This window comes from Meles meles, chromosome 1, assembly GCF_922984935.1.
Source record: "Meles meles chromosome 1, mMelMel3.1 paternal haplotype, whole genome shotgun sequence".
Taxonomy (NCBI): domain Eukaryota; kingdom Metazoa; phylum Chordata; class Mammalia; order Carnivora; family Mustelidae; genus Meles; species Meles meles.
The window spans coordinates 201,484,392-201,624,857 of record NC_060066.1 but is presented as its reverse complement, the minus strand read 5'-3'; the positions used below and the strand labels follow the sequence as shown (position 1 = coordinate 201,624,857).

General features: G+C 54.6%; 2 protein-coding genes across 3 annotated transcripts; one reads left to right on the top strand and one right to left on the bottom strand.

Annotated features, from left to right (window-relative positions):
* Positions 1 to 21,612: 21,612 nt before the first annotated feature.
* ALPL (alkaline phosphatase, biomineralization associated) lies at positions 21,613 to 77,631 on the top strand. 2 transcript variants are annotated; one of them, XM_046026137.1, is made up of 12 exons: positions 21,613 to 21,778; positions 58,122 to 58,286; positions 62,391 to 62,510; positions 62,877 to 62,992; positions 64,344 to 64,518; positions 65,311 to 65,486; positions 69,127 to 69,270; positions 71,145 to 71,214; positions 73,410 to 73,544; positions 75,440 to 75,631; positions 76,087 to 76,206; positions 76,878 to 77,631. In XM_046026137.1, exons 2-12 carry the CDS (start codon positions 58,226 to 58,228, stop codon positions 77,141 to 77,143), a joined length of 1,575 nt encoding a protein of 524 aa, XP_045882093.1. In that variant the 5' UTR covers positions 21,613 to 21,778; positions 58,122 to 58,225; the 3' UTR covers positions 77,144 to 77,631. The 2 variants fall into 2 exon arrangements, with proteins under 2 accessions (XP_045882093.1, XP_045882102.1); XM_046026146.1 differs by lacking the exon at positions 21,613 to 21,778 and adding an exon at positions 47,181 to 47,217.
* A 13,145-nt stretch (positions 77,632 to 90,776) lies between these two features.
* Positions 90,777 to 140,087, bottom strand: LOC123942574 (RAP1 GTPase activating protein). The gene is given in 26 exon segments (XM_046006588.1): positions 90,777 to 91,646; positions 91,649 to 91,805; positions 92,534 to 92,637; positions 93,008 to 93,110; positions 94,100 to 94,223; positions 95,767 to 95,880; positions 96,832 to 96,941; positions 97,899 to 97,976; positions 99,898 to 100,029; positions 101,977 to 102,114; positions 102,555 to 102,641; positions 103,251 to 103,322; positions 103,731 to 103,886; positions 105,160 to 105,289; positions 105,425 to 105,525; positions 105,751 to 105,834; positions 106,925 to 106,978; positions 107,365 to 107,443; positions 107,725 to 107,828; positions 109,922 to 110,107; positions 110,589 to 110,627; positions 111,623 to 111,670; positions 112,685 to 112,720; positions 118,833 to 118,926; positions 138,030 to 138,065; positions 140,011 to 140,087. Coding segments are annotated over 26 exon segments (3,000 nt in total). The 5' UTR covers positions 140,055 to 140,087; the 3' UTR covers positions 90,777 to 91,056.
* Positions 140,088 to 140,466: the final 379 nt, after the last annotated feature.

Here is a 140,466-nt window from a genome sequence, read left to right as displayed (position 1 = left end):
CCCGGAAGTCATGTTACTCCCTGTCATTTTTAACCCATGGAGAACACTAGAAAAGTTTTACAAGGGAAATTACCCGATTTTGTAATTCAACTAGTTACTAGAGAACATTGACGGCAATCAGTAAAAATAGAAATCAACCACGGTTCTAAGCAACATTCCAACACAAGCAGTCTTTACAGCCAACTTCCCTAGGAAATGGTTCCCAGCTGGGCTTTAGTTCAGTCCGGTCCTGGTTTCGGCCAGCTCCCAGTGGAGGTCCCGCGGCCAGAAGTGGCTAGACCAGGTATGTGAAGGGCTTGACATTAGATCAATCAGGAGGAAACCTCACACGGAGTCTTAAGATTAGCAACCATCCTGGTGACTTAGGTGGCTGTCCTGTGCCCAAGACAGATGACTTCATATAAAGACAGGAGTAAAGAGGGCATCAAGTTTCTGGGTCTTACTACATCCAGGCCAGGGTATTAACTCCAGCCAAAAGGCAGGCTTTCTCCTCCCCGCAGAGTAGCCACAGGCTAGAGGATTGTGGTCTGAGCAGTCTGCATGAAAGTGTTCCAGTAAGACCGTACTCCTTAACGAGCCCCAGAAATGAGAGTAAAAGAAGAGAAAGTACTCACCAAGTTTGCACCCAAGCTCAGAGTCCACATGAAAAGACCCAGAAGTCCTACAGTTGGGCGCCATCAAGATGTGGTTTTGGAATACAGGTGAGGTTTGGTGGGGTGAGGTCCGGAGCTGAGGACCAAGAAAGAATTCTCGAGACATCTTTGGTGCAAAATGGTGGTTTTATTAAAGCACGAGGACAGGGGCGCCTGGGTGGCTCAGTGGGTTAAAGCCTCTGCCTTCGGTTCGGGTCATGATCCCAGGGTCCTGGGATCGAGCCCCACATCAGGCTCTCTGCTCAGCCGGGAGCCTGCTTCCCCCTCTCTCTCTGCCTGACTCTCTGCCTACTTGTGATCTCTGTCTGTCAAATAAATAAATAAAATCTTAAAAAAAAATAATAAAGCACGGGGACAGGACCTGAGGGCAGAAAAAGTGGTTGCCCCAGGGTTGTGAGGGATAGCTGACTATACACTTGCCAGCTGGGGCAGGTAAGGAAAACAGAGGTTGCAAAAGGATTTTCTTATGTTAAAGAAGACTCCCCGCTTGCTCTTGTCAAGTTCAGGTTGTTCTTCCCTCTAGCAAGGCATTAACCTTAAGACAGCTTCCCGTCTTAAGGAATATCACACATATCCCAACCAGGCCTTGGGGGCGGTGCCAGGTGTCAACCTGGGCTTCCTCCTCGGCTAGTCTTCTGCTCCCTCATCACATTCATGACCTGATGGGCATTTGGGTTGTTTCTACTTTTTGGCCACTGTAAATAACGGTGCTGTGCACAATGGTGTGTATGTTTTTGTTTGAACGACTGTTTTCAATTCTCTTGCATCACTGGTCGTATCACAATTCTATGCTTAACATTTTTTTTTTTTTTTAGAGAGAGAACATGAGCAGCGGGGAGGGGAGAGGGAAAGAGAGAAAATCTCAAGCAGATTCGACTCTGAGCAGGAGCCCTACGCAGGGCTCAATCCCACACCCCTAAGATCATGACCTGAATGGAAACCAAGAGTCAGATGATTAACCAACAGAGCCACCCAGGTGCCCCTCTATGCTTAACATTTTGATTAACTGCCAAACTGTTTTCCGTTACAGCTGCACCATTTTACGTGTCCCACAGCAATGTGTGAGAGTTGCAGTTTCTCTACACCCTCACACGTGTTATTTTCTTCTGCTCGTTAGCCATCCTGATGGGTATGAAGGGGTCCGCTCTTGCGGTTTGGATTTGCATTTTCCTAATGATGATGATGAATGATACTGAGCCTCTTTTCATGTGCTTATTGGTCATTTGTATATCTTCTTTGGAGAAATGTCTATTTAAGTCCTTTGCCCATTTTAAAAATTGGGTTATTTTCTTTTTGTTGTTGCATTGTAAGAATGCTCTCTCTTTTTTTAAATAGACTCCACACCCACCATCAGGCTTGAACTCAGAACCCTGAGATCAAGAGTCAGATGCTTAACCGACGGAGCCATCCAGATGCCCCTATAAACATTCTTTTTTTTTTTTTAAGATTTTATTTATTTATTTGACAGAGAGAGCGAGAGAGAGAGAGCCATCACAAGCAGGAAGAGAGAGAGGGGAAGCAGGCTCCCTGCTGAGCAGAGAGCCAGGACCCTGAGATCAGGACCTGAGCTGAAGGCAGAGGCTCAACCCCCTGAGCCACTCAGGAGTCCCCCCTCCCGTAAGTATTCTTTATATATTCTGGATACTGGACCTCTTCCAGTTATATGATTTGCAAATATTTTCTCCTAGTCTGTGGGTTGTCTTTTCACTTTCTTCGTGGTGTCCTTTAATGCACAAAAGTTTTTCATGCTGAAGAGGCCCAATTTATCTACTTTTTCTTTTATTGCTTATGCTTCTGGTATCATGCCTAAGAATCTACTATCAAATCCAAGGTCATGAAGATTTACCCCTATGTTTTCTTCTAGAATTTTACAGCTTTAGCTGTTACATTTTCCCTTAATTTTTGTACACAGTATAAGAAAAGGATTCAACTTCACTTTTTTGCATGTGGATATCCAGTTTTCCCAGCACCATTTGTTGAAAAATCTATTTTTTCCCCCCTGAGCGGCCCTGACACTCTTGGGGAAAAAAATCAACTGACCATAAATATACAGATTTATTTCTGGACTCTCAATTCTATTCCACTGATCTCTGTCTATCCTTATGCCAATACCACAGTATCTTGAACACTGTAACTATGTAGTAAGTTGGGTTTTGTTTTATTTTGGTTTTGTTGTTTTTTAAGTGGACTCCATGCCCAGCGTGGAGCCCAATGAGGGCCTTGAACTCATGACTCTGAGATCAAGACCTGAGCTGAAATCAAGAGTTGGACACTGACTGAGCCACCCAGGTGCCCCTGTAATCAGGAATTGAGTCCTCCAATTTTGTTCTTTTTAAAGATTGTTTTGCCTATTCTGGGTCCCTTGAGTTTCCATATACATTTTAGGATCAGCTTGTCCATTTCTGCAAAAATGGTAGTTGGAATTTTGTCAGGGAATGCACTGAATCTCCAGATCTGGGGAATACTGCCATCTTATAAATATTAAGTCTTCCAAACCATGAACAAGGGATATTTTTCTATTTATTTATGTAATTCCTTTCAACAATGTTTTGTAGTATGTATGTTATTATTATTATTTTTTAAAGATTTGTATTTATTTGAGAGACAGTGAGAGAGACCATGAGAGGGGAGAAGGTCAGAGGGAGAAGCAGACTCCCTGTGGAGCTGGAAGCCTAATGTGGGACTCGATCCCACAACTCTGGGATCATGACTTGAGCCAAAGGCAGTTGCTCAACAAGCTGAGCCACCCAGGGGCCCTGTATGTTATTTTTCTTAAATAAGCTCCTGTGCCCAATGTGGAGCTTGAACCTACGACCCTGAGATCAAGAGCCACATGTTCTACCCACTGAGCCAGTCAGGTGTCCCAGTTTTGAAGTTTTTAGTGTGTAAGTGTGCAGGACCTTGGTTAAATTTATCCCTAAGTATTTTACTTTTTTGATGATAAAATGGGATTATTTATTAACTTCACTTGGAGAATTTATTGCTAAGTGCTTAGAAGTACTATTTATGTTTGTGGGGACGCCTGGGTGGCTTAGTTGGTTAAATGTCTGCCTTCAGCTCAGGTTGTGATCCCAGGGTCCCAGGATTGGGTCCCAAATGGGCTCTTTACTCAGCGGGGAGCCTGCTTCTCCCTCTGCCTGCTGCTCCCCCTGCTTGTACTTGCTCTTTTTCTCTGACAAATAAATAAATACAATCTTTTAAAAAAATACTATTTATGTTTGTATATTGGTATTTTGCGTTGTATTGTATTTTGTATCCTGCAAAACTGTATCTTGCTAAACTTGTTTATTAGTTCTAAGTGGATTCTTTAAGATTTTCTGCTCACAAGATCATGTCATTTGAGAATAGAGGTTTTTCCCCTTCCTTTCCAATCTACACGCCTTTTATTTCTTTTTCTTGCCTAACTGCTCTGTCTAGAACCCTCAGTACAATGTTGAACGGAAGTAGTGAGAAGAGACATTCTTGTCTTGTTCCTAATCTTAGGGGGAAACATCACCAGTATGATATTAGGTGGGGGTTTTTGTAGATGCCCTTTGTCAGGCTGAGGAAAAGTTCTCTTACTAGTTTGTTGAGTGTTGTTGAGTGTTTTTATCAGGAAATGATGTTGGATCTTCTAGAATGCTTTTTTTTTTTTTTTTTTTTGCATCAACTGAGATGATCCTGTAATTTTATTCCTTCATTGTAAAAATATAGTAAATTGCACTGACTGATTTTTGAATGTTAAATCAGTCTTGAAATCCTGAGATAAGTCTTGCTTGGTTATAATATATTCAGTTTGTATTTGATTTGCTGTTTTTTTAAAAAAAAGTTTATTTATTTATTTGAGAGAGAGGACATAGGAAGGGCAAAGGAAGAGAAGCAGACTCCTGTTGAGCAAGGAGCTGGACATGGGGCTTGATCCCAGGATCCTGAGATCATGACCTGAGCTGAAGGCAGAGACTTAACTGACAGAGCCACCCAGGCGCCCTTGGTTTGCTATTGTTACTCTTTTTTTTTTTTTTCCGGTTTGCTACTTTTTTAAAGATTTATTTATTTGAGCCGGAGAGCGAGAGAATCCCAAGCAGACTCCCTGCCGAGAGCAGAGCCCAATGCAGGGCCTGATCTGGTAACTCTGAGATCATGACCCGAACTGAAATCACCAGACACCCAACTGACTGATTCACTCAGGTGCCCCTGGTTTCCTACTATTTTGTTGAGGACTTTTGCATAAATATTCACAAGGGATATTGGCTCTGTTGTCTCCTCACAATGTCTTTTTTTTTTTTTTTTTTAAGATCTTATGTATTTGACACAGAGATAGAGAGAGCACAAGTAGGCAGAGTGGCAGACAGAGGGAGAGGGAGAAGCAGACTCCCCACTGAGCAGGGAGACAGGCACGGAGCTCAATCCCAGGATCCTGGGATCACGACCTGAGCCGAAGGCAGCCGCTTAACCGACTGAGCCATCCAGGGGCCCCTCTCATAATATCTTCATCTGGCTTTGACATCATGGTATACTGGTCTCACAGAATGAGATGAGAAGTGCTCCCTCCTCTACTTTTGAAAGTGTTTTGGAAAGACTGCTGTTAATTCTTCCTCAAGCCATTGATATAATTCACCAGTAAACCCTCTAGGCCTGGGTTTTGCCTTGTTGGAGTTTTTTGACTATTGATTTATTCTATTTGATTGTTATGTGTCTATTCAGATTTTCTTTTTTTTTCTTTTTAAAATTCAATTTTGGCAGTTTGAGTCTTTTTCTTTTTAAGATTTATTTATTTATTTTAGAGAGAAAGAGAGAGACCTTGGTGGGGCAGGAGCAGAAGGAGAGGGGAAACTCCATCTCAGGACCTTGAGATCATGACCTGAGCCAAAACTCAAGAGCCAATTACTCAACCAACTGAGCCACCCAGGTGCCCCTCCCTTCACTTTTTTAACTTGGAGGCAGACTGGGGAAAGGGTGAGATCTGGAACATTGGTAGTAAACAGACCCTGCTCTTATCTAAGTCGACCATTTATTAGCTATGTATTATGGGCTGGTTACCCAATATCTCTGAATCTGTCTTCTCAAATGTAAAGTGTATCATTAGTGAAAATTAGAAAAACATATCTAAACCACCTGGTGCCATGTGGTCACCTACCAAATATTAACTCCCTCTCCATTTCACTTTCTTTCTTCTTTCTTTATTTATTTTTTAAAAATTTTTGTTTATTTATATGGCAGAGAGAGAGAGATCACAAGTAGGCCAAGAGGCAGGCGGGGGGGGGGGGGGGGATAGGCTCCCTGCTGAGCACAGAGCCCTATGTGGGGCTTGATCCCAGGACGCTGGGATCATGACCTGAGCCGGAGGCAGACGCTTTAACCCACTGAGCCACCCAGGTGCCCCTCCACTGAATTCTTTTAGGTAGAGAGGCTGGTTATGGCCAGACAGCTGGGTGGGGTGGGACGGGGTAGTGATGCTGTTCTGAGCACCCACTGATCCGGAGGAAAATTCCAGCTAGTGTGCGTGTGACAGGGAGTGGAGGTGGTGGTTAGAAATACTTGATTGCTTAAGATCTGGGAACATCCATGTCTGGGCATTCTGGAAAGGATTTCATACCTCACATGGAAGACAGAGCCAGCAAGAATGAAGCCAAGAAACTGTTTCCTGCAAGCACAGAACTATTCTGGGCAGCAGCCACCCTGCTGACAGTGTGCAGGGCCTGGCATACAGTAGGTGCTCAATAACTGCTGAGGCTGGCCTAGCATCTGAATGTGGGGGCCACGGAGGGGATGCTTTACCCACTCACTCACAGGTGTCTCCCTCAGCTTCAGGGATCAAACTGGGAATAGTGGTCCCTTCCTCACCTGGGAAAGCCTAGGTGTCAAGACAGAAAGGAAAGGGAAAGTGAACTTTTCTGAATACCTACTATATGCCAGGAATACCTTTACAGCTATTGTGAGCATTTACTTACTAGATTGACTTGAAGAGTGAAGGAATTCCCATTTGAAGTTCAGAGAAGGCAGGGCTTCTTCTGCTCAAGGACACACAGCCAACCACTGGCAAAGGTGTGGTTCCAACTTGGCTGTCCAACCCTTCAGACAATAGAAAAACTAGGTATCAGAACAAAGAGATCCCGGTTGGTTCTGAAACCCCTCAGGCTTCAGGGATTTGAACAAAGTGAAACTGATGCTAATGTAATTGGCAAAGTTGAATTTCAAAGCACCCCCTCCACCCAAGGATGGGGAAGGGATGAAATTCCTAAACTGGGAAAATAATTATATCCATTCAAACCCTTGGCAATTTGCCCCTAAAGGTAATTAGCACTGAATCCTGAAAACAGGGAGAAAGCACACACTGGCCAGGGGCCCTGGGAGAAGCAGCAACAAATTATTGTTCTTTGAGAATTACAAATATCAACAGGTCAATTCAGGGATTGTGTTGGGCACTGAGCTCCCAGAGAAGAGCTCTGCCTCACGCTGCCATCTGGTTCGGACTAGGGTGACGCAAGATCCTAGTCCCATATTGCTTGTAAGACTCCAGGACCCAGGAGCAGTTCAAGACAGTGAAACTCTGCTCCCACTCTTCTGCACAGCCCCCCCCCCCCCCCCCCCCCACCGCTTAGCACGCTGGACTTCCAAGGGAAGAGCTGGCCAGGGGCTGCCATAGTTAACACAGGACATCCACCTACCACTCTCCCCCAGGGAGCTCACAGCCTCATAGAACCCAGAGCAGGAAACTACTTGAGGTGATAGCCAGATTGTAGTCTTAAGTAACCCCGAATCACATATTGAGAAGGGCTTCCTTCTTCAATTTTATCTCATTCTATCAATCTATTTAAGATATCTTCAATACCGGGGCACCTGGGTGGCTCAGTGGGTTAAAGCCTCTGCCTTAGGCTCAGGTCATGATCCCGGGGTCCTGGGATGGAGCCCCCCATTGGGCTCTCTGCTCAGCAGGGAGCCTGCTTCTCCCCACCCCCCGCCCCCGCCTACCTCTCTGCCTACTTGTGATCTCTGTCAAATAAATAAATAAAATCTTGAAAAAAAAAAAGATATCTTTAATACCTCCCTACCAACGGCTCACAGTCTTTGGCAGATAACAGAATCAAGCTAGAATTCACTCAAACTATGGTCACGGTTACCTCCTATTCAGGGCCAATGAGGTTGGTTTTCCATCAACAACAGAGACTTAATTCTAAAATAAATCGATGGGAGTTTAAAAAAAAAAAAAAAAAAGAGTACATCTCCTCGAAGAATCTATCAGCCAGCAGGAAAACGGTGCTGACGAACGTCAGGCCAACAGCTCTCTAGGGGTAAGCTAGAGGAAACACACTGTCCCCAGCTAGTGTCATAGACTCAAAACTATATTGTGGAATCCATGTCCCACCTTTTCCCCAAATGCCCTAGAGATTAGAGTATTTTTCTTTCGGTCCAAGATCAAGCGGCAAAGGACCAGCTTGGGATTAAAAAAATAATTAAGAACTTTGTTATTGTTTTCTATGGAGACTGTTTTCCTCCCTCCCACTCCTCTCCTGGGGAAAAAAAACAATATAAACAAAACTACTTGGACTCAGTTGGTATCTGTGAGTTGAGCGTTGTTTTGCAACTAAGCTCTTAAGATATTTTAACAGACGGTGATAAGAAAACGGTCGAGTCCTTCCACTGAGAGAAAGATGTTGACTTGAGGCCACCAGTCCCAAGGTTAGGGACCTGACTTCCAGCATCGGGGCTCACTTGACACCTTTAAATGCCTGAGCACTGTGGTGTCCCTTACCAACCTCTCATCATGAGATTAGAAATATAAATAACATTAAACCACAAATATATACCTAATAGGTATACCAAAATTAAAACTAGTTAATACTTCTGTTATTTTACTTCATTTTTTAAAGATTTTATTTATTTATTTGAGAGAGAGAGTGAGAGAGAGAACATGAGCAGGGAGAGGGAGAAACAGACTCCCCTGCTGAGAATGGAGCCCAATGCGGGGCTCAATCCCAGGACCCCAGGATCATGACCTGGGCAAAAGGCAGATGCCCAACCAACTGAACCACCCAGATGCCCCTATACTTCTGTATTCTAAATTTATTTATGGCAAAGTTCTGAGTAAGACTGTCAAGATGGACTTCCGGTCTCGCTTTTTTTTTTTTTTTTTAAGATTTTCCTTCTTTCTCTCTCTTTCCTTTCTCTCTCTCTTTCTTTGGCAGAGAGAGAGAGCTCAAGGAAGGGGAGCAGTAGACAGAGGGAGAAGGAGAAGCAGGCTTCTCAAAGAGCAGGGAGCCTGACATGGGGCTTGATCTCAGGACCCCGGGATCATGACCTGAGCTGAAGGCAGATGCTTAATTGACTGAGCCAGCCGGATGTCCCATGCTCTTGAGTTTTGTTTGATTAGGGCAGATTCTTACACTTTCCTGGTGTCCTGGGCACCTTATTATCCTAAACTCTGCAGGCTAAGGGAGGGAGGGGCAGGTTGGGAGTATGACTTAGTACCACAGCTGCTGCACCCTGGATCAGAATGTAGAATGTTGGTGTGTCACCTGTCAGGGTCACTCTGTGCTGTTAGTCTGACATCAGCCTTTTAGCCAGCCAGTAAAGACCTTGCCTTTTGTCCTGAGATTAGCTGGATTCTCAGCAAACAATCCCAGTTTACTCCACACACACCCTCTGTGTTGGGGACATGGAGAGATCAGGAAACACAGGTGTAGAATAAGAAATAAAACAGTCGGGGCGCCTGGGTGGCTCAGTGGGTTAAAGCCTCTGCCTTCGGCTCAGGTCATGATATCAGGGTCCTGGGATCGAGCCCTGTGTCGGGCTCTCTGCTCTGCAGGGAACCTGCTTCCCCCTCTCTCTATGCCTGCCTCTCTGCCTACTTGTGATCTCTCTCTCTCTCTTTGTCAAATAAATAAATAAATAAATCTTTAAAAAATAAAATAGTCTACCAGTCATTACCATAATGCAGAGCTGTGATGAGACACCTCAGAGTGTATGAGAGCAGGGCAGGGCCCTAGCCCATGCCTTGTCCCACCTTGTCATTTCATAAATAAGATTTCAATGTTACCAGTGGCTCCTGAAAAGGAGGGACTCAGGGCTTCTGGCTGGCTCTGCCAGTAGAGCACGTGACTCTTGATCCTGGGGTCATGAGTTCAAGCCCCATGTTGCCTGTGGAGCCTACTTTACTTTTTTTTTTTTTAATTTTTAAAGATTTGTTTTATTGGGACACCTGGGTGTCTGGGTGGCTCAGTCAGTGAACTGGCTGCCTTCGGCTCGGGTCGTGATCCTGGGGTCCTGGGACTGAGTCCTGCATCGGGCTCCCTGCTCTGTGGAGTGTCTGCTTCTCCTTCGCCACTCCCCCTGCTTGTGCTCTCCCCCACCCCCTCTCTCAAATAAATAAATAAAATAAAATAAGATTTGATTTATTTAGAGAGACAGAGAGTGTGAGCAGGAAGAGGTGCAGAGGGAAAGGGAGAATCTCAAGCAGAGTCCTGAGCCCACATCCCACAACCTCAAGACCATGACCCGAGGAGAAACCAAGACTCAGATGCCCAACGGACTGAGCAACCTAGGCATCCCTTGTGGAGCCTATTTATTAAAAAAAAAAAAAAAAAAAAGAGGGACTAAGTGCATGTATAATTTGATTATAGGTAGGTCCTAGCACACAGTAGGTGCTAAAGAAAATCTTCATTGAATCTGAATAGATCTTCGTTGAAGACCTGCTGGAGGAGAGGAGAGGGTGGCACCAGGTCTAGGTTGAGATTCTTAGGCACGGTGGGGCAGGAAGAGAGCTAAGGAGAGCCACTCCCAGGCAGATGGAATGTTTGCCCATGAATGGTTGCCTGGTGTAGGGTAGCTTCTGTATCAGCTTCTGTATCTAGTGCAGAAGCACTAAGAAGGGTGCTTGGAGGAAGTAGTTTTCTGAAAGTCCTACTCTGGCCCTGCTTTGACGTGTTGTGACCTGCCCAACTCTGAGGCCCAGAGAATGTCCCCCCATCCTGAAGACCCTCCTCTGCTGCCCTCAGGAATGCAGTGCCCACGCTCTGGGGTGGGAGGCCATAAAGTTCATGTCTAAAAGCCATTTTGGGCAAGTTGCTCTCTATCTCCTCCCTCCTGGGAAGATCAGGTGATGCGGAGACAAGAAGAGTATTGTGTGAACCAGCATTTGGAGTGTCCTTAAATGGATGTGATTCTTCAGCACTCTCTAGGCACACACACGAGCACATGCCTGCCTGCACGTCCCCCACCAGCTTTAAGCAGGAGAAATAAGGGTGTGTGTGGGTTCTCTCCTCTCCCTGAAGAAATAAAGAAGTTGGATGATTTCTGGTTCATCTTAAGAAGAAATGAGGAAGTGAATTTTCCTGGGTAGGGCATGTTTGGTAACAAAACAAAAACTGGAGTAAGAGGGAATTGTGAGCTGTTAATTGGAAATTCCAGGGATCTCCATGAGTCCAGGAAACTAAACTCTGCCAGGCCTCTAGTGCTGGAGGCAGAGGCTGCAGCGACTCGCTCAGTGACTCGGGCAGCAGGTCACTCTTACCTCGGTTTCTCTCTGAGTAACTGCGCCCTTCTCCTCCCTCCGCAGGTGTGCTCTACGTCCTCTGGATCCAGGCGGTTCCACAAGCCCCTCAGAAGAATCTGCCCTCCTCTCGCAGTTTCTTAGTTCAGATGGAGTTAGGAGACACGTCTAGGTTCTGGCTGAACCTGATGCAGTCAGCTGTGTCCAGGGATGTGCGTGTGCAGGGGTGTCCTGTGGTGGCTACTTAGAGCGGTGGGTACCGCGGTCGGGCTTCCCCACGGGACGAAGGAAACTGCAAGCAGGCCCTCTATGTAAGTATACAGTGAGGACGAGAGTATGGCTTCTCACTTTTAGAATCAAGGAGTAAAAGTGGTTTGCGAGGAAGAATGTGGGACAAGGCAATCCCATCACCTGGGCACCTAGTCCCATTCCCAAGCCCACGCACGTTTCCTTGAGAGCTGCCATGTTGGCACTCCATGGCCCCGCCCCCCCAGAGTTGATTGGCCCAGGAGTGGCCATGTGACCCAGCTGGGCCAATCCGATTCTCCTAGGCCCCCGCACAGCACCTACTGCCCCACTTTGGTAGGGACCTCTCTGGGGAGGCCAGGTCCTGCTGCAAAGACTAGGAAGTGGGGCAGAAGGTCCTCAGGGAGAGGATCATGAGGCAGGTGAAGAGGAACTCAGGAAGGGAAGTGGTTTGGATTAGTGACTGATCAAATCCCTGCCTCCAGTTTCTTCTGGCAGCCTCTCTACCCTTGGGTCACGGACAGACTTTTTAGTAAATTCATCTTTTGTGTTAGTCCAGGAAGAGTGGTTTTCTATTGTCTGCAGTTAGAATCATTACAGGTAGCTAATAAAGTGATAATAGTAATAACTGATATTTATTGAATGCTCATTATAAAGGGTACCACTCTTCCAAAGGGGGTTTATAGGGGCACCTGGGTGGCTCAGTGGGTTGAAGCCTCTGCCTTCAGCTCAGGTCATGATCCCAGGGTCCTGGGATCGAGCCCCGCATCGGGCTCTCTGCTCAGCAGGGAGCCTGCTTCCTCCTCTCTGCCTCCTTGTGATCTCTGTCTGTCAAATAAATACATAAAATCTTTAAAAAAAGGGGGGGGGTTTATATGCATTGTCTTAAACTCAGCAATTCCATGTGGTATGTATTATGCCTATTTCACGGAAGGAGGAACTCAGGTCACACCGCTCCCTGGCTCAAGGTCACATTAGTGAAACCAGATCTGAGCCCAGGCAGTCTGATTCAGACCCTGGGTCCCTATCCTACAGCCTTTTCAGTGGAAGATGCTGGGAGGTAGGGGCTCAGGCTTTCCCAGGCCACTTATCACATGCTTTCTTCAGTCCTACACCCACACAGAACAACGCGAGCTGGGGGAGTTGGCAGCTGAGGTGAAGTGTTTGCCCTCTGTCCTACCCCCACCACCCTTTAGAGGTAGGGGAAGAGTCTGGAGTCCCTGGATTTCCATGACACTGCACTTTGGGGTGGTAAAGATTAAACCACTGGCTTTCTTTCCTCTGAGTGCATGGAGCCCTCTGGAACCATCGAGGAGGAGGCTGGAAAGGAGACTGAACTGTCCTGGAGGCGTGGTACATGGTCACTTTCACCTTCCAGGAGCACTTGCTGGGCACTTTGTGAATGAACATTAGCACGTCCTTCCTTCTCCCAGTCGGAGGCTGTCAGGGGCCATGGTCAGAGTCTAGGAACTGGGTGCTGGCTGCCTGCTCTTGACTTGTTCTCCAAGCCTGTTTCATTATCTGTAGAAGGGGATCATTCATAATAACCTCTATCCAGAGTCAAAAATGAGATAATGAATCCAGAGGGTTTAAAAACACAAGAGGGATTGGGAAAATGTTTACGTTATTACATGAAGAAAGCAGGGACCCTTAGTGTGTATCCTATGATCCCATTCTTTTATTTTTTTTTTAAGATTTTATTTATTCATTTAAGAGAGAGTGAGACAGAGAGAGCACAAGCAGGGGGAAAGGGAGAGGGAGTGGGAGAAGCAGACTCCCCGCTGAGCTGTAACCCTGATGAGGGGCTCCATCCCAGGACCTGGAGATCATGACCTGAGCCGGAGGCAGATGCTTAACCACCTGGGCCACCCAGGTGCCCCCTACAATCCCAATCTTTTAGAGTCTTTGTTTTGTTTTAAATCTGGAAAGATAAGTACTAAGGTGTTAAATGGAATATTTCTGTGTGATAAGATTACGAGTATTTTGATTTATTTTCTTCCTTTTGCATTTAAACTTTCTAGCATGGGGTTGCCTGGGTGGCTCAGTCAGTTGGGTGTCTCCCTTTGGCTCTGGTCATGATCCCCATGTCCTGGGATTGTCCCCCCTCCTCACGGTGCTGAGCTCCATGCTCAATGGGGAGCCTGCATCTCCCTCTCCCTCTGCTTTCCGCTCCCCCTGCTTGTGCTCTCTTGCCTTCTCTGTCAAATGAATAAATAAAATTTTTTAAAAAAGCATAAAATAAACTTTCTAGCATCAACATAAATGGTTTATATATTTTAAAACAGATCATACTTTACACAAATAAAATACGTTTATTATTTACTTCTAAATGCTTTGGCAAGTATAAAGTCCTCCATACATGCGAGCCTGTGAGTACTTGCCTAAGTCCTAAAGCCCCTGGGTGTGGCATATTTGTGAGTTGCTTCGCCAGCACTCATTCCCCTCTTCTTTCCGAGCAGATTGGGTGAACCAAATCCCATCCCACCTCCACCGGGGGGCCTGGATTGGCTTGAATCCATCATTGCAGTGATTGTGTTAGGGAGCCCATGATGGAGGGTGGTCAATCCTAAGACTTGTGTCTCTTTGGGGAAATAGATCTCCACTCTTTTCGGATATAGTAAAGGTGACTTCTGTAAATTGGTAACATTGACCTGGGTAAGAATGGGACCAGGTCAAGAAGGAAGGAGAGGAGCTGAGAAATGGAAAAAGAGAGAAAAACCAGGTCATGATTATGTCACTGGGCCACTGAGAAAACCTTCTCTCCTGAAGGCACACTTTTTCTTTCCGTGTGCCAGTGAATTCCCTGTTTTCAAAACCAGTCTGAGAAGTTGGATTTTCTGTCAGTTACAACTTCCTAGTCAATAAAAAAACTGGGACCATAAGTGGGTTGTTGTGAGTAATAGACCCCAGAGCTTGTGGGGCTGAGGAGGAAGGGGAAGCACAGGGGGGCCCCAGACTCCTGGTTGAGAAGTTGGCATTTCTTAAATAGCTGGTGTAAAGGAATCTGTTGAATCTTAGAATCCAAGCCAGGTGCCTAAAAGGCTGCTCTGTAAGGAGACTCATGGGAAAATTTCAAGATTTTTAGAAGGGTCTTTCCTTTTTTGCAGTTATTAGTAAATTCCTGCAAGAGAGACAGGATTCCTGGGAAATAGGCCTGTTTGAAAGGAGGGAAGGAAGTGTGAGGGTTTTGCTAAAAGGAGCCCCCCCCTTTTTAAGATTTTATTTATTTATGAGAGAGAGACAGAGCACAAGCAGGAAGAGTGACAGGCAGGGGAAGAGGGAGAAGCAGGCCCCTCGCTGAGTATGGAGCCCCATGCGGGGCTCAATCCCAGGACTCTGGGATCATGACCTGAGCCAAAGGCAAACACTTAACTGAGCCACCCAAGCGCCCCAAGAGAAGCCCTTTCTACCTGAGGTCTACAATCCAAGTTGACGGTGAGTCCAGAGTTCTTGTCAAAAAAAGAGGAATTTTCAAGGCACCTGGGTGGTTCAGTGGGTTAAAGCCTCTGCCTTCAGCTCAGGTCATGGTCCCAGGGTCCTGGGATTGAGACCCACATTGGGATCCCTGCTCGGCGGGGAGCCTGCTTCCTCCTCTCTCTCTGCCTGCCTCTCTGCCTACTTGTGATCTCTGTCTGTCAAATGAATAAACAAAATCTTTTTAAGAAGTCTTTAAAAAAAGGGGAATTTTCTATGTCAAGCTGTGTTTCGTGTAAGCACACTCCAGGAAGTGGGAGCCTTGGCAGAAGATAAAACGGAACACCTCTCAGGTCCCTCGCCAGCATATCCTGTCAGGCATTCTTTGTCGGACAAAGACGCCCAACTCCTACTCTTTTGCTTCTGCTGGGACGCAGCCTTGGGACAAGAGGCCAATCAGTGGTACCTCTCCGCACTTGCCATGGCTTTGAGATGTCAAGGTGAAGGCCATCCGTGAAACCAACAGCAGGGGGATGCACTGAGACCAAGACCAGTTGTCAGGAGATAAGCCATGTTCTGGACACAAAGATGTGGCAGTCCCCGGCTTGGGTTTCTGGTCCGTGTATTTGACTAAAAGAAAATAGACTGGACACCTACTAAGCTTTTAAGAATAGAATGTAAGATTGCTTTCTCATAATGCTCCATCTACCAATGTCGACCACGCTTTGTCCATGCCCTATAGCATCCTCAGGTCCCTAACTGCATCAGACAGGAAGTGAGAGGCCAAAACAGTGCAGCCTCCAGGGGGAACATCTCCAAAATCCATCTCAGATGTGTCCATGGAAGACAGGGAGATGGACAGATTGGCCGATGCACAGGAAGGAGGTCAGACGAATCTTCAAGGAAGATTCTGTCAAAGATGATGAAAACCCCGTGTGTTGGGGTGGTTTGGAGAATCTTTTCCTTATCCTGGGGATAGCCAGCTTTTCTCCTACTTATTATGGATGGCTTCACTCTTGCCTCAATTCTGAAAATGCCACGGGACTGCTAAGACCGGGCCTGCCTGAATCTTCTCTGGCCCCTGGAATCCAGCCCCCAGGAGATGGCCTTGACCCTTCCTTTTGGCCTACAGCCTTCTCCAGGGCTGAGAATAGGAAGCAACATGCTCCTGTTCAGAGCTGGGAGCTCAGAGCTCAGAGCCTGCTCACAAGTCCTTTTAGAAATAAAGGACAAAATAGGGACATTGTTCCCGGACAATGGGGTTTCTCACAGGCGGACTTCCCCTTTTGTGAGGAGAGCTCCCTTAAAGAGCAGCTGGGACTTGCCAGTTCTTAGGGCACTGAGCTGCAAGTTGATGGCTGGGAGGGACCTGGAACTGGGGATGGAGATGTTCAAATGAAGGGACACCTTGGGTTAGTATGGCCTGAAACATTGGACTAACAGAAGACCGGGCGGGAGCAAAGGCCAGGCTCCAGATGGGATGAAGTCAGGGACTAGGGCGGGATTAGGGAGTAAACCTAGGACTGGGGCGGAACCCAGGGCAGGTATGAGGCTTGGAGGGGAGAATGGGTTCTGGGAGGGCATGTCACAGCTCAAAACAGCTCAAAAGCCTGGGCATCAGACATAGGCGGGGCAGCAGACATAGGAGGCTCAGGTTCTCTTCTGATTGTCTGGGGGGCCTCCAGCTGGTTTTCTCTCGCCTTTTATCCCTGCTCTGGTATCATCTTCATGCCCTTGAACACCTTATTTACTGCCACGACCTGCTCCACTTGGCACTTTTGTTCCTCCCAGTAGTTCTTTTTTTTTTTTAAGATTTTATTAATTTATTTGACAGAGATCACAAGCAGGCAGAGAGGTAGGCAGAGAGAGAGGAAGGGAAGCAGGCTCCCCGCCAAGCAGAGAGCCCGATGTGGAGCTCCATCCCAGGACCGTGGGATCATGACCTGAGCGGAAGGCAGAGACTTTAACCCACTGAGCCACCCAGGCGCCCCGCTCCTCGTAGTTTTTTTATCCACTCCCTTAACATATTATTTTCCCAAAGATTTTATTTATTTGACAGAGAGAGAGAGAGACAGTGAGAGAGGGAACACAAGCAGGGGGAGAGGGAGAAGCAGGTTCCACTCTGAGCAGGGAGCCGGACATAGGGGTCGATCCCAGGACCCTGGGATCATGACCTGAGCCAAAGTCAGCTGCTTAACCGACTGAGCCACCCAGGCGCCCCTCCCTTACCATCTTCTAATGTACTCTATAACACGTATTTATAACGCTTATTGTTTATTATGTCCTCCCTAACTAGAATGTCAGCTCCGTGAGGACAGAAATCTTTTATTCACTTGTGTCCCCGGTTCCTAGAACAGTGCCTGGCACAGACAGGGATCTAATAAATACTGGTTGAATGAACCTAGTTGTTAAGTTTCTCTGATCTGAGAGCTTCCTCCTTTGAAAAGTGAGGAGAGAGAGTCACGATGCAGCCTGCGAGCTGCGGAGAGGAACAAGTGAGATCACTTCCACCAATGACAGCTTGTCTGTGCCTCTGTTTCCTCATCTGTAAAGTGGGGGAAGTCCTACTTTATAGGGCTGTTGTGAGCAGCAGCAGTAGATGGATTCATAGGTACAAAGAACTTAGACCAGGGCCTGTTATGAAGTCAGGGTTCAGTAATGTTGGGCATCATGTTGGTTTAATGAAAGTGCCTTGTCCCCAGTCTTCCCAGTTCATTACTGTACAGAGTCGAAGATGGGGCTGGGGAGGCACTGGCTGAAACTTTGGTCATGCCTGCGCTTGAGATAAAATGATCCTTTGAATATGATGGTCTAAACAGGAAAACGTTTCCCGACACCATCTCCTTTAAATATCCTCCCAGACTTCAGCCAGTGTTTCCCCAGCCCTGAGTCAGGACCAACTCCTCACTGCTACCCCCCCCCTCCAAAACAGACCTCAGAGTTTCGTCTCCTCTCTCTGTTTTTTCTCCTTCCTCCCTCTCCACCGAGGGCCTGACCCATGTGTGCCCTCCATCCTAGCATTCCCCACTGCAGGAGGCTCCCCAGGGGGCAGTGGAAATGAGAATTAAAATTCTGGGCCTCCTGGCCTTCTCACCTCAGACATGGCTTTTTTTTTTTTTTTTTAAGATTTTATTTGTTTATTTATTTGACAGAGAGATGGATTGAGAGTACAAGCGGGAGAGGGAGCGGGAGAAGCAGGCTCCCCTCAAATGCAGGGCTTAATCCCAGGACTTGAGCTGAAGGTAGAGGCTTAACCGACTGACTGAGCCGTCCAAGTACCTCTGAAACTTGGCTTCTAATGCCTGGTAAACTTAAGGCCTTGCTAAAAGCAGCGGATAAGCTGTTGTGGGTGAAAAACATCCAGAACAGAGCCCAGATTCTTGGAGGAGCTCTGTCATTGCTTACAAATGCCAAGGAAGGGTTTAGAGATAGGAGGAGGCTTGAGATGGTGTCATCATCAGTGAGCCAAGGGCAAACCCTCTGGCATGGAAGGTCTGCCTGTCACAGCCTGGGCAGAGTCTGGGAGGCTGAGCCAGCAGGAAGTTGGGGGAAGCCCATCCCACCTATCATGAGCCCCTAGGACCTGCCCCTGACTTCTGATCTCCCCAAAGCTAGGGGGATCGCTCTTCTGGAGTACCACATGGCCAGCATTGGGGCCTCTGTGTCTGGGTGATTTTCCCCAAGGTACCACTCCACCTTGGGAGTCCATTGATGGGTTATCAACAAGAGGAACTGCTGCCTGGGCAGCCCTGCCACCTTCCTCCCCTACCTTTCCTATCCTGCTCGTGGGCTTTGTCCCACAAGGAAAATTCACCTGAGGTGGGGGCAGGGAATACCCAGCAGCCATCACTGTCCCTGCTCCCTGGGTACCTCTCCTCCTGGTGCTATCAGCCTAAAAGGAAGGAGGCCTGGATAGGAAACTAGGAACCCCACCCTCCAACTCTAGCTTTCTGGAAACTCTGGAACTCAAGCCCTAGCTTTCTCGGGGAGCTGAGAACGTCACTCTCCCTGCCTAGGTTCAGATGCACCCCCTGGCTGGTTGGACTGACAATCTCTAAATCCAGCTGAGATTCCAGGACCACTGGGCTGGTAGTAAGCAATTCATTCCATTAAGGTTTCTCTACATCTATACATACCTTGTCTCTGGGCTCTGTTTCTTTGTTGGAAAAATAAGCAAATTGCCCTGTTGGACTTCCAAGCTCTCTTTGCTCTAAGAACTATGATCTAATGATCCTCATAACAGTTTTCATTTTTTTAGATTTATTCATTTTAGAGCGAGTGAGAGAGAGTGAAAGAGAGAGACAGAGCACCAGCAAGGGGAGAGGCAGAGGAGGGAGAGAACCTCAAAGAGACTCTGCCGTGCTGAGCATGGAGCCTGATGTGGGGCTGGCTCTCGGGACCCTGAGATCACGATTTGAGCAGAAATCAGGGGTTGGACACTCAACTGACTGAGCCCCCCAGGTGTCCCCTGACAACGGTTTCATACAGTGGATAGGACAGGTACTGATAATCCCCACAGAAAATGAGGAAACTGAAGGCCAAAGAGGTAAATTACCTAAAGGTCAGGATCAAAGCTGGGACTTTTTCTACTTTTTTCTAGAAATTTATTTTCTAAATTTATTCCATATTTGTTAAGAATATGCTATGCTATGAGGGGCACCTGGGTGGCTCAGTTGGTTAAGCATCTGCCTTCGGCTCAGGTCATGATCCCAGGGACCCGGGATCAAGCCCCACATCGCGCTCTCTACTCAGCCAGAGCCTACTTCTCCCTTTCCCTGTTGCTGCCCATGCTTGTATTCTCTCTGTCTGTCAAATAAATAAAATCAAACAAAAACAAAAACAAACCCACGCTATGAGCCACCTGCTTTTAGCAAGGCCTTAAGTTTACCAGGCATTAGAAGCCAAGTTTCAGAGGTACCTGGGTGACTCAGTCAGTCAGTTAAGCCTCTACCTTCAGCTCAAGTCATGATCGTGGGGTCCTGGGATTAAGCCCTGCATTGCGGGGAGCCTGTTTCTCCCTCTCCCTCTCCTGCTCCCCCTGTTTGTACTCTCAATCCGTCTCTCTGTCAAATAAATAAATAAATAAAATCTTAAAAAAAAAACAACCAAGTTTGTATTTCCTAAACTTCATTCATTTACCCCCTCCATGATTTTCGCCAAAATAACCTAACCCATTAAATACATAAATAAATAATATTTACTCAATGTTTTGATTAACTTTTTAAAAAACGTAAACTTAGGTCAAAAGGAAACTTTGTATCATTCCTGTAAATAGAGAAATAGTATCAATTGCTAAAAATACAGAAAGAAAAACAAATACAAAGACATTCTTGATTACTGGTGCCAGGCCCCAGTTCTGGCTCCAATCTTATGATAAGTTCACATGCTCTTTCTGGGCCTCTGTTTTCTCTTCTGTAAAATGGGATTGTTGGGAGATATTATATGCAAGATGCCTGGCTCTGAGCTGCCATGCAGCAGGTAAGAGACTTCTGGGCTGGTATTGATTCTGCTGCTGCTGACATGGTGGTCTTCCTTCTGCTCTGGACTTGATCGCCTCCTCACCTACAGGAGAAGGTGGCTGCAGGAAGATTGGGGCTTAGATACTGAGGATGGCAGGGATCTGGGGGACCCAAGATCATTACCTTCAAATCTCTGGCAATTGTGGGTTAGAGGCATAAATTGCTCTGGGCAGCCCTAAGTGTCACTGAGAATATCCTCGGCTTGGGTGGCAGTGAGTTCTTTGTCACTGGAGGCATTCAAACAGAGCTTGGGGGCTTGGCAGAAGATTGTCAGAATTACACTCAGTCTGGTTCTCAGGGAAAGGGAGCAAATCCTTCCTCCTCCTGCCCATGGGGTAGTGGTCCCTGGGGAGCAGGGATGGAGCCCATAGCATTCAGCATCTGCTGTTGTCCACTCCCCCCCCCCATTTATCTAGAGTTTTAGTTTCCTGTGTACTTTTCAACCACTGTCTCATATGACCCTCCCAGCACGTGGTGAGGGAAGCCAGGGGAGACAGGGTCTGCCTGCTACACAGGGGGCAAGTGACTTGTCCAAGGTCATGAGGGTGGAGTCTTGAACCCCGGCTGTCTGACTCCAGTGCCTGGGAAGTGTGGCTTCCTTCTCTGTCACCCAGGAGGCTTGTGGCTGGGACTCTGCTTGGGACAAGTCACCATGAACCCTGACTGGCCCCTTCCTTGTCAGGAGAAAAGAGGTAACAGCCGCTGTCCATCGGAGGCTCCCCTCCCGGAAGCCACCCCTCGTAGGCCATCTTCTGCTTCCTTTGGTCCTAGCCAAGGAGACAGTCCAAGGACAGGGAAGAGAGCTAGCAGGGAAGAGTGCGGTGGGAGGAGAGAGAGGGCAGGGAGAATCAGACACACAGGTGGGCAGTGACAGGATGAAGATGGATAGAGATATGCGGAGATCCGATGAAAGCCCGGTAGACAGACATAGACAGAGAGGGGCAGGAGGAAGACCACAGAGAGACACAGAACGAAGTTGGAGCCAAAGATAAAGACGACTGGGATACACGCGCAGAGAGCGGAATCCGCCCGACCTTGCAGAGAGGAAGGGACAGAGGGTCCCTGCGGGAAGCCAGGAGGTGGAGAGGGCCCGGGAGCGCTGGGGGACCGGGAACTCGCAGGCAGAGTCCCTCCGGGAGCAGCCAGGCGTGGGGGGCGGGGGACTGGGCTGCTTCCCGGCAGGGGGCGCCCTGGCCCCGTGGCCGGGTTGGCCGGCAATGCTCCGGCGGGGGCGGAACGGGGGCGGGGGCGGGGAGGAGGAGGGCCGGGGCCGGGGCCGGGGCCGGGGCCGGGGGCGGGGGCGGGGGCGGGGGCGGGTTGCCCCGGCTGCTCGCCGGGCCCCTCGGCCGCCTTTATAAGCCCGCGGGGGAGGTGGCCCCGGCAGCGTCGCGCTCCCGCCACTCCGCGCCTTCGGTCCCAGCGCACCGACCCCACGTCGCTTGTGCCAGGACAGACCCTCGCCCACGAAGTCCGTTCAGGTAAGGACTCTGTGCTGTCCTCAGGCTCCCCGGGACCCCGGGGGAACGTGGTCGATCCTGGCCCCTCCTACATCCTCCGCTCATCCGGGGGTGGCGGCGAGGATGGATATAAATGTCAGGGCGCGGACCTCCGCGCCTCCACACCACCCTCCACACCACCCAGGGCAGCCCATTGGGGACCCTCAGGCACCTGTTCTCTTCCGGTTTTCGCGCGCATCCGGGGCTCCCGGCAGCGTGCTGGGCTGGGCTGGAGGTTGGACGTGGCGCCCGCGGGGACCGCGAGCTGAGGGGACCGTGCTCGGACCGCTGCTGTAGTCCTGGGGTTACCGGCCTCCCGGGTCTCTGCCTGGGACTTGGACCTTTCATCTACGCCCCTCTCCCCGGCGTCCCGTGACCGAGCAGCCCCGAGGATACCCCCTTGGTGGGAGATCAAGAGACTTAGGCTGCCAGCCCCAGCACCCAACCTGGTGCCCTGCCATGCCTCCCACCTGGGAGCCTCTAGATCACCCCACTGCCGCTTGGGGAGGAGGCCGGTGTGTCCATGTGGGGTCCAAAGTAGTTTGGGCCAGAGCCCGGATGAATAGAGTGAGGGAGGCGCTGGGGGTCCCAGAGCCGCATGATGGGGGGTGGGATGGAGAGGGGATCTCTGGCAAGTGGTTGTTTGTCTGGGAGTAGAGGTAGGCACAGGGGCCGTGGGGGCAATGTTCTGGAGCCCTGGAAGCCGAGGGAGCTGATGATTCACCTCTGGTAGTGCTCAGGTGAGTGGGTCGCCCAGAGTTGTTTCCCATGCCCACTTTAAATAAAAAACACTTCAATGCCTGGTCACAGTGTTGGGAGTGGAAGCTGAGAAAAAGCCCCATCATTGTCCCTTCTGACCCTTTTCCAACACATAATGGGGTAGGGGCCTTTACAAAGGCCTCTGGCTGGAGGAGAAAAAAAGCTGGAGATCAAAAGAGGGGGCCATTCTCAGGCCAGAAAGGACCCTGGGGAAAACTGCGGGCGGGAGGGGGGGGGGGGGCAGGCTTCCCAGGGAGGCCAGGGTCGTTTCCCACAGGAGCCAGGATGAAAGCTGTTCATTGAGTGCCTGCTGTGTGCCAGGCCTGTTCCAACACTTCACACGCATCATCTGGTTTACAGATGGGGAAACCGAGGCTTATAGACATTAAGGAAGTGATGAGACTAGGATCTGAACCCAGACTCTTAACCCACACAACCTTAGCTTCCTGATTCCACTCTACCACCTAAGAGACGAAAGAACAGAGCCTTAGTTCCAGGCTCCATTCCTGCCCATCCTCCAAACCTGCTTTCTCTTCAGTCCTCCCCACCTGTCTATCTGGACCCTCTGTCTCTTCTTTTCTTCCTGAACTTCATGCCTCTGAATTCACTAAGCAGAACACAGCTCCCCAACTTCCCCGCCCCTGGAGTGAGATCAGCGTGAGTATGTCCCTGTCTGGGACACCACCTGTAAATGGGGAGTGTGCCTCGTGTGTAAGACTCTTGTGAGGAATAAAACTGAACTGAGGCCAGAAACAAAATACTATCTTTATTCAGGAAATATGAAGCTTTGTGCCAAGCCCTGTTCTAGGTGCTGGCCAAGGAGCAGTGAAGAGAACACAGCAATATTTGGACATTTGCATAGAATTGGAATCAAGGAATTCACAAGGGAGGAGATTAAAATGCAGTAACACGTGTAAGATTGGCTGCCTAACATTTTGTTGTCACTCAAAGATCAGGCACCCTAGCGTGTGTGACCAGAGACAGTTCTGTCCCGTATTATGCTATGGTGTTTCCCTTTAAGCTGAGGCCATCAGTAAACTACCTACCGGTGGTGAGTTCTGGATATGACTAATGCGTGCAAGGTGTTGAGCTGGTGTCTGTGCCTAAGAAAATATCGGCTCCAGTGAGCTCTAATCTCAGCAAAAAATGCAACCCTAACCCTGGGGGTTAGGGTCACTGCCCCTGACGCCTGGTCACCCACCTTCACCCGGGTTCTGCCCAATCTTTGATGAGCTGCCCTAGAGGGTGGCACAGTGCCCTTGCCCATACTCAGAGGCTACCTCCTATCATCCGAGACACAGCCTAGGTCAGGAGCCCGGAGTTCTGTGCCGGGCACGGGTCCGGGCTTTTACTTCTGCAGGACCTCCTGTCCTCTGTCTGTGTCCCAGCTTGGAAATGGAGTGAAACAGAACTCAGCCCATGCCTGTCCCACTGGACATTACCTATCCGACCTTGCAAGCTAGATGCTGTCCTCGGCCTTACATTTCCTGGGAGGAAACTGGTCTTAGGGGAAGGGATTTGCCCAAGGACACTCAGATGCTACGCGGCAGAACTGGGATTGAGGGCCCAAGTGGTAAGAATTCCAAGTCTGGTGATCTCTGTGTTGTATCCATCTCTGGGGATGAGGGTGTCTAAATCCAGGAGCAGGATCCAGCAGCACAGCCCAGAGACCTTGAAATAGGCCCAACTGAAGTTATCGATGCAAACCCCAGAGCGTTGTGGGGAGAGTGAGCGAGCTGGGCTGAGAACCAGCACTCGGAAATCTGCGCGTGGCCACAGGAATGCTGACTCAGCTTTCCCAGGGCAACGTAGTCTCAGGCAGGCTGGAGCTAGGCTGGGCTGTATGGCTTCATTTTTTTTTTTTTTTTCCATCCCTTCTAGAGGTATCCTGACTTTAGGGGGCAGGGAACAGTAGCTTGCTGTGGGGAGGAGATTGGAGGGTCATTCCTAGCATTCCTATGTGACCCTAAACCTGTTACTTTCCCTCTCGGAGCCTCAGAAGAGGAAATCATCTGTAATGTGGGCTCATAAGGGACCAGCAAGATCATAAATGGTTTTCCAACACTGGGATGAACCAGTGTTGGTGGCTGAGAAGTTCTGTGTTCCCAGGGTATTTTCCTTCACCACTAGCAAGTGATCCATAGGGGCACGAGAGAGGCCTTGTTTAGGTGAAAGGCCCGGACAGCAGGGGAGACCCTGGCTTCCGGGTCAGCATCTTGGGTTCCAGTCCTCGCTGTGTGACCTCAGGCGAATCCCTTGGCCTCTCTTGAGGGCTGGGTTCACAGTCTACCAAAGTTGGCCTTAGCAACTTTGGTAGAATGTTCAGCGTCCAAAGAACAGTCTCTGTGTTTTCCACCTCCCCATACCACCCCCCAACAGTTCATGATTGCTCCCAGAAAAAGTTCATGCTTAAAGTTTTCCATGCTGAAAGTCTCAACCTCACTGTGGCATGAAATCAATTGTTTGCATTTAATTTGACTTCTCAAATTAAGGGGTAAAATTTGAGATGAGGGTAGGGGGTTGGGGGAGGAGATGAGGAAAATGAAGTTAAACCAGATGTGTTTTTGTTTAACTGTCGGATGGTGGTTAAACTGCCTGAGTATTACCATGGTTCTTTCTGGATTCCAGTAACCAGGAGTCAGGTTTCACTAAAAATTGTAGTGTGCCTTCCCAGCGAATGTGGGCTTGCCTTCCCCGTTATTATTATTATTATTATTCTATATTCATCTGTGGCCACAAAATACTGAGCAGTGAGAATGCCTCACAGATGCCTGGGATTTCAGAGTTGGAAGGTGTTTAGCAGCTGGCTCGGTCATCTAGCTGCTTTGCAGATCAGGGAGATGGAGGCCCAGAGAGGGGAAGGAGTTTACCCAGGGTCATCCAGCTGCTTAGAGTGGAGCTGGACTGGGAATTCAGTCTTCCGACTCTAAGGTCCATGACTTCCTTAAAAGTAACCAGTGTTGGGACACCTGGGTGGCTCGGTCGGTTAAACCGCTGCCCTCGGCTCAGGTTATGATGCCAGGGTCCTGGGATCGAGTTCCGCTTTGGGCTCCTTGCTTACTTAGCAGGGAGCCTGCTTCTCTCTCTGCCTCTGCCTGCCTCTCTGCCTGCTTGTGCACTCTCTATCTCTCTGACAAATAAATAAATAAATAAAATCTTAAAAAAAAAAAAGTAACCAGTGTTTTGGATTTGGTCAGTCTCGTGTCCGTAGTACATCCACGGAGTATCTAGTCTTTGAAAAGAAAGCTGTTCAGGGAGGATGCAGATGGTGTGGATCGGTAGAAAAAGGATCTTCAACTCATTTGAGAGCAGGGTCTGAGTCCTGAGGGGTTGATACACTACTGGTAGGACCTTGGGCAAGTCCCCTCTCCGTGGTCCCCTCCCCGAGCCTCCGTGTCCTTGTTGGTAAACCCAAATGCCTGACATCCGCAAGACTAGGAATGTCTCTAATTCAGTGAATTGGCTTTCCCATATTTATGGCCCAGGTCATGGCAGGCCTAGACAGGCCTAAGGGCACAGACCGCCCTCCAAACGGAGCAGGGGACAGCTGTGGCCGATTGTTGGCTTCTGCAGTGATTTAAAGACCTTGATTTAGTTGTTGCTGTTACTCAGCCAAGTGATTTCCTTCTACTTTTCTTGAAAGACCAGGGGATGTGGCCACACTGGGCTGCATCCCAGCCGTGTCGCCATGGGTGGAGCTGAGTAACAGCTCCTCTGTCCACTTGATGACAGTCCCCACGGCTCCCTTCTCCCTCACGCCCACTTTCCTCATGGACATGACCTCCCTGCCTTCTGAATTTGCAGTTTCTGGGTGAAGTGCTTTGAGGCTTTGGGAGGAGGTCTCAAATCTTATCTGAATGAAGGCATGGGGCTTGGGCCCGCCCTCGGGGAGCTCAGGGTAGGAGTGTGGGACACGAGGATAGCAGTCCCTCCTTCTGTGGAAGGAGCTTTCTTCCTGCTCTGGTGCTCCCTGGGAAGGGTGTAAGGGCTCTAGAGGTCTAGGGGTGATGGCAACAGCCCGTCAGGACGTAGATAGCTGGCCCGGGGCCTACCCACTTGGGGACAGGCAGCCCTTGGTCATTCAGGGTACAGACGATACAGCTTCTTAGGGAAGGGACTCCCTGGACTAGTACCCATTCACCTAAATGCTCCCAACTGCCCTGCGTGCTGGTGTCACTCATCTCCGAGACAGGAAACACTGTTTTGCGCTCTGAACTCAGGGCTCTGTTGGGCCACCTTTGCTGAATGCCAAGGCCTAGCCATGCCAGGCAGGTGTCATGGTGGCAACACAGACCTCCAAGTCACTGTGACTGAGCTTAAGGGCAGTGTGGCAGGCCATGAATGAAGCTTTATGGTCAAATACAGGGGGTCTGAAAGCAGCCGTGTGGACGGAAGATTCTACAAGGTTACCACGACTGTCTGGGGGTACAAGATGAACAAGGAGGTCAGTTACCCCACCCGACAACCTGATAGTTAGTAACCATGGGCCCCAACGTGGTCCTCGCACTTGCAGAGGTGCTCAGAAATGGGCCCCGTGTGGGTTCATATTTTATAAGTACCTGCTGGGCACCAGGCATCTTGAACATTATCTCTGATCCCTTCTCTCCTCCCCACCTCCTGCCCTTTTGCAGTTGAGACCGAGGTTCAGAGGGTAGACATGCCAGGGTCAAACCCTTCCCCAGTACTTCTGACCCAGGGAAAGGAGGAGAGGGGAGGCTGGGAGGCTATTTCTGGGAAAAAGACCTCCAGGACAACTCCCCTCTCCCCAACCCAAAGTTCCATGGAAGTATCTTCACTCTCCCAGACCTCAGGTTTGGGTGAGTTAATTTCATGAGGTCAAGCATGTAGGCTGCCAGGCAGAGCTCAGCAAACATTTTATGTTCTTTAAAAAAGTGTTTAGGTGGCTTTTATTTGAAAAGCCATAAATCCAACCTTTTAAAGGATCTGCCCTGTGACTTGTTAAGTCAATCTCTTGCCTTCTTTCATCCACCTTTTCACTTTGTCTAGGAAACAACAGGGGTGGGGATGTGTCTTCTCAGATCTCAGGCTGAGGCCCCCCAGGCCTCTTGTGGGCCGTCACTGAACCGTGTCAGGCTTGGCCTTTCTGAGTATCATTTGTCAATTTCTCCCTCTACCTGTCCCCACGTTGACTTACCACCAGCTCCATAACATACAGGAGTTAATAACTTACCCATCTGCCACCATTCTGGGCAGAAAGTGTCCCAGCGGATTCTGAGTCTTCCTGCCTTCCCTCACTCTTAGCACTGTTGTAGGGTGTTGTTTTCTCCTCCTCCTTCAGTGAGTGTCGCCCACTCCCCGTGCCACATGTCCCAACGTTCACTAATACTAGCATTGCCAGGCCAGAGGTGGCCTACTGCCTCACCTGGAATTGCTCATTTGGGTCTTAACAGCAGCCCTGGGTGGCCAGTGCTTTTATCCCCACATTACACAGGAGGAAACTGAGGCACGAAGTCCCCCCATCTGGCAAGTGGGAAGCAGACACGTTTGTCCCCAGTATTGCCAATCCATCCACTCATGGCTGCTTCCTTCTCTGTGACATAAATGATACAATCCATTTTCCTAGGAGAATCTGATTCCTTACTTATTATGAAATCATCAAACTTGATAATTCATGTTTCGGTTCAGTTAGCCAGCTATCAAGGATGAAAAACAGGGCTCCTCCCGACAGCCCTTCCAAACCCTTGCTTGGATCACTTGAGTATTTTTTCGTGTGAAAATGATGTGGGTTCCCCCCCCCCCACTTTAACCTAATCCTGATAATTAATGTCTAAGGGCTGACTCTGCGTCAGGAACACAGAGCTAATCTCTTTGAATGACTGTATTGTGTGTTTTCCTCCTCTCCATTTTACAGAGGAGCAAACTGAAACTCAGAGAAGCTCTGCAACTTCCCAGGACACACAGCTGCGAAGGGGAAAGGGAACCAAATCCAGGTCTCACGAGGTCTTGCTTAATCTGATTAGCATCTGAATTCAAATCTTTGTTTGTATACAAGCCCTCAGGGGATGGTGGTGTCTATGTTTGTTTTCACTGGAACGGTCTGCCTCTGGGGTTTGCAAAGTGTGGTAGGAGGCCCCAGGGGTGGGGGCGGGGAACCCAATAGTCGGTCCTCTTCGGGGCCTGCTGCTGCTGTTCTCTCACACAGTGAGTCTCAATGGGCGTGGACACCTCCTGTTCTGGTGCAGAGGAAGGAAGTGAAGCATCCTCAGAAAGCCAGAGGAGGCTGAGTTTGAATCCCTGCCCTTTTTCATGTTTTGTGACCTTGGGCAAGTCCCTTTCCCTCTTGGCTTCCAGTTATCCCACCTGACAACCAGGACTTGTATTGAGGCAAGGCCTTCAGGGCTTTTCTAGTTCTTTTGCGGCAAATAGTTATGCTCAAGTCAGACATCATCACTCAGCCACTGGCTCTTTTTCCTTCCGAACTTCAGGGCCTTCTAAATGCAGTCCTCCAGGCAGCCCTTTTCAACAAATTAGAGTTGGCACAAGACTGAAGGATATCCCAGAACCAAATTAGATCTGGTCATTGCGTGGAGGGTGGAGAAGGGACAGGCCCAAGGAGGCCCCAGGTCATTGTCCCCCGGCTCCTCAGTCTCCTTTTCCTTGTACGGGAAAGCAGGAGGCGCTCAGAGCTAGACTGAGCCAGCTCCCCTCTGGTGCCAGGTGGGGACCTTTCCTGGGGCGCACAGTGGTGCCCATGTTTAGTCCTCAAGGGGGCGGTGCTGGCTTCTAGGGATGGTGATGACCCAGGACATTTAGTGAGAGTGGAAAGAAAGAGGCTGGTTGGTCCTGGAGAGTTACGCTCACCGCTACCCCACCCTCTATGATAGTACTGTTATGCCCCCAAAATGGGTCCGTGATTAAAGGAGCGAGACTGATATAAAGCGAAGGTCAAGCAAAGCTTTATTTCGCGCCAAGCATCAAGAATCAAACTGACCTGCCAGGACCGCGCCTCTTACAAAGAGGGCGACCTTTCTCTGTTTCACAGACTAGCTTTCAAGGGCAAAGGCCGTGCGGTCGGGCCTGGCCACACACAGGTGGCCAATGAGATTGTAACACACACAGAAAGCTGGCACAGTGATGCTAGGTGACCAATTGAATTACAATTTACCCTATAATAGACCTTTGACCTAGCCTATCACACCTTGGTAACTAGGGAGACAGTATGCATCCCCCCACTGATTGGATGTCTCCACCTGGCCTGACCCACCCTTGTATCTGGGCTAGGTTACCTGGAGCTGGTTTCCGGGACTTGCTTTTAAGTAAGTCCCCTGGGGGAAGGGGAGCAGGGATAGTTTAAGGGTTAAACAACGTTATTGTTTTAACCTTGATGGAAGCCTCTAGCTAAATAGGTCCTTACAGTACTAATGATAGTAAGAATGGTAGAGTAATAATAGTGGGGTCACTAACATTTGGGGTGCCTGGGTGGCTCAGTTGGTCAAGTGTCTTGTGTGCCTTCAGCTCGGGTCATGATCCTAGGGTCCTGGGATGGAGTCCTGCATGGGGCTCCCTGCTCAGCGGGGAGTCTGCTTCTCCCTCTCCCTCTGCTGCTCCCCGTGCTTGTGTGCACGCTCTCTCTCAAAAATTTTAAAAATAAATTTAAAAAGAACTAATGACTTTTGGATATATTTTGAATATTATGAATATTTATCATGCACCGAGCCATTCTGGTTAAGCACTTTATATATATACACTTTTAATTGTTCTAGCGACCCATTCTCCAAGCAAGGAAAATGACTCAGAGGTGAAACAATGTGCCTGAGTTGCCTGGGCTGGTGAACCCAGGACTTCTGCCCAGATTTTAATTCACGTCCTTGCGTCCCTGCCGCTGGCTCCCTCCCTGGCTCCAAGTGAGGACTGCCAGACTTCGCACTTGCTCTTCCCCAGCCCCGCAGCCGCCTCCTCCTTTGTGACGGGGCCACCCCTTTCCCTGGGGAGGGCGCCCTTCCCTGCAAGGCACCTCCCACCTAGAGATGAGGACAGCCAGGCAGATGGCATCTTCCCTTTGGCAGGTTAGAAAACCTGGGGTCCCAAGGAAAGAAATGGTAATCCCTGCTCCAGGGGATTTAGTGTTCTACCCGTCCCCCTGGGCCTCGTGTGAATGGATGGCCCCAGGGAGCAAAGGCAGGCAGTGGAGAGGGGCAGCTGACTGAGGGGGGGCGGGGCCTGGCCTACCGAGCTACTCTTCCAGTTCTACCTGTTCTTTTTTTTTCTTTTTTTCTTTTTTATATTTTTTATTTATTTGACAGAGAGAGAAATCACAACTAGGCAGAGAGGCAGGCAGAGAGAGAGGAGGAAGCAGGCTCCCCGCCGAGCAGAGAGCCCGATGTGGGGCTCGATCCCAGGACCCCGGGATCATGACCTGAGCCAAAGGCAGAGGCTTTAACCCACTGAGCCACCCAGGCGCCCCTCTAGCTTCTGTTCTAATCAGCCACGTGATGCTGGATGAGTTACTGTGAGACTCCCAACCTCAGCTTCCAGGCTCCTATCATACTTTTCCATTTTAAAAGCGCATTTATTGGGGCGCCTGGGTGGCTCAGTGGGTTAAGCCGCTGCCTTCGGCTCAGGTCATGATCTCAGGGTCTTGGGATCGAGTCCCGCATCGGGCTCTCTGCTGGGCAGGGAGCCTGCTTCCCTCTCTCTCTCTCTCTCTCTCTGCCTGCCTCTCTATCTACTTGTGATTTCTCTCTGTCAAATAAATAAATAAAATCTTTAAAAAAAAAATAAAATAAAAGCGCATTTATTTATTTATTTGAAATCTCTACACCCAATATGGGACCTTGAACTCGCAACCCTAAGATCAAGAGTCTCATGCTCTGGAGCACGTGACCGGCTCAGTCAGTGGAGCATACGACCCTTGATCTTGAGGTTGTGAGTTCAAGCCCCACATTGGGTGTAGAGATTACTTAAAAAAGGGGGGGGTCCCATGCTCCACCAACTGAGCTTTATTTATTTGACAGAGATCACAGTAGGCAGAAAAGCAGGCAGAGAGAGAGGAGGAAGCAGGCTCCCTGCTGAGCAGAGAGCCCCATGTGGGGCTTGATCCCAGGACCCTGGGATCATGACCTGAGCTGAAGGTAGAGGCTTTAACCCACTGAGCCACCCAGGCGCCCCAAGGCTAAGTGTCCTTTTAAAAGCCCTTTCTTATTTGTGAGCTCACTCACTGCATCCTTAAAAGAGCCCCCCCAAAATATTGTCTTCATTTTGCAAAAGGGGAAAATGAGGCTCAGGTCAAACCAATGGCAAAAATTAGCCCCCAGATTCAGATCAGGACCCCAGGCCAATGGTCTTTCCCCAGATGCGTTCCAAAGACTCTTACAATTTGATCGTCTATGGGGTGTCTGCATCGAAGTATGATTTTCTGGACAGCAAGAACCTCATCGAATCCTTGGTGAACTCCAGTGTCTAGCGAGGTGCCTGCCTTCGGCAGATGCATGTCATCCTTGGGCTAAGGAAAGGCTGCCCCACCTGGCAAGGCTTTCCCCAGCCCAGTTGGACTCTCTCACCACAGGGAAATCTGTGGAGGCTGGTCCTGCTGGGTGTGACACCTGAGCCACCCCAGGATGAGCCTGGCTGCCCTTTCGTTGATGTCTTCACATCTCCGCTGATGACACAAACTCATAAATAGTTTGGTAGTGATTGGCAGCAGGACAAGTCAGTTTCCTTATGGGCAGCTCAGGCCCTTAGTCGGGTATGGGTTCTCCCAACGACTACCTCTGACCGGTCTTTTCATCCATTTTGTTTACAGACGTACCCTCAGTGCCAAACAACTTAACTTGTTTAATAATAATAGAAACAGCCATCAAATGCTGCTTTGATGTGTACTGTGCTTTTTGGCACTTAGCACACACTTAATGCATATTTGATGAATGAATGAATACTTGCGCATCACACCCCCAGGCAGGGCCTCAACAGAGGTTTCCAGGAAGGGGAACCTGCCTGTCACCTCACCCCTGCCTGGGGTAGCCCCTGCCTGTGTCAGCTCCCTAATTGCCCAACACTGCCCACAGCTGGCAGCAGCAGAGATTAGCATCTTTTCCGGTGAGGAGGAACCGTGACCGCTTGGAGGGAGGTACAGCTGTGATCCGGAGTACCCAGAGGCGGAAATGAGACTCAGTACGGTTCGGTAACTTGTCCCGGGGTCAAAGAACTGTGAAGCTGGGATTTGGACCCAGAGCCTGGAGTCTTTCCCCTTGTTCCATCCCAATCGGCTGAGCAGGTTGGTTTTGGCTCTGGTGTGTCTGTCTACGGATGTCTGGTCCAGAGTTGCAGGCCTGACTCCACAAACAACCTCAATGTACTTAATAATGATAGTAAGAGTGGTCTTTCACCGGACCCCCTGTGTGTGCTTGGCTGTCTCTGTTTGGGTGACTTAGCCTTCCCATCGAGTAGGTACAAATCGCTGGTTTTAAAGGTTAAAGAGTAGAAGCACAGCAGGGGACTCAAGGTCATGCAGCTCATAAGCAGTTGAGCCAGAATTTGAACCTGGGCAGCCTGGCTCCAGAGTATGGGCCCGTAATCATTTAATACTAGAAAAATCTCTGCCGGCCAGATGTGTAAACTCCTGAACCTCCTGGTTCTTCCGGAGCCAGACTCGGGGAGGAGGGACAAGGCAGGGACAGACTGCATGACGCTTCCCGGCCCTCTGAGCCGAGGAGTACAAAGTTTATCTGTCCCCTGTGTGGTTCCTGGAGGCAGGGAGAAATGGGGGTGGTGGGGGGGCACAGCAGGGCAGTCCCGGTGTCTCTGGGAACCTGGGTCAGGGGGAGGCCAGGGCAATTAGCAGACTGAAACCACTGCTAACTCAGAAACCTCAGTGGGAGATTGGCCCCAGTCTCGGTCCAGGAATCTGGCCTCCCGCCTGACCCTCCTGGGTTTCTGTCCCACCCTTCTAAGGTCTTCCTGGGTTGGGAAACGTCAGAGCACTGGCTTAAGTGAGAACTTGGCACTGAAATTTCCTCTTTCACGGAATCCCTGGGCTGGCCTGCCTGTCCCATTTCCTTCCCCCCAAAGGAAGTGGATCCTGTCCTGTAGCGTAGCTATGTGATTCGATTTGCCCAACCAGCCACGGAGAGCTCAGCTGTGCAAGGCCTCTAGCTGGGGCATTGAGGCAGGCCTGCCAACCTTCTCAGCCGGTCTTGGAGGGTGAAATACCGGGAGAACGCCTGTCCTGTTGGTTTGGCCAAGGCAGGCCCCAGAGGATTCCCGTGAGAGGCAGTACTGGCCTATGGGTTTGTCCCCTCTGAGGCCTGAAGTGGCTTCTGGGGCAGGGAGGGAGGGAGAAAGGGGCTTCCCTTGCTCCACGATATTCTGGCTCGAGTGGCCTTCCTCGTCAGCTCACCTGGGTGTGTCAGCTCACCTGGGTGTCGACTTCTTAGCACCTGTCAGGGTGGAGGAAGGAGGAAGCAGAGTCAGCAAGGGGGAAGAGATGAATGCGGAGGACATTCATTCATCCATTCATTCAGCAAATATTTTCTTAGCCCAGCTCCCTGCTGGGCCCAGGGCTAGGTGCTGGAATTCATGAGTGAATCTGGTCCAGTTTTTCCTTCAGAGAACATCCAGTGTTTGGGGAGATGCTCCCGTGGACAGGCCCCTGCAGAGTCCCAGGTGGTATAGGATGAAGGAACGTTCTAGAGCCGTGGGACCAGAGGGGGGCCTCCTCACCAAGTCTTGGGTAGAATGACCACAAGGGATTTCTGGAGGAGGTGGCGTTAGATCTTTGATTTTTCCCTCCCTCCAGCAGATATTTACTGAGGATCTTCTATAGGCAGGTGTGGTTCTAGGTACAGGGGGGTACAGCAGCAGCCACCACCAAGTCCTCCAGGAACTCCATGGTACTGGAAGAGACAGACCATAAAGTAAGCTAATTTCAGACAGTGGGAGTGCTGGGAAGAAAATAGGATTGTAAAATAGTGGGGGGACTGGGGAGGCGTGGGGGGCCTCTTCACCTGGCAGGGCGGGGAAGGAAAGGACACGAGATGTGGCCTCTGACCTGAAGAAGGAGGAGCGAGACCAGCATAGTCCTGGGGAAGAGTGTTCCAGGCAGGGGATGGGCCAGCACCAAAGCCCTGAGGCGGGGTGGGGCCGGGAGAAGCTGGGCAGACAAGGTGTGAGTGGTGAGTGGTGTGGGTGGGGGCCAGGAGGTGATGGCAGAGAAGTGAGCAGGACCCAGAGCTTGCAGACCTCCCACCAGCTGTGGAGGAATGAGCAGAGCAAATAAGGTGTTGGGTGACCTTCCGTTTGCTGGATGGCCCCTTAGGGACGTGGGGTCCCCAGGCACTCAGCAGGGAGGCTGCTTGAGATGCTTTCCCTCTGCCCCTCCCCCACCGGCACTCTCTCTCCGGTCAGTCAATCAATCGATCAGTCTTTAAAATAAATAAATAAATAAATCGATTTAAAGCCCCTATGAACCATCATCCACTACCGGGACTAGAATACTGACAGTAATTTACACCTTCCGCTGAGCTCCTCCAACATCCCCCCACTGCCTGTCTTCACAGGGGGTAATCACTCCTGAATCTAGGGTTTCTCATTCTCAGTTTTAAGTTCTCACATTTATTTATTTAGAAGGTGTTACTTATTTGAGAGAGAGGATGAGCGGGATGGGGGTATGGGCAGAGGGAGAGGAAGAAACAGAGTCCCCACTGGGTGCAGGGCCCGCTGCCCATTCCAGGGCACCGAGATCATGACTTGACCCCCAAATCAGACACTTAACTGACTGAGCCACCCAGGTGTCCCTATATACACTTTACAGAGGTGTCCCGTACTTTATGTAATGATCTCCTTGGACTTGGTTGTAAGTGAATCTTACGTTGCTGAAATTGATCCGCTTGCTGCCTGTGGCTGTAATTCTTTCATCGTTGTTTAAATAGACGCCAAGCGTGGAGCCAGACGCAGGGCTTGAACTCACAACCCTGAGATCGAGACCCGAGCTGAGATCAAGAATTGGCCCCTTAGCCGGCTAAGTCATCCAGGCGCTGCAGTGTTTTTTGTTTTGTTTTGTTGTTTTTTTTAAACTGCTTGCTGTATATGTCGTATATACACCAGGTAACTGTTTCAGAATTTTATTTAATTTCTTGTTGATGGCACTGGGGGTTCAGGTTTTCGCTATTGTAGGAAAAGTACCTATGAATATTCATGTGCATGTTCTCTAATACATGCAGCTAGGACTTTTCTCTTGATGTGCACCTAGCCACCGATTGTTGGGCCATAGGGTACGCGAAAATTTGTTCAGGGTTACAAGATAAGAGCAAAATGATGGATCTCTTTGCACTTCCACCAGTAACGTATAAGAAGTTCTGCTCTTCATGTCTTCTGTAACACATGGTGTTGTCAGACTTTTTCGTTATTTCCAATCCAGTAAGTGTAACGACTTCTCGTTGTAGACCTTGATTTGCAGTTCCCAGATTTCTGGCGGGGTTGAGTAAGTATGTAAGCATATGTCTGAGTCTTCTTTTGGTAATGTGTTTTACCTATTTTTTTATTTGTCTTTTTTTTTTTTGGCATTTTCTTGCTGGTTTATCATTGTTCTTTATTTATATTCCTGAGTCTAATCATATTTTGGAAACTGGACATTCTAAAATTGAATATAGGTCAATTTAGCAGTTTATTTATTTATTTATTTATTTATTTATTTATGATTTTACTTATTTGTGAGATAGAGAGCACATAAGCAGGGGGAGTGGCAGGCAGAGGGAGAAGCAGGCTCCCCGCTGAGCAAGGAGCCCAGTATGAGCCTCTATCCTAGGATCATGACCTGAGCTGAAGGCAAACAACCCACTGAGCCACCCAGTTAAGAGAGAGGGAGAGAGTAGGGGAAGAAGCAGAGAGAGGGATAAGCAGACTCTGCAGTGAGCAAAGATCCCAATGTGGGGCTCAGTCCCCAGACCTCAAAATCATGACCTGAGTCAAAACCAAGAGTCAGACACCACTGACTGAGCCACCCAGGTGCCCTGAGCACCTAACTCTTTTTTTTTTTTTTTAATTTGACAGAGAGATTACAAGTAGCAGAGAGGCAGGCAGAGAGAGAGAAGGAGAAGCGGGCTCTCTGCTCAGCAGAGAGCCCGATGCAGGACTTGATCCCAGGACCGTGAGATCATGACCCGAGCTGAAGGCAGAGGTTTTATCCACTGAGCCACCCAGGCACCCCAGCACCTAACTCTTAATCTCAGCCCAGGTCTTTTTTTTTTTTTTTTCCCAAAAAGATTTTATTTAATTATTTGTCAGATAGAGCACCCACACAAGCAGACGGAGCAGCAGTCAAGGGAGAGGGAGAAGTAGGCTTCTGGATGAGCAAGGATCCTGATGCAGGACTCAATACCAAGACTCTGGGATCATGACCTGAGACAAAGGCAGATGCTTAACCAACTGAGTCACCCAGGCATCCCTCAGCCCAGGTGTTAATCTAAGGGTCATGAGTTTAAGCCCTGCATTAGGTTCCACACTGAGCCTGGAGACTACTGAAAAGAAAAGGAAAGGAAAGGAAAGGAAAGGAAAGGAAGAGGAGAAGGAAGAAATTGTATCCCCTTTTCTTTTCTTTCTTTCCTTTTTTTTTTTTTAAGATTTTATTTATTTATTTGACAAAGAGAGATTCAGCGAGAGAGAGAACACAAGCAGGGGGAGTGGGAGAAGGAGAAGCAGATTTCCCGTCAAACAGGGAACCCGATGCGGGGCTCGATCCCAGGATCCTGAGATCATGACCTGAGCCAAAGGCAGACACTTAACGACTGAGCCACTCAGTGCCCCGTATCCCCTTTTTCATAATAGTTGTGTCTTATCTCTACTTTGTATTTTTTAAAATTAATCTTGCTTTAGGTTTACGGACTTTTTAAGAAGATTTTATTTATGTATTAGAGAGAGAGAGACAGCAAGAGAGGGAACAGAAGCAGGGGGAGTGGGAGAGGGAGAACCAGGCTCCCTGCCGAGCAGAGAACACAATGTGGGGCTCGATCCCAGGACCCCGGCTGGGATCATGACCGGAGCCGAAGGCAGATGCTTAGTGACTGAGCCACCCAGTACCCCCTTATTGACCTTTTTTTTAAAAGGACATACTCGTGGTTTTGATCTTTACAAATGAATCTTTGTTCCCAGTAATGTTGATTACAGTTCTTTATAATCTTTGATTTTCTTTGGGTTGCTTTTTTTTCTAATTTCCTAAGTTAGATGCCTAACTCAATACTTTTTTTTAAATCCATTTACTTATTTGAGAGAGGAGGGGGTGGCCATAGAGGCAGAGGGAGAGAATCTTCAAGTAGACTCCCTGTTGAGTGGAGCCCCATGAGGAGCTCAGTCCCACCACCCATGAGATCATGACCTGAGCTAAAGCCAAGAGTTGGTTACTCAACCCACTCAGCTACTCGGGCGCCCTTTCACTCAATAATTTTTACCCTTTCTTTGCTGCATTCTGCACTTTTTGATATAATCTGTTTTTATTATCACCCAGTTCTAAGTAATTTCAAACTTCTACTATGACTTTTCTTTGATCTATGAGTTATTTTAGAGATGCTTTTAATCTCTGGTTGTATAGGGAATTGTTTGTCCTTTTCAAAACATGATTTCTAAAGAACATAAAATAAAAGAACATGACTTCTAACTTAATTGTACCATTGTCAGAGAATGTGGGCTTTGTGGAAACCGGTCATTTAAAATGAGAGACTAGGAGGGGCGCCTGGATGGCTCAGCCGGTTAAGTGTGACTCTTGATTTCCAGCTCAGGTCATAATCTCAGGGTTGTGGGATCGAGCCCTGACTGGGGCTCTGTGCTTAGCAGAGTCTGCTCCTCCCTCCTTCTGCCCCTTCCCGTGTGCTGTCTCTCACTCTCTCTCTTTCAAATAAATAAATCTTTAAAAAATAAATAAATAAAACATCCTTTAAAATCCTTTACTCCTGGGGTGCCTGGGTGGCTCAGCAGGTTAAGCCTCTGCCTTCGGCTCAGGTCATGATCTCAGGGTCCTGGGATGGAGCTGTCACTCTGCCTGCCTGTGCGCTGGTGTGCTCTCTCTCTCTCTCTCTGGCAAATAAATAAGTAAAATCTTTAAAAAATTTTTTTTCTAGATTTTTTAGTACTGAGTTATTTTTGGATATATGTTCTTGTTCTTTTCTTTGATCTGGGAGTTTTTGTGTTTTTTAAAAATTTTTATTTATTTATTTGATGGAGAGACTCAGCAAGAGAGGAAACACAATCGGGGGGAGAGGAAGAGGGAGAAGCAGGCTTCCCACCAAGCAGGGAGCCTGACACGTGACTTGATCCCAGGACTCCAGGATCTTGACCTGAGCCAAAGGCAGAGGCTTAGCCCACTGAGCCACCCAGGCGCCCCTAGAGGTGTCTTTTGGGACAAACGTGATCCTTTCAATGTAGTCTTTAGCATCTGAATGACAGTTTAGCTGGATATAAAATTCTTGCTTCAGATTCTTTTCCTTTGGTACTTTGGTCAATTCAGTTTGATACATATTCCTTTGTAAGTGATCTTTTTTTCTCTAGACTTTAGAATGTTTTGTTGTGTTACAATATTCACTCTAATATTTTTAAGTGTGTGTTTTTCCTTCTCTGAACTGTTTGGTTTATTTGGGGCCCTTTCAAAGGGAGATCTTTCATCTTTCTTTAGTTCTATGGTTATCGTCATTATTTCTTGAAATGCCTAGATGTTGGGACTTAAAACACTATCTTTCTTTTTGTTGATGTGCAGTTCATACAATAAAATGCACATATGTTAAGTGTACAGTTCTGTGTGTTTTGACATGTATACATTACCTTATAACTATGATCCCAACCAAGATTTAAAAAACATTTCTCTCTCTCCAGCAGTTTCCCTCTTGCCCCTCTCCAGTCCATTTTGCCTCCCAAACGTAATCTTTATTCTGATTTCTTTCACCGTAGATTAGATTGGTCTTTTCTGGAGTTTCATATAGATGGATTACACAACATCTACTCTTTTATGTTCAGCTTCTTTTACTTAGCATAATGTTTTTGAAATACATCTGTTGTATTCTTTGTTCACACCTCTTTTTGCTGAGCAGTTTTCCCTGTGTGTGTGTTTGGGGGGGTGGTGGTTAATCATGGATTGTCAACTTCAGTAGTTCTTTATTTATTGGATACAGACCTTTGTTAGTTGTATGTACTATGCCTGTTCTTTTCCATTATGTGCCTTGTCCAGTTTTTTTTTTTTAAGATTTTATTTATGCAGGGGCACCTGGGTGGCTCAGTGGGTTAAGCCTCTGCCTTTGGCTTAGGTCATGATCTTAGGGTCCTGGGATCAAGCCCCACATTAGGCTCTCCACTCAGCAGGGGGCCTGCCTCCTCCCCTCTCTCTGCCTGCCTCTCTGCCTACTTGTGATCTCTCTCTCTCTCTCTGTGTCAAATAAATAAATAAATAAAACCTTTAAAAAAAGGATTTTATTTATGCATGAGTGGGGAGGGGCAGAGGGGAAGAGCAGGGGAGGGAGATAGGAAGGGAGAAGTGGGCTCAGGGAGAATCAGACTCCCACTGAGTGAGGAGTCTGATGCAGGGCTGGATTCCCTGACACTGAGATCATGACCCGAACCAAAGTCAAACACTTAATGGATGAGCCACCCAGACACTCCATCTATTCAGTTTCTTAATGGCATCTTTTTTTGTGTGTGTGGTGTCTTTTGATTGGCAGGAATTTTAACTATTGATAAGTCCAGTTTATCATTTTTTTTTTCTTTTGAGGTTAAGACTCATTGTCTTCCCCGAAGTCACAAAGACACCCTCTTATGTTTTCTTTTAGAAGCTTTGTGGTTCTAGCTTTTATCACTAGGTCTGTGATCCATTTCAAATTAAAGGAGTAAGTTTGGGGCTGATGTTTTAACTTTAAAACATGTTTTATCCTCTCTTTTTTTAAAAAGATTTTATTTATTTATTTGACAGACAGAGAGAGATCACAAGTAGGCAGAGAGGCAGGCAGAGAGAGAGGAGGAAGCAGGTTCCCTGCTGAGCAGAGAGCCGGATGCGATGCGGGGCTCCATCCCAGGACCCTGAGATCATGACCTGAGCCAAAGGCAGAGGTTTAACCCACTGAGTCACCCAGGTGCCCCTGTTTTACCCTCTCTTTAAAAATCTTTTCTGTTTCTTAATCCTTCCTGGCTCTTTCCTGGAAGTGTTCCCAGATCTGGTATCAGTTCCCTATTTCCACTTTACCTCTTACCTTTGTTATTTCAACTGTTTTTCATACAGAGTATTTCCACTTGGGTCCTCTAACACATGATTGTTCTGTTTTCTATTGCTAATATCTTTCCTTACTTTTTTTGTGTGTTTCTAACGCTTAGTTGAAATTCTCAGTCCATCTGTTGAATACAGCTGATTCCAGTGGTATCTCTAATCAGTTTGTTTTGAAGTCATTGTGTTCCTTGGATTCCCCGGTCTTTCACCCTGATCTCATTTCTTGGGGGTCAGGTGTGGTTATGGGGGGGGGAGGTCAGGTTCAGAGATTATGTCTGGTGCTGAGGACTGAGCTAAGGATCTAAGCCTGACCCTGGTCTCTGTCAGCACCAATGAGCCCAAGGAGATGGCAGTCCTGGCATGGAGAGCCTCATTTGGCATTGCCACTCCCCCTCCCCAGGTAACCAATACCCCAGGACTGGGCCTCACTTCCAGCACCCCAGAAGCAGCGGGCAGGGAATGGGGCTGTCTGGTTAGGTCAGAATCCACCAGCCATGAGGTCTGGAAGGGAAGGGGTGGTTGAAGTGGCTGGAGGCCTGTCCGTTTCCTCTTGATTCCTGTAACCCCGCGTGGCCTGCTTCACTGACCTGATTGCACTCCAAGGTTCTTGTTTGTGGTTTTCTTTTGTTATATAGGTTTTATTTTGGGGATGCCTGAGTGGCTCAGCCGGTTAAGCCTCTGCCTTTGGCTGAGGTCTTGGGATCTCAGAGTCCTGGGATGGAGTCCTACATCGGGCTCAGCAAAGAGCCTGTTTCTCCCTCTTCCTGCTGCTCCCCCTGCTTGTGCGCGCACTGTCTCTCTGTCTGGCAAATAAATAAATAGAATCTTTAAAAAAAAAAAAAGATTTTAGGGGCACCTGGGTGGCTCAGTGGGTTAAAGCCTCTGCTTTCGGCTCAGGTCATGATCCCAGGGTCCTGGGATCGAGCCCCGCATCTGGCTCTCTGCTCAGCAGGGAGCCTGCTTCCCTTCCTTTCTCTCTGGCTGCCTCTCTGCCTACCTGTGATCTCTGTCTGTCATATAAATAAATAAAATCTTAAAAAAAAAAGATTTTATTTTTAAGTTATCCCTACACCCAACTTGGGGCTTGAACTCACAACCCTGAGATCAAGAGTTGAATGCTGTATGGACTGAGCCAGCCAGCTCCCCTTTGGCCCTGGTTTTACTCCAGCAGACACTCAGGCCTGCAGACACTCATGCCATCTGCCTGAGCAGACACTCATGTCCAAGTGAGCGTGCTGGCTTTGGTCGGTCCTGGGCAGTGGGTGTGCTGGGGAAGGGAGTGTCTGCTGGGGAAGGCTTTTGATGCAAAGGAGTAAGTGCAGAATTCAAACCCGATTTTCTTTTCTATTCTAATATCTCCATCAGCCTAAAGACTGTCCCACTCCTTCTCCTGGCTGCTGCACCAACGCCCTACACATGAGTTTAAAACTCCTTCGGTTTCCCCTGGACATTGCATTTTCTCCTTAAGTTCCTAGGCTTAGTGATGTGTTGCTGTTTCGGTACTCAGGTGTTAATTTGAGAAAGAGGGTCCAGGAGGCGGATATCTTTCCTTACCGATAACTTTAATGCTGCGTGGCTTCCCTGCTCCCGCAGCCGCTGCGCCACCAGCTGGAGCCCAGTGGCTGCCGCAGAAAAACAGCGCATTGATTAGGGGTACCACTGAGTCTGTGATATTAGAACGATGGACCAAGAATTTTATTTTATTTACATATTTTATTTGACAGAGATCACAGGTAGGCAGAGAGGCAGGCAGAGAGAGAGGAAGGGAAGCAGGCTCCTCGCTGAGCAGAGAGCCCTACATGGGGCTCGATCCCAGCGTCCTGGCATCACGACCCGAGCTGAAGGCAGAGGCCCCAACCCACTGAGCCACCCAGGTGCCCCTATATTTACATATTTTAAGACTTTATTATTTATCTGAGAGCAAGCAAGTGTGTGCTTTGAGCAGGAGCTGGCAGTGGGGAGGGGCATAGGGATTTGCTGAACTCGGAGGTGGAAGTGGGGCTCAATCCCAGCACCCTGGGATCATGACCTGAGCGGTAAGGCAGATGCTTAACTGACTGAGCCACCCAGGCAACCCTGTACCAAGAATTTTAAATAAGCATTAGAGGGGCGCCTGGGTGGCTCAGTGGGCTAAGCGTCTCCCTTCTGCTCAGGTCATGATCTCAGGGTCCTGGGATCCAGCCCTGCGTCGGGCTCTCTGCTCAGCGGGGAGCCTGCTTCCCTTCTTCCCTCTCCACCCTCGTTGCTACCTACTTGTGCTCTCTGTCTGTCAAATAAATAAAATCTTTTTTAAAATAAATAAATAAATAAATAAGCATTAAGAGCGTGCAAAAAAAGGAAAGATGGTGGCAACGTAGAACAGAATAAGAAAGTACTAAAAAACATAAAAGAACAAAATGGAGGTATTTTATATGAAAAACCAGCCTCATCTGCCCCTGCCCCAACCTTTACATGCACTTCATAGCTCCAGGGGGAAAAAAAGACTTTAATGACCCCTGGAACTTTGCCTGGGCTGTTTCCTCTCCTGAGACTGCCTTCCTTCTCTCTGCTGCAAAAATTCTGGTGCATCCTTGAGACTCCTTCCCTGGTGGCCCTTCATGGTCCGTGTGATATTCAGGGATGGCACTGGGCTCTGGAGTTAGGAAACCTGGCTGCTTGTACTGATTCTTCAGCTCACTGGCCGTCTGACTTCAGGAGGGTCACACTACCTCTTTGGACTTCAGGAACCTGCTGGGGGAAAAATATGAGTGTGTCAGGGTAGACTAGAGTCCCTTTTGGCTCTGACAAGCCGATGAGATAGTTAAGCCTGAAGGTTCTGGAGTGGGGCTGCCCACGATCCCTTCCTGGCTCAGCACTTAGTCCCTGTATTTCAGTGCCTCAGTTTACTAACCTGGCATAATGGTTCAAAGTCTGTACTTCCGAGGTGGACATTCTGGGTTCCTAGTCCCGGCTTTACTGCTGCCTGCTGTGTGATCATAGGCAAGTTACTTAACCTCTCTGTGCTCCCCCCCCACCCCGACCTTCTGTAAAATGAGGTTGGTACTGAGGATGCCTACTGGGAGCATAATGAATGCAGCTATTGTTTGGCGGCTGATGGTGGTTCACCATGACGCAAACTTCTCTATTCAGTTCAACAAATTCTTGATGTTTGTCCGCCAGGCCTTCCTAAATGTTTTCTAAATACACTTTCTATTGAGTTTTATCTCTTAACAGATACTCTCCTGGGCATCTTATCTTTACAACAACCTTGCAAGACGGGCTTGACTAACCTTGTTTGATGGATAAGAAATCTGCAGACCCAGACGCAGAGTCACTTTCAAAGTTGGACAGACTCAACCCGCGTCTGCCTCCCCCATGGCCAAGGTCTTTCCACTATGCTCCAGCGTTCTGGAAGATTACACGGGGGTTTTGGGGATTCCCGGGCAGATCCAGGTGGGGAAGCTCAGTGAGAAGCCCCCCCCCCCCCCCGCCCCTTCCACGTGGATTCCAGCTGTCCGCCCACCCCGGCCTTACACAAGATGTCTTTACGAGGCTTAACACAGATGCAGGTTTAGTGATGGGCAGAAGTTAATTATGGGCTCATGTGACCTGGGATGCGAGCCACAGGGGCTCTGGGAAAGGGAGAGGGACTCTGGGAGGACAGGGAATCAGCGAAGAGGAGGCTTGAGTTTCAACAAGCCCAGAGCTGGAGATGGAAGGCGAGGCCTTCAGGAGCAGATGTGGGCCTTGCCCAGAGGCGGCTGCAGAGGCTGGCACCGGGGCTGACCCCGGCTTCTCTGTGCTCCTGCGGGCTTGGGCTTGTGCCTTCACCTGGCGGAGCCTTGCTTGCGTCATCTGCCAAAGGGCAGCTAGTGCCATGTGGTAGGGTTAGGGGAGAGGGCATCAGGGAGCCCAGCAGCTGCTGGTGAGATGAGCAGATGGAGGTGGACACCAGCTTCAATCCTGAAGCTTCCTGAAGTTTCCTTATCTGCAGTTCAGGAATCACATGCTCTGCAGCAAGGAGAACTACTGCCTTCTCCTGCCGTCTCGGGCTTGGCCTCACCATCTCCTCTCGTCCTGGCTGCCTCCTGTTTCTCGGTCAGGCCTAGCACCACCTGGTAGCCTTTGACTTTGCTCCTTCTTTGTTGTCTGTCACCACAGCAGCAGGGATTCGGGTGGTTCTGTTCAGTGTGTAGAATACCCTCCGGCCATAGAAGTTGCTCAGTAAACAGCAATCGGCCAGATGTTGGTCGAATTACAAGGAGGGAAGGCCCTGGTGTGCCGGCGGTGCTCAGTCAAGTATCAGCTGGATCTTGGCGAGGCAGGGCAGAGGCTGGGACCACTCGTTTGGGGCGCCCAGGGCTGCCTGTGAAAGCTTTTGAGGCCTAGATTTCCAGGTTGTGCCTAGTTCCCCTCTCTGGCCACAGCCTGCAGGAGGAGAGTCTCATAGGATAGTAAAGCCAGATGGGCCTGCTCACTGGGGCTTTGCATGGAGCCAAGAGCCTCAGGCAAACAGGAAGCCCATGATGCTGGGCTTTCTTCATTATATTTTTAAATTGCATTAATTTTATTATTTTTATTTATTCATTTTTTAAGTAATCTCTGTGTCCAATGTGGGGTTGGACTCATGACCCTGAGATCAAGAGTCACACTCCACCAACGGAGCCCGCCAGTTGGCTCCTCCTCCTCCTCTTCTTCAGCTCTTTAAAGCACTCTGACTTCTCAACAGCCACGACGGCCTCGGAGAGATGACAGCCTCAGTGCCAACCCTGCGCCCCAATGACTGGGAGAAAAAGCTCTGGGTCTGGAGCCAGGCCGATCCCAGAGCATGGCCTGGCCTGGCCCCCTCTCTAGCAGAAGGATCTTGGGCAGGTCACTTCCCCTCTCTGCATCTCCGTTTCTTGCTCCGTGAAATGGGTGGAGCAGTATTACCCCCGTATTCCAACCTCGTGGGGCTTTCGTGTAAAACCCAGTGCAAATGTGTTCAGGCCTACAAGGCAGAGCTTTGCACCTGCAGCGCTGAGCATAGGGCCGGGCACACCACAGACACTTGGAACAGGTGGAAGAGTTAAACCCCACTGACATCAGCTGTTGGAAGGAGAGGGTCTTAATCCTGCCTGCAGTAGGGTTGGGGGCCTTTCCGAGGACCTCCTATGATTCTAAGGGTTTATAGATTCCAAAAAGAAAACCTAACTTGTATTCAGTTGGACTCCTATTTAATCATGCACTTGAAATTTATGGACCCAACCTTAGCTTGTTTACAAGCTTTTTCCTTTGGTAGGAACAGCTGGCTGCGTATGACGTGATGTGGTTGCTTACATTATAAGGGGCTCAGAAGAACGGACTGGACTGGAGTTCTGAGGTCAGACTGTGTTCCAAGAAACAGGAAATCCAAGGCAAACAATAAGGGGTATTAATTGGCTCATGGAACCTGGATGTTCAGAGGCAAGCTTCAGGCATGGCTGCATCCAGGGACTCAAGCAATGTTACCTAAGACTCCAGATTCTAAGGAGTGGCTCCATCTTTAGGCCCCACACAGTGCTCCTCCCCTCTGCCTCACCCTTAGAACACACCATCCAGGTGGAGAAAGTCTTCCAGGGTAAGCCCAGCAGGACCCACCTGGAGCTGCTGGGGCTGGGAATCAATCCCACCCAAACCCCAGGGCTGAAACAGGGAGGGTGGCTGTCCAAGGAAATTGCGGTATTGTTAGGAAGGGGGGGAATGGATTCCGGGTGGCCAGAGATGACAGCGGAGATCCACTATGGTCATCAGAAGGAGAGCCGTGGAAAGCCTTAGGAACATCTGCACAGCACTTTCTAGTTTGGAAAGTTCCTTCCCTCCCCGGAAGCTGATACTGGAGGCAAAGTGGCGTTTATTATCCCTGCTTCACAGATGAAGAAACAGCTCTTGAATATTTGGCCAGGACCCTGACTTGTACCCCTGGGCTGCCCCTGCCCATCTCAGCCTCTCCGGGGGAGTTACAAACCGGGAAAGGCTGACCTGGGAGGGAAGAAGCAATTGTGACCAAGCAAAGCCACTCCCCTTATGGAGGCAGCCCAAGGGGAGTTGGCCAGGGGGTGGAGGGAGCAGCCTGACTTCAGGGCCAGTGGTGGGGCAGGGGCTGGGCACACACACCAGGGATATCCCGCAGCAGTCCTGCGGGGACTCCAGCATGCACACAGAGACAGGCAGAATGAGATCACCCAGCGTGCTGACACAGGGCTCCCTGTACCGGGGGTGGCTGAGGCCTCGGCTCTTGCCATCGGTGGTGGAAGTTGTCCTGGCAGATGGCTGGGATGGGGGTGGTAGCAAGTACATTGGCTGTGGAACCAGCCAGCCCTGGCCTAGATCCCAGCTCTCCCACGCGATGGCTGTGTGACCCTGCTCCTCCCTCCTACTTCCTGAGTCTCAGTGTTGTCTCCTGACCCAGAGCTGATAATTCCCACCTCACAGGATCCTTGGAAGGCGGAATCAAAAGCTCCAGCACATAGTAGGTGCTCCACTAAGAGTCTTTCCCTTTCCATCTCCATAGTGTCCTGTTCATAGCTGTGTGACCTTGGCCAAATTACTGAACTTCTCTGTACTGTGGGAGCAATGGTGGCACATACGGGAGGATTGCTGTGCGGGTTAGGCGAGTCAGTGCATGTGAGGCGCCTCGAACGGGGCCTGGCATGCTCGTTCCGCCCGTTACTACCAGCTAACATTGAGTGTTTTAATGTGCCAAGCCCTGGGTATTTATCTCCCAGTTTATTGTATTCTCGTGCTTCCAATCGGACGGTGATATAGGCACACACAGGGATGGTCTGCCTGCGACAAGGGAGGATACTGAGGCCCAGAAGGGTGAAGTGACTTGCCCAAGGTCGCGAAACCTGTAAGCCACGGGGACTTTGCTGAGCTGTGCACCCTTGGGTGGGACCGTTGCTTCTGTGGGCTCAGGTTTCCTGCAGGGCGAGGCACTCTCCCTGCCCTGCCACCTCCTGGGGTTCCCAGCAAGTGCACCAGAGGCAGGAGTCTCCTCCTCTTGCTGGAAGGTTCTCTGGGAATGTGCGGAACGCGCTTATCCAGGGCCAGCTGCAGCGCACTATCTCTGGGAACATCCGTGTCCTCCCGGCTCTGACGCCAGCATGGTGTTTGCAAGCCCCCTGCCCATGCCACCCAGGGATGCTGCTCCTGTTGGCCGCTGCCCAGCAGGTTACAAGTTAACTGCCTATTTCCCCCATACCCAGCGTCTGGCCTCTCTCAGGGCCCACACGGGGGCTGTGGAATGGTGGCTTCCTCTCCCAGGGGAAGGCTGCCAGGGTGCGTGGGTTTGAGGGGGAGGGCGGGGAGTGGGGAGAGCCCGGGTAGTCCAGGGACCTGCTCCAGGACCCCTCGGAATAGGGGTGGGGTGGATCAGGCTGGAGGCTCACGTCTAGGCTCACTCACGCCTTCTGACCTTGGCTAAGTCTCCTCGCCTCACCTCTGTTCCGGGGACAAGGCAGAAGCCTTCCTTCCGGGGGCTGGGGTGACATGGGATGGGTGTGTAGGGAGCCCGAGCCCACTAGTAGCTGTACGTGGCCCATTCATCCACAGACACAAAATTACCCACATTGCAGCTGGGGCCGATGTGGTTCCTTTCCAGGCTCTCCGGCTGCTTAGGGGTTTACACTTGGCCCTGGGAGACAAACACCCAGAAGGAATGTTGAAGTCTGGCTGGGCTGTGTGACCTTGGACGAGGGACTTCAACCTCTCTGTGCTTCTGCTCTGTCACCTGCAGACTGGGGGCAAGAACAGTGCCCACGTGGCAGGTGGTGGGTAGGGAGGGAGTAAATGAATGGAGGAGGTAAAGTGCTTCAAACAATGCTTGGCGCAGAGTAAGGGCTATGAGTAGGTTTGAGGGCTTTTTTAGAATGGTCTCGGTTTGAGCGGTTCTCTTTAGGTGACACAGATCATTAATGTTTGGAATGCCAAGACCCGGGCGCCCACGCCAGGCTCACGGACTGCCTTGTGCTTCTAGTCGCAGCCCCCTCCTTGGAGCTGGCTTCTGTGGAGCCCTGTCCCTGCTGTTGGTGTGCTGTGTGACCCTGGGGAGGTGTGTACCCTCCCTGGGCCTTCCTTTTTGTGTTGTTGATTGGGAGAGCGAGGATGGGACAGTCTGGTGTCCCGGTAGCGGAGGGGCTCCTGCCACAGGGGTGCTGAGTGTCCCCCAAGTACGGAAATGGCAGACACCTCGGAGAGACACTGCACCTGCCTCCCCTGCCCATCCCTCCCCATGTCCTCTCTGTGGGCTGGTGGAAGCCTGTGTGCCTGTAGAGCAGCCATCCCTGACCTCCTCTGCCCAGGCCCTCAGCCATCTCGGGCCCCAGGCACGGGTTTCTGGGTCCTGCCATCCCCCCATTCCCGTGGTAGCTCTCCTCCCACCACTTGGACCTTGACCGGCTTCAGTCCTCTGCCCACAGAGCCAGTCTGTGGCATCCAAACCATCCAGATGCCCCAGAGAGCCCCAGAAAAGCTTTGGCTCCAGAACCTGGTCCTTTGGGGGCCTCTGATTCCAGCTCCGCAGTGTGGCCTCGGGCAAGTCGCAGACGCCTGAGCTTCAGTGTCCCTACCTGTAAGATGGACTGGCATGTCTGTGTGCAGGGACACGCAGGACGTGCTCTCGACCAGGCTGAGCTGCGTGAGCAGAGCCCTTTGTGACCAGTCTGGGCTGCCCCCTCTGCCCTCCTGCCAGGGGCACCGCCCATCTCCGTTATCTCTACCCTCCCGTCTTTCCAGCCCGGCCTTCCTCCCCCTCCATCCATGGAACCTTCCTGGCCGATCCCTGATGTTCTCTCTCTCCCCTTCAAGAGGAAAAGAGCATGTCAGGCTGCGTGGTGGGTTGTTTCCTCCCACGTGGAGACGTGGAGATGCCTTGACTCGAAGAACTCCCTTTCCCTTCACTAAACACCCCCTCCTCCCGCCACGTTAGCCCTCTGCCGCCGGCCTCTGCTGTGGCCTTCCAGACAAGCAGGACTGTGGGAAAGCCCTGAGGGTGACTGGCTGCCTGGCCGAGTGAGCAGAGAACGGCCAGTCCATTTTCCACTCCAGACCCTCACGTGCCCCTCTCCTTGCCCGTCCTTTGTGAGTCCATCCATCCTCCCCCACTCCTCATCTCCGCCGCTGGCCGACAGTCAGCCGAACTTACCATGCCCTGCGGTCTGTTTTAAGCTGGTCCATCTGTTAACTCCTACAATCCTTACAACAACCCTGTAGTTTCTCTTGGTCTCCCACTTTGCGGATGAGAAGCCTGAGGCACAGAGGGCTGGGGCTGGTGGCCCTTAGCGACCCAGCTGGAGGGGCGGAGGCAGGGTCTCGCTCTTCTGCTGCTGCTGGGCTGCATCTTCAGCCACTCACCCCCCCGGACCCCACCCTCTCACCCACCTGCCGACACTCCCTGGCCGCCCAGCTGTGCACCTGGCTCTGCCCCCCACAGGGCTGCCGCTGTCAGCAGAGCTCATGCTGTGGTGAAGGGGTCACGACCAGTGGCTCTCTGAGGCTCTGATGGGGTGACCATGACCAAGGTCTTGAGCACCCCAGGTTCTGGAAGCTTGGGGAAGCCATAGCCACTGCCCCGGCTGAGGCAGGGGTGCCAGGCAACTCTGCAGAGCTATCAGGGTGGAACGATGATTCACGGAGCGGATAGCAGGGAACATTCTAGACCAGGGAACACTGTGTACAGAGATGTTGAGACTGGAAGTGCTCCGGGGACAGCTGGTGTCTCAGCTGAGCCTTAAAGACGCAATGGCTTGGCAGCCGAATGACCCCGTGCTTCCCCGGGCACTCGCACATCTGTTTTCTGCTCACGTGGAGTGCTGTCCGCAGCTGGAGGGCTGAGCCTTACCCTGTCCCCAGCATCTGGCCAACTGCCCTCTGGGGAAGTCCCTCCTTGGGTCTGACCTGCAGCCCACTCTTGACAACCACACATTCCTTCCTGAGCCCTGCACCCGGAGACTGCTTCATGGAAGCCATAAATAAGCCATGTCACTGAATGAATAAAGTCCGGGCCAGCAAGGCTTGCCAGGGACACCAGGCTTGGCTGAGAGAGGGATTCCATGTCCCCTCTCTCTGACCCTGCAGCTGAAATGTTCCTCCCCTGGGAGCTGCTACAGCCCAGTTTGGTGCTCTAGCAGGCCCCCAACCCCCATCCCGGTCCCCAGCCCGCTGGCAGCTCAGGGAACATTTCCTGCGGCCACAGCTCCTTCAAAGAGCCAGGAAGGCCCAGCTTGACAGCCCAGAGGGCGCTGGCTTCCGCCAGTTCTGATTCTGATTGTTCCCTGTGTGTGTCCAGGGGAAGGAGGAGCTGGGCAACCGGGGTAAGTCTTTTCTCTCTCGGCCTCAGTCTTCCCATCTGGGCAGTGGGACAGTCTGCAAAGCTGTGTTTCCAAAGTCATCTACTCACAGAATGACTCGGCAGGTCCTGGGGGGGGGGGGGAATGGGAATTTGGGGGTTGGTGTGTCTCTTTAATCTCCTTTTATTTTTTATTTTTTTTTCTTTAATCTCCTTTTAAATTTGAATCAGCCACACCCTTTTCTTTCTCTGTGCCCCCTTCACTCAAAGCTCATCAGGTCCTCAGCACCTGGCAATACAGGCAGAGTGAGGACTGTTAGCCCCTGGCTGGAGTTGCACAGATACACAAACACACACTTTTAATACCTCCCGGTCACTGTAAAGAACACCTCCATCGCTCTCATACTTTTCCCCGTCTGCCCCCCTCCCCAGGAAACCACTTGGGAATAGGACTTTCCACCACCTTCCCCACCCCACCCCACCCCCGCCATTCACCCCCAAGTGATTCTTATGGGACCTCCTCAGCCTAGATTTCCCGGGGCTGTGACCTCCAGCCAGGAGGCTTCCTAAGGACAAATCACTGCCCTCTGGCCTGGCCAGGTAAGGCCAGGGAGCACGAGGTGACCCTCTTTGGGTCTCCTATTGATTTGGGAGGCTGGAGGGTGGGGGAGACTTAGAGCTGTCCCAGCCCCGGGGAGCTGGCAGGGAGGGTCTCTGGGTGAGCTGTGGGGGAGGGAGCCTGGAACAGGGGTGACCTTCTGGTAGCTTCCTTGAGGGGTCCTGTGCAGGGCATGGTCAGCACCTTCCATCTATGTGAGCCTGAATCATTTCCACCACCGTGTCTGCCCCACCTCCCACTACTGCCCAGGCCTCCCTTCCCTCGCCTGGGAAGGGGGACAAATGAGCCTGCTCTCTCGCTAACAAGCCTAAGGTCAGGTGTGTCCCACTCAGTGTCTGGCACACCACAGGTGCTCTCCCGAGTGGGTGATGGGTGTAGGCTCAGGAGCACAGGGACTGACCCAGTGTCTCACAGCTCGGGGGGGGGGGGGGGAGGGGTGCGCTGGGGCCTGACCCAAACAGTGTTGGCCTTGTGACAGCTGGGCCAGATGACTTTACTGATGAGCCTCAGTTTCCCTGTCTGTCATTGGGGCCCATAAACCAACGCTGCTCATGTCCCTAGCGTGCTTTGCTGGTCTGATGCAGTCTGAGTTAAGGGCCTATTGAGAAAGGCTTTCATGGAGTCACACCTCTGGATTTCCTATCTTTATGGCGAGCCTAGTGGCCCTTGTGAGACCAGAAAGAGGGGACCACTTGGTGTGAGAGGGTGAACGCCTCTTCCCCTGACCTTTGTACCATGGGGTGTGAGGGGTCCCAGGTGGCAGGAGTTGTAGCTGGGAAAGGCCTGGTCTCAAAGGCACACTGCAGGTGCTGTCTGGGCTCTGGTGATGTCTAGAGACTTCACTTCTCGGAGCCTCGGTTTTCCAGTCTGTAAGACGGGAATGGTAAGCTCATCCTGGCTTGAGGAGATGTTGTTGGGACCCAAGAGAGATGGATATGGGATTCCTTTCCGTTCCGGAAAGGGACCTCCAGGCAGACCGGGATAGCTCAGCTGCCTCCAGCCTGTGTGTGCGGGCTCTGTGGGGGTAGCTGGTGATTTTACTGAAGGCCACTGTCCTGCAGGGCTGGTGCTCTCCCAGTTCTGGGGCAGTGCAGGGGTGAAGGTGCTTCCTTCATCTGTAAACGGGGATGCTGATGCCCGTCATGGGGCCAGGCACACAGTGGGCACGCCATAAGAACAGTTCCTCTTATTCTGGACATCCCTTCCCCCTTCTGGCTGATTCAGTGCAATCTCGTTCCCAGGCTTGTATATGGGGTGGGACAGCCACCGTTGCTGCTTCAGAGGAGTCACGGATCATAGCCTTTGCTAGAAGGAAGGGATTCCCTTCCTTCTGTGCTTTTATCCCACGGGGGGACCAGCATGATGTCAGCTGCTTAGTAGGTGCTCTTTTTACCCTGGCTTGTCAGGGATCTCCAAGAGGTTAGAGACCGTGTCTATCCTGTTCCGCCAACCGCCAACGAATCCTTAGTACCTAGAACAGAGCCAGGTACACAGCGGACGCTCACTAAATGGTTGGGACTGAAGAATGAATGAACAAAGTTGAATGGATAGGCATCAGGGTAGGGAAAGCCTGGCTTGGGGCGGGGGAGGGGAGCTTCATGGGCGGTTCCCCCACCCCCACCCCTCCCAGTTCATCCTTCCTGGGCTAATCCCCAAAAGATTAACCCCAAGAAACAAAGCCAGGTCACAGCCACTGACCCAGGGCATTGCTGAGAGCATCCAAGGCTAGCCTGCCTGGGTGCGTACCTCTTTGCCCCAAGATGGCTCTTGTGTCCCCCACCCTGGACATGGTCCTCACAGCCGTCCTCAGCCTCCTCTTCCTGACCCTGGCCTTGAGCCTCCTCTGCTTCTTCACCTGCCGCCTGGCCAGGCCACTCAGGTAGGAGAACTCACCTGGGCCATACTCCCTGCCCTGCCGGCTCTCCTGCCCTAAACTCATTTGGCTACAGCTCGCTCCTGTGGGATAGAGAAGGGGTGGGCGCTGGTCTCTCTCGCCCTCTGTGGTGGGGAAACTAAGGCCCAGAGAGGTTGAGTTTCAGCCTGGGATGGAATCGCCCTTGGCCACGGACTGGCTAGATCCTTAGCTCCATTTCCTAAAGTGTAAAAGAGGCTAATGACACCTGCCGTGCGGGATTAAGAAAGACCACAGATGTCAAGACTTAGCACAATGTTTGGTACCACGTGAGTGCCCGAGAAATGGTCGTGATTTGTAGCTGTCAGTTGCCCTGGACTTTTTGAGACCCAGTCTTCCAGGACTGGCATTTTGCCTGGCTCCAAGGGGCTCCCATGCCCTCTGCCCCAGGATGCTGAGTCAGTCCTCGGGGCCAAGGCTCAACCCCCCTGCTCTCTCTCCTGACCTGCCAAGTAGCTGCTCCTTCTCTGGGGGGACCAGAGCCCAGTGAGGGCTTCTGCGTACTTGTCATGAGTAATCAGAACACGTAGCTGGGAGCCTGGCAGAGACGGTCTAGCTGGGAGGTGGGGGACAGTGGGGCTGGCACACACTCGGAGGCTCCGTTCTGAGCTAGTAGAGCGTTGGCAGAGGGTGGTGGGCAGCCGGGGCCCCTGCAGCCCCAGACTGGGCCCCACTGAGCCCATCACCAGGGCTGCGAGAGGGTAGGCTTGGAGCCTCTGGGAGATGGGGGGGCGGGGCCCGAGAGAGGAGCCAGTAGAGGAGACTCTTGTTTCCGAAGGGTTTCCTAGATTTCAGCCCCCTCTCTTTTTCAAGCAGTGGCAGTGGGAGAAAGCACAAGGAGAAGCCACCTGTCTGTCTCTAGGACAGCGGGGTCTCAAAGCCACATCCCTGGGGCCAAAATTCAGAGCATTCCAGCCTGAATCTTGAGGCTTTTCATTAAGTTGCATTTACAGAGCTGCCCCCCTGTGCACAGGGCTGGGGATCCAACGATGGGGAAAATGGTGTTTACTCTCCCAGAACATCAAGCGGACAGAGAAGAGAATCAAATAAGAATAATCACGTGGCCTTCAGATCTCCTGGGGCCATCCTTGACTTTTCTTTTTCCTTCTTTCCTTGTTTGTATTGGGCCCAATGGGTAGAGGATTAAGTCCTGTTTCTCGGTACATGGTGAACTATCACAAGCCTTGATTTTCTCACCTACAGAGGAGAATGTAGCCCTGCTCTGTCCACTGTAGGGCTTCCTAGTGAGAAGGCATGGTGGAAGCCTTCATAAACAGCGACGGGCAGTGCACCGGTCATTTGCCTGATGTCTGTGTTTGCAGACTGTTTACCTAAGCGCTTAGAGAGCTTGAAATAGAACATACATGCCTTCATGCAGAAAAGCGTCCATATTCTACATCATTATGTTATACATACATTTCAGATGGAATCCACCCATGGAACTAGTCTGCAGATCAGTCCCAAGTCCCCTGTGCCCACTCTAGTCACCATGCCCCGAAGTGCAACCTTGATCTTGATCTTCTAACCCCTCGCTTTGTTCTTGTACTTTGTATCTTGGGAATTACTCTCTACATACTCTTAGATTGACTTCCTCCGATCAGGCTTACCTTGGCAAGATCCATCCATGTCGTTGGGTGGAGTTGTCAATCATTCGTCCTCACTGTTGCTTAGGTTTCTGTTCTGGGAACCCACACAGCATATTTCCATCCTGCTGGAGGTGGAGCCGTTCTGAGGCCATGACCGACGGTGTTGATGCCAATGTTCTCCTGCCCATCTTTTGGTGAACACACGTGTGCATTTCTGTTGGAGATAGATGGGTCAGAAGGCGGATGTACATTTCAGCTTTGGTAGACGCTCCTAGTTTTCCAAAGGGATTGTACCAATTTGTAGCCCTCAGGAGTGAATGGATACTCTGGTTCTGCCCCATGCACTTGACAACGAGTGCATTTCCCCACACACAAAGGAAGGATTTGGGGGTGATTCTTCCTTCCCCCACCTCCCTCCTTAGAGCATTGGCTTTCAACTGATGTCAATATTTACCAATACTGCCAAGCACTGGAGCTGGGCAAAGTCCCAGCTCATAGAGAATCCCAGTGTATTGAGGGAAATGACTAGAAAAGGATTACTTTCTTTAAAAAAAAAAAAAAGATTTTATTTATTTATTTGACAGACAGAGATCACAAGTAGGCAGAGAGGTAGGCAGCGAGAGAGAGAGGGGGAAGCAGCCTCCCAGCTGAGCAGAGAGCCCGATGCGGGGCTTGATCCCAGGACCCTGAGATCATGACCTGATCCGGAAGCAGAGGCTTAGCTTAACCCACTGAGCCACCCAGGCGCCCCAAAGGATTACTTTCAAAACAGGGACATGCCCACAGTGATGGAGGTTTTATGAAGTTCAGAGGTAGCATCCTGGAGTGAGTGGCCATCCGGAAGGCTTCCTAGAAGAGGTGACTTCAGTTTAAGCTACTTGGAATAATATTGTGATGTATTGATATTGCTTATCAATTTAATAGCATTCTTTCTGATGTTAGGGTTTACTCTAGAAACATTTGAAAAAAGGGTGCCTGGGTGGCTCAGTCGGTTGTGTCTGCCTTGGGTTCAGGTCATGATCGCAGGGTCATGGGATCGAGCCCAACATCAGGCTCCCTGCTCAGTGGGGAGTCGCTTCTCCTTCTCCCTCTGCCCCTCCCCACTGCTCCTGCTCGCTCTCTCTCAATCTCTTTCTCAAATAAAATCTTAAAAAGTTTTTTTTGGGGGGCGCCTGGGTGGCTCAGTGGGTTAAAGCCTCTGCCTTCGGCTCAGGTCGTGATCCCAGGGTCCTGGGATCAAGCCTCGCATTGGGCTCTCTGCTCAGCTGGGAGCCTGCTTCCCCTCCTCTCTCTCTGCCTGCCTCTCTGCCTACTTGTGATCTCTCTCCGTCAAGTAAATAAATAAAATCTTTAAAAAAAAAAAAAGTTTTGTTTTTTTTTTTGAAAAAGGTAGAGTAAAAAGAAATCAGAAGTCATACCTCTCAGTAAAGTGCTGGTAGATGTCAGATGTAGTGTTTCCTTTTAGTTCCTGCCTGCCCCACTGCCCCCCATCAAAGAGCCAGGTGGATATAGAAGGGTCTGGAAAAGCACAAGGGTGCAATTTGGTGCTTTTGGTGAACGTTGGGTGTTTTGTGGGTGGGAGGTGCCAGTGATCCCTCACCTCTGGGCACTGAAATGCAGTGTGTAATTTTCCCTCTTAGATTTATTTATTTGAGGGAGACAGAGAGACGGCGCATGTGCGCAGGTGGGCAGGGGGAGGGGCAGAGGGAGAGGGAGAGAGCTCAATCTCCTGACCCTGAGATCCCAACCTGAGGGAAACCAAGGGTCAGTTCTTAATCAGCTGAGCCACCCAGGCATCCCCAGCGCACACATTTTTAAGGTTGAATCAAGATCGTCTTTGCTAGTGGCAGCGTGGTTTCTTATCTGGTACCACGCTCAACGGCAGAAAGTGGTACATCACCACCATTGGTACATACACCAAATGGAGTAATCATTTTTATCTCGGTTTTGGTGGAAATAACATTTTCCTGTGCAACTGTTGCATTTGAAATCTCTCCTCTTCCAGCAACATTGACACATAGTAGGGTTAGTACGTTTCTCAGCTGCAGCTGGGGTTACCAGTTGTGATTCTGATGCATGACCATAATTTAAAAACTTTCCGATGCCATCGACTATGTGCTCGATTTTAAGCAATGTGAAAAACTTTAAAATATATATAATAAAAAGAAGAGGAAATCATCATTCCTGGTCTTTCTGCCCAGAGAAGACCACAGCTAATGTTTTGGTGTATTTCCTAGCAGTGTGTGTGTGTGTGTGTAACAGGTTTGTTTTTTTTTTTTTTTTTTAATTATAAAGGTAACATCTCAACACAGAAGGAAATTTGGGAGATGCAGAAAAGACAGTGAAAAGGCAATCAAGTCACCGAAATGTCACCATCCAGAAATGGGCAGTCTTAGCAGCCAGATTTCCTGTGTGTCACTCACTCCCTATAGCTTTTATATCTCACTGTAAATGCCAAGTTCTAGAAAGAGAATGTGGCAAGCGTGGTTATCCCTGTAAGAAAGGGTGGACTCTGTTTTGTCTCTGATGGGCTTGGGACACGAGTCATTAAAAGGCTGTAGACTAGTCAGAATTGGGAGCAGGAGCAGCCTTACCTGGGAGCTCGTTGGAAATGAACTCTGGAGTTTGGGCAAGGGCAGGTGGACCCTGGACCTATTCTTCTAAGAGATTCTGGTGCATGCTTCGGTTTGGGGAGCATTACACAGGAAGACCAAACTCTGGGTTCCGGGTTCTAGATGGAGTGGAGGTGGGGGTTCACCTGGGAAATAGGGAACGAACCGCTTTGCAGCATGACTATGTGGTTAAGCTTCCGGAGGGAGGGACTGCCAGGGTCGGAGCCCCACACCAAGCCCCATGCGAGGCCGGTGATCAGTGTTCAACAAATAAGGAATGAATTAGCGGATGTGTAAGTGAGTGGACGAATGAATTCAAGAGCTGTAGCTCACGTGTTTTTTTTCCCTTTAATTTCTAGGATCGGCACATCAATTAACATCTGACCACTGCCAGCCCATCCCCGCCCACCCACGTTGATCATACCTCTGGGCTGGAGAGAAAGCCGGTCTTGGAGAGGGCACCATGATTTCTCCCTTCTTAGTGCTGGCCATTGGCACCTGCCTTACCAACTCCTTGGTGCCAGGTAAGCTGGAGGACTGGGCAGAAGGGCGGGGAACCCCAGTGCGGGTGGGATAGGAGGAGGGTGATGTCTCTGTTCAGGGTCATAGAACTATCCAAATGCTTTAACAGCTGGAAACACGTGTTCCCAGAGCAGGAGATGCCAGCTCTGCTGTTGCACGTGCTACTGTTAGGCCAAGATGATCCTGTTCCCTAATGGGGGTACAGACTATGCCAAGTCTTGGAATGTTAAGTCTCCTATTGGTTTTGTCTACTTAACGCTCCGCCATGGCGATAACATTCCCTTGTGGTCTAAATTTTGCTGGTGAAATCGACAGAAGTTTTGTTTTGTTTTTTTGTTTCTTTTTTTTTTTTTAAGATTTTTTTTTTTTTTTTTTTTATTTGACAGAGGGAGATCACAAGTAGGCAGAGAGAGACAGAGAAGCAGGCTCCCTACTGAGCAGAGAGCCCGACACAGGACTCGATCCCAGGACCCTGGGATCATGACCCGAGCCGAAGGCAGAGCTTAAAAGAAGATTTTATTTCTTTGATAGAGAAGGAGAGATCACAAGTAGGCAGAGAGGCAGGCGGAGAGAGCGGGGGAGGGGAAGCAGTCTCCCCGCTGAGCAGAGAGCCTGATGTGGGGCTCGATCCCAGGACCCTGAGCCGAAGGCAGAGGCTTAACCCACTGAGCCACCCAGGCTCCCCTCGTTTTTTTTGTTTCTTATTGGAGACTCACACGGAAGTGTTTCTGTGGAGCGGTGTGGTTGTGTTTGATTCTCCAGCACATTCTAGACAGGTTGTTTATGTTAACTCTTCAGGTTCCGGTTCTCATGCTGTAAATTCAGACCTCCGCGGAGACTGGGCCGCCTTCCGGAGTGGCGCTCGCGGTTCACAAGACGCATCCCTTCTGTAGTAACACATGAGCATTGTTAGCCTGGCTCTGTATCCGGTCTGGCCCCTCAGCACACCCAGCCCCGGCCCCAGCGAGAGAGGGGAGCCCCCCTCGGCTCAGTCTGTCCTGTGGAGGTTCTCTTCCTGTCCGGTGGAGACAGTAATTCCTCCTTCTTAGGGCCATTGTGGGAATCACGCAGTGTAGTCTGTGCTAGGCAGGGAGTGAGTGCTCTTGGGAAGAGTATTTTCAACAGGTGGGGAAACTGGGGTACAGGGAAGGGACTGACTGGCGCTTCCCCCGTGACACAGCCTGCAGGGCTGGGGATGGAGCCGTCAGGGCTGGGGATGGAACCGGAGTGCCAGAGTCTCAGGCCGCTGCCCCTTTTGCGATCCCATGATGCCTTTCTTTTCTTTTCTTTTCTTTTTTTTAAGATTTTATTTATTTATTTGACAGAGAGAAAGATCACAAGTAGGCAGAGAGGCAGGCAGAGAGAGAGGAAGGGAAGCAGGCTCCCCGCTGAGCGGAGAGCCTGATGCTGGGCTCGATCCCAGGACTTTGAGACCATGACCTAAGCTGAAGGCAGAGGCTTTAACCCACTGAGCCACCCAGGCGCCCCACCCCCATGATGCCTTTCAGTGGGGATCCTTGGGGACCTGCAGTCACTCTGTGGGACCAGCCCCTGCTTTCTCAACACTCACAGCCTGCCTGAGTGAAATGTAGACAGAGGGATAAAAAGTGAAAAGATGGACAAGCAACAACGTGAGAAATCTTCAGATATTCAGCAGTTGAGCGTCTTTTGTATTTGCTCCCGTTTAGCTGTTCTGATGGGTGCGTAGTGGTGTTACATGGTCTCCTCTTTTTATTTTATTTTTTATTTTCATAAAGATTTTCTTTCTTTTTTTTTTTTTTAAGATTTTATTTATTTATTTGACAGACGGAGATCACAAGTAGGCAGAGAGGCAGGCAGAGAGAGAGGAGGAAGCAGGCTTCCGGCTGAGCAGAGAGCCCAATGCGGGGCTCGAACCCAGGACCCCGGGATCATAACCTGAGCCCAAGGCAGAGACTTTAACCCGCTGAGCCACCCAGACACCCCAGATTTTATTTATTTCTTTGAGAGAGGGAAGAGGTCAGAGGGAGAAGCAGATTCCCCGTGGGGCAGGGAGCCCCATGTGGGACTCGATCCGGAGACTCCAGGATCATGACCTGAGCTGAAGGCAGTTTCTTAACCAACTGAGCCACCCAGGCACCCCCCCCCCCCTTTTTTAAAATTAGGTATAACTTGCAGTAAAGTGCACCAATTCAAAATGTATCGCTTCGTGGGTTTTTACATATTTTATGCCCATGCAACCACCACCAGATGAAGAAGGAACATTTCCAGTCATGGGACAGAAAGGGCTTTCGTGTGCACTCCCCAACCAAGCCCGCCCCTCCACCCCCAAGCCAAAGGAAGTGACCTAGACTTACTCCTGCCACCGTACATGAATTGAGCCTGTTTGGAACTTCGTGTACACGGAATTGTATAGTACGTACTGATAAGTACTCTTCCCCTAGCATTATATTCTGAGCATTTGTGCGTGTCCTGTAATGTTCTTGAGAAACAATGGCCTCCTGATACTCTGTTGTCCAAGGCCACGATTGCTGAGGCCATTCCTCTGACAATGAAGTCAGTTTCACATTCACCAAACCCTTCTCGGGGTCAGGCCCTGGGGGTGGCGCTGGTGGAAGACAAGGGCACTCCCCAGACTTTGCGGGTCTCACAGGGAGCCCAGAGCTGGGAGCCTGGCAGAGTGGGATCAGAGCTGGAATCAAGAAGAAGGAATGGGGGCAGGGCAGGCTGATGTCAGCCCAGCCCCTGTGGTAGGGTGGGGGGAGGGGGCATCTGCCCGGATGTTGGGGCTAGGGGAGGGAGGGGCCGGTAGATCAAGACCACCCTGATAGCACCCAAATGGCCCGAGAAGCTCCTTGACCCAGGCCTTGCCACTGTGGTAGGTGTGGAGGAAAGCAGAAGGAGATGGGAGCCAGCCCTGGTCAAAGCCACGGGCTCTGTCATTTGTTGAGTCTTCAGCTCAATCCTAAAACTGCTTCTAGGAAGCTGTAACTCCCATTTTCCTGGGGGCAGAAGCTCAGGTGGTGGGAATTTGCCTCAAGGTACACAGCTGGATGGGAGGACTGAGGTTCCCCAGACTCCAGGGAGGGGGTGTGTGGGGGGTCCCTTCCCCGTGAGTCAGCAGAGCCCTTCAGAAGAGTGGTGGCCCTGGAGGCTGGGGGCCCGGGGTGGCGGGATGGGGCACCGACAAGTTCCCGTGGCCTCTGCTGGGAGGAACAAGAGATTCCAGGTCTGGTGTGGAATTATTCCTCGGGGTTCGGGATGGTGATCTCCTGGGGGTAGAGGACGTTATTTATTGAAGCTGTCTGCACAGTGACCTTGAGAGGAATCTACATAAATAAATGCATTTGACAGGGAAGGAAATGGAGGTTAGGGAGATGTGACCTGCCCCCATGGGGGTCCTTGGCACAGCTGTGGTTGTCACTGAGGTCTGTCAGGCACTGCCACTGTGTTCTTTCCATTGAAGGATTGATTGCTGGACATAGGGGGTGGGGTGCGCAGGGTAGGGAGTGGGGGATGGGGGAGAAGAGCGTTCCTGATTCTCAGTTTTTCTCAAGACCAGGGACACAGAACACCCTCCTCTTTGCTAATTTCTCCTAACAGGGGTGAGATTGTGTGTGGCTGCTTTAAATCCGATTCGTTAAACAAAGGGCAATCTTGCTTTCCAGTACTGCAGTCAATGCTGTTGCTAACTTGGGTTTCTGCTGCCTTTAATGACTAAGCCAGGCAGAGTTTATAATTGATGGCTGGATACCTCTGGGGACTCCTTCAGGTGAAAGTAGTTTGTTTTCTTGAACAGATTAAACATTACCCTCCTAATTGTGCTTGCACAATTCATTTGCTGCCTTAGCAGAATGTCTCTCTACTGGGTGGAAGGAAGCAACGCGGGTTCTGTGGAGCAGAGCCAGAGCTGTGCGGCCCTGGGCACATTGATTGGCGTCTCTGAGCCTTGGGCTGACCTAGGTCTACAGACCACACAGTGGCTGGCGGAGGCAGACAGTCCCGGCTCCCTCCGCTAAATCCAGGCAGCCTTGCCCTCAGGCACAAAAAGTTGGGGTGTCCATAATGTCTGGGGACGGGAAGCTGCCTGCTACCCTTGCCAGATAACTGCCTCTCTGTCTCTGCAGAGAAAGAGAAAGACCCCAAGTATTGGAGAGACCAAGCTCAGCAGACCCTGAAGTACGCCCTCAGGCTTCAGAATCTCAACACCAACGTGGCTAGGAATATCATCATGTTCCTGGGAGACGGTGAGACCAGTTGGGGGGGGGGGGCGAGGACACAGCTGGGTGCAGGCACCTCGGTAGGGGCCCAGGGAGCCAGGCTGCGATGGAGGGGTCTGTGTTGAAGAGGCTGGGGCCCGGGGAGGGGGGATGTTTAGAGAGATGGGGGAGGGGCAGGCTGTGGACCCAGGAGGCCTGTCTGCTCTGCCAGGCAGTTCCTGAGGATCTGGGGAAGGGTGAGAGAAAGGGGCCACAGAGTCAAATTTGTAGAGCCCTGTGCTCTGGTGCCCATGCCCCAGCCAGCTTTGGCCCCAAACTAGAGAAGGGCAGGTGGTGCCACAGGTGGAGGGGCAGGGAGCCGGAGAGACTGAGTCCCCCCTTCCCCTGCCACAGGGATGGGTGTCTCCACGGTGACGGCCGCCCGCATCCTCAAGGGTCAGCTGCACCATTTCCCCGGGGAGGAGACCAGGCTGGAGATGGACAAGTTCCCCTACGTGGCCCTCTCCAAGGTGAGCTCCAGCCGCGCAGGCCCAGGCCTCCCACCTCTCAGCTTGGCGGCACCGAGGAAGGGCAGGGCAGTGGGGCCTGTGGGCGAGGCAGTCGGCCCTCCTGGGGTCTCTGTGGCCCCACCGTGCAGGGAGGATAGCAACAGCTGCTTGCTGAGACTTGATCTTGACGGGCGTAGTCATTGGTTTAAAAATCGATGGTAGGGGCACCTGGGTGGCTCAGCGGGTTAAAGCCTCTGCCTTCGGCTCAGGTCATGGTCCCAGGGTCCTGGGATCGAGCCCCGCATTGGGCTCTCTGTTCGGCGGGGAGCCTGCTTCCTCCTCTCTCTCCCTCTGCCTGCCTCTCTGCCTACTTGTGATTTCTGTCTGTCAAATAAATAAATAAAATCTTTTAAAAAAATAAAAAAAATAATAATCGATGGAAGTATAACCTGTACAGGGATAGTGCATGTGCCCCAGTGGGTGGCTTGCGTTATTGCAGACTGTGCCTATCTGTAGAGCCAGCGTCCGGGCTAAGAAACTGACAGCAGCCACCAGGCCCCCCAGCTCTTCCCCCAATCCCTTGTTCCCCCCAGCCCCCTTCTGACTTCCAATACCACTGCAGAGCTGGTCCGCTTCGTCCTTGCTCTTGGGGGAATCCCGTGACTTATATGCTTCTGCACTGGTCCTATTGCGTTCATTCCCTCCCCAGGGGCCTCCGGGTGAATTCGATTAGTGACAGCAGCTCTTGTTGTTGGGGTCTCTGGTGGGGGCGGCAGGAATGGCAGTGGGGACATTAATGTAATGAAGGTCCTCTGGACATCCTGGGTCAGGCCCGGGGCTCACTTCTGGGACAATGGCAGGAGCCGGGATGCAGCTCTCAGCCTGGTGGGGAAGGCAGGAAGGCACATAGCTTCGGGGTCTCAATTAGAGGTTTTCCCCCATTCTAGATTCTGCTCCCCCTGTCTTTTCCTCCCTTTGCCCCAGCCTCCCCCATGTCACTTTTTCAAGAACACCCCTCTCTCTTTCCCATCTCTAGGACTCACCTGCCTCCCTTGCCCCCTTGCTGGCTCCCACAGCCCCAGACCCGGAGGGAGGCCTGAGTGACCCAGCCCCCACCCCCCTGCATGTTGGAAGGTTGCATTCGCCCCTTCCCACCACCCTGGCTGCCAGGGCATGGGTGTGGGGGCAGAAAGCAAGCGGCTAAGTGATAACTTTGGCTCTGGGGGGACCTTTGGAGGTGGCAGAGCTTGGCTAAAGGCAAAGGAGGCCTCTCTGTCTCCATCATGCTCCAGTCCTCATGGTGTGAGTGGGGGTGAGGTGGAGGCCAGCAGCAGGGCCTGGCCAGTTCCTGACCCCCCTCTCCCACCTGCAGACGTACAACACCAATGCTCAGGTCCCTGACAGCGCAGGTACGGCCACTGCCTACTTGTGCGGAGTGAAGGCCAATGAGGGCACCGTGGGGGTGAGCGCAGCGACCCAGCGCACCCAGTGCAACACGACTCAGGGGAACGAGGTCACCTCCATCCTGCGCTGGGCCAAGGATGCTGGTGAGTGGGGTAGTGGTAGGGAGTGGGGCCCGGCTCTGTGACTGGTCTGGGCCTCGGTCTGCCCCACTGGGTAATGGGGAGAGAACAGAGAAAGATGCTCTCCAGGGCTCTTCCGGCTCATGGCTGGGAACCTAGGAGATATTCGTGGAATCCCGTCCATGAGCAGGAAGGCAGATGTGGGTTCCCGTCCCAGCTCATTTCCCTGAGTCTATTTATTTGACGATAAAATGGGCGTGCAAACCGCCTCCTCATAGGTATGGTGAGGAAGGTGAAGAACGTAGAACGTAGCCTGGCGCTGGCCCCGTGGGAGATCAGTGTCTGCTTGTCCCTTCCTCCCTGGAAGTGGGGGCTTTTCTCCCGCTTGGTGTCCCGGGAACTTTGGAGTCAGGGTTTGAGATCGACTGACAAGGCGACAGAGACACACCACCTGAGAGCCCTTAGGAGAGCCCCTGTGTTCTTGCAGGGCCCCCGGGGTGGGGGGGCTTCCTGTAGGAGGGGGGTCTGCAGGGTGCACGATGGAGGTGAGGACCCCGGCCCAGGTGCTTGCTCACAGCTCAAGGACCGTCAAGGGGGGAGGACCACAGAGGCAAAGTCTGAGCTGTGCTGTGGGGGGTCTTCGGAAGCCCACCGTTCCCCCCCACCACTTCCCATAGGACTTGGGCGGGGAGACTGAGGCCCAGGCAGTCAGTGGAATGGAGGGAGAGGCCAGTCTTTAGTCGGGAGAGGGAAGGAGAAGACAGCTTCGAGTGCCCCATCCCCAGACGACGCCAACCGTCCTCTCCCACACCCCAGGCAAATCTGTGGGCATCGTGACCACCACGAGAGTGAACCATGCCACCCCGAGTGCCGCCTACGCCCACTCTGCGGACCGGGACTGGTACTCAGACAACGAGATGCCCCCGGAGGCCCTGAGCCAGGGCTGCAAGGACATTGCCTACCAGCTCATGCACAACGTCAGGGACATCGAGGCGAGTTTGTGGGTGCAGGCCGCTCTGGGACGGGCAGGCTTGTGAGGCGGGGCCTCTGACGGGCCTCCGGCCTCTGCTGGCTCAGGAGAAGCGGCCGGCCTGGCACCCCACACACCTGGGAGGCTCCCAGCCCATTAGGGGATTTGCGGTCGGGGCAGGGAAGCCCTGGAGGCTCTCTCTGCGGTGGGGCTGAGGGCTGAGCCCCGGTGTGGCTGCCACACACCCCAAGAATCAGGCGCCCAGGGATTATGCTGTAAGTGGGGGTCCGGCGCTGCTCCACCAGCGCCCCCTCACCCACCCCCCACGTGGGGAGGTAGGGGTGGTGACCCATGGCCATCTGAGGGCTGTACCTGTCCTGCACGTGCCCTTGGGCACAGACAGGCACACGTCCGAGCCCCCGACCGGGAAGCCCAGAGCAGAGGCAACGCGGGCAGTGGTTAGCACGAGCGCTTGTGGTTCAGCTTCCCGGCTGCCAGCCCTTGTCCCACTGCCTGCTGGCTGTGTGGCTGAGGGTCAGTTAACCTCCGTCGCTTCTTTTTTTTTTTTTTTAAGTTTTATTTAATTAATTTATTTATTTGACAGAGAGATCACAAGTAGGCAGAGAGGCAGGCAGAGAGGAGAAAGAGGAAGCAGGCTCCCTGCTGAGCAGAGAGCCCCATGCGGGGCTCGATCCCGGGACCGTGGGATCATGACCTGAGCCAAAGGCAGAGGCTTTAACCCACTGAGCCACCCAGGCGCCCCGCCATAGCTTCCTTTTGATGGCTTGTTGGTGACTTGTGCCTCCCTTGTTAGCGCATTGCAAGATCCAGATAAAATAAGCTCTTAGAGTTTAGTAAGGCCCGACACCTCGTGGGTTCTCAGAAGGTGGTGACATTCTGCACAAGCCACACAGGCCTGCCCCGAATCCCGGCTTCACCACCCCAGGCCAGCGCGTGTGCACAGGTGCGAACACACGGCCCAGGTACTGTTCCCTTGGTTCTCGGGGGGTTCCCTGCTCTGTTCTTAACTGAGGACCTCTGGCTTATTCCTTTTTTAGGCTCTTGTTACCCACTCCTGGGGTCTGGAGAGGGCTCAAGGGGACGTTAGCTCCCCCAAACTAAAATGGGGGTTCAGTGGGGCTCAGAGAAAGCCCCCAGGTCCCACTTACCCCTCACCTGTTTCTACGACCACCAGACAAATGGACTGGCTCCCAGACCTACCCTCTGTCCCCCATGCGCCACACAATTTCCAAGGCCCCTTTCCCCAACCATGACTTCCCTTGTCCAGGCAGCGGATTGAGCACCCCCTTTCGGGACAAACAGTCCTAGCAACCCGTCCTAGTGAGCACAGATCTGAGACCAACCCTCTGTCCTGACTTCGCCTCCACCTGATGCACATCCTGGGGCCAGTTGCTTCCCCTTCCCGAGCCTCAGTTTCCCCACCTGTGCAACAAGCATAGGGCGCCCCACCTGCCCCCTCCTCCCAGGGCCACTGGAGGCCGAGATGAGGTCATGGATGTGAGAACATTTGTTGTACAAGCGCAGGGTGTAATTACGGGGCTGCTTCTCAGGGAGGTGTGCCAAAGAACAGCCGGAGAGGGGGACAGGAGCTTAGGGTTAGCCTTCTCCATGGGGTGAGGGTGGATGGGGGTCCTCGGGTCACTGGGGAACATGCTGGGGCATGAGTGAGGGGGTGGGGTGGAGTGAAGGATGCCCCCCTTCCTCTCGTTCTTTCCCACTTTGCCCTCCCGTCCTCTCCTGCATCTCCACCGTCCCCAAAGCCCCCCGGGCCCCCAGGCTGCACATGAAACACAACTCTTGGTGTCCGCCCTGAAAATAAATATCTTTTACTAAAAAAAAAAAAAGGAAAGAAAGAAAGAAAGACACAAACCCAAACCCCAAAGCCAAACAGCAAGTCTGTTATTTGGAAGTTTAATGAGCGTGTGAAGTCCCTGCTGGGGCTGGAAATGATGAGGCTCCCGGCATAGAAGATTGGGGGCTTCATTTTCCACTCTGAAAATGCCAAGGGGTCAGGTTCTGTGGGAACAGGGGTGGGGAGCCGGGGGCCGGTGACCCGGGGTCCCCTCTCCTTCCCCACAGAGCCCGCCCTGCCCCCAGAGCTCCTGGCTGGGGCCGGCCGTGAGGAACTTGCCTCTTTGGAAATACTCTGGTTCTCCTCTGCCAGAGAGAACACCTTCCCCTGGGCCGCCCCGGGGTGCTGGGACCACGTTGTAACACTGCATTAACGCATTTCCCTCTGCGGCTATCCTGCCGGTGAGTGTTGTTCCATCTTACAGATGAGGAAACTGAGGCTCAGAGAGGGGAAGTGACAGGCCCTTGGTCCATAAGTGACTGAGTCAGAGTCAGACCCAAGTCTGACTTCCAAGTCCGTACGTACCCTTTCCAGTTCCCTATGACCCAGGCTGGCCCTGGGCGCCTTCCCCACGTCCGCTATCTGCCCGGACTCCTGGGTTCTCGGGAAGGAATGAAGCGGAAGGGAGACCTTGGAACCTAGGAAATGCCAGGCCTGGGACGGTGGATCTGAGGCCAGCCAGAGCCGGGCTCTGCTCTCCCAAGGTGTCCAGGGGCGGCGGCCTGGCCTGATGCCCGCGGTGACAGGAGGAGACCGGTGTGGTGGTCACCGCAGGCGGCGACTGTTATGCTCTTGGCCCCATTTTTAAAAATAGTCAGGACTTCAAACATGGACTCCCAAGGAAAACAAACAGTCCCGCGTCCGTCCGCCCACGCACACCAGCCGTGGTGAGTAAAATTAGCCTGGCGGGGACTACACAGACGTGAGCGCTGGCCGCTGTTTGCCCAGGCTCCCGGCCGGGCAGCCCCGAGACCTCCCTGGCAGCTGCCTCTTGCCTGCGGCATGCTGCTTCCCACTGAGGAGAGGAGGCTCTTGGCCTCCCCATTCTCAGCTCTGCAGATGGACCAGGGCCTCTGTGCTGGAGTCAGGGAGCCCTGGGTTCAAATCCTGACTAAGGCCGTGTGGCTTTAGGGGGGAAAATCCCCTACCTGTTTCTATTTCTTTAGTTGCAAAATGGGGACACAGGTTCCCTTGCAGCCTTGGTAATGAAGTTGATTAAGATAACATATCGGGGGGTGCCTGGGTGGCTCAGAGGGTTAAGCCTCTGCCTTCGGCTGGGGTCACGATCTCAGGGTCCTGGGATCGAGCCCCACATCGGGCTCTCTGTTCGGCGGGGGGCCTGTTTCCCCCTCTCTCTCTGCCTGCCTCTCTGCCTACTTGTGATCTCTCTCTCTCTCTGTGTCAAATAAATAAAATCTTGACAAAAAAAGAAAACATATCGGAAGTGTTTAGTGCCTGAGATACCATCAGCGCTCTGTAGACGATGTACTCTTAAGCTCCATAGACGCTGTACTCTTAAGCGAGCAGGAGCAGAGTCAGGCTTCTGGAAAGCTAGGTAAGAGAAGTTATCAGTACCTGCAACATTCCACACAGATGCCCCAAACCATGGTCCTCATATGTTCATGATATCATCTCCCCAAGAGGAAAAGCAGAGGCTCAGGGTGGGCAGTGTGGACTGAAACCAAGACTCTCCGAGCTGGAGAAGTGTCCACAGTATCCCCAGCGCCTCCAGGAGCCCAGCTCTTGAGGCTTGGAACCCTGGGGTACTGACGGTTCTTGTCCCCTATAGGTGATCATGGGGGGTGGCCGGAAGTACATGTTCCCCAAGAATAAAACTGATGTGGAGTATGAGATGGACGAGAAGTCCAGGGGCACGAGGCTGGACGGCCTGAACCTCATCGACATCTGGAAGAGCTTCAAACCAAGACACAAGGTAACCTGTCCCGGGGCCCCATGGCTACAGGGCTGGCTTGTGCTGGGAGGGGCTGGGCCCCGTCTCTCTGAGTCTTGATTTGTTTCCTCCTCTGTGGGGAGGGGGTCGTCATGCTTACCTTGATGGGCCCAAATGGTCTAAGAGACACGTGAATGGCACATAGTAGGTAATCAATCAGTTCCTCTCTCCAGGGGCGGGCACCCAGGGGAGCTAGCCAGGCAGTGAGGACTGTGGCCATGGAAGCACCTGCGTGGACACTCAAGCCCCTTGAGCCCCTACTGTGTGCAGGGCCCCTGGCTGGGCATGAATTCCAAAGGATGAATCAGATGGGCAAGGAATTGTGGATCACTGTGCACTTGGATGGCGAAGGGCCCAGGAGCTACGGGAACCCAGAGGGGACAGACCACAAGGGAGGGACTGACCAGCCCTGAGCAGGAGGAGGGGGAGGAGGGTTAGGGGAGTGAGCGATCCATGAGGGGAAGTGGAAGCCCTCCATCGTGACTTGGCTTTGGCCCCGGCCGTGAGGGCACGTGCTGGGAAAGAAAGGCCGGAGCCCTGGCAGGGCCCGAGTGCTGACTCCCTGCAGTGACTGTGGCAGCCGCTGGGCCTGGGGCAGATGGGGTCTGGAAATGACTGTGGTCAGGACTGAAGACAGTGGGGAGCGGCCTGGGAGCCACTTTGATGTCACTCTGGGGTTGGGTTTCTGAGGGTTCCAGGACTGGCCCCCGGGGGTGGGGGGAGCCTTGTGGGATGGGGATGGGCCAAAAGCAAGGTGGGGGCGGGGGCCTGAGGATGGCCCCGACAGGGTGGATGAGGGCGGGACTGAGCCACTTCGAACCCTTCCCATTTGTCTGAGTCAGCCCCGGCCAGGCCAGAGCCCCTTCCTGGCCCAAGCCAGAGGGACCCTGCTCCTCCCAGCCTCAGTTTCTCTACGTGGAACATGGGACCAGGGTTTAACCCTTCTAACCTGGGCAGGTGCTTAACCCTGGAGCTCAGTGTAGACTCTCAGAGGGAGAGCTTGGACCCTTCTAGAGTCAGACTCCCCTTTACCTCCTACTGGCTCTGCCGTCTGGATCTCAGTATCCTTGCTGCAAAATGGGAATAACTACTTTCCTCATAGGGCCCGTGTGAGTGACCGAATGAGGTAACAGGGAAACCAGCTCAGTGAAGCCGGGCACTTCCTCAGCCTTCCCGCCCTCCTTCCCATAATAGCCCCTGAGGCTCCAGAACCACAGATCCTGATGTCATTGCCCAGAGAAGGCAAGGGGCTGTCCTGAGGATGCACAGCCGATTCCCGGCTGTACCATGGCCCCCAGCCCAGCTGCTGAGTGGTGCCCTTTCTGGATAAGTCAGCCAGCTTCTTCCTGTGGCCTCTGCTTAGGGCAGCCACACTTCCTCACCCTCTCTGATGGGGTCACTGGTGCAGAGCTAGGGCTTCACGTCCTCCTTGACTGTCCACAACTTCCATCATATACCCAGTGCTTAGCTCTTGATGGACACTCCAGGCCCCTGGTGACCCGTATCTTCCTCTTCTTGCCTCCATGATCCGTCCCTGCTGTTTGAAACTCTCCTTTCTGACCCCAGGCGGTCACTGGCTTCTTGTCCTTCAGGGCCCCATGAGGACATCACGTCCACTAGGAAGCCCTCCCTGTTGCTGCCTCTGGGCTCACAGTGCTCCCTGGTCTCTCCATTCTCATTCCCCTGCATTAGAATTTCTTCTTTGTCATTTCTTGAAGGCAGATGATAGAGCCTTAAGGAGGGATTAGTAAAGGGGCTGAAGGAAACAAATATATTCCCTGAATCTCGGGACCAGCTGGGGTCAGTCCTCCCAACCCCCCAGCCCCCATGTGGCTGACAAAGGCCCTTTCTCCTAGCACTCTCACTACGTCTGGAACCGCACCGAGCTCCTGAGCCTCAACCCCAACACTGTGGACTATCTCTTGGGTAAGCGGGGTAGGGGTAGGGGGGAGGGGAGAGGTGGGATGAAGAATACCCAGCTGGGTGCCCTGCGGCTGGGGCTGTGAGTCCAGCACCTGTGGGGGCCAAGGCCCTAGCCTTCCCCCTACTCAGGGACCTTTGCTCTCAGGCTCTAGGACCTGGGAGAGGTGTGGAAAGGGTTCTGGTTCACAGAATTGGGCCTGAAATCTGCTGCTTGTGCAGAGTGAGTGGTGCCATTGAGCACAAAGGGAAACAGAAGCTCAGGTTGGGGAGGAGACTGGGATGTGCCCCTCAGCCCAGTAGCATCACGGCCCAGGTAAATCTGACCCCTGGCTGGGGCAGGAGGCCTGGAGCCAGCCCTGCTGTGTGGCCTGGGCAGAAGCCCGCCAGGCTGTCTGTTGATTTGACTGGAGGTCCTCCCCCAGGTAGTGGGGAGCATGGGAAAGGCCCTGGCTTGGTGAAATGAGGCCCTGAGCCCTGCCATGCCAACACCTGGGTCCCCTGTCCCACCTGGCTGTTGTGCCCAGTGAGTGGTGGCAAAATCTGCAAACCTTTCCCAAGGGGCAAGACCCTAGGTCCTGGGTGTGTGATTGGAGGTTATGGGTTCAAAGCTGGGCACCATGGAGGATCCCCCAGACACACACACACACACACACACACACACAGAGCTTATCTGGACGACAATCACTCTATGCCACACACAGGCCATGGAGAGCTGTATAAGTTCCCACGTAGCACAACAGGCCCCTTCGTGGACCTTAGAGCCTGAGTGCTAGGTTCAGATCCCACTCTACCACCTATAAGCTGTGCAACCTTGGGCAAGTGATTTCTCCTCTCTGCACCTCAGTTTTCCCTTCTGTAAAGTAGGAACGATGACTGTTCTGTAAGATGGGGCAAATGAGCTCAGGGTTGTTATGAGCACACAAGAGCCAATGCCTTGTGTAAGTTGCTTGTTATCTCCAAACAAATCATCTCCAAACAGTTTAAAGGAAGAGTAAGCCAAAAAATAAAATAAATGAAAAATAAGTAAAAAAACATAACAAAAGTAAACATTTATGACTACACACAGTTTCTTGGGATCAGGAATTTCGAGCAGCGTAGCTGGGTCTCCCATGAGGTTGCCATCATCCGAAGGCTTGACTGGGGCCGGGGATTCCAAAATGGCTTCCTCCCATGGTTAGCAAGTTGGTGCAGGCTATCGTCAGGAAGCCTCAGGTCCTCGCCACATGGAGATCTCTGTAGAGTTGGTGGGGTGTCCTTACAACATGGTGGCTTGTTTCAGGGCTGAAGCCATAATATTTTATGTCATGGCATGGAAGTCACATAGCATCATTTCTGTGGTGTTCTGTTGGGTACGCAGGATCGTCTTAGTGTAGGAGGGGACACACTAGGGTGTAAATGCAGAAGGCAGGGATTATTGGGCACGTGCGGCGCCATCTTGGAGGCTGGTGCCTCTGTGCTTCCAAAGCTCCTAGAAGGGCACATGGCACATAGCATTCTGTCCGTTGCACCTCTTGTCTGGCTGTACACACACTCACGGAAGGGGCAAGGTGTTCTGGAAGGAACATTGAGGGCAGGAAGCACCAACCTGGTACATGTGGACTCTTGTGACTTGGGCAAGGGATAGATCAGTCGTATTTCATAAGTGAAAAACTAAGCTCGGGGAACAGAAGGGACAATGAGCCAAAGCTTCTGCTACTTCCCTGCCCAGGGCACTATGGCTTTCAAGCCTGACCTATTCGTGACATGCAAGTACACACCCAAGCTGCCCCGTTGGGTCCATGGTCTTCTGCCCAGGGGGTTGCGGTGCTGTGTCTGGAGCCCTTCAGACCTGGGACTGCACCGATGGATTTTAAGTCCTGGATCGCCCACTTAGCAGCTGAAGATACCAAGCTACTGAGCACCTGTGCCTCAGTCTCCTCTGTAAAATGGACACAGCGATCCCCTTACCAGTCTCCTCTGTAAAATGCATGTGGTGATCCCCTCGCCATAGTGTGGCTGTGAAGGGGAAACGAGGCCGTGCTCCCACAATGCTGGGCACAGTTTGGACCTCCCTATGGACAGCTTCTTCCTGGCTTGCTCTAACCCCAATTTGTGTATGGGGAACCTGTGTTCCCTGAGACAGCCCAGGCTCCTTCGGGGGGGGAGAGGGTCCCCCTTGCAGGGTCACAGGAAAACCTCACCGTCTACATCCTCCTTAGGTCTCTTTGAACCTGTGGACTTGCAGTACGAGCTGAACAGGAACAATGTGACTGACCCGTCACTCTCCGAGATGGTGGAGATAGCCATCAAGATTCTGAACAAGAACCCCAAAGGCTTCTTCTTGCTGGTGGAAGGTAGGGCCCCAGGCTGCAGGCCACTTCCCTGGGAGCTTCTGGGTATATGGCCTTCGAGTCCGGGGATGGGGTGCTCCAACTCTCAAAGACAACCATCCACTTTTGGGGAGAGGACTAAATTCCTTTTGGGGAAGACGGGTTATGCATGGTGTTGAAACTCCCAGCCCAGCAAGCTGTTCTCCTTTAGGCATGAGAATCACCTGTCAGGCCAAGTAGTCCAGGAAGGCTTCCTAGAAGAGGAGATGGAAGCCTTCCTTTTGGGGGTCCCTCCCTGAGCTTCCCTCCTCCCAAAAGACAGGTCCAGGGTCCTCCACGTCAGATACTTACCAGTCTGAGGGAGCTCTCAGCTGGATGGCAGGCATCTGCTGTTACTACGCCCTTGTGAGGCCGAGGTCAGATTCATGACCCTGGGATGTCCCAGATCCCCCAGACTGGGAGAGTCGGTCCCTTTAGGAGTTGGCAGTGTTGTATGCCAATGTTTACGGGGTTTCCCAGCATGCAGGGAGCCCTAGAGTCAGGCTTTGGTTCTTTGCTGGTGCTGTATGACCTCTGCCCGAACATTTCTGTAAAATAAGGTAAAAAATTGTCTTAGAAATATTATTAGCATCCATTGCATTCAGAGACAGAAAGTACTTGGAACGGAGCCCAGCAGAAAATAAATCTTCGGTGTTTCTATTATTACCATTATTATGATTACACAATAGCCAAGTCAATAACAATTGAAGTGTGAGGAAGTGATAAAGTTTCCAGACTCTTCCAGACTTCTAACAGCTATTGTCTCCCATGGTTCCAGATGTTGCCTCACTGAACTCTCCCTGTACACACACACACACACACACACACTCACATTTGCACATACACACTCACCACACATATATACACCCAGGCCCCTCTGCCTTCCAGAGGCCAGCGGCCGGCTGCCTGGCTTGGCGGCTTTCTTGCCAAACCCCGGGGTTCCCACTCAAGCAAGGCGGTCTCAGCCTGGCCTGAACAGGCCTCTGACGCCAAGGACCCAGCCAGGAACCAGTGGTGGTGAACACGGGCTCCCCTGGGAGCAGTCCTCTTTGTGACTGCTCCCAAAACCACAACAAAGGAAGGACCCACCCTGCCAGCCTGCCAGGCCAGCGTGGTGAGGCTCAGGCCAATGGGAAGGGAGGACACCCAGGCTCAGGACCCTCAGAAGTGGGAGTGTCCACTCAGGCAGTGTCCTCCTGTTAGAGACAAGAAGGAGTCGCCTCAGGTCATGCAGCCCTTGGCCATCACGTTGAAGCCAGGCGCAAAGCCAGGCCTCTTGCACCCACCTAGGAGAGAGGTGGCACAGACTGCAGAGGCCTTTATGAAGGCCTGCCATGGGCACTGCCCAGGTATGGAGAATGAGAGTCACACCCAAGTTCAAATCCCAGTCATCCCACCTTGGGCACCTCACTTCTGCACCTAAGGCCTCAGTTGCCCCATCTGTAAATGGGGCTGGTTTTGTACCTGTTTCTGCCTAGGATTGTTATGAAGGGGAAACTAGACACCAGCTTGTTATGCCTGGCACTCAGTAGGCCCTTTGACACGCTTGTTCCATTTCCACCTGTCAGAGGTCTCTGACTCCTTCGAGGAGTTGGAGAAGCTGCTCTGAGGGCCGTGAGGGGTGCTGGACAGAGCACCAGCTTTTCAATCGGGTGGATCTGCCCTAAATCCTGACTTTGCTCTCTCCATGCATGGACCGTTGGTCCACAACCTGTCCCCACCGAGCCGCTGTAAAGGTTGCTCGGCGGCATGATGCGTCTGACGTGGTACTTGGCACGTGGCCATTCCCCATCAAAGAACGGTGCCTCTGGCGGTCATGTGACAGGACCTGGGGGTGCAGCTCTCCCCCTCACCCAAGGCCTTTGCCTTGGTGTCTCAAGGAGGCAGGATTGACCACGGGCATCATGAGGGCAAGGCCAAGCTGGCACTGCACGAGGCGGTGGAGATGGACCGGGCAATTGGGAAGGCAGGCACCATGACCTCCGTGGAAGACACGCTGACCGTCGTCACTGCGGACCACTCCCACGTCTTCACCTTTGGGGGGTACACCCCCCGTGGCAACTCTATCTTTGGTAAGTGGGCCTTGCTTGGGGTGGGCACTGGGCACTCCCGCGGTCTGCCATCGGGGAGCGGGAGTAGGGTGGGAGAGACAGCAAGCTCCGGCCCTGGCGCAGGTGGGACTCTGTGAGAATCGAGTAAGGAAGAGAAGGTAGTGTTGGGGGACGGGCGCCGTTACAGGATGAGGGGACAGAGTAAAGGGAGTGCTCAGGTGGGGGGCTGCATGGCCACCTGGGTGATGGGTGGGTAGAGGAATGAGAGAGGATGGATGCATGGCCTGGGGGGGATGGACGGCCATCGGGAGGAGTGTGGGCACCGTGAAAACGGAGGGGTAGTTGGTGGGAAATCAATCAGCTTGGGAAAGTGGCTTCATAGAGTGGTTCAAGGTTCTTCACAGGGGATCTAGGGATCGCCAAGCTGTAGTCTTGGTGCTCCAAGACGACCCCTGGGCCGATGCCTTCCTGCGCAGGCCTGGCCCCCATGGTGAGTGACACAGACAAGAAGCCCTTCACCTCCATCCTGTACGGCAATGGGCCTGGCTACAAGGTGGTAGGTGGCGAGCGTGAGAACGTCTCCATGGTGGACTACGGTGAGATGGCCCAAATCTGGGGCAGGGCACCCCATGGGGATGGGCCTGGGTATACTGTAGGCTTGTGGCCAAGGTTGGGGGAGGCTCTAAATAGCCAGGACTTGGATCAGAACAATCTCAGGTCAACTCCCCATCCGCTGTGGAGCAACTGTGTGACCTTGGATGTGCGGTTTTGCCTTTCCCAGCTTCCCTTTCTTCTGTGAAAGATTTCTGACTCCCAGGGTTGTCTGAAAGGCTTAACGTGGTTCCCAGCGCCTTTTGCTGTTACACCGCCAGTTCCACTGTGGCTGTAATTCCCCGGAGCTGAGTCTTCTCCGTGTGCCCCTCTAGTTCCGTATGGTTGAATGTTCATTTGCTCACGGTGGCCCCGGTGGTCCTTGAGGGTCTCACTGTACCGCTCTCAGCAAGCCCAGTGAGAGGCTCTCCTTGGTTCACTAAACGGCCCAGAGGAGGTGGATTTTTCCCTTCTGGGGGTCGAGGGGAGGCTTCTGTGTCAGAATAGACTCGGCCCCACATCCCACAGCCCTTGCACAAAGTGACGTCCCTGCCCCGAGCCTCTGTGTCCTCTATAGAAGGAGAGCATTCGAGCCAGCCTGGAAGGGCAGGGAGAAGCCACAGCAGAGCCCAGCCCCCCGGGCAGGCTCTCAGCAAGTGTTTCTTCTGGCCCACAGCTCACAACAACTACCAGGCTCAGTCCGCCGTGCCCCTGCGCTATGAGACCCATGGTGGGGAGGACGTCGCAGTCTTCGCCAAGGGTCCCATGGCGCACCTGCTGCACGGCGTCCATGAGCAGAACTACATTCCCCACGTGATGGCTTATGCGGCCTGCATCGGTGCCAACCAGGACCACTGTGCCTCGGCCAGCTCAGCAGTTGGCCCTTCTCCAGGGCCCCTCCTCCTCCTGCTGGCCCTGCTCCCCTTGGGCATCCTATTCTGAGGGCCCAGGGCCCAGGCACCCACCAGCCTATGACAGATGGCCAGCCTCCCCCCTCTCAGCACGGCCCACCGTCTGGGAGCCCGCCTCTCAAGGGCCAGGTAGGGGGGGCCCTTCACAGCCTCAACAGCTGCCAGAAAGAGGACCCAGGAAACCAAAGTCTGCTGCCCAGCCTCACTCCCCTCTGGAATCCTCCACTGGAGCCAGACCAGGTCCTGGCCTCCGGCCTCTACTCTCTTCCTGCTGCCCCTTGGGCCAACAGAGTAGGTTTCTCTGGGCAGGCAGAGAAGGCTGACTGCAGAAATTCTCAAAGCATCTTATTTTTCTAGCAAACACACTTCTCCAGACCTGGAGGTCCTGAAGCTTCCATGGAACATTCCGGATTTGACCTTCCCACTCCCCTCCCCTCTTGGAACCACCAGGTCCCATTGTGCTCATGTCCCTCCCTACCGGGGGAGACCTGGTTCTTCTCCCCAGGATGGGGGTTTGCTCACTCATCCCGGGGCTACCGAGGGCTCCCAGGAGGTGAGCTGGGACTGGCCGTCCGACCCCAGGGCTCCCTGGGCCGGGAAGAGCAGCCGGGACAGGCAGACATTTCTCAGCTCTTAACACACTTGCCCACTCCTCTCTGAAGGGACACTCCTGTTTGGAAAGCCAAAAAAAAAAAAAAAAATCTTTTTTTTTTCTCTTTTTGGTGTTGGTTAAAAGGGAACACAAAACATTTAAATAAAACTTTCCAAATATTTCTGAGGACAGAACTGAGTCTTTGTGGTCAGTGAGGAAGAGAGAGAAACAAGCTTGTTTCTCTGGGAGAAGACTGGACTCCAGGCCCGGGAGTGCGGGTGGCGTCGGGTCTGGAGGTAGGGGCCGCTTGCCGACCTGGGGCTTCACCACTCCGTACCTGTGTGATTTTGGGCAAATGGCTCTGTATCTCTGTGTCTCCCTTTTCTTAACAATAAAATGGGACATAGCCCAGTCCTGGGTTGCTGTGAAAATCCAAGAATAATGCTTCTGGGCCCTGAAATCCACAGCAAGAAGGCCTCCAAGGGGCCTAGGACACCCTTGCCACACAATGCTTACAGACAGAGCCGCATGCCCTGGCCCAGCGGAGCTATTCGTTCCTTAATTCATTTGTTCATTCATTCATTCATTCATTCATTCATTCATTCATTCAACAAATCCAGCTCACCCTTGAACAACACAGGTTTGAATTGCATGGGTCTACTTGCAGATTTTTTTGGATAAATACAGTTCTGTAAACTGTATTTTCCTTATGATTTCTAATAACATTTTCATTCCTGTAGCTGACTTTGTTGTAAGAATACAGTCTATACTACATATAACATACAAAATATGTGTTGACTGAGTGCTTATATTATCGGTAAGGCTGTTTGTAGTTCATTTTGGAGGGGGGAGTCAGAAATTACACATGGGGGCGCCTGGGTGGCTCAGTGGGTTAAAGCCTCTGCCTTTGGCTCAGGTCATGATCCCAGGGTCCTGGGATCGAGCCCCGCATCGCATCGGGCTCTCTGCTCAGCAGGGAGCCTGCTTCCTTTCCACTCTCTCTGCCTGCCTCTCTGCCTACCTGTGATCTCTGTCTGTCAAAATAAATAAAATCTTTAAAAAAAAAAAAAAGAAAGAAATTACACATGGATTTCTGACTGCTGGAAGTTGGCATCCCTCCCCCTCCTGTTCAAGCGCCAACTGCATTAAGCAGATGCTAGGCACTGTGGCAGGTCTTAACGAATTTTGCGGCAAAGCACACAGACCTTCGCAGAGCTTCAGCTCGGCTTGGCAGTTGTGATCTCTTTTTCCATTCCTAATTATCAGGCCTGGGCACTAGACTCAGGGTTGGACCTGACATGGGGTATTCAGGGTCCCCAGGTTTGCTCCTTGCCTTACTGCAATGACAGTCCCTGTAATTAGCTGGACAGAATGATTACCTATAATGGTAATCATCATAACCATTCCCGTCAATCGCTTACCATCTGCCAAGCTCTGTGCTTAATGCTTTATATGGAGTCGGTTAATCTGACCCTCACTAGGAAGTAGGCCCCCGTCATCCACATTTGTAGATGAGGAGACCGAGGGTCCAAGAGATGGTGTGACTGCTCAAGGTCCGCTAGGTTGCGAGGCTGGGATTTGAGTCCAGGTACATTCCATTCCAAAGCTCCTATACTCAAGATATCCTTTATTTGTATATAATACATTTCCAACCACTTGCCATTACGGTTCTGACGCAGCCAGTCCAGGTGACTCAACACACCACCGGTCAAGTGTGAGCTCGGAAAGCTGAGAGACCACATCGGAAGAGGGCCCTCCTTCAGGGAGAAAATGCAATCGAGCAGGTTTCTCTCTGAACTTCCCGGCAGTCCTGGCATAAAGGGGGACACAGCCACGCCAAGGCTGGCTCAGAAAAGTTAACCCACGTGCTCACATTCTCCCCAGGGCAAAGAGACCGCTCATACCACCTTCCCCATCATACCACCTTCCCTATTTTTGTCCTATCGCCACTATTATTTCCTAAACGCTTGTTTAAATGCACAGGTGAGGAGTCAGATTTTAAAAGTTCACCAGCACCACCTGAAATCAGCTTCCTTGTCCCAAGGTGTAAACGGTACTTTGTGTCTTGGGTTGGGTTCTCCAAGGGCAGACTCTGAGATTTGCGTGCAAGTGGTTTGTAAAAGGAGCCCAGAAGGTTGGGAAATGGGAAAGGGAAGGGAAGGAAGCTGATAAAAGGTAAGTTATGAAGCAGTTTGCCATCAAGGGCAACCAGGGCTCAGCCCACCCCATGGCCACCGGGAGACGCAGCAGAGGACACACCTCAATCCTCCCACCACCCGGCGAGGGAGCTGGGGCATTTATTCCCCAATTCCTCCCTCATTGCCTAAGGGCTGCTTCTTGGAAAGGGAACACCCTGACACTTCCAACACGCCCTTGAAGAGCTCAGAGAACCCCCACCCCTGCAATGTACTGAAACACCAAATGCTCAGAGGATGCCAACAGGGCACCATCAGCATCTGTGGAACTTCGGGATACACCGACGAGGTTGGAAAGCAGGGACCAGGAGTCAGAGATGGGGGAGCACGTCTCCATGAACGAGGTCAAGCCCCGGGCTGTGTCGAGCACGTAATGAACATTGGCTCCCATGAGGAGCAGGGGGCCCCTCCCACCCTGAGTCTGCCCCGTGGGCTTCAAGATGAATCCGTGGTGCTCGGGCACCCCATGCCCTAGGGCACTCTCACCCAAGCTGGGTCCCCACACCCTCAGGTCACTTGTCACCTTTACTGTAACTAATCCATGTCAGGGGGCGAGGCAGTGGTCCCAGCCCTGCCCACCAGCACCCATCAGAAGCTAAGGGTGAGTGTCCTCCTCCTTCAGCACGGGTTTCCAGGGCCCTCAGATGCTCTCTCAGGAGGAAAGAACAGAGAGGGGCTGACAAATCCACCTCTGTTCATCCGCATCACCCTTATCCTGTTAAAGAGAAATCCAGAATGGAACACAGTGAAGACTTTATTTCTATCTCAAACACGTGATGGTGCATCCGGCCAGGTGACAGGGACCCAGGCTCTTTCCATCTTGTGGCTCTGCCCTCCTCCGAGTCCCAGATGCTCTGTCTCACCAGAACTACCGAAGTCCTGTGAGCAGCACATCGATGGGGGGATCGAGGTGGGTAGGGATGCTTTTTAACCACTTCTTCCTGGAAATGACACATATTGCGTTCACTTTCATCCATTGGCGACAACTAGTCACGTGACCCCAACTAGCTGCACAAGAGGCTGGGACATGAAGTCTCTCTGGCTTTTTTTTTTTTTTAAAATGGGAAGATCTGGCTGGTAGGTAATTTCTGCAAGGTAATGGCTGATTGGAGCCAAGAGATGGCTGCCCATCCAGGGTACAGCTCTCCCTTTTGCCACGGTCCCCAGCACTCTTGGTATTCTGATGCTAAACCCCTTAAGACAGTGCTACCCCTCTGGTCCCGGTGGAGACTGAGCTCATGGCCCCTGCCTTACCCTGGGAGTAGGCGAGGCGCTCCGTCCTCGGAAAGCTCCTGTCTCAAGACACAGATTGCCAGAAGCCATCCCAGTGCAAGGAAGCTGGAAGCCGTGGGGCAGGGAGGGGGGGCCTGACCAGTGCAGGGAAAGTAACCAGTGAGCTGGGGCTTGACAGGCCAAGGAGTCCTGAGGCAGGACATGAGGGTACAGAGGGGACTTTGGAGGACACTGTGGGGACAGATGGGCGGGAAGTTCTCAGATGCCGTTCCAAGGAGCTGCAGGTGGACGGAGCACCTGGGGAGCTGGGGAATGAGCTTCATTTTTGAAAGATCATCTTGGCTGCCCAAGGAAAGTGCTAGAGCAGACCAGGCAGGAGAAACTGGGGCCTGGGAAATGGGGACGGGGAACAAACCCCAAATACGGGCCTGAGAGTCCCACTCCTGTTTGTCAAGGAGGAAGCTAGACCGGCACACGAATGAATAGGTCATTAGCAAATTGTTTGCTCTGAGATGGAGGGAAGGAGAGAGAATCATACCCAGAACATGCCACACACCCATCTAAGCACCCAGGACTCGGCCATGAAGTTGCCATCTTGAGGGTACACTTGTCACATACACTGCCCCCACCATCCTGTGAGGCAGGCGTTATCATCCCCATTTTGCAGATGAGAAGGGAGAGGATCAGCAGAGCACAGTGATCTGCTCAGGGCCCGTGGCTTGAAAGGGACAGCTGCAAGTTACACCTAGGTCTGCCTGGCTCCCAGCCCATGTCCCCTCCCTGGCCTCTGGGTGCTAATCTCTCCAAGGCAAACAACCCAGGCCCCACCAGCCGCAGAAGCCGTCAGATGGGGGTAGTAAGAGCCCCACACCAGTGGAGTTTATAATTAGCCCTGGTGGCTAACCCAAGACCTCCCAGCAAGATCTAGCACCAGCCGATCTGGGGGTGGGGGTGTGGGGGCTGGGGGGATTAAGTTCTCAGAAGGGGATTTGGGCTCCCGAGTTTCTGGAGTGTCTGGGTGGCTTGTTGGGGCTTCCTGGTGCTGCTGCCCGGCGTGGTTCCAGGCCCTCTTCTGCTCCTCTTCTGTGGGTGCCGGCCTCAGGGTGGGGTGCACACAGGCCCCACCAGCCAAGTGAGCGGCAGGCCGGGTTGGGGTCCACCACCAGCCAGGGCCACCTGTCCCTTCTACCCGTTGGAACACAGGCCGAGGATCACTGGAAGCCAAGCGGCGGGCACACTTGCCAACATTCCTATGGTGTCTCCCAGAGTGCCAGTCACGGTTCCCAGTACCTCACAGGCCCTGAACCCACTTATCCTCCCCACTACTCCCAGAGGGGGGTGGGCTGTGTCTGTCCCCCGTTTCCAGATGAATACAGGGAAGCAGAGAGAAACTGGTGACTTATGCAAAGCCGCACCACCAACAGGGGATGAAGGAGGGCCTGAGGCCAAGCACTGTGGCTCCTATCATCCTGTTTGCTCCTTTCGGTGGGGTAAGGAGCAGCAAGGAGGGGTCAGGAATGTAATGCAAAGGTGGCTGGGGTGGGATGTCCCTGGCAGAGGTCCTGTCCTATGGCGGTTTGTGTCCTTGTCATGCCCAGAGGCCTCCCGCAGAGCCCCCGCCTCCACCCGCCCAGGCCACGGTGGGCGGCTCCAGGGTCTCCGGGGTCAGCCCGGGCTTGCACATGCTGGCTGAGGGCCCTGGAATTAGCTTCCTGCCCACTCAGGTCAGACCCGGTTGGGGAACAATGGCAGTAGAGAGGCTGTGCCCCAACGACGCTACTGTCCTGACATCCACTCTCACGGCTGGTTTTGGCTCTTCGTGGGCCCTTTGCCTGAGGGATCTCCTGGGGCACAGGCCTCTTGCCACTGTCCCCCAGACAAAGCTCAGGGTTGGAGGCCGGAGAGGAACATGGACCAGAGAGGATGAGACATCAAGGTGAAGGTCACGCAATAAAATGCGTTAGACACGGAGGGAGATGTGGTCTGACGGATGCTTTGGAGAGATCGCTCTGGCAGCCATGCAGAGGAGGGCCCAGGGACGCCAGGAGTCGATGCTGGAGGGCAGTCTGGAGGCCTTTTTGTCGCTGGGGTGGGGAGGTGCCGGTGGCTTGGACCAGCCGAGTGTGGTGGTGGCAGGAAGCAGCTGGATCCCAGGCATGTTTGGGAGTCGAAGCCAGCGGGGCTTGCTGATGGGCTCACTGTGGGGAGCAGAGGAAATAGCGGAACTGGGGATGCCCCCTGGATTTTTGGCCTGAGCACCTGGGGGGAGCCATTTATGGATATGGGGGAAGAGATCTGGAGAGAAAATACAGACGTGGTTTGGATCATATTAGCTTAGAGATGTCCATTGGACGTGGGGGCAGACGTGCCCATAGGTAGTTGGGAAGGAAGAGTCTGGGGTTCAGTGGAGAAATTCCACTGGAGACAGAAGGGGGCTTGGGATGGTATTTGAAGCTGCAGGCCACAGAGAGAATATGGCGCATCCAAGATCCCAGCCAGCCAGTGGCCAGGATTTGAACTGGGGTCTGTCAGACTCCAAAACCCACAGGAGCCATTTCCACTCTGGCAGGTGTTCACCTCTGGGTTTCATCCAAAGTGTGTGTTGGGCAGGGAGGAGGTGGTGCCAGAAGCTTCTGGAAATGAATTTGGGAACAACTGAGAAACTTCCAGCCTGGGCTACCCACCCTACAGCGACTACCTATCCGGGCAGATGAGCTCTCATCAAGCATGGATTCCTGTCCCCTTCCCATTGTACAGATGGAGACACTGAGGTCCAGAGAAGCACAGAGCCAGGATTTAGGTCTTCTGCCTGACACCCTGACTTTTCCACCCGCCTCTGAGTTAGGCTCCTGTCTCAACCAACTCAATGGTTGGGTTGAAACCACCCAAAGAGACAATCCTGGAGGGGGAGAATGTTTCTCTTGAGGCCCTCAGATGGACCCAGGGTCTGGGGCCTTCCCTCCTGGGCTCCCCACAAGGCAGTGTTGACCCCATGCCCGCCTCTATCCCTTGTCCAGCCATCCCCAGGCTTCAGGACCCCTCCAGGTCCCTGGCAGGGGAGCCTCGAGCCTGGCCCCAGTCCCGGCTCCTGTCCCACAGCCCGGATCGAGCCCCTCTGGCCCCCGCACAGACCACCCAGCGCCAGGGCCTGGCAGAGCCCAGTGGGGCTGGCGGGCAGGGCTCCCGGGCTGGCCAGCCGCGGTCTGGCTCCACCCGAGGGGCTGTGGCCTGGGAACCGCTAGCTGTCTCCTCAGGGAAGCGGCTGGGATCTCCAGAACAAACAGGGAAACCACAGGCCCCTGCCCCACCCGAGCCCCACAGAGCTGCCTCTGGCCACGTCCACCAACACCCTGTTCTCCAGGCGCAGCCAGTGGGGAAGGAGCGGAATGGCTGTGGTCACATGTGGACAGAAAAAGCTGCGACGGGGGGCTTGGGCGATGCTTGCTGCTCCCGCAGAGCGCCCCCCCAGGAGGGGGGTTTGACCAAGCTGGGGATGGGGCGTGTCTCCTCAGCTTCAGGCTGAGAGCGACGCCCTGGAATCAAACAGATCTGGGTTCAAATCCGACCCGTGCCTCTTCCTAGATGAGCAGCCTTGGGTAAGTGACTACACTTCTCCGTGCCTCAGTTTCCTCTCTGAAAAGTGGTTCAGTGGCCCCTGCCTCCCACGGATGTAGTGAGATGACCCGGAGTCCTCCGGATGGAAAGTGCCTGGCTTGGGGCCTGACACACAGTCTACTCTTGGGAGACCCCAGTGCCTGACCTGTCACCGGCGCCATGACAGCTGGAACAATCCCAGGGGATTCCTGGGCCTGGCAGGGCAGGTCGGGACAACCTCCCTGATTCAGACCAGGTGGGGGATGGGGAGCATCTGACTCCACTAAAAGTCGCAATTAGAGCCCAATTTAAAGAAACGCTGTGTTAGTTCTTCCCAGGGCAGATGTGATTATAGGCTCGGAGCTAAACCGTTACTAACAGGATGACACACAGAAAGGCCCCTTCCAGGGCATGGAGGATGTCCAGCCCCAACCCCTCGTTGTACATCTGGGGGAACCGAGATCCGGGACAGGAAGTGACAGGCTCCAGCGCACACTGCAGGTTAGAGGGGGCCAGGCCCAAGCCATGCCTTCTGATGGCCACTCCAAGCTCTGTCCCTACCTCTCGCATTTCCCTGAAGGATTCATTGTTGCCTCTGGAGGCCAGAGGCACCTTGAAAGAGATGACATTCCCTGAGAAGGAGGGATGAGGGCTGAGATGATGAAATCTGAGCGCGACTGGCCATGAAGCCAGGGCCTCGGGGCCGGGGGCAGCTCCCTGACCGGTATGCAGGGACCTCATGAGGCGGACACTGCGGGTAACAACTCTGATCAGGAGGCGCCCCCGCCCCCGCAGCCCCCTTTGTGGGCAGGTACCATCTTCCACCTTTAGCTACTCCAGCGGGGGGCTGGGGGCCCCATCCCCACTGCAGGGATGGCAAAGTCCAGGTCCTCAGTCTCTTGCCCAGGACTGCACAGGGAGCCAGGGACAGTGCGGGCATTAGAACAGGTGCGCTCCTGTTAAGCCCAGACAATTTGCTATGGTCCTTTAGCCCAAGTCCCCAAGCGAGGTCATCTCAGCAAATGGTGACAGCAAATGGGTGAGTCAGGAATGAATGAATGAATGAATGAATGAGGGATGAAAAGGCTATTTAAGGGCCTCTGTTCTTGGGGAGGTGTGGGAGGGCACAGTCATTCCCTCCAGGGAGTCCCCTGAGATTAACAGCCCACAGGGAAATGGCCGAGTTTAGCTCTCCAGAAACGAGGGTCCCCAACGACCTGGGTCCCAGGAATTCCCCCGGCTGTCTGAGTGCCCCCGCGAAGGAACCCTGAGAACACCGCTGTGGTCTGCTCCTCCACTTTCGTCCCAAGCAACCCCCCAATGCCGTCAGCCGGAGGTCCTCCTGCCCTAGTCCCCACCTCCCGCCGCCGCTCTCTTGCCCAGGCTGAACTCCGGCTGAGAGCGGAGTCCGGGGCGGGGGAGCCATAGGGAAAAACTGGCCTCCTCTTTCCAGCCCCTTGTCCTTCACTCCCTTTCTGCGACTCACTTTGGGGAGCCCCCAGGATGGGGGTCTGCACACACCAGTTAGCGCCACGGAGCTTGCGCTGTAGGCTGCTGGAGCCCCCTGCTGGCCAGGCGTCCCCATCCCCACAGAGGTGGGGAAGATACTCATTCATTCAGAAAATAGTTATGAAGCCCCTACTATGGGCCAGGCCCCGGGTTAGACCCTGCGGCTCAGCAGGGAACATACACAGACCCTCCCGTCTATCCCTGTGGTTCCCTGTGTGGGGCTGGTGTTAGGGTCACAGCCCCCCGCCCCCAGGCTCCCAAGGACGGTCCCTACCACCAGAAAACTGAAATCTCCCTGTGGGCAGGAGGTGTGCCCCTGCCATGAGACAGGGCATGGTTGTGCTATCCCCCGGCCAAGCCTAGGACTCCCACAGGCTATAAAACCTGCCATTCCCGAGAAACCTCTCGGCTCACTCCTGGAGCCTCCCAAGGTTAGGGTTGCCAGATAAAATATAGGATGCCCAGTTAAACTTGAATTTCAAATAAACAAGGAATGATTTTTTAGTATAAGTATGTCCCAAATATTGCATGAGGTATACTTAAGCTAGAAATTATTTCTTGTTTATCTGAAATTCAAGTTTAACTGGGCTCTGTGTTTCTACTTGCTAAATCTGGCAACCCTACCCCTGGACCTCATTCCTTCTGTTGGCACCTGGCCTGTCCAGATGGCCCATGTCGTGCCTCGACATGGCCCCTGCCTGCCCCGTTATAGCTCCAGTCTGCCTCCAGGACCTCTGTCCTCCCCAACAGGCCCCTGGTTCCCAGATGGGCACCCAGTCCCACCTGGTATGCACGCTCCAGCCTATGGTCTGTGAGGAATGCTGTCTGACTGCCTTCCTGATGGGCCCAGAGAGAGGGGGACAGAGCCACCCCTGCAAAGAGGGACCTCAAGTGTCAGTGACAGAGAGAGACAGAGACCCAAAGGTTCCAGGGCTCTCCCTGAGTGGATCGGGGTAGAGGCTGGGCCCCTAAGCCCCAACATTGGACTTGGGACTCTGGGTCCTGGATGGGAAGGCCCTGAGAGGCAGCTCGGGGTCTCCCGCCCTAACAGGGCGAGGAGTCAGCCCCGGGTCCTGCTGCTCGCCCCTCACCCTGCTTCCCAGGGGCAACACAGGGACATTCATGGCTTCCCAGAAGGGCCTATGGGGCAGCCAGAGTGGCTTTTAAAATTAGCCTCCCTAACCAGATCTGGTTATTTCAGGAGGCTCCGTCCCTGGCTGTCCCCTGGGCAGGGCGGGTACAGGGAGGGAGGGAGGGACCTCTACATTCCAGGGTCCCTGGCTAAGTACCCCCTGTGGCCTAAGCAGTAGAGAACATCCAGGTCCGGGTCCCCTGGCGCAGGGCGGGCCTGGGCCTGCGGCCGTCTCTTTGGCAAAGTTGCCCAGGGTTTAGCCATGGATGACGGTGCACACCCCAGCTGCTATGGGATGGGGGAGGACCCCTCCTAGTGGGCATGGGTCTCAGGCCAGGCACCTCGGAAGCCATGACAGCCTCCTCACAGCAATAGGTAAGGCTTTGTCCTCCTTTTATAGGTGGTGAACCTGCGACCTGGACAGACAGGTACCAGCTCTGAGGCAGGGGAGACGGGTGTCGGGTCAGCCAGGCACCCAAGTCCCTCTACAGGAGGCCTCTTGCCTCCGGTGTCTGGAGACATCCCTGGCTGCCATTTCCACCGCCAGAGTTATTTCTAAGTAGAGTCTCTGGCTTCCCAGAGCCTGCCCCCCCCCCCCCAAGCCCTAATTCCAGCCTGGGGTCAGTGTCCTGGCCCGCCCTCCCCACCTCAGAACCCAGAGCGAGCCAAGAGCTGGCACGGGCCCAAGAGAAACCATCGGACACTTTGATCCTGGAGGCCAGCCTCCCTTGGCCCCACCTTTGGAGGCCGGGGAGGTGGGGATGGGTTGGGGCCGAGCCCGAAACTCAGCCCAGAGGTCTGCCCTGGCCACAGAGCGGGGCTGGTGTAGGCTGGGCCGGCAAAGGCAGGTTCTACATCTGCTGTGACAGACCCCCGGGACTCCGGCCCAGCCTCGGCGCGGAGCAGAGCGCATGCGGGGTGCGTGGGGAAGCACACAGGCAAGCCCCATTCTGAAAGGACGGTCAGTCCCGGCGAAGCCCGGGGAGCTGAGGCTCCAGGAGCAACTGGCTATCACACGTCCCCAAGGTCTGGACATCTGCGTCGGGCCGGCACGGGCTACTCCATCTTCCGCACAGGAAGCCGACCCCACACCCTCCGACGGGGCTGCTGTGTGGTCCCCGTTAACGACAAATCACTCCCCCCACCCCCAACACGTTCACTGTTTATAGAGCACACCCGGTGCTGGGGCTGCACCCCTGAATCCTCATGTCAGGGTACCCAAGTCAGAGCTATCAGCGCTCTCACTGTGCGGATGAGGAAACTGAGTCCCAGAGAGCCAAATTCATGTCCCCCAGGTCACAGAGAGAGGACGTAAAGGCACCCAGCTCTTGACCTTGGTGCTGAACTGCGGCTGCCTAACGCTAACCCTTCCGTGGTGGGGTGGGAGGAGGCCGGGCAACAGACAGAGGGGAGGAAGGAAGGTGACAGGGAGGCTTCAGGCTGCTGGACTGGGGTGAGGCTGTGCAGGGGTGGGTAGGGGACCCATGGAGCCCAGGGCAGCCTAGAGCCAAACTGGGCGGGCGGGGTTAGGGATTGGTTGTGAGTCACAGCCCCTGGGTGGCCCCAGACATCCTAGCGCCAGTGTCAGGAAAGACATGGCAGCCCCTTGGAAGGGGGAGGTGTGCGCTCACCCCTGTCCTGGGGAGGGCGTGGGGGTTGTGGCAGGCAGAGGAGAGGTCACAAAGCTGTCAGGAAGGCCAAGGCATGTGCCCCCCCTCAAGCTACTCTTCATCCTGCCCTCCTACTTCAGAGGGGACCCCCCCACCCAGTACCAAGGTTGGACTCCCCCGCCTCAGCCCCACACCCCATCAAGCCCTTCAGCCCAATGCTCATGTCCCCCGGGCCGGCCGGCCCACTGTCCCCAATGACGGCCTTCTCGACACTCCCTTCCCTGCCTGACATTGCCCAGCCCGGCAGCAACCCCAGCTTCGATGGCAATCTGGGTTTCAAACACTCCATGGCTCCCCACTGCCCTGAGCACAGACCCCTGGCCCCTTGGTCTGGCATTCAAGGCCACGTGGCTCTGGCCTCACCTCTACCCTGTCACCTTCCCATCACTCAGAACTGTTTGCAGGGCCCCTGGGTGGCCCCGTCGGCTGAACGCCCACCTCCACCTCTTGATTTTGGCTCAGGTCATGATCTCAGGGTCGTGAGATGAAGCCCCAGGTCGGGCTCTGTGCTCAGTGCAGAATCTGCTTAAGATTCTCTCTCCCGGGGCACCTGGGTGGCTTGGTGGGTTAAAGCCTCTGCCCTTGGCTAGGGCCATGATCCCAGGGTCCTGGGATTGAGCACCACATCGGGCTCTCTGCTCAGCAGGGAGCCTGCTTCCCCCCACCCCGCCTGCTTCTCTGTCTACTTGTGATCTCTGTCTGTCTAATAAATAAATTAAATCTTAAAAAAAAAAAAATTCTCTCACCCCTCACCCTCTGCCCCTCCACCCCCGTTCGTGAATGCTAAGTAAAGAAATACAGTCTTCAGCGGTGCCTGGGTGGCTCAGTGGGTTAAGTCTCTGTCTTCGGCTCAGGTCATGATCTCAGGGTCCTGGGATCGAGCCCCGCATCAGGCTCTCTGCTCAGTGGGAAGCCTGCTTCCCCCTCTCTCTATGCCTGCCTCTGCTCACTTGTGATCTCTCTCTCTATCAAATACATAAATAAAATCTTAAGAAAAAGAAAGATATACAATCTTAAAAAAAAAAAAAAATAGAACTGTTTGCTACCTTCCCAGTTCCAGGCACGCTGCTCCATCACATTTGCACCTGCGGTTCCCTGGCCCAGGGACCCTTTTTAGGCCTTTCCAGGATGCTCGGTGCTGCGGAGTCTGCTCCACGGCTCCCTCACCCAGGCTGGGCCCCCGGTTTGTGCACACCGCGGTCACGCCGTACCCTTGTTGTAACTGCCCAGCATCGTCCGTCCCCGTAAGCGATCCCTTGGCGCCCCCTGGTGGCCACATTGAGGAGATTCTTGGGCTTCCCTGAGCAACTGAAAGGAGAGCGAGAGGCGGTTCCCCCAGCACCCACTGTGTACCAATGAGCCAGGTGCTTGCTATACACCAGCTCGAGGAACCCCCATCACAAGCCCTGGGGACAGATACTCTCGCCCCCATTTCACTGCAGTGGAAACCGTGGCTCCAGTTTCTCAAGGCCCCCCAGCTAGAAAGAGATGGCGCGGGGAATCCAACCGAGGTCAGCCTGACTGCGGAGCGGTCTTCCTCCCCCTGCGCAGACGGGGAGCAGGGTGGAGGGAAGGGCAGCACGATGTGGGGAGGCACACAGAACCCGTAATTTGGCCATGGAGGTGCCCCTGCAGCTCTGAAGGGTGGGGTGAGGGGGACGGACAGGCTGGTACCCTGGAGGCCACTGAGATCTGTCTGGAGTCGGTCGGGTCCGCACAAAGCCAGGCCCGACCCGGGGTACAATAGCGATAAATAGAATTTATTTTGTACAACTGTTACTGACATACACACAGCCACGGGGGCTTCCAAAATGGGTGTTGGGGCCGGAAGGCTGGCCTTTGGTGTGGTGCCTAAAAAGTGTGGACAGACACACACAAGGATGTGGACACACAGCAGCTGGGCCTGGCTGCCCCCTCCGTGGGAGTTGGGTGGGGGGCGCAAAGGCGAGGCCCATAACTCTAGGCCAGCTGAGACCCCTCGACCTGGGGTGCCCAGAGCATGGGATGGCAGGGGTTAAGCTAGGTGCTGGCGGAGGAGCTAGATGGGTCCCTCTCCCCCTCAGGGGGCCACTTGTCTGTCAGGTGGAGGCAGTGGACAGGACCTGTGGTAGAGCTCGACGGTCCAGGAGGGGCAACGGGCATAGCCAGCTCCCAGCCCTTCAGCCCACCTGGGGTCCCAGGGAACCCAAGAAGCAAGGTAGGGTGATAGGGGGCCCCTAGGAGGATAGCCCCCATTCTGGGGCAGGTGCATGGAATCACAGTCTTCAATGACCTCTGAAATAATCTTGTCCATTTGCAGCAGAGGTACCCAGAGAGGGATGGGGACTTGCCCAAAGTCACACAGCAGAACCAAAATTGGAAGCCAGGACCTAGGACTCCCAGCCCAGCGCTCATTCCCCCAGATTTCACATCCCACTGCCTCCACAGTAGGCTGTGTACGCATGGAGATAGGTCAGTCCTCCCCTCCCATCCTGCTCCCCATGAGTCCAGAGGGGCACCCAGGTGTGATGAAGGGCCCGGGGTGGGGGCAAGCCAGGCCTGGGGTTCTGCTTCAACTGATCGCGGCCTGCCCCAGCCTCGGGGATAGGGATGATGCCGGCAGCTTCCCCCTCCCAGGTCTGGATGGCTCCGCCCTGCAGAGACAGCCCAGACGGGTGGCCAAGGTGGGGGCAGGGGACAGCCCACAGGCTGGTGCTGGCCTTGGGAGCAGAGGGCCTAGCCACCTGGACTCGACACAGCATCTTCACCTTGTGCTTCTGCGGCCGCATCTGCAAGGTAAAGGGAGATGAACACGCCACGAATCAGGGAGAGAAGCGGGAAGGGCCCACCCCTGCGGTCCCAGGCTCTGTCTCCGGGTCTTCCCGTCCCACTGGGAATCCCCCAGGCTCTTTCCTCCCAGCAATTCCCCAAGTCCCTCGCAGGCTCCCACCAAATCCTCCCAGAACTGGTGGCAGGAGGTGAGGCAGCAGCCATTGGACCCACTACACAGATAAGGAAACCAAGTCTCCGAGAGGGGCCGGCGACCTCCGGAGTCCCACCCAACCTCTGAGGGGCGGAAGGTTCCAATCCAGGTCCACAGATGATAGAGGAACAAGGAGGAGTCACGCCCCCTTCCCGCCCACCCCTGCCCCTTCCCGCCCTCTCCACACCAAACAAGAGCCAAGGACTGGGTCTGACCTGCTCAGTGTCACCTTCAGAACGGGAGCCTGGCTAACAGCCCTGCACAGACAGAGTGCGGGTGAGGCAGGAGATAGGACAGATGGCAACACGGGGCAGGAGACACAGGACAGATGACAACACCGGGCAGGAGACATAGACAAGCAGAAGACACGGGCTGCCCCTGGGGCCAGATGAACCCAGCCCCTCCTGGCCTCAGGGGACCTCTTGGTCTGGCACCCACCCCCAGTCCCCTTGGACACCTGTCCCCTTTCCCCAGCAGCAGACCCCCTGCTGGAGGAGTGTTCTCACCGGGCAGCCCCTGGGCGGCGGCACCTACCAGCTGGGATGTGTGCTGCTCAGACGCCTCCAGCTGGATCTTGATCTCGGGACACGCAGGGTCCCCCGACTTGCCGGCGTCGGGATGGGGTGACCGTGAGGGGCCTGGGGAGGGGGGCAGGAGGGAGCCACCTCACTGGCCGCGGGGAGGCACCAGGGAGAGGGACGCATGGATGGGTGGTAGGCGCTGGTGCTCCGCGCCCCCACCGAGTCCTTCCCTCAGGGAATCCCCCTCTCCTCCCTTCCTGACCCCTCCTCCATCATCCCCCAAGAGACCTCCAGAAGCCAGCAGAAGCCAGCAGCCCTCTTGGGGAGATAATGACCCACCCATGGTCCCCGCTGTGTTGTCGGGGGCAGGCCCATCACACACCCACCGCCTGGGGTGTGAGGAGTGGTCTCGACCCTCTGTGCCTCTCCCTGTCCCCCTCCTGCCACAAGGGGGGCTTGGCAGGGGAAGCTGCCTGTGGCCTGGTACCTGGGGAGCTGCCCCCACTCGTGGTGCTGACGCTATCCTCCAGCCACGTGCTGTAGATGAAGGAGTCCCGTTTGTGAGGCGTCCCTGAGGACGAGACGCTCTCCTGGGGATGGGGGAAGAGAGAAAGAGGGAGGTCAGCTCTCCTCCAGGGGCTGGCTGGGCTCCCGTCCTGCCTCCCGGCCTCCTCTGCTTGTGGCAACCCAGAACCCCTCACCCTTGCCTCCCTGCAAAGAGGATGGGGGCCCAGCAACATCTGCCCCAGTGAGACCACAGGAGGACAGAGTGGGGGGCGTACACCACACACTCCCATTCATTCATTCAGCAAGCATTCACTGAGGTCTATCCTGGGCCAAGCTGGTGAGAGAAAGCAGGCAGGGTCCCTGCCCTCAGACAGTGAGGTCTAGGAGGCAAGACAGGCTCTGAAGAGACTAGTAGAATTCCAGACTCTGAGCCCCACCGGCAGGGCCATGGTCTGCCCTGCTCCCTGCTGCATCCGCAGCACTTGGAACAGGGCCTGGCAAGGAAGAGGGGGCTGCTAGAGCTTTGCTGAATGAAGAATGACACAGGGTGCTAAAGGCAAAGCCCCGGGGGGCTGTGAGAGCATGAGAAGGGGGTTCCCAGCCTACCCTGGGACTAGAAAATCAGGGAAGGCTTTCAGGAGGAGGTGATGGGAGGCCGAGTGGGAAGGATGAATAGGAGTCAGTCAGACAAAGGGGGAAAGAGGAGACAGGGAGAGGGTTCCAGACCAAGGAGGTAGCAAGTGCCAAGGCCCGGAGGTGGGATAAGCCTATGTTGCAGGGACTACAACGGACCACAGGACAGCAAAGTGGTAAGAGACGAGGCTGGGGAGGGACCGGCTCCTCAGTGGAGCCTTCAGAGATGGGACTCTCTGGGGATGACGCTGGGGAGCCATGGAAGGCTTCAGAGTAAGGGAGCGTTCGTCCGCATGACTCCCTTGGGCTGGGTCCCCTGAGCGCATCTCAGCACACCCACATCCCATCCACACACCACGCTTCTGCCCCGAGTGTCTCCAGGGACCAGAAGGCTGCCTCCTGGCCACCGCAGAGCACCACGGCTCCCAGGGCCTCTCACCAGGCCTGTGTCATCCGCGTCCCCTCCCTCGGTCTCCTCCACCACGCTGGCGAAGCTGCTGGCGCTGGACGAGGAGCGGGAGAAGTCCTTCAGCACTTCCGCCCTCTGGGCTGTCGTCTCCGCTCTGCGCAGACAGCACCCTGTCAGCCTGCGTCTGCTCCGGGCCCCGCACCCCCGCTTCCCTGCCCTGGGAGGCCCAGCCTGCAGCCACCCAGGCATCTCTATGGCCCCCACGACAGCTGCCCAGGCCTCAGAGCCTCCCCCCACTGCTGTCCTTCCTAATTCATGGGTCTGAACACACCTCTCCCCGGAGCAAAACCCTCTTGTGTTTCCCCATCGCCCCAGATAAAGCCTAATTTCCTTGGTGAGGTATTCAGTAATAATAATATTTACAGAGACACTCTGGTCCAGGGTACGTTTGCTCTGTGCCAGGCACTGTTTTAAGTGCTGTTACTGGAGTTATCTCATGGTTATCATTGATAGACCCATCTTACAGATAAGGAAACACCGAGGTTCAGAGAGGGTGGGCACATAGCCCAAGGTCACCCAGCCATAGGTGGGAGAACAGGGGTTAGGACCCAGGCCTTCCAACTCCACAGTCTACTCTCAACCCTCTCAGTTTTGTTCCATGCTCAGGACTTTGTGTCTCCTGGAGTCTCACTCCTTCCCTCAAACCCCCAAAAGCAAATTCATTTTTCAAAACTCAGCTGAGGGTCTCCTCCTCCCTGATTTCCTCCTCTCAAGGTGGGAAGGGACCTCCCCACTCTGGGTCTGCAAGTCCTGTCTCTCCCTGTCCCTGTCGTGCATTCCTTCTTCTCTGTTCACTGGCCTGACCCTTCAGGAGAGCACAGTCTGGGAGTCCAGACACTCCCACAGCCAGGGCAGAGGAGGCTGAGCCACAGCACTGAAGAGAGGGGTGGCCTCCCCCTACTTCCGTTCTTCCCCACCCCACCTCTTCACATGGCAACCACAATCAGGTTGGAAAGCATCACTCCTCTTAACTAAAATCCCAAAGGGTTCTCCTTGGCCCCACTTATGGCTCATATGGCTTCCAGTCAGGATCTAGCCCCTGCCCACCTCCCCGACATCCCCAGCATCACCCAGCACAAAGTCTGCCTGGGCCCAGCCCCTCACTCACTCAGTTCCAACTGCACCACTCTTCTATCCTTCAAGCATGCCTCAGGGCCTTTGCACTTGCTGTGTTTTTTGCTTGGAGCCCTCTTCCCTCTGCCATGCCAGCCCTAGCAGGGCTGGCTCCTCACTCAGCTCTCACTTGAAGCCTCCCTCATTTCTAGATGTCTTTCTTGAGCACCAACTACCTGCCCCCCCCCCAGTAAGTCCTCATTGCATCCCCTGCTTTACTGTCTTTTGTGTCACCATTTAGAAACAGCTCATCAGGTCACGCTACTCTGGAGTGCCAGCTCCATGGGGCAGGGGCTGTGTATGCCCAGCTCACTCTTGGATTTGGAGCTTGGCCTGGGGCCTGGCATGAATGAAGCTCTCGGTTGGTGTGTGTCAAAGGAGGACCTGTGAGAGTGCCCAGACCTCCCTGATGCTCTGGTGTCCAACACACAAAGCCCTGGTGCCCAACGGGCAGCCCCAGGCCCATGCAGAGACTGGAAAGGGTGAGTCCAAGCCCCCTGGCTCGGCGTGCCCCGAACCCCAACCTGTTCTTGGTCGTGGGCATCTCTGGGGAGCTCTGAGTGGATGAGTTCTCCGACTTGGGCTCCTGTGAGGCGTGCCCGCTGTCTGGGGTCTTCTGGCCGGCGGGGGGACTCTCCCTGCGGGGCACACGGGGGCAGTGGGGGGATTCAGCACCAGGCCTGGGATCAAGGGTAGAATGAGGCCCAGGTGGTGAGGTCACGGGTGCCTCCTGCCTCATCCCCAAACCCTATATCCTCAGGGGCCAACCCCGGGGCCGTCCCTGCAGCAAAGTGGCTGGCCTGACCGAGGAAAGGAGCAGGGGTGCCGGAACACCTATGGAAGATAGGACACTCCTCCAGCTCTCCCCTCCTTATCCCTGTCATGAGGAAAGCAACTGGAGACCAGAGACGGGAAGGAATCTGCCCCGCGATACACCGCTAGGCCCATGGCAAAGTCAAGATCTGAACCCAGGCTTCACAGGCTTCTGGGCTCCCGTGGCCATGAGAATGGTCCCACCTCCAAACCCGAGCCCAGGCCACCTGCCCTGTGTCGCATGCCCCACACCACACCTCTCCAGCCGCCGCATGCTGTCTGTTGTGTTCTTAGCCTCATTTTCCAAATTGGGACGGTGAGACTCAGAGAGGTCCAGTGACCGAGGCAGCTTTCACAGTCAGGACCTCTCCTCTGCTTCCCAGGGGCCGTCCTGCTGCTTCTGAGGCAGGCCACCTGCACTCTCCCCACACAGGTGTCGCCCCGCAACCCCCACAGGCCAGGCCGTCCATCTCAGCTCTGCCTCTCACTGGCTGTGTGACCTGGGCAGGCCCCTGCACCCTCTCATCTACAGCACCTTGCCATGCAAGGTGTGACCCACTGGGGAGCCAGGCAAGACCCGCCGACCAAAGACGGTGTTGCGCGGTAGAGGACGAGCTGGCCCAGGGACCTGGCACACAGCAGGTGCTCGGCTGCAGAGCTGTGCCCAGAGAGGGGCGGGGGGCCGAGGAGTTGGAACTCCCTCCTGCTCGCCTAACCCTGCCACCGCACAGGAGCCAGGGGAGGGGCTGGAGGAGACAGGGCACCTGCCCACCCACCTTTTCTCCTGCACCTCCTGGATGTTTTCGATCCCGATAGCACTGCTACGGCGTGAGCCGAACGGGCCCGACTTCTTCCTTGTGGGGCTCTTTCCTGGGACGATCAGTGACTGCAGGGAAAGGCCCCAACTCAGTGCCCACCTGTCCTGGGAGAGCCACTGCCCCCCACATGCCACCTGGGGCCCTGCTGCCCCAGGCCCTGAAGCAGAGGCAATGGAACAAGAAAGGACGAGAGAAATCTCCACCTCCGGAGACAGCTCTCCAAGTTCACAGACAGGGAAACAGGCCTGGTGAGGGCCAGGGCCCCCCAAGAGCACACAGCAGCATGGGGCCTGGAATCTCAGTCCAGGAGAAGGGCAGGAACCCGAGGAGGCTGGGCAGCCACTCTGGGCCGGGATGGGAAGAGGCTGAGACCTCAGCATGACTCCCAGCCCCCTGCCCCCACGTTGTCTTGGGACCTGGAGGCTCAGGGCCATGGGGAGAGAGTGGACATTGCAACACAAGCCCCGCCCCACCTTGGAACCTCCAAACTGGCTGGAGGAGACGCTCGCCCCGTGGTTGAAAGCCACTCTCCCTCCCGTGGTTGCTCAGCACGCTAGGGTGGGAGGCCCCAGCGCCAGAGGCAGACCCCAGCTTCTCAGAGGAGGCAGGAAGGTGGGCCCCAGGGAGGCATGGAGTGGCAGGAACCGCCAGGCCGGTTCATGGTGCGGGGGGCGGGAATCGGGGCAAAGGAGAGGGATGGCGTTCCATGCAGAACTGGCGATATTGGGGGACGTGCAGCTGGGCGTAGGGTCTTTGGGTACCAGATCTTGGCAGGGACTCGGCCAGGGTCCCAAGGGCCAGGGCAGGGCCAGAAGCCCCTGGTGGGGGGTTGGGGGGGTACACGGGCTCGGGCACAGGTATGAGGCCTCCGAGCCCGAGCTGCCGGCACTCCACCCTGCACAGCCCCGGGCCCGGCCCAAGGGAAGGTGGGGGGCAACGTCCCCAATATGGCCTCCGTCCTGAGAGCGAGCAGAGAACAGCACGTGCAGGCAGCCTCCAGAGCCGGCGGCCCCGCGGACGACAACCTCTTCCACGGTTCCTATGCCTATGGCACTGCCCCGGCGTCCGAATCTACTCGCGCTTTTCCCGGGAATAAGCAATGACTGGCAAGCGGCAGAGGGCAGGGCCAGAGAGAAACAGACAGACGTGGAGAGAGACACACAGAGAGATGGAAGGGGTGGGAGAGGCGAGACAGGGAAAGGGGGGAAGGACAGACGGACAGAGAGAAACAGAGGGGACAGTGAGGCAGTGGGTTGACAGAGACAACACGGCCAGGAAGGGGTGGGACAGTGGATGGAGGAGAGAGATGGCCCAAAAGACAGTGACGTGGACAGACACAGGTTGGGGAGCACAAACGGGGTCACGGAGAGAAACGCAGACAGACAGAGCCAGGAAAAACAGGGAGGCGGGAAGGAGAAAGCGGGGAGAGAACAGTGTGGGCAGGGGTGGGAGGAGGGAAGAGACAGGTGTCGGGTGGGGGGGCGGGGGCAGTAGGAGGGAGAGGGAAGGTGGATCAGGGACAATACAGACGCAGAAGAAAAAGAAGTAAGAGCAGAAGAGAGAGATGTACAAAAACAAAAACAGAAATGGGTCTGGTTACTGCCCTGGTGGGTGCTGTTGGCCTGGCCCGGCCCCGGGGCCCCTTGACAGCACCCACAGGAGGCTGGGCCACTCGGCGGGAAGGGAGGGGGTGGACCTGCTTCTCCTGGGACAGTAGGCTTGGTGACTGCAGGCCAGCAGAGGCCCTGCCTTGCTCCCCGGGCCAGGCCATACCATGGGACAGGGGTGGCTGGGGGATGACGGGGGACGGGGACCTCCTGCCACGTGACACAGCCTCATAGCATGGAGCACAGGGCTTGGCATGCGGCATGCAGTCAATGAAAGACAAAAGGACAGCCGGACAGATGGATGGAAGAAAGATGGCAGGACAGGGAGGAGCAGAGCGGCAGGTGCCACGCCAGGGGCGGACGCTGGGCGGTGCAAAGCAGATGGGCCCAGAGCTGAAGGCCTCATCCACCCCGTGTGCCCAGCACACCCCCCAGTCTTAGCGGCAGAGTCCCGCAGAGGACGGCAGACAAGAAGTAATCACACAGCAGGAGCTCGCTTGGGAGACGCTCGCAAAGAAGCCAGTTGTTGACACGTGAGAGGCAGCCACAACCAGAGAGGCCCCGACACACAGTAGGTGCTCACATGGCAACTTAGGGCCAGGCACGCGGAAGAAGGGGCTCACAGAGAACACGCTCAAACCACAGCTCGCTTCCTGCCACGCAGCGAAATTTCACCGGTCTCCAGGGCTTAGCATGGACCGCGTGCTCGGTCAGGAGTCAGGAGCCCGCCTCCTGATGCATAGTAGGTTCTCACACGAGAGCCCAGGGACGGGGCATCCAGCGGACACTTACAGAGCCGATGCCCACAAACAGCCGCCCAGGAACGGACACACAGTAAGTACTCACAGACACTCAGGCTCAGGCCCACGGTAGTAGCTCACACAGTACACGTCCACACAGCAACCGGGTCCTGATACAACAGGAGCTCGCAGAGCAGCCCAAGTCCTGACACACAGTAAGTGCCCACCAGCATCTCAGGGCCAGGCACACGGCAGGCGCTCACACAGAAATCCAGGGTCTGACACACAGTGCGTGCCCGCAGCCTGACACACAGTAGTGCTCAGCAACCCAAGGCTGGACAGTAGTGCCCACAAAGCAGCCCCACTCCCAGCACATGACAGACAGTACGTGCTCAGTAAGGAATGTCATACAGAGGGAGCCCCAGAGCGGACCCGCAGAAAGTCACCTGAATAAGAGACCAGGAGGAGGGATGGGCTGAGGAGCTGGAAGGGGGGGGGGGCTGCAGGCTCTCAGCACCCCACTGTCGTGGCCTGGACATTGGACCCCCATGGGGAGCAGTGGCTGGACTCAGTCTAGAACCCAGGATGGGCACTCAGCGGGGCAATGGGGAGGGGGGTGTGCGGGGCAGGCCCCAGAGGCGGGGGAGAGCTGGGGCCTGCTGGGGGAGGGCACTCACTATTCCAGCTGCCTTGGCCAGGTCGGGGTTGTTGGGGGCAAAGCTCCCGCTGTGGCTGGTGGACACGGTGTTGGGCTTCTTGTTGCTTAGTCCCATGGCATCCATGGACTGGCTGCGGCTTCGGATGGCCCGCTGTGAAGGTGGGGTGGGAGTGGAGGAGGCCCAGACTTTGAGGTCCCCCCTCCCCCCAGGAAACCTAGGAGCCCAGGCATCTGGTCCCTCACCACCAGTACCCCTCTAGTAACCCCAGGAAGTCTCTGTCTGGGAGGCCATAGGAGGGGCAAGCGCACAGGTCTCCCAAGGGTAGTTCGGGCCTTGGCTCTACCACCAGCTTGCCGGGTGATGTTGGACCAGCCACCGCACCCCTCTGAGCCTCCTAGACTCTCACGTGGCTGTTGTAAGGATTGCAGAAGATGCTGCGGCAAGACCAGAGCGTGCGCAGAGAACCCTCCAGAAACCTCAGTTTTCTGCTCTTAGGGTCCTGTAGGTCTTTCTCTCCTACTTTCTTTTCTTTCCTCCCTCTTGCCTTTTCTTCCTTGCTTTTCTCGGCCAGTCTGTACTGAACGTTTCCTATGGGGCCGGGCACTTTACCTCCACTCAGTCAATCTGCCCTACGAGGTAGGCACTGTTACCAAGACGATTTTACATATACGAGACAAGCCTGGAACCCATATTCCAAATCACACAACCTTAACTGTGGGTTCTGCTGCCTCTGAGAAATTCTTTGACTTAATCCAGGTCCACTGTCCAGTACCTACCAGAGATATGGGGCCACTGGACCCCCATCCCTCTCGAAGCAACCCAGAGCAATTTTCACCTGTCTTCAGTGGGCACAGGCAGGGCTCTCCTTTGGCTCCTTTCTCAAAGACGGTCTGCTCGCCCAAGTCCAGGGCAGGCGGGGGCAGGTGGACCAATGCCCTTATGCAAACCCATTGCAAACCTACATCTCCAGCTTTGCTGCCTGCCCTGGGCTGAGGGTGAGGCCCAGCCTGCCTGGTGGGGCACCTGGAGGGTGGGCAGTTTCCCTCCCGTGGATGGAGGAGAAAGTGGCAAGGAAACCATGGCCTGGGGTTCTGCCACTGGGGGGAGTCCAGAACCTGAGGGGGAAAGAGGAGTTCCCCCCTCCTGACCTCTTACTTTGGACAGCAACTGCTGAGGGAGACAGGCAGAGTTTTGCAATTTGCTTTTGAACTTATATCGCACTAATATAACTCCTTTACAAATAATTCTCAACTGGTGTAGGAGGTAAACTGCCACCGCCCTACCCAGTAGATGAAGAAATGGCTTGGGGCACCTAGGTGGCTCAGTGCGTTAAGGCCTCTGCCTTCAGCTCAGGTCCTGGGATCGAGCCCGGCATCAGGCTCTCTGCTCTGCGGGGAGCTTCCTCCTCTCTCTCTGCCTGCCTATCTGCCTACTTGTGGTCTCTGTCTGTCAAATAAATAAATAAAATCTTTAAAAACAAAAACAAAAACCCAGGACTTTACCAAACTAGAGACAGCCAGGTCACAGGGTCATACAGGCCTGAGGTCACACAGGCCAGGTCCCTCTCCTATGGCCACTCAGGTCACATACTACACCTCAGACTTCTGTTTCTTTCCCTCTGAGGACAGACACCTCCTCCCCCCTTTTCTGCTTGCTGACCTGGCCGCCACCACCAGAGGCACCTGGTTGCCACCTAGAAGGCTCCACCTTCGTAGAATTCTCAAGTAGACTCCACCCCCAAGCGTAGGCTCCACCTCCAACATTAACTCCTCCTAAGTTAGAGCCCCACCCTAAAACCTAGGTCCTCCCTGAAGCTCCCCATTATCCAGACTCCACCCCAGGTACTTGCAACCTTGCTCCCAGCTCATCTTACACGTTTATTAACCCCGCCCCCGACCCCACCCCTCGCCTCACCCTCCCCAATGTGAGCCCGCCTCTGGCCACACTTCTGAGCCTTGCCCGTAACCCCGCCCCCGACTCCACCCCAATGGGAGCCCGCCTCCGGCCACACCCCCGCGCCTTGCCCGTAACCACGCCCCTGACTCCACCCTGGACACACCCCCGCCCCTCCGCTCTAGGTAGACCCTGGCTCTTCACCTTAAAAGACTCGAAGAAGCCGCCTCCGCCGCTGCCGTTCTCCATCTTGTCCTCGTCACCGCCCAGGCCCATCATGGACTGGCTGTGGATGTGCAGTTCCTCATAGAGCGTCTCCAGGAGGGCGGCGCGTGTCCGCTCCTGTGGGCCAGGTGGGGGCCATCAGGAGAGAGCGCAGTGATCCGGCCCTTCGTTCCACAATTAGAATCCCGTCCGCCTTCTCCGAGTGAGTAGGGGGTGAGCCTGGGTTCCGGGAGCCCACGCTGTCTTCCCCTGGGCCCCTCGGCAGCTCCGGCAGCCCCCAGAGCTCCTCTCGTCCTGAACCCCAGTTTTCGCCCCTCCCGCACGGTGTCCTCTGTGCCAGCCTGCCCACCTGCGGGCGCCTCCTGGGACATTCCTCACATAATCCAAGAAATTCCCTATTCCCTCTCCCCGACCCTAGCCCTGCTCACGTGTAAGTCCACCCCCACCCCAGACAGCTCTCCCTCAGGCCAAAGTCTGAAGGTGGCATTTCCCTCCCCAGGCGCAGGGCTGACATCCCAGGTTAGGGGGAGGGGTTCAGTCCAACAGCCCATCCTCACCTCCAGTTTGGCAAACTTCTCTGCCTTGTAGCAGGCATATTCAGCATTGATCAGCTTTGTCAGCAGAAATTCCTGGAACTCAGGCCCCTGGAAGCCCCCAGTGTGGAGAGGAGAAAGGTGCTCAGATGAACACAGAGGCAAGGGGCGGGACACCAGTGACTCAGGGGCTGCCGTCCCTGGGCTGTGCCTTGCTGGTGCCCTGGGGTCGTCCTCTTCACTCCCGGAAGGGCGCTCCTTGGCTTGGCCTCGGTACCTGTGAGGGTCCCCTGTGCCCTTCATGGTCACCCACCCCTCAGGAGAGGAAATTTCACAGTTGTAAGGGGCTGGCTCGGGTCTCCTATGCCTCAGTCTGGGGGAGAAGTGAAGCCAGGGCCTGACAGGTAAGAGAAACATGTGCCCTCTTCCCAGACAATTTAGAAGAAAGACTGTAATTGTCAGAAAGATAATAGCAGTTAGGAAAGGCCACAGAGTCGCCTATGAGAAATCTAAAACAGTGGTGCCCTTTGTTCTGTGGCTTTGTAAGTGAAGATGGCTTTGGACGAGAAGCCAGGCCCCAGTTACATGGTTGGGGGGGCCCCGCTGGCCTGGCACACACGGTGGGGCTTCAGGACCACTTATAGCAGAAGTGTGCCCCCTTCAGTCCCCGCCCATCTCGTCCTGCTCTCTCCATGACTGGGGCTGAGGGCTGCCCCTCACCTTCCTGAACACAGCGGGGTCCGGGAGGGGGGGCCCAAAGAAGGGCACGTCGTCTCTAGCAGTGACAGAGACCTGGAAGAGAGAGCAGCAGTTGCTGTGGAGTCCACACCCCAGCCAGAGACCCCTAATTCACCCCGGGCCTGCCCCCTGCTGGGGAAGGTTCAGTAACTGCTGATTGGGCCAGGGAACCCCAGGATCTCAGCTCCTCCTTCCTTGGTCCTGAATCTGGGTGGTGAGAAGAGGTAGAGGGTCTCAGGGGTCATAGAGGATAGTGAAGGGCAAGGAGATTAAAGGGTGGACAAGGGTAACCAGCTCCGTGGAGGGAGATAACCGGGGGGGGGGGGGGGGGGGGGGCAGAGAGGGCAGACTGGGACTCCTTCATCAACAGAGCAAGAGGGGGACTCAGAGCCCTCTGGACCGTCCCAGTGACCCCAGGTGGGGCTGGGCCAGGGGCTGCGGCTGATCGGCGCCATCACCCACCTTGTACAGCGGGCCATCCGGCCCCCCGCCCTCGGCCTGTACCACCACATAGGCATGTAGGAAGTTGGATGCAATCATGTCAGGCACAAAGGGTGTGTTCTCGTCCTGGAAGACGACAGCGACGATGTCGTTCCCGATGTGCCGCTTCCGCTGCAACTGAGCACAGGGCCACAGGCCTTGACCACCTGGCTAGAGAGGGGCTCGCCGGGCGCAGGGGAGGGTGGGGAGGGTGCCTGTAGGTCGGCCGGAGGGTTTGGGGTAGGCAGAGGGTACGTCTGAGGATTCACTTCTCTCCCCAAAAAATGTCAGGAGAAACTTGTCTTCACATTATTTTAGTTTGGGGTGCCTGGGTGGCTCAGTGGGTTAAAGCCTCTGCCTTCGGCTCAGGTCAGGATCCCAGGGTCCTGGAATCGAGCCCCGCATCGGGCTCTCTGCTCTGCAGGGAGCCTGCTTCCTCCTCTCTCTCTCTCTCTCTCTCTCTGCCTGCCTGTCTGCCTACTTTGTGATCTCTGTCCAATAAATAAATTAAAAAAAAATTTATTTTAGTTTGCTTGGAATCCTGTGACCGATGAGGAAACGGAGACTGACAGAGAAGGGGCTCGCAAGGCCCCGCGGTGAGTGAGAGGACCCCAACCCAGGGCTCCTGGGCCCCAGGTTCTTCCTTGCAGCCCTCCTTCTGTCTCAATACCCCAAACACAACCCCTCATGAGCAAACAGGTTCCACTCAGAGTATACATTCCTGGTGCTGAGATGAACACAGGATCCTCTCAGAAGAAACTTGAAAGATACTAAACAGAAATACTTCCATTTTTCTCATACTACCCTTTTATCTCCCTGGGGTGGTGGCATAGGGTCAAGTGGACCGCCCTGCAGGAAGCCTGGGACAGGTGACAGATTTCAGAGTTCAGCTCCCAGACTATGCTCTGTACTTCCTCGCCTCCAGGCCTCTGCAGGACTTGGAAGCCATTTTCTCCACCTGGAATATTCCCCCTCCTTCTCCCAGCTCCTCTGCGGCCTAGAGATCATTTTGTCTTCAAAGCTTTTCTTGATTCCTACCTCTGCCAAGTTTAAGTAACCCCATGTGACCCCACAATGCCTCTCCCTCCCTGTAAAAACACTAACTCCCATTTATTGAGCTCTTGTCATGTACCAGATACTGTTCTAGCCGCGTGGTACGCGTTCCCTCCTGCACGCTCACCTGAGGTCGGTGCCATTATCATCCGCACGCCGTGGATGTGGCAACAGGCTTTCCCAACACTACAGCAGTGTGTCACCCTGCCCCCGCTCGGGCCCACAACTTGGGGGAAGGGATCCTTTCCATGTCTACATCCCAGGGCCCCCTGAACCTGGTGTGGTGAACACTGAACAGACAGGTGGATGGGGGGACAGGGGGACAGGTGGGAAGCAGGTGGGTGGGTGCCCAGGCTACCTGCTGGGCGTCCCCTTCTGTGTAGGGCAGCTTGGTGGACACGTGAAACATGATCTCCTTGTTGCGGAAGTTGCAGTACACAGACTCGGTCCCCGTCTGCCCGTGGGTCACGTCCAGGCCTCCTCGGAACCTGCCCCGGGGCCCCCCAGGCCACACGGCTCAGTCTCCAGTCCCAGCCAGGCCTCCATCGGGCCAGGACAGGGCCTCCCTCCCCGCCCCAGGGCATGGGTCCAATTAAGCGATGCTCTTCCCCCCTAATGCTCACCCTTTAAAGTCCTGCAGTTTGACCTTCTGGCCCAGAAATTCGAGAAACTCCACGAAGGCGGGGCTTTCCTCATTGGTGCTGAAGAGCTCTTCCTCAGAGGTCTGGGGACACAGGGAGGGCAGAGGTCACCGAGCTGGCACTCCCGAGCCCAGCCGCTGCTGCACCTACAGCAGGCTGGGAGGAGGACCTCCGTGTCCCCTCACTCCTCCCCGCCCCGAGCTCCTGGGAAGCACCGTCCCTGGGCAGGCACCCTCGCTGGCAAAGGTCTGAGGCCCCAGGTCCACCACCAGCAGGGTGGGGAAGCCTGGAGGAGGAGGTGAGCGCACCTGCCCAAGCTTCTGATAAATGACTCCAAACTTGAAGTTATTGCTGATAACATGCTCGTCAAAGGTGACGATGAGCCGGGAAGCCTGTGGGGAGAGGACCGGGGTGAGATGGCCGCTTTTCCAACCTGCCACCACGTCCCGCTCTGACTCCGTGCCGAGCGCGGGGCCGGGTACTCTACCCGGGTCATCTCACTGAACCTTCATGACAAGCCCATGAGGGAGACACTGCTGCTGTCCCCATTTTACAGACGAAGAAACCAAGGTTCAGAGAGGTTAAGGAACTTGTGATTTGCCCAAGGTAAGCCGCTTGCAAGTGGCAGAGCTGGGACTCGAACTCACGACCAAAGCTTAAGCTCACTGCTCTGGAGTCTGGCCCACAGGCCCCCACCCGAGTCTACTCTGTAATACCCAACTTTGTCCTTGGCTCCTTTGTAAACCCACAGCCTCATTCTAGAGTGAGACTAGTCCCTCCAGCTTGCTGTGGAGCCTTGAGACGTTCCCCTCACCTTGGGTCTCTGTTGCTTCTTTTGTACCTGAGAGGTAACATTTGATTTCTGAGGCCCCTTCCTTTGGGGGAACTTTTCTGGACCACAGCACCCCTCAGGGTCCTCATCTCGTTCCAGAACTCAGTCAGAGCCACGAGGGCTGACATGTCTTTCAGGGTCACCTCTTCGAGGAAGCACCCCTGTCTCACTATAGACAAGCCCAATCTTTACCCGGCGTGGCCACAGGGCCTCACAGCCAGCGCCAGAGCGGGGAGCATAGCCGCTATCGGTGGGGCAGTACTTGTGAAGGCGCCTGTGTTATTCCCTCTCCCCATGTCCCCTTGGGTCAAAAGGCAAGGCCACCGGAGTCCCCTGGATCAGGAGCAGTGACTGCCCTTGGGAAGGGTCCCATATGGCATTGAGAGCTCCCGGATGTGAGGCTTGCCTCCAGGGCGGACAACACTAAGGTTAAAGGCAGGCCCCCTTCATCTGCTGGGCATCGCCAGATAAGGCACTGGGCCACTCTGGGCCTCTGCTTCCTGTCCTGCAAAAGCAGACTTTGCACAGTTGTTGTGTGGCTTCAATGAGAGAAGCTCAGGGGGACTACCCTGCACACAACCGGTACCCCATAAGTGCTCAGTTCCCCAGTTAGCCACCCAGCCCAGAGCGGGGCCCAGATACAGCCGTACCTTGGGGTAGAGCACAGGGTAAAACCGGTCCACGTTCACATCTTCACACACCAGCTGCAGGGAGAAGGGAGGGCCTGGGGGGAGGGGCTCCGGGCCTCTGGGCCTCCCGGGCCACCATCTGGGAAGGACAGCAGCCAAACAGAGAGGGAGCAGCCGAGTCTGCAGCCAGACTGGGGGCTCACTGCTGCTCAGGATGGGGTGAAGAGAACCGGGGTCCCTGTATTTGAAGGTGCTCTAAAGTGACCGAAAAGCACACGGGCCGGGGACAGGAGCCCAGACCACAGAGCCGCATGCCAGCGTCATGGGACACAGGGGAGGTGAGAACTCGGGAGGTAGGGCTACGGCAGGCAGGGCTAGGACCTGGGGCTCAAGAGGACAGTGTGCACTGGCAAAGCTGCACCTGGCCGTGTGCCCCCTTGGGGAGCCCAGACAGGCCTCACCTTTGCCATCTGGACCACATTGGGGAACTCAGTGAGGCAGGAGATGGGGATGACATCATGGTGTGTCCGGCACTTGGTCCTGGGAGGAGAAAGCCCACACTGAGGGGCTAGGCAGCGGAGAGAGAGATGGAAGAGCCCCTCTGCACAGTCAGCCCGGAGGGGATATATCCCAGGGAGAGGGAGGACCGGAGGTGATGATGGGGCCTGGCCTGGCTCAGGGACTAGTTTGCGGAGCAAATTCAGGCAACTCCCTGGCCTTACTGGGCTTTAATGAGAGGAGTGGGTACAAGGAGATGGGCTTCTAGGCTGTAAGGCCTCAGCTCCTCCTGCTGCCGCAAGGTCCCCTTGGCCCATCCTCACCTGAGCAGTAGCCGGAGATGCTCCTGGTCCCCGATGACATCATACTTCAGCGAGAAGACGAGGTGGCCCAGGGCAGTGTCCAGTGAGTAGTAATTGAAATGCTCCTGTGGTGGGAGGCGGGGGCCGGGAGAGAGGGTAGAGCTGAGCCTGGGGCTTCCAGAAACCAGGCCAGAAAGCCAGCTCACTCCCAGATGGGGGTCCTTCACCAAGCAGCAGGTGTTGTGGGTGATAGCAGACTCGGTATCAGATAGACCTGCGTTCAAATCCCCGCTCTGCCACTTGCCAGCTGGGCAGCCTAAGGTCACCTCGCCTCTTTGTGCCTCAGTTTCCCACTCTGTAAAATGGGAGGCCAACTGCCTTGTAGGACGGTGCAGGGACTGAAGAGATAAACAGGCTTGCAGAGTGTAGGTGTTCACTGAACGTTTGTAGTTACTTTGGCCGTCTGGGTCCTCCTCCGAGTCAGAACCACATTTGTACCTGCACACCTATCTCCCAGCCCCTGCTTTTCTTGGACTGGACACACAGTAGGTGCTCAATAAAAGTCTTCTGACTGATTGCTCAGCTTGTGGCCCTGTGGCCCCTGAAGCCAGGGCCCCGTGAGAAACAGGAAGTGAAACATCTCATAAACACACTGGGCGGCTGACCGGGCAGGTTCCCACCCTCCTTCCACACCTGGAGGAGCCACAGGGCTGGGAAGAAAAACCGAAGCGGGACTGAGGGGGAGCTGCGACAGGAGCGGTCCCCCCAGAGGGGAGCCCAGGGCTGGCACCTCCGGACGGGGAAGTCCTGAGGTCAATGGCAGGCCCGGAATGCCAAGATATTTCGCCCCAGCCTGGCTCTGCGCCCCCTGCTGGCCCTGGCCCTGGGAGTGGTTCTGGCTCCTGGCCACACCCGCCACAGGAGTCATCCTGAAGTTAAGTCCTGTTGAAACGGCAACACCTGTGCTCAGAGGACAGGTGGAGAAAGGGGCAGGGGATGTGCCCCACAAATCCGCAGCTCGGGGACAGTCTGGGTTGACCTGGAGCTGAGAGTCCCCCTGAGCCCTGGCTGGGCACAGAGGGACGGAAACCCCCAAATGCTTGGCACCAACTGCAGACGGAGCGGCAGGCACTTGGCAAAGGGCCACACTGAGGTCTTCAGGTCCCTTGAGCCCTCCCAGTGCATCTTAATGGAACGTCAGCCGGAGCTAGGTCCAGTTCCTAGCTCGGTAATTGTGTGACCTTGACCAAGACGCTTGACCTCTATGAGCCTCGGTTTCCCTCTTCTGTAAAAACTGGGATGATCCTGATCTCACAGAGTAATTAGGAAGTTGTAGTAACCGCGAACACTGATTAAGTGCTCACTCTGTGCCCAGCGTGAGGGAGATTTACACGTGCTTCTACGAGCCGTGTTCTTACGGATGAGGAAACAGGCTCAGGGAGGTTAAGTAACTTACTTAAGGTCACATCGTCAAGAAATGGAAGAGCCCAGATGCACACATAGGCCATGAGACCCCAGAGCCTGCACCTCTCCCCACCACCTGGGCTGCGAATTGGCATAGAGAACAGCATCTGGCATGGGGTCAGACACACACGACCCCAGCGTGTGACCTCCCCTCCAGCCCCCAGAGTCTCACCCGCTGACTCTGCCAAGCTGTCACTTGTCACCCCTGCTCTGGAGGTGGAGATGGGACAGGGGTTTGCATCCATCCATGGCACTGTTCTTCCAGCCCTGATCTGAGGTTGGGGCCTGGGTCTGTTCCCTTTGCTGCTGCACACCTGGTACCCTGAACAGGGCTGGGCACACAGCTGGTGCTCATTACTTGCCAACGTCGACTGAGGCCTCACTTGATGCCTGTCACCATTCTAAACATCTTGTAAACACTGCTGTCGTTAAGGCTTTACAGCAACCCCACGAGGTCGTGTCACCACCGCCTCAGTTTTTATGGACAAGGAGACAGAGGCATGGGGGAGGGAGGCTTTGGTAAGTGACTTGCCCAATGTCTCGTGTAGCAAGTGACAGAGCCAGGGTCACGCCGTGGTGCCACCTCTGCCGCTAACTGTGGCACCATACTGCCTTTTGCAATGGATGCTTGTTGAATGAATGTGTGAATCCACCACAAAGGTTTGAGACCCGGGACTCGGGGACTAACACCCAGCCCCAGCCCATGGGTCTGGCTAACTCCCAGGCCCGGCCCCATCACCGGTGGGCTACCTACCTTGCCAAGAAAGTGCTTCCGGTAGATGCGGGCTGTGGGGTTACACTCGAGCTTCACCTTGGTCGTGGGTGACTGAAGTGGCTCCGTCTCCGGGATGCTGGTGATTTCGTGGTTGGTGCCTTCGATCCAGTAGCCCCCAAACTGGGGCAACAGGATGAGGGGGAAAGGTCCTTCTCGCCCCAAGACCTGAAAGGGGACTCGGGTGAAGACCACCCATGCTGCACTCTACCAGGGCCCCGGGACACCTCCCCCCCCAACTCAGACCGGGCCACTTCTGCCATGGCTCAGGAGTGCCAGGGAACGAGCCAGAGCTTATATGGGCCCCAGGGCTTGCATCCACCCTCCTCCAGCAGACATGCTCCAGCCCCTCTCCTCCTACTGCAGGCACAGTCCCAGGGCGCATGGGGTTCCAGTCTCCAAGGATGAGGACTTGGGGGAAGGTAGCTTTGGGAGCATGACCTTGGCCAAGAGGCTGGAAGATTTGGATTAGAGGTCTAAGGGTTCATAGGGGTTCTAAACACTTGGGCCAGTAAGCTGAGCCTCCGGTGCCCACAGCAAGGCCTGAGATCAGGCTCCTGGCAGGGAGGAGGACCTGAGAATCCAGACTCCCTCCGTGGGCACCCCTGGGCCCCAAGCAGGGATGGGCTCAGGGGGGCGAGCCAGTTACCTCGTGGACGCTCGGGTAGGGAATGTAGTCCTCCTCTGTCTACAAAACACAAACAGGGCAGAGGCCCAGCTGTGGTGGGGTCTTTACCCTTGACTCACCTCCAGTCTCCCCAGAATGCTCCATCGTTCAGCCAGCCATCCGGGCTGGGAGTGTGGATGGGGCTGGGGCATCTCCCCAGGGCTTGCCTTGGGGTGACCCCTGGAGGCAGAGGCTGAGGCAAACTCAGCTCACTGGTGCTGCCAGCATCCTCTGGGTCTCTTTCTGCCTTGGGAAAAAGGCTCGCTGCCTCCCCCGAAGAAACCTTGGGACCAGTGGTTCTCGGTACATCGGTATGGCTTCGAGGGCTCCTTAAACACACTGCCGTGCCCCCCCCCCCAGTTTCCCAGGGTCTAGGTGGGGCCCCAAAAATTTACTTTTTTTTTTTTTTTTTTAAGAATTTACATTCTAACAAGCTCCCAGGTAATGGGGATGCCCTGGTTTGAGGACCCCACTTGGAGAACCCCTTCTCTGGACAAAGTGTCAGGCATATGCCCATGAATTTCCCCTTCAACCCTCACCTTGAAGCCCTGGGCCCACCTCGCCCCCACCCCCCAGGCCCAGCTGCCAGTCTTCTGGATTGTTGAGGTCCTAAATCAACCACAGAACCATATGCCTATCTGCAGGGGAGGTGCGACCTCCCCCGCCCCCCACCCCCACAAGAAAATTCTGAGTCTAAACAAGAGCCTCCTCCCATCTCCTTCCAGCCCCCGCCTCCTGTCTGTCTCCTCACAGTAGGCTGGGGAGGAAGGGGGTGGGGGGGGCAACCAGGCTACCCCTCCCACCTCCTCCTGTCCTCTCCTCCCTCCCATCAGCCTTCCCAGGCAGAAGCCATCTGGGTCCTGGGTTTGAATTTTCCTGCAACTGGCTGATCACACCTGGGGAGGGAGTCTCCCCATCCCTTCCAGGTCCCAAGCCCTTTGGAGAGCTGCTCAGGAAGCAGACAGCACGGGCAGACAGCCACAGAAAAGTGGGGTGGGGCCACGGTTCCAACCTACTTTGAGGGGTGGTGGGAAGGAGCATCGCTGTTCATCCATCCTGCTTCCCTGCAGAGAGAAGGTAACAAAGCCCGTTCTACCCCTCCCATGCCTGCGGCCAGTGCTGCACCCCACTGGAGGCTGACACCCTGTGAGGGGGAAAGCCTGGCCACGGAGGGGGGGTATTCCCGGGCCAGGGTGCTGGGTGCTTGGTTATGCAGGGAGTGCTGGGGGCTCTGTGCGGAACGTGTGCCACTGGGACTGGGGGTAGGTGGGGGCCTGCACGTGCTAGTGTGTGAGCGTGGGAGGGAGGCCACTGCATCTACAAAGATGTGTGTTTGGGGAGAGAGGAGAGGGACAGAGGGAAAGAGAGAGAGAAAGGGGGGGACAGCTGGAGACAGAAAAAGTGAGAGAGGCAGAGAAACAGGAAGGGGCAGAGGAGAGGGTTTGGAGGGCAAACTGACATTGGAGGGAAAGCTCCTGAGCTTTGTTCAAGTTGCCTCACGCCCCTGCCCACCTCCCAGCACGTACCCATGCACCGGACAGAGGCCTGGAAGACCAGGGCTGGGAGTGCAAGGCGGGCAGGGGTCAGGCAGAGGGGGTGGGGCACATCCCCATGCCTGTGGCACAGCCTCAGGTTGCTCTGTGCCCTGGCACCTATCCCTCCTGCCACCGTACACAGGGGTCTGTGGAGCCTGGGATGCCTCTTAGCAGATGGGAAATGTGTGTGAATGTGTGTCGGGGGTTGGGGGCTGTCGATGGGGGTGGGGGTGGGGAGTTGGGATGAGCCACTGATCCCAGCCCTGCTGGGGACCTACACGGGGATGGGAGCAGGAGAGACACAAGTGGTTTCTGGGCCCATGGGTCGAACAGGGAATTAGCACTCCCAGCCTCCATCCTCTACTCGGCCCCCCAGAGAGAGGGCTCAGGACAATGCCCTGCTACCACCTCCCTGCAGAACAGTCTGCTGGGGGCTCCTGGCCCATCCTCAGAGAGGAATAGGGCTGGGCGTATAGCAAGGGCCGCCAGCCCAGCCCAGCCCCTTCTGCGGCTCCCCCAGATGGGCAACAGAACCAACCTCACCTGCATCTTCTCAATCATCTCAAACAGCTCTGTGTTCTGCAACAGAGAGGGAGGACGGGAGGTCAGTCCTCAGGATCGGCCCAGCTGACCCCACTAAGTCCCCAAGGAGTCTCCACAACTCTAGCCAACCCCCGTGGGCCTGTCTGAGCACCAAGAGGGAGTGGAGAGGGCAGTGCAGAAGGGAGCTCTGGGCAGATGACCCGCAGAGCTCGACCAGCTGCTTCGTGAAATCAGCCCAGGGCCCAGGCCCCTTCCCAGGCGGCCCACCCCACTCAGTCCCCTTCCCAGAGTAAGGAGGCTGCTGCCTCAGACAAGGACGGATGTGACCCTCGGGGACAGACAGGTCTCTCCCATGTCACTGCATGTTTGGCAGTGCCAGGATGGGCCAAGTATCCCAGGTCCCAGCCCCAGAGAGGAGACAGCGGGATTCTCAGGAGGGTCTGGGGTTCTACCCACCCCTCCTGGAAGAGGGCCCCACCCCCACCCCCCTGCAAGCATTATGGGGGGAGGGGGGTGCTATTGGGGGAGACAGTGCTGGGATGTCCCATCAGCTCAACAGCTGTGTGTGAGTCCACACGCATCCCCTCGCCCCTCCCATGGCAGCCGGCCTCTCTGAAGACCAGCCAGGGCCACAAAGGGTTAATCGGGGCTTCTGCCAGCCGTGCTTGGCAGCTCTGGGCTCTCCAGCGCCAACTCCCTATGAGCCTTCCTGGAAGGCAGCATCCTTGCCCGTTGGCTGCGCTGGGGGCTGGGCCTGGGAAGCCCCCAGGGTCTCCATGATAGTGCCCCTCCCCCAGCACTTCCAAGGCCTCAACTCATTTGGCTCCTGCTGCCTGGTGGAGGCACTGCCTGAGCTCACACACGTGTGCTGTGGGCTTGTGCACCAGGAAACACACACTCTCTCTCTCTCTCTTGCTTGAACACACACAGCCTTGTACACCAATATTTAAACACACTCTCACTATACCAAAGAAAGCAAACACACATAAATCAGTACCCCCCCCCAAACCCAGAGGGTCTGTGCACACCCATTCGGAGCCTCAGAGCCATAGGCTAACACACAAATAACACATGGCAATGTCCTAAATGACACAACAGCACACCCACTCACACACAGGTCCATGTCCTGCAAAGCTGAACACACACACAGATGCTAACCCACTCCTGTGCAGAGGTGCACATCAGTAATGGAACACGAAGCTACACAAAACCCACAAAACCACTCTCACATCTGTGCGCCGAGAGACACGATAGCATGCACTCGCAGACATCGGCAGCTGTGTTCACGGACACTGAGCCACGGAGCCCCAGTCCCACGTACAAGCTCACCGTTCCCTAACAGAGTCACGCACCCTGGTAACAGACAGGACAGACTTGACCCCACATTAAATGAGTTTTGAGGGGGAAAACAGTGAACAGCCACCGTGCAAGTGGTTCATCAGCAAGGGTGGGGGCACAGGTCTGCAGGCCTGACGCTCACATACTCCCCCTCATGCCTGCTGGGGCACACACCACCCATCACACGTGCACACACTGCGTGAGGATCGAGATGCAAACACTCCATGTGCACACTCAGGGGCCTGTCCCCAGACCCAAAACCCACCCTGTAAATGCACTACGAGAGGCCACGGGAGACACCGACCCACAGTCACCTACAGCCACACCCAACACTCTGAGCCTGGAAGGGACAATTCCCCAGGCAGCCTCACTGCCACACCTGCAGTCCAGGTAGACAAACACACCAGTTAGCTCTACATCTGCACAAGAGCAACAGGGGTATCTGTGCCCGGGCACGCAATCTCGGCCCCACCCGGTCCTGGCAGTGATGTGGGTGCATAACTGGCCCCCAGAGCGCCCCACTCAGGGTGACCCGAGGGAACAATGGCCAGGAACAATGCACGCGGAGTCACAGCCACATAAACACTGACACATGGGACTGTCATGCAGGGAGCACACACAGCAACAAGTGACACCCACAGTTACAGTCTCACCGGCCAGCAGATGCCAGCCACATGGCAGACCTTGAGCGAAGTGGCTCAGAGCACCCCGCAAAGTTACACTGGGACATTCAGACCCCTCCTAAAAGGGGCAGGGGTCGGCGAAGTGGTCCCGAGGCTAACAGACACGCTGACTCACGCACGCACACACAGCGCGGCGGTAGCCCAGAGCCACCGTGCCACCACGGGCACTCCGATCCGCGGACGGCTCGAGAAAGAGCCCAAGGCCCAGGACCCCGGGGCAGGGCTGCGCCCTGTGGCCGCCGTGCCGGGGTGTCAGCCCAGAAGCTCACACACCCTCCATGACGGAGCCTCGCACACCGCCCTGGCTGGGGCAGAGTCTCCCCAGCTTCGAGGAAGTCGGGCTGAGCCGGCTCCCGCGGACCCCCTCGGCCAGGCCGCCCTCGCCCGGGTCCTCACCTGCCAGCCGGCCCCAGCCGGCAGCGAGCCCCTCCGCGGACGGCCGGGGGGCGCCAGGGGCCGCGGCTGCGCCATCCCGAGCCTGGCCCGGCCGGGCCCCCCCCCTGGCTGCGCTTCAGCTGGCCCGGCCGGCTCCCGCCCGTGCGCGCCCCGGCCCGGGCCCCGCAGCGCCGAGCTCCGCGCTCTCGGCTCCGGGCTCCCGGCGGCGTACTGCCTGAGCTGGGTTCCCCCTGCGGCCGGGCCCGGAGGGGGCGGGGCGCCAGGTACGAGCGGCGCGGGGGCGTGGCCTCGGAAATCCGGGGCGGGGACACCGGTGGCCACGCCCCCGTCGCGGCGCTGCGCGGCCCTGCCCGCGGTCCCCGGACACTGCGCCTGCGTGCTCTTCGCTTTCGGCGCTTAGAGGACCCCCCGCCCCGCCCCCGAGCGCCCAGGCTGTACTCGGCGCGCCCCTACCTCGCCTTCTCTATCTTCCCGGACTCTGGCTACCCCGCCTCAGGGATGCTTGGGACAGGCTGTGAAGCTGGGCTGGAAGAGGAGAGGGTTACCTCGCAGACAGAGGACTCTCCTTGAGCATCTACTTGACGTTGCACTTAGCAAGGATGACCTCTCCCCACAATCCAGGACGTACGAGTGTCAGCCCCATTTTACGGAATAGAAAACTGATTTAAGAGGTGAAATGTCATGCTCAGGTTCACACAGCCAGGAAAAGACAGAAACTGTTCCCTGTTCTCCAGGGAAAGGCCTGGAGCTGCTCTCCCCGCCCTCATCTCCCCCCACCTCCTAATGCGTGCCAGTGACTGGCCTGTTTCCTCCCTTCCTCAGATCCTTTGTCCACACCCGATGCTAACTGCCCTGATCCTGGAGGAGGGAGGCAACAGGGACTGCCAAGGACTTCAGGACATGAGGGTTCTAGTACGGGCCTTGCTACAACTTGCTGAGTGGACTTGAGTGAGTTCCGGCCACCTCCGTAGGCTTCCGTTTTCCCATCTGTAAACTGTAAAGCCCTCGGTTTTCCCACCTCTGCAGGCCCTTCCAGCTGACCCTGCTTTGGGTCTGTCCCTCTACAGCAGGGGCAGGGCCATCCCCTCAGAACCCCTTTCCCGGACAGGTACTGGGAAAGCAGCACTTGCTTCCGGCGCTGCGGCCAAGTCAACACCAGCTGCTTTGGAGCCTGCAGGGGCAAGGCTGCCCACCAGCTCAATGCACAGCCTCTCTTCAGTTCTCTCAGGAGCCGCCAGCCACTGCCCACCACCCTCGTCTCCAGGGCTAAGGGCTTCTGGAAGGAAGGCACCGGAACTTCCTTTCCTCCAGACCTGGCCCTGGGTCAGGTTAGAGCCCGGGGAGTCGGCGGGAACTCTGGAGATGTGTGTTCCAGACACGGTGTAGTTTTGTTTTTAATAATTAACAGCAGCAAATATTGATTTACGCAGGCGCTTCCAGGCCTGAGCGCTTCCGGGCACCCATCGAAATGCAGCCAGAGAAAACATCCATTCCCACAGTGGGAGGAGGTGAGACCTTCTCGCATCACTGGAGACGTCTGCGTGACAGGCAGAGTGGAGGGTGTACACACATGTGCAAGCAGCTGTATGCGTGTGGCTCTGGGACCAGATGTGGCTGCGTGTGCGTGGACATCCTGGATGTCTGTATTCATGTCTGTACATGGGTGTCTGTATACACAGGCCTGTGTCATGCATGTCTCTGAATACCTTTGCAGATGTGTGAACGTGTCCATGGACAGAGGTGGGTAGATTGTGAGGTACACGTGTGTAGATTCCTGAATTCCTGAGTGGAGAAATCCCTATGGGGGGGGCAGGGTGGGAGGGCCCTGAAGAGCTCCCTGTCTGTACAAATGTGGTTTTTCCAGTGAGAGGGCAATGTCCCTTCTGGGAGTTCCCTCCTGCCCTGGGAACGTAACATTGCCCAGCTTCCTGGTTTCTGCTTTCTAAAGTTAGTTCCAAAGTTAGTCCCAGCTGGAAGCTGGCAAGGTGGCTAGAGAAAGAATTGTCACCTCTGTCTTACAGATGAGGAAACTGAGACCGAGAGGGGAGCAGGGGCTTGCCCACTGGCACAGGGAGGTGACTTGTCCCTCAGATTGGCTGCATCCATGTGATAAATGTGTCCAGACTTAGGGGTGCTAGAGGAGGGGCATGGAGAATGTGTCACAGGCCTGAGTCCCCTCAGCCCCACCACGGGTTTACTGGACATCCAGGGGGATCGCTCAGTCTCTCTGTGCTCTGGTTTCCCTCCCTGTCAAAGGAGGGTGATCCACAGACTGGGGCTTGCTTCTGGAGTAGGGGTGGGCTGTCAGGGCAGAGCAGTTTGGAGTCCACCGTCTGAGCAGCGTTGGCACAAACAGAGGCTTCTGTCTGGCTGGGCAGAGGCCAGGAAGCCCAAGGGGAGGTAGCTCAGAGCTAATCCACAAAAGACAGCCCTAGGCTGTCTGAGCAGGGGGGACTCAGAGTGATGGCTTTTTCCTACCCTCATTTTCCTGAGAGGAAGACTGAGGCCCAGGGAGGGGAAGCTATGGTCCAAGGGCACCTAGCCCTTGGTGAGAACCAAGACCTTCTCCTGTATGCCTAGGGGAAGAAGGACTGGGGGCTTCATGAACCCAGGTTCCCTCAAGTTGCTCCCTTCCTACCGAGCCCCAGGATCCACATGACCCCATCTTGGGCTTTTGCCCAGACACAGGGAGCAGGTGAGGGTTTCAGGAGTCCCTCACGCTGCCCTAGGACACCCACTTGGGACCCCATTGGAGGTGGTGGTCCCCCCCAAGGATTAAGGTCCTTGGCCATCTGCCTTCCTGGAGCAGGATAGGTACACTGCCCTTGGCCGGCCCTGTGTCTGCTATTTCCTGGCTGTGTGACCATGAGAAAACCTCTCTGAGCATCTGGCTCCTCATCTGGAGAATGCCTATCCCAAGGTCTGATGAAGCGACCAAGAGGCATGATGTCTGTGGACATGCTTTAGAAACCAAAAAGTGTACTGCAGAAGTGAGGCTGATGACCTGTACCAGGCCCTCTGGTCACACAGCGTGATATCCTATGATACGGGGTCACACCCCATCATATCCTAACCTGTGTGTCTTTAAGCAGGGACCTTAACTTCTCTGAGCCTTGATTTTCTCATCTGCAAAATGGGACTAATAACAGTAGCTATCACATAATACTTAGAGTTGGAGGATGGAATGGAATAGTGCCCGCAAAGCATTAAGTACCCAGCTGGCACAAAGTAAGTCTCAGTAAATTCTCGTGGTTGCTGCCGGACTCTGGCTCCTTGAGGGCAGGGTCTGTGTCAGACTGGTTTCTGGCCCCACAGCACCCAGCACAAAATCTGGCACGAATCAAGTGCCGGAAAAATATTTGATTCTGATGATCTCATTTGTAGAGCTCCTGCCCCAGGCCGGATATCGTGCATGGACTGTTTCGTTGGTACTCTTTCCTTTAATCCTCATGACAGCTCTGTGCCGGGTGCTGTCATCATACCCAGTCTGCGGATGAGGAGGCCCACGGTGATGTTGATAACAAAGGTGGTCAGTTGGTCTATTCCCAGCTGCTCTGCCCCCTCCCCAGCAGAGCCACACAACCCACCCGGAGTGAGGACTGGTGTCCCCTTGGGAAGCTAAACCCTAAGCAGCACCTGCTTGAACGTTTTACCCCTGTCCAGTGGTCCTTTTTAATGAGCCCTGGGCCCCAGGGCTCCCCAGAGCAGGGGCAGTGGGGGGAGACACTCACCTTCGGGTAGAGTGAAGCAGGATGGGGGGGAACCAAGTCCGCGCGTGGCAGGTCTAATGCCTGAGGGAAGCGCTGGTTCTGCCCATCACTCCTCCTGGAAGACAGAAAGGGTCTGTGGTCAGGGAGAACTCCAAGCTGGAAGATGGGTGGACTTTGGGAGGAAGACTTGCTCTCAGAGTTGGGGGACAGATTTCACGAGAAGGGGGGGTCCTGGTTTCCCCAGAAAGAGGGAGAGGAGAGGCTTCTGGAGCAGGGTGGTCAAACAGGCTCTCCTTCCCCAGAGATCAGGGATGTGGACAGGGTCTCTCCCCAAGTTCTGTGTTAGCCCCTCCCCCCACACACATACTCCAGCCACGAGGACATCCACAGCCCATTCTGAAGATGGGTAGTCTGAGGCAGGGGCAGCGAGGGTTGTTGTACAGGGCTGAGTTCTCTGACCTCTGTCCTAAGCAGGGTGTTCAACCTTTATAGACCCCTCCCTGGGCCTTCGAGGAGACACAGCCTTAGGATGGAGAGAACATTTGGGCTATTGCTGTTCTTAATGACAATAACAACCATAGACACCCACTGCGCCACTGTGTGCCGGGCCCTGTGTCAAGCCCCTCTTTCCAAGCCTAAGGGCACAGACTCCTCACCACACTGGCATTCTCTTAATAGATGGGACCCAGAGGCATGTCGAGGTCACGCAGCTGGTCACAGCAGAGCCAGCAGCTGCATGAGGCCTGACTCCGAGTTCAGCCTCCTTGCACACACCCACACCTCTCCCTGAGGAAAGGAAGCAGGTCTGGTGAGGGTGGCGTCAGCTCCCGTCACCCTAGAAAGCCTGCCGGGGAGGCCACCTTGGGGGTCAGGGAGAGGAAGTGCCCAGTGGCTCCTGGGACCCAGGGAGCCCAGGGCAGGGCAAGCAGGCCAGGCTTCCCCGTGCTGCCTGGGGCCACCCTGATGTGGCTGCACCCCCGCCTGGGTCCCATCCACCGAGGCTGGTCCTGAGAGCGTGAGTCATTCAGGCCGCTGAGGATCGGGGAGCTTGAGTCAGGCGGAATTGGGACTGCCACACCCCGAAAGGGGGAGGGCCTGCAGGAAGCTGGCTGGGGAAGGAGACCCCAGGACCCCTGAGCCACCTCCCCCTTGCCCCCGCTGACTCCCCCCCGCCCAGCCTCTCCCGTGGGAGAACCGGTCCGGAGGCGCCGTCCACAGCCCGGCCGCACACATCGGATGCCTCTCGGCCTCTCAGGGCTGCCGGCTTCTTTAAAGTGGGGCCCACACTAAGCAGTGCTTGATCCACAAAACCAGAGATGGTGGCCGTGGCATTGCAAGCCGTGGCATCAGTGTGAGGAAGCTGTTCCCAGGCACTTACCTGCTGTGTGACCTGGAGTCCGTGACACACCCCTCCCAGCCTCTGCTTCCGAAAGATCTCATAGAGCCTGGGCAGCTAGTAAGTCTTTAGTCAATGAACTCTTTGGTATTCATTCATTCATGGTAAGCTCTGGGTCCCCGAGTTAGGGTCTCATTCAGTATTGGTCGAGCGGATAAATAATTGAATGGACCCACGAATGGATGGAGGTTGGCAGCAGGGAGGCACTGGGGGTTTGTGGAGCAAGCAAACAGCCTGACCTTCGGTCCCTGCAGGTTGCAAGTCGTGCTGACCCGGGGACAGACTGGAGCCAGAGGAGTAGGGGGAGGCCCACAGAAACGCCCCAGGCAAATTCCAATTCGGGGACTCTTTGTCGAGCCCCGGGTCATGGGCCTGGAGCTGTCAAGCATTTTTACACCCTCCCCACGGTGCTGCAACACTGGCATTATTTATCCCGTTTTTAGAGATGGAGACCCTGGAGCTCAGAGAGATGAAGCCACTTCCCCGAGCAGGTGGGAGACAGCCCGAGTGTAAAGCCCACGCCCTTGACTGAGCAAGGTCAGTGCCAGGGGCATGGAGAACAGAGGCTGCCCAGGGTCCAGGAAGTGCTGGGGCTGCAGCCCCCCGGGAAGCTGGATCCCCATAGTGTTGGTGACATGGGGACAGTGGTCTTGGTGTGGCCCTGGCTGCCCAGTGGAGGTTGTTGCCCACCATTGAGCTATTTGGGTGGTGTTCTTCTGTCTGCCCCTCCCAGGCCCCCGGGCTCAGACGGTGTCCCGCTGTAGGTCAGTCCCACAATAGCTCCCTAACATCCTGTCCTTCCAGAACCCTCTGTCTGAGCTTCCCCATGTCCAGGTACCCATCCCACGCCGGACTTCTCATGCTGGCACAGGACTAGGGAGGTGTCTCAAGACAAAGGTGGGGGGATCTGACTTCCACTGGGGACCCTGCCCCAAGGCCCTCAACTCTCGAGTTCCTGGCTGGCTAGAGTGGGCCCCTCTCAGGCAGTACCCAGCCCCCTCCCCCTTCCAGGCAACTCCTCCACCTACAAGGTCATTGCTGAGGTCCTAAAGGGCAAGGAGACCAGAGGGGCTCCACCACGGGAACAGAGCAGGAGGCTCTGGGCCCTCCCTGTCCCCATCCGTCCTAGCCCTGAGGGAGCAGAAGGACGGTAATCACGAAAGCCACAGCCCACCTGTGCCTTGTAGGACTCCACTTAATTAACACAGCAACCCAGGGAGGCAGGCGCTCGGAAGCTGCCTGCTTCACACACAGGGACGCTGACGTTCAGCAGGGTGTGTTAACTGGCCCAGGGTCACACAGGGGAAGAGGGCAAGCAGGCGTTGGGATCCAGGTGTGTCCCTCCAGAGCCCAAGATCTTAGCTTCACAGCCGGGGCGAACCCAGCGGCTTGTATCAGGGAGGCAGTGGTAACAGTTAACAGCAAGGGCAGCTAAGGCTGATACTGGACGCAGGTGCCCCGGGCAGGCTCTGCTCTAACTGCTTTGCTTGGACTCAGTCTTTCAAAGGAGGGCACCAAGACACGGACATGGTTAAGCAACTTGACCCAAATCACACCGACAGTAAGTGAAACGCAGAGGACCTGAGTCTAGGTGCCCTGACGCTACACTCTGCTGACTCTGAGTAGACACTAGTTTCTCAATAAATACTTTGGCAAGGATGAATAAATCAGCCTGCCTCTTCCCCACCCACTCCCTGCCATGTCCCCTTGCTTTCCCTCCCCTGTCAGCCTCCCTCTTACCTCGGACCCATCTCACCCCCATCTTTCTAGCCCCCTCCATTTCCTTTCTACCTCTTGCCTCTACAGACCTCCCCCAACCTGGCCATTTCCTTCCCTCTTCTGAACTTGAACTTCTCCATCCCTCCCCCATCTCTAGCCTACCCTTGTCTCCTCCTGGTCTTCACCATTCCGTTCACATGGGGTCTGCCCCTCAGCACCTCTCTGCAAATCTCGCTGACCCTCTGGCCTAGCTCAGCTTCAAATGCTTTGCATTCTCCCTCTACGTGCAGCAGTTGCGAGGTGCCTGGAGTGTGCTGGGACATGGGGAGCTCTCCCCTGTTTTCCCCTCCCCATGCCATGACCCAAGTCATATCTGCACAGCACTTTACAGTCTATCATCTCCTCTGAGCACCATGGCAACTTGGTGAGGTTGGATATTATCCACCTTTTCTCCAGATAAGAAAACCAAGCCTCAGAGAGGTTAAGTGACAAGTCCATGGTCACACCAGGGAAAGGGCCGACCAGAGGTTTTACTCCAGCCTAAGGTCCTTCCACTACACACATCATAGCTGCTCTCAACCCAGGACCTCAGTCCAGTCACCCAGCCTTGGCTCCCAAGGACTTCCCAGCCCTCCCTGGGTCCGGCAGCCACCACCAAGCATCTTTCTTAGGCCTAGAGCCAGTCCTGCCCTGTTTGGCCTGGACACCCACCTCCAGGTACAGGACACCTGGGCACAGGAAAAGGTGGCAGCTAGAGAGGAGGTGACTTGCCCAAGGTCACACAGAAAGCCTGAGACAAGCTGGCATCTGGACCAGGCACATTCCAGGGTCACCTTCAGGGCCTAGAGGTGTGTGGCCGCCAGCCAGCTGGCCCCAGCTCCCCACTGTGTTGGAGCACCCATCTCTCCCAGGGAAAGGGCGCAGCGGCAGGGGGGCTGGGGTGAGGGGTGGGGAGGGGTGGAGGAGGGGCCCCGTGGCCCAGCTCCTGAGTGGGATGGGCCCCGCCGGAAGCCGCTGCCGACAGCTCCCGGGTTTCTTGGCAACTGTCACTGCTCCTCCTCCCATCCCTTATCTCCACATCGAGGTAACAATAATAATCTCACTGTCGTGAGTACAGCTCTTTGTACTTTTCAAAAGTGCTCTTTATCGGCTCACTCCTGGGAGTCTCACCGGAACTGGAGTGGGGAGATAAGGCAGTCGCTAGGATCCCCAATTCCCAGAAGGATAAACTAAGGCTCGGAGAGCTTAAACCACCACCTCAAGGTCACCCAGCAAAGCAGAAGCAGATTGGGGACCAGAACCCAAGCCTTCCATCAGGCCAAGGCTCCAGATGCCGCACTGGGGTGGTGGTTGGGGTTACATCTCGGGGTGGGTCTGTCCCCGGCCAAAGGGCAGGTCAGTTTGAGGCACGGTGGAGGGAGCTAGGTAAGGCTGAGGAAAGCTACCAGATGCCTTCCTGGGGTGCTTCCCCCAAGCTGGAGAGTTGGTAGGAGAGTCCTGTCTTTTTCCTCCTCTGCAAAATGAGAGATAATATCCCTCCTTATAAGGCTGCTGTGAGCCACAGAGTAGAGGAAGCACTAGAGAAGCATTTGCTATTATTATTATTATTACTATTATTATTATTATTATCAGCCATATTAGCCATTCTCCTGGAGAACTCCATCCTTCCAGGGCACTAGCTCAGTGCTGGGCTGTCCTCTGGGTATGACTCGGCCCTGTGGCCACCCAAAGAGAGCTGCTGGATGGAGGTCCCCAGGTGGGAGTGGCCCTGGCTGACTGTCCCAGCCTCATCTCCACACACACCCCTTCCCGTCCTGCCCCAGTAGCCTTGGCCTCTCCTGGCCCGACTGCAAGTGGTTTTCCAAACAAGACACAGTGTTTCACTGCTGAGCCTCTGCACGCTGTTCCCTCTGCTGGGGGCTCCCTTTTCCTTCTTTGGGGGCTGGTGAACTATTCGTGCTTTAAAGTTCCTCTTAAAGGGGTGAGGCTCTGGTGGCCCTAGCAGGTGACATATGACCATCAAGGCTGTGACCTTCAAGGCCTGTGACCAGGGAAGCCAGGTAGGTGCTGGACAGCACACACAGAAGCCGGGAAACCAGCCAGCAGAGCTGGTACTCAGCTGGCCAGAGAACACAGGGCCGAGAAGGACTTGGGGTGGGGAGGGGGCTAGCCCGGCACAGTGCCTGAGTGGTCCAGCCCAGCCCGGTGCTGGTCACCAGAGGCCAGGGTCCCTTGAGTCTCCCTGGGCTCCATGAAACCAAATGGTTTTACCAAGCTGGTTGTTGACGTGGGGGACTCCAGAGGGCACAGACCTCAAGAGGAAAAGCAGGTGTGGGGGGCCACTCCTGTGGGTCCTCACACCCCTGAGGGAGGCCCTCTGGATGGAGTGTGGGGGCTGCCCTTGTCTCCCAGCCATGGTATCAGGTCTGAGGGGATTCTAATCTCCTGAACCCGGAGACTAGAGACTCCCTGACACTGTCCCCTCCCCTGTGGGCCACAGAGGCCCATTGTCTCCAGTGCTCAACCACCCGGCATGGCCCACCCCACCCCCCCGCTTGCCCCTGGCCTTGCCAAGATGCCAGGGAAGGTGGCCAGGGGCAGCCCAGTGAGCAAGTTTCTGAGTCCAGGCCCAGGGAGGGGAGGGACACAGACATGGCCACTCCTGGCCCTCCTTTCCCCAGGCACCTTTGACCTCTATCAGGACACAAGAGGGAGGTGGGGATGGGGATGCCAAGCGCTGTGATGTCATGTAGTCCTTATAGCGATAATCCTAATGGAGGGACTGTCACACCTTTCAGAATAAGGAAGCAGGGGCTCGGAAGTGTTGCTAGATGGGCCGGGGTCCCACAACCACCAAGAGCTAGCATCGGTGGGGCCCCCTTGGGAATGGAAGGAACAGGCTTCAGTCTCCAGGCTGGGCAGAGGGGGTGAGCAGGAAGGCGGCCCTTGGGGCCCCCACCCTCACTCCGTGCTGGCTGAGCGCCAAGACACCCGGATGCCGGAGCCGGGCCAGGAGGCGGCCTCCTGAGCAAACAACAGGTTGGCAGCCCCAAGAGGAGGTCATGGGACCGGCCCCCACCCGGGGGCACAGCACCTAGAGCCTGGGCCTCCCATCCACCTGCTGCTTGCCAGCGCCTCCCGTGCCCAGGTGTCCAGAGCTCTGCTGTGGCCTAGGCGTGACCCCCCACCCCCCCGCCCCCGCGCCTCCCTGGGATGAACTCCTCCCTGCACTCGGGGCAGGGGGGAGGAGTGACACCGAGATGACCTAGGCACGGGGCCTCTTCCTGCCGGGGTAATGACAACAGCTGCTCACCCAGCCTGATACTTTACAGTCTACAAACTGCCTTCTTCGCGCTAGACCTTCCCAACAGACCTCCCAAAGCACCTAAGGCAGATAACGTTATCTCCTCCGGTCCCTGTGGAAGAAACCAGAAGCCAGGATGGTGGTGGCCCAAGGTGCTGCTCCAACCCACTGCTCCACCCTCGTTCTGTGGACACCGGACGGGCCTCCTTGACGGGCCTGCCACAGGCTGCCACCTCCAGGGCCCAGGGAGGCTGTGAGCCGGGCCCTTCCCGGCTCCCGTGGACTGGGGCCCAATGCCACCTACACTCCCCCTTCCTCGTTGACCTCATTGTCCTTCCCCGCCTCTGCTGCCCAGGGGGTTGGTCTCCCTTTTCTGCACCCCACGCATTCCTTCACTCACACCAATCTGCCCCCTCCCCCACTTGACCTTCACCCCTACGCTCAGTCACTTGTTCAGGATTCGTGTCCTGCCCCCTGCTCTGGGCCAGACAGCAGTTGGGGTGTTGGCATCTGAGCAGAGTGAGCCCAGCCTCCCCCACCTCCAAGCAAAGCCTGAGGGACACCCGGCCCACTGTTCTCTAGCTGTTCTTGGCACTCCTTGGGTCCCAACACCCTGACACTGAGCCTTCGCGTGCTGGGGCCTTGTTTAGTCCATCCCTCTCCCTCCCTAGTTGGTGGGCTCACCCTCTCGTGGGCCCCAGGCAAGGCCGGTGAGCAAAAGTCCCTGCCAGGCCAAGGCAAAAATCCTCTCGGAGAGGGACAGGGTCGCCATGTCCTAAGCACAGATGACAAGGAGGAGCCCTGGCTTTGCCTATAAATCAGCACGTGGACGGGATTAAGTGATCACGATCTCTTCAAGCCGATTCCATGGGGAACTGGGATTCTGATTAGACGGTGCTAAGGCCCAGGTCTGACATCCTCCAGCAGGATGGACGGGAGGATGAGACAAATGGGAGCACCAGAACCCTGGTGGGCTTACTCTGCCTGGCGGGGGCAGGGGAGGGGGCCGACTGCTCCAAGCTGCTTCTCTTCTCTGAGCCTACTTCCTCATCTGCAACAGGAAGTTACTAGTAAGACCTACTTTGCTGGGTGGTTGTGTAGAATAAATCAGAGGTTACATGCATAGTCCGACTAGCCTAGAGCTGCGTATACAAGCTCCTGCCTGAAGAAGCAGTGTAGCATCACAGGTGTGGGCTCTGGAGCCGGACGCCTGAGTTTGTACCCCAGCTCTGCCACTTAATGTCTGTGTGACCTTGAGTAAGTTACTTAACATCTCTGAGCTTCAATTTCCTTATCTATGCAATGGGAATAAAGACAGTGCCTGCCTCCAAAGGGTTCAGGAGGATTGAATAAGTTCGTCCATGTGAAGACTATCAGCATTAACCCTAAATACTTCCTGGCCTTCCCTTCTCTCCTCCTTTCTTCCTTCTTCCTGTTCTATGTGGGTTGCTGAGGACTGGAGACGGGAGTCCTGGGTGGAAGCTGGGAGAAGGCCAGCTGCAGCTGCCCAAGAGGGAAACAACCAACACGTGAGGCCCTGAGCAAAGCCAGACATGGCCGCGCAGGGGTGCAGTGGGGAGATTCCTAAGGTGTGGGGACAGGAGGAGTAAGGGGACCGTGCAGCTGGACGAGATGACCTCCCAGGCGCCTCCCGCGTTTGGAATCTACGCCTCTTGATGGCTCCAGGGTCCCTGTGCAGGGTGGCGGAGGCGATGGGTAAATTCGCATGATTTTGAGACGTGGACTTTTCCAGATCTGTGGGGGCCCGTTGCTTGCTACCGCTTCTCTGCAGGGGTTTGGGCCGCTCCTGTTACAGACGAAAATGTGTATACTCTTCGGCCCAACCCCTCCATCTCTAGACATTTATACCCACATGTATAAAAACATACGAACAGATGACATCGTGGCAGCAGCGTCTGCAGGCGCCCACATCTGGAAGCTACCCCCAACGTCCATTCAAAGAGTCTGGATAAAATCCTCAAGGCCCACGCAAAGCGTGGACGGCCGCACACTGATCACAAAGGAGGCCTCTTGTCCAGATGGGAAAAGGGGTTTGAAGTATATCGTTAAGTTAAAAAAACAAAAAAAAGCAAGTTGCCCAACAAAAACCTCACTTGTAAAAATTAAAGATGAAATGTAGAAGTTCACGTGGGTTATCTCTGGGAAGCAGGACCACTAGGCACGCCTGCCTTCTACAGGATATATTTTCTGCATTTTTTTGGATCTTTACGATGAACACTTACTATTTTTATAATTGGGGGGAGAAAAGATCTCTTTAAGAAAATCTGAACACTTGGGGCGTGCCTGGGCGGCTCAGTGGGTTAAGCCTCTGCCTTCGGCTCAGGTCATGATCTCAGGGTCCTGGGATCGAGCCCCGCATCGGGCTCTCTGCTCAGCGGGAGTCTGCTTCTCCCTCTCTCACTCCCCCTGTTTGTGTTTCTTCTCTCTCTGTCAAATAAATAAAAAAATAAATAAATCTTTAAAAAAAAAGTAAAGAAAAAAGAAAATCAGCACTGACTATGAGTCAGCTCTGGGAGTAGCGGACTCCTACCCGTCTCAGTCATCCTGAAGTAGATACTCTCCACTCTTTATCCTAAGGAGGAGAAGCTGACACAGAAGGAAGGTTAAGGACAATGTCCAAAGTCCCCTGGTCAGGAGTCACAGAGCTGGGCTGTACCCCCAGTTCTGACTGACTCTGAAGCCCACGCTCTTCCCCCTATATTACGCATTAGGCAGTCTTCTCTGAGGTCAGGAAGGGAGAAGACTGGAGAAAAGCAGCCCAGGCAGCTGGGCCCAGGGCCACGCCCCGGGCCCTCAGCTGTCATGTCCTGGGAGCCAGGCCAGCTGGGGTTAGCCTACTGGGGTTAGGGGGGACAGGGCTGTCTGCCTTCTTTGCAAATGTAAATGCAGAGTCCGAGCTCCAGGCTTCAGCTCTGTGCCCTGAGCTGCCCCGGGCTGGCGGGCTGGCAGGTGTTCAGTCCCACCACTGACCTTACCCCACAGAGGCTGCAGGGTCCCTGGGCAGGTGGGCACGCACTGGGGCCCTAAATAGCTTTCCATGTTGATCGACCTGTATCTGGAAGAATTTGTCATTGGAGGTTGCCTGCCACATTTTCCACAAGAGCCTGGAGAGGCGACACACATATCCACATGTGCCTGAGTCTGAACGGGCCACTGAACACATCTAGAGGTTAGGTGGACCTGCGTTCAGATTCCCACAATGTCAAGCTCTAGCTGTGTGGCCTGGTTTCCCCAGCTGCAAAATGGTGTTGATGATTGTTCCCAGCAGGGTTGCTGGGAGCATTCAATGAGAGGATGCCAGCCGCCGTGCTCCCCAAGCTGGAAGCCACCTGCCACGTGCAGGGGACAGTGACGCTCCTGTCGAGAGTGCAGGGGGCAGGCGCACGGCCATGCAGATGTGGACTGGACAAAGGTCAGTCCCGGCTGAGTCAGAGCGCCCTGCCACTTGCACTTGGCAAGCCAGTGGGGCAAATGTCTGACGCTTTTGCTAGAAGCCAGCTCAGAGTTTTCTGCGGCTCTGTCTGGTGGTGCGATAGGTTGTGTGTCTCCGTGGGGGAGGATGTCAAGGCAGGCCTGGCAGGAACGTGAAATGTGGGTGGGAGAGAAAGCGTTCGTGTCTGGGCTGTGTGGGGGTTTGCATCTCTCGCGTCATCCGCCTGCCTCAAAGCGCCCCCCCCAGCTCCTCACGGCCTGCAAGCCTCACGCAGCCCACGAGGCCTCTGCGCACACACCACACCCCCTACCTGTTACACACGCCCCGTCTTCCCTCATCTCACCGCAGGTGGTACCCTCTTCTCCAGGCTTTCTGGAACCCCTGTCTCACACTAGCTCAAGCCGCCCCTCCCCTGACCCGCTTCTCCAGAACCCTGTCCTGGAGGGTTCTGCAGAAGCGTGCAACCCTCATGGACTGACCAGTTTGCCTTGCACGTGTCCCGCTGTGACCTCCATCACTGCCAATCTCTCCTTCTAGAAATGGAGCTTCCTTGGGTGAGGCCCAGATCTGTTTGGGGGCCTAGCACACAGTCGATGTTCAGTGAGGCTCTGTGCCAGGAGGGACCCTGTATGGATATAACTCTATGCTCATGACAAAGCTGTCTGGACAGGAGTCAAGTCCATGACCGTAAGTATGGAAACCGTGTGTGTGTGTGTGTGTGTGCACGCGTGTGTGCATACGAGGGGGGTCATCTCAAAGAGCCTCTGGCCCCATGGGTGGGCCAGATCTGGCCAAGACACTCGTGGCCAGTGCCCAGACTCAGGCTGGCTGGGATGAGGAAATAAGCGTAAGTTCCCTTGCTTCCCTGCCCCAAACTCCTCCGCAAATTGCCCAGGATCTCTGTGCCAGACCCCAGAATACTTCTTGGCAAGAGAGCAGCCAGGTGGGCCCAGGCCTTCACCACTGCCAGCTCAGAGGACATTCTGCCCACTCAAGGCCCAACTCAAGCCTGGTCTTGCCAGCCTGCCCACAATGCCCACCCCCTCCCCCTGACCTGCCTCGTGGGCAGCAGTTCTTGATCTGAGAGACAGTAGGCCTCCAACGCCCCTGGCTGCTCAGCTGCCTTCCACCTGCTGCCAGGAGAGGATCTGGAATGTTCCAGATTTGGGGTGGGGCAGGGAGTCTTGCTTCTGCCTCAAACCCTTTACACTCACTCACTCTGCCTTCTTTCTGGACTCCCTTTCCCATAGCCAGCCCTTCCCACTCAGGCCTCGAGAGGCCCTCCCTCATACTGTTAGCCAAGGAGGACCCCCTTCCCACTTAGCCTGTCACTCATTACCCATTACCCATCTGAAATGACCCAGTTTGTCTGTTAGCTCATTTTGCATCTGTCTTCTGCACTGGAAGGTAACCTGCACAAGGCCGGACACCATGGCCATTAGACTTGCTGCTGTGTCCCCAGTTCTTAGACACTACCTGGCACACGGTAGGGGCTCAGAAAATATTTGTTGAATGAACAAATACCTAATGGAAGCCACGAAAGAATCCCGGGAAGTGAAGATTGTCCCTATTTATAGATGTGGGAACTGAGGTTCAGAGAGGTTAAGTCTCTAGCCCAAGATCACACAGCGAAACAGACCCAGTCAAGATTAGCGACTATCTGACTCTGCTAGAAACCCAGCACATCGGAATGTTTTTGTAGCCAATCTTCCCATCTTATAGGCAGGAAAACAAGCCTCAGAGAGGGAGGGTTATGTTTTTCCAGGTCACCTGGGCCCAGAAGCTGGTGCAGTTTGAGGTACTGGCTAGCCCTTCCAAAGTACCTTGTCATTGCTCTCCCCGTCGCTCACGTGGGGACTATGGACACCCCACTGAACAAAGGAAGAAACCACAGATCAGCGAGTGCAGCCACTGCACAAGGCCACCCAGCCGGGACTGTGCAGGCCTGTCTGGCTGCATCAGCCAGCCTTCTCAGGGCTGAAAGCCGGAGAGCGTGCTTGCCTGTATGCAGCTCTCCCCTCCTGGCAGCTGGTGAGCTTCCAGACGCCAGAGTTCACACTGTTTCCTCCCTCTGCAGGACCCCGCACATAAGGACGACATGGCAATAACCACAGTCGCTGCCATCGCTCCGGGCCAGCGGAAGCTTTCCACCTTGGCACACATGATCTCATTTTGTCCCCACAGTAATCTCCGAAAGAGGTGCTTTTGTTTTCTTCATTTTACAGGTGAAAAAAATGAGCCCCAGAGAAGCAAACTTACACCGTACACAGCACAGCGTAGAGCAGTTCCAGGAGCAGGAAGGAGGGCAGGGGACCCTGGCAGGCCTCTGCCCTGTGGTGGCCTGGGGGTTCAGACCCTCTGGAGCGCTCACAGGAAGTCACCGTGGGGTTTGCAAGGATATAACCTGATGGCTACCCCTCCCACCTTCAGCTGCCAGGTCCACTTCTGTCCTGTGTCCGGCACAGGCCATCACATACTTTTCTCCCTCCACAGTGCTGCTGGGCCACTTCCTCCAGGAAGCCTCTCCTGATTCCTAGGTGTGGGGGAGGAGTCCTTCTCAGACTCCCTGTATCTTCCCAATCGACACTTATCACCCGCAGTAGAACCACCTCCTTCCTCACTTCCTGTTTGTCTCATCTCCAGTGTCACATCCCCAGTGTCTGGCTGGCCCTCAGAGGGCATCCCCATGCTAAATATTTGCTGAATTAATTGGCTGAATGAATGAATGACTGCCTTGGGGGGAGACCCTGAACTGAGGAAAGTCTTTAGGGGATTTGGGAATATTAGAAAAGTCCCCTTTACAACCACTGCTTCTCAACCAAACCCCCTCAATAGTGCCTCAAATTTAGTATTAGAATCTTACTGAGTCTCTCTCTGGTGTAATGAGGCTTTTCTCTTAAAATGCAAACACTTGGTAAAAGGGAAAACATCCACTGAGGACACACATGGAACTTATTTCATTCTAAGACTCCTGTGGGGTAAGCAATACAGTTCTCACTGTTATGGACAATCTGAGATTCAGAGAGGTGGACTGGCGTCTGCCAGGTGGCACAGCAAGTAAGAAAAACTGAAGTTGGAATCTGAAGCCAGGGCTGCCAAAAGAACGGAACCCAAATCATCCCATGCACCACCTACACAGGGACCTGAGTCTGAGCATTGCTGGGGTGTAGAGGCGAGCAGGGCCCTCCAGACGGAGAACCTTAGAGCTGCAAGTACCAATGGACCTCTTCTGTCTCCTCACTGTGCATAAGGTAGGCAAGGGGAAAGTAGCCAGAGATGGGGACTCACTGCCCAAGATCCCACGGGAAAACAGCAGCAGTCCTTGGACCAAAACCCTTCTGGAAGGGATCGTCTGTTGTCTCCTAAGCTGGAGGGGCTCTTCCTTGGAAGAGGGGGGGGTCTCTCTTGTCTGGGCTCTCTCCCAGGAGCTCCCTCCCTCCCCAGAAGGAAATGGCCTTCCTTAGAAGGGGCCATCGCCTGGCCCCAAAGGAAGATAAAGGGCTTTAAGGTTTGCAAGAGCTAAGCTGAACAGAGGATGAAAATGACAAAGGACTGGAACAAGTCGCTGTTGAGTCCAGAAACAACAGACTCGGGGAGATAGGATCTCTGTCCTTATCTCATTAAACGGCCACCGTGGGCGATCGGAGGCCCCCGAGGCTACATCTAGGCTCAGGCAACTGGTTGTAAGTATGGAAGAATTTTTGATATCCAAATATGGAATGGACTACTTCGAGGAGAGTGGGCCTCCTGTCACTAGGAGTGAGCAAGGAAGAGCTAGTCAAGGAGCTGCTTGGAGGTCATGATGATCTTAAGGAGGGATGGTGGGCTTCAGGAGGTCTTGAAAATAAAAGTGAATTTTTCTCAGGAGACCCCCAAAGCCTCATTCCGATACTCAAAGTGGTCATGAACCAAAGCAAGGACTTCTTGCTAGGTGGGAGGTTATAGGAGGGTATCTCAAAATTCTCTTTCATTTCCAAAGATTCCAGAAGGCCCAGATTCTCTGATTCTAAGATTTTACAAAGCCGGGAGTCTGAGACTCAATCGTTCTGCCTGTCAGTCACTGACATTATATCCAAACTCCCAGCAGGTCCTGCTTGATCTCCCTCCTCCTTGCTCTCCCAACCCACCCCTGACCTCATTTTCCCTCATCCCTCCAGGCTTACTGGCTTCCTCCCTGTTTCCAAGACACTCCAAGCTTGTTCCTGCCTCAGGGCCTTTGTGCCTGCTGTTGCCTCTGTCAAGAATGCCTCCTTCCTCTGGCTAACTCCTCCCACATCCAGCTCCTCTTACTCTTCAGGTTTGGGTTCAAATGCTACCCCCTCAGGAAGGCCCTCCACGACTCCCTGGACCATCCTTCAGCCGTGGAGCCCAGGGTGATAGCAAACCGGAGCCCGGCTGCTTAGGTGCAAATCTCAGTCTTGCCAAGAGACCTTCAACACGCTACTTGACCTCCCTGCTGCTTCAGTTTCCTCAGCCCTAAATGGGGGTAATAACAGTAGCGCCCTCGTGGGGCGGTTGTGAAGATTAAATCCATCAATCCATGAAAAGTGTTTGGAACATAGCCCGGCACGCAGTAAGGTTTAGCTAAGGATGAGCTCTTGGTAGCATGAACCCTTGCTTTAAAATTCAGCACATCTGGGGACACCTAGCTGGCTCAGTCGGTGAACATGCGACTCTTGATCTCAGGGCTATGGGTTCGAGCTGCAAGTTGGTTGTAGAGGTTGCTAAATATAAAATCCTTAGGGGCACTTGGGTGACTCAGTCATTAAGCATCTGTCTTCGCCTCAGGTCATGATCCCAGGGACCTGGGATCCAACCCCACATCAGGCTCCCTGCTCAGAGGGAAGCAGCTTCTCCCTCTCCCTCTGCCTCTGCTTGTGTTCCCTCTCTTGCGGTCTCTCTGTCAAATAAATAAACTAAAATCTTAAAAAAAAGTATATATATGTATATATATATATATATATTCCTTAAAATTCAGCACAATCATCACGGTTCATTTCTTACCTATTTATAGACTGTCTCCTCTAGTCCCCCTTTTATGGACAAGGAAATTGAGGCTCCAAGAGGTGAATTTCTGGCCGCACCAAGCTCTCTGAAGACCAGGACTGGGCCTGTCTCATTTCCTGCTGTCCCTAGAAATGTGCCTGGCATACAGAAGTCACTTGCTAGTTTTTTTGTGGCTGAATGAATAAATGACCACAACTTCATAGCTCTGAGGTTCTGTGCAGCCAGGAGCCTGGGCCCGGAAAACCCTGTTGCAGCCTGCCCCTGCCCTCCCTGGTCCCAAGTGACCCCCAGCACAGTCAAGGTCCCAGCCTCACTCAGAAGTGGCTGCTGGGCTGGGCAGGCTAACGAGAGGGTCATCAGCATCCACGCCTCTGTCCCCAGTGGGACTCCCTTACCCAAGGTGGGCCAGGGGGATGAGGCAGGAGATGCCTTGGCATGCCTTGGGGGAATCCCTGCCCAGAGGTATGGTGGCAGGTGTGGGCTCAGGAAGCAGCTGCTGGCTCCCCGTGTGCTCTGCCAGCTGCCTGCCGGGGGCCTGCCCACCAGATGCATAATAGATGAGGAGGCCCAGCGGGCTGTGCCTGCCTGGCATTTCAGAGCCACTAATGAGGCCGGCCTCATGCTTCCTGCAGCAGCACACAGGCCCCCCAGGCTTCCAGCTCAGTGCTTACAGAGAGGAGCCACCTGAGGACAGGGACCACCCACCCCGACCTCACACTCAGCACACACAGCATCCAAGAGAGCAAGGCCTGTAGCTACGGGGCCAGGCTGACCGCACTGCCGGTCTGGGTTCATCCCTCGCTGTGTGCCTCTGGGCTGGCTCCAGCCCCTCCCGGAGCTTCAGGTTCCTCATCTCTAAAATGGGGAAATGATGGGAATCGTCTCTCACGGTCTCTGCTGCGTAAAGCTGGCACAAGGAGGGAATGAAATAATTAAGCTGAAGTGCTTGGCCCAGGGTCCGAGACCCAGGAAAAGCGTCATATGTGGGAGCAACCGGTACCATCGTTGCCAACGGGAGATCTCTGGGCGACCAGATGGCCTTTCCCGGGGGGGGGACACATGGGGCTGAGCAGTGACCCCTGCTCTGGGGGTGCTCAGGGTCATTGCATTCTCCTCTCCTCCCTCACCTCGTAATCAAAACTTCCCTCATTTCTTTGGCTTCCTCATCTGGCCAAGGCCCCTTCCTGGGCAGGAGAAAATGCTGGATTCAAACCCAGCCCTCGCCAGTTCTCAGTCTTGGTTTTGGCCTCCAAAGTGGGGAAACTAAGGCCAATCTGCAAGACTGTCATCATAACCGAGACCACCTGAGACAGTGTGACATGCTGTTGGCAGGTAATCCTTGCTGAGTCCTGCCCCGCCCCCACCCCACTCCTAGCCTTAAGGTCCTCTTCCAGAACCCCTCCCTTGCACAACTCTACTTAGCCTTCTCCCAACCCTGACACCTCTCCGCCTCCTTCCTCGCCCCACCATCTGAATTCACCTTCAATGTCCAATCCCTATTAGGTCTGCAGAAACACAGTTACCCCCCTCTCCCACTGGTTCCTAACCTTCACACTGGGCCTCATCCTTTCTTCACACCTGTTCTGAGCTTCTCCATGGCAGATAACCTGCTGGCGAGGGGCAGGGGGTAGGGGAATCCAGCCATGATCACATCTGGCCTATATCAGACCTCGCTGCTCCCTGAGCTAAGCCCCAACTTCTTCATCCTTTTTTTTTTTTAAAGATTTTATTTATTTATTTGACAGACCGTGATCACAAGTAGGCAGAGAGGCAGGCAGAGAGAGAGGAGGAAGCAGGCTCTCCGAGGAGCAGAGAGCCCGATGCGGGGCTCGATCCCGGGACCCCGGGATCATGACCTGAGCCGAAGGCAGAGGCTTAAACCACTGAGCCACCCAGGTGCCCCTTCTTCATCCTTTTTTTAAAGGGGGTGGAGGAAGCCACATCTCTTCCAGGAAGCTCTCACAGCCTACTTGACAAAGTTTCAAGTGTTCCACTCTGAACACATTTAATTCAACGCCACTGACATCTATTAAGCATTTCCTGGGTTTGGGCAGCTGTGTAAGACTGTGTGGAGGACAGAGACATGAGAAGAAGAGAGCCCAGCTTTTTGGTGACTCATGCTAGAAAATAGGCCTAAGTCAAAAATAACTCAAGGAACCCCTGCTTTCAAGGACCTCAGAGCCTGCCTTGTACCACAGCGTTAGACCGACACATTCAACTCACTGAGAGATCCAATTCCACACTTAACTGAGGGGAAGTGACCTGCCCAAAGTCACACCATTAACATGCAGCAGAGGCAGATTCAAGTCCACACCTGTCAGACTCTGAAGGCCACGCTCTTTCTGTTACTCCAGAAATGAGCGTGAATGTGCGCTCTACAGGCATGATAAGCAGAGGGAGGTACTCTAAGGAGAGAAAGACAGAACGTGGGGATCGGGAAAGAAAACACTCAACACACAGTGATAAAGGTGGGCTGGAGGGCTTGAGGTGTGGTGAGGGCTTGTGGGAATGGGGGGAGAGGACATGTCAAGGGGATGGGAAAATGTGAGCAAAGGTACGGAGCTGGTGCTCTCAGGGGCTATGTTCCCACTGATCAGAAATGCAGGTCACAAGAGAAGTGAGTCCTAGACTAGCCAGAAAGTCATAATTCATCATCAAAATGACCCCTATTTACAGAGCAGTAACTATATGCCAGGCACAGGCTGGAAGCTAAGCAATCTGCTTAGAAGGGAGGGCCTTAGAGGTTAGCACCTTGGACAGCATCTCCAGGGAGGAGGGTGTGTGGGGCAAGGCACTTTGAGGACTGGCCAAATCCTCGTGATTCCAAAATCCTATTTCAGAAGTTTGTGGCCCAGAGAGGGGAAGAGGTTTGCCCAAAGTCACACAGCTAGTCAGTTACCATCAGTCCTGGGCCCTCATCTCTGATGCTTTGTTCAGGGCTCCCTAGAGGAGTTCTGGGTCACCTCTCCATCTTCAAGACCTCTCTCAAGGGCTCAGACCCACCGTGTGGTCTGGAGGCCCTGGGACAGAATGCATGAGACTCTAGGATCTGCAGAGTCTGGAAGATTAAGATTCAAATCCCAGCTCTGTCCCCGAATAGCTGTGTGACCTTGGACAAGTCACTTCCTCCACTCTGTGCATCACTGTTCTCATCTGTAGTTAGAGATAACAGTCCCTAACTCAAGGATACGGTAAAGACTATGTGGCATGATACAGTTCCTGAACCTAACAGTACTTGGGTACACAGCAGGTCCTTGACAAGTGGCTGTTGCTAAAACACTATTAATGAAGTCCTTGAAGAAAAGGATGGCGTCTTCCTCACTTTATCTCTATCTCCCCTCACCCTGTCCCTGCCCTGGGCTTAGCATATGATCCTGCACTACTGGAATCTCAAATCGACTGGGCACAGCAGCGGGAGATAAAGCCCAGAGAGGGGGAGTGACTGGTCCTAGGTTGCACAGAGAACATCAAAGGAAGATAAAAGGGCAGGTCCTGGATCTCAGCCTGGGCACCTGGGTGCCTCCCTCCCCAGGTGTGGCTTCCTGGGGCACTCAGCAGCAGGTGGGGCAATGGTGCCAGACAGGAGTGGTCTAGTAGCTGTGGGGGGGGGGCACACTGCAGGGCCTGTGGACCCTAGGAAGCCCCCAGCAGGGGCAGGAAGCGCTGAGCTCTCCTGCTGGAGTTGAAGTGGTAACAGGAGCAGCCAGCTGGGCCCATGTGCTTTTGGGGCTGGGGAAGCTGGGAGGCACCCGCCTGCTGGGCTTCCGGGGTGCTGTGGATCCCGAGGCGAGGCCGCACCTCCACCCACTGCTCTCGCTGTTGGGGGAAGCTGCAGACACAGCTGCCCCCTCTTCCTCCAAAGAGAGGGCAGCCTCAGACTGGGGCAACAGGCTGCAGGAGGGGGTTGTGAAGGCTAGGTATGGGACGGAACTAGAGGATTTGGGGTCAAGGGCACCCTCAGCCCCCCAGGGGCCATGAGGAGGGAAGAGAGGGAAGAAAGCACTTTCAGTGAGGGCCTACAGTATGTCAGGCCTTATTTTTGTTTTTTTTTTTAGGCGTTTTGTTTGTTTGTTTTACAATTTTACACTCTGTTAAAGGGGCATTTTAATCCCCATTTCACAGAGGAGAACACGGAGGGTCAGAGAGGTTAGTGAATCACTAAGGTCACACAGGTGCTAAGCAGAACTAAAATTTAACCTGCCCCCTGCATCACCTGGAGAGGGTGGCCGCAGGGTTGGTGGGGTCTGGTCTGTCATTGTAGGGTGGGGGACTGGTTTGGGAGTGTCCCCAAGGTTCCGCCAAGCAGCCCAGCCCCTCCTGAGAGCTCCCAGTACTCACCACACACTTCGGCGAGGGGTGAAGGACTTGTCCACTCTGAAACACAGCAAGAGGGGCAGCAAATGAGGGGGCAGCCCCTTCTCACCCAGCCCCGCCTAGCACATCAGGCCAACCCCAATTCACCCAGCACCCTGCCCGCGGGGCCTGGAGGAGATATTGTTTCTTGGGTGCCGATGCACAGTCACAATCCCCCACAGGCTGCAGAGACCTGGTTAGGTCTCTGCAGTGTCCGGTTGGGGACATGGGAAGGCGTGGAGTGGAAGAGTAAAAGGGAAAAAGGCTGGATTGGGGGCACAGGGGTAGGGGAGCAGGGGCCCAGGACCAGACTAGGGGCTGGTGGCCAAGATGGGGGGTTTGGGAATAGGTGGAGTGGGACAGGATTGGAATTCCAGGCAGGATTGAAGGATGTGGGTGTTTATGGTTTATGGGGGGCAGGAAGAACCATCCCCCCACTTTCCTGGCAGCCTGCCTCCATCCCAGAGCTAGAGCTCACTCGTATCCACCCAGGTGACCATGAGGGGTCTCCTCTCCCACCTCACCCCAGCACCCACACACACACACACACACACACACACACACACTCCCTGCCCGGCCTCATTGCACGGCCAGAGGAAGAACGTAAGCCCCGGCACTCAGGGGCTACCCCCAGACTTTGTTTTCCCCAAATCCCTCCAAGTCCGACGTCACAGAGAGGGTGTGGATATTGCCCTCTGAGGGCACCTTGAGGTCAGGGAGGGTTGGGGAGGGTTCCACCCTCCTGCCCAGCTGGGGGCCAAGAGACTGGGCAGCTGTTGGGACAACAAACAACTCTTGCCTCCTGCCCAGAGGCCAGAGGAGAAAGGGGAAGGGGGCCCAAACCAGACTCTGCCAGAGGGGGAGGCAGGGCGGGGGTCTTCCTAGGGGTCAGCTCATGTGGACTCTGCGAACAAGGAAAGGGAGACCTGAGAGGTCAGGGCTTGTCTCAGCTCCCACCACGGACCCCAGCCACACTTCCTGAGCTGCCTCTCTGTGTCAGTGACCAGGAGTCCTGGGACTTCCCCAGCCTCCTCTCATCGCCTGGAGGCTAGCAGGGCCCCTGTCTCCCACCCCTCTCCCCAGCCCCTCTGCCAGGGTCCCTGGTGAGGCTGGGCATTTAGTGAAGGCTGCCACCTCAGACACCACCCCCACAGCTCCCAGAGCACCTGCCCTGCCCCAGCAGCATTACACATGAGCGCTCCAACCGCTCAGCTCCCCAAGGCGGGTCCTGTGTGTCTCCCCTACCACAAGGAGGCAGGGCCCGGTGGAAGGTCATCCAACTACCTGGCTGGCCAGGGAAGGGGCTCCGGCCCCAGTCTCTGCACGTTGTCTTCCTTCCAATTTGCCAAATCTCTGCCTAAGGCAAAAATCCCCCCCAGCCCTACTCTGCTCTCCTTGGAGGTGGACACTTGGGGTCAGGAGGAATGGTGACCCCAAGACGGACCAGCCACCACTCTGCCTCCAGGGCCCTAAGTCTCCAAGCCCGGGTAGCCAGCAGCCTCGGGAGGAGGAGGTTTCTGAGAGCCAGGTGGCCCCAGAAAGGGGGCAGCTCAGGTGCCCCGGACTTGGGGGGCGGGCAGGGAAACGTAAGCCTGGGCCTGCTGATGGCTTCTAGGCTCTCTCCTTCCAAAGCCTCACTGAAGGCGCCCGGCAACTTCAGAGGCCAAGTAGAGGCTCCTGCAGGGCCGCGCCCCGACCCGGGGGCGCGCACCCACCGGCTCCGCACCCCAGCCCTGTGCAGAGGCGCCGTCACGCACGGAACAGCCCACCAAGCCCTCGCGCGCCCACGGGTGTCCGCGGGCAGCCGGCCGGGACCCACAGACACGCACGCGCACACGCGGACTCAACCCCGAAGCGCTCCCCTCACACGCAAACCCAGACTCGCAAGTGCGGCGCCCCCAGCTCCCGGCCCGCCCACCCCGGGGGCCTCCGCGCGCACACGGGCGCCCCCGCCCGGCGCACCTACCCGCCGTAGGCCCCGAAGGTGAAGCTGCGCTTCCGGCCGCTCATGGTGCCGCCGCCGCCCGGCCGCCCGGCCGCCCGCGCCGCGCCGGGGCCGCCTTCCCCGCGCCCGGGTCACCTTGGCAACTCGGGCCGCCCCGCCCCGGCCACAAGCCCCGGGATTGTCCGCGCCCCCGCGGGCCGCGGGCCAGCTGCCGGGGGCCGCCGCGCGCAGAAAGGGCCGCTTGTTCGCGCCGCCCGCGGGCCGGGGGCGGGGGCTTCGCGGGACTTTCCGAGCGGGGACCTGGGAGAGGGGCGGGGGGGATGTGGGGCGCACTGGGCCTCCGTGGGGAAGGGGGGCGCTGGCCAACAGCGATCCTCCACCCCCGACCGGGGGCGCACGGGGCTACAGACCCTCTTCTGCAGACAACACCCTGTGCCACCTCCCCCTCCCCGGAGCCGTTGGGCGGTGCCGGCGGAT

Bases quoted from the DNA above. Each gene is read 5' to 3' on its own strand.
- ALPL (XM_046026137.1), top strand. From the start codon at position 58,226: ATGATTTCTCCCTTCTTAGTGCTGGCCATTGGCACCTGCCTTACCAAC. The intron at 58,287-62,390 runs GTAAGCTGGAGG...CTGTCTCTGCAG, and splicing joins TACCAACTCCTTGGTGCCAG to AGAAAGAGAAAGACCCCAAG. The intron at 64,519-65,310 runs GTGAGTGGGGTA...CCCACACCCCAG, and splicing joins GCGCTGGGCCAAGGATGCTG to GCAAATCTGTGGGCATCGTG.